The sequence below is a fragment of the Alexandromys fortis genome, unplaced genomic scaffold, assembly GCF_014885135.2.
Source record: "Alexandromys fortis isolate MF-2015 unplaced genomic scaffold, M_Fortis_MF-2015_v1.1 scaffold_88, whole genome shotgun sequence".
Taxonomy (NCBI): Eukaryota; Metazoa; Chordata; class Mammalia; order Rodentia; family Cricetidae; genus Alexandromys; species Alexandromys fortis.
The window spans coordinates 3,314,271-3,458,051 of NW_026067961.1; the positions used below are offsets into that span (position 1 = coordinate 3,314,271).

Genomic DNA, 143,781 nt, shown 5'->3' on the forward strand with positions numbered 1-143,781 from the left:
ACCTACTTGGCAAAGCCTCTTCCCTCTTCTCTGGTTTAATTTTGCCACCTGTCTTTGTAAGTGAGGTTTTATTGAAACATCGGCGTGCCCATTCACACACTCATTGTCCAGCACCGCTTTTGTGGCGCAATGGCGAGCCGAGCTGTCGGTAGTGGAGAGTGGAGTCCACAACAGACTCTTCTTTCTGGTTCTTTACCGAAGACTTTACTGTCTCCTGATGTGGAAAGGCTGGGAACAGCGATCAAAGATGTCAACTCTCGCTCCCTGGGACCTATGAATGCCATTTTATTTGAAAAATGGCTCTTTGTAAAATGATTAATGCTCTTGAGATGGGGGAGTTGTCTGAATTATCTTGATGGGCCCTGAGTGCCATTCTCTGTAGCTCAATTGTTAAAGTACCTGTCTAACACAACACAGCTCTAGGTCGAACCACAGCACCAATTAAAAGGGTTTAGTGATGCGCAAACACGGACCAACCCTGGGCTACATGAGACCTTGTATAAAAAAGAGAAAGAGAGAGAGAGAGAGAGAGAGAGAGAGAGAGAGAGAGAGAGAGAGAGAGGAAGACACTAGACCAAGAGATAAGAGATAAGGATCTTTGTAGGGTCTTCAGAAAGAGTAAGACCTTGGGGCTGCCAACCTTGTGATTTTTGGTCCAGCGGAACTGATTCCAGACTCTGGTTTCTAGAATTGTAACTGAACACACTTGTGTTGTTTTAAGACATGAAGGTAAGTTGTTAGCACAGCTCTGGGAAGATGATACCCCCTGTGGATGCCGCCCCCAAGGCAGAGGTCTGCCATCATTTCCTACCTGGTTTCTCTGTGTCTGGCATGGAGGTGCAGCCTCCACTTGGCTGGAGAAGGATCCTTCCAAAGCACCAGTAAGATAATACCCTGAGCTCAAGACCTACCCCCTGCTGGCTTCCTAGAACCTTCAGAATAAAATCCAATATCCCCACAGAGAGGTGCTTGTTCTTTGGCCTGGTTTCAGCTTGCTCCCTGGCTCCACATCCCAGCACTCTTTGTACATGGCCTCACTGTGGGGCTTATAAACACACAGATGCCCTGGGGCTTTTGAACTTGCTGGTTCCTCTGTCTAAAACATCATCCCAACCACCCCGGAACTGCTATTCTTGTTTCCTACAGGATTCGTAGAGAACTTCTATGACCCACTTTCTCCAAAACAAAAACAAAAATAAAAACCAAAACAAAGCAAACAACAACATAAACCCTACTTTCTCAATAGTATGTAGCATCTTTCAATTGCTACATTCAAACTCATACTGTATGTTTATTATCTGTCTTTCAATGTCCCCTCCAGCATGGCAGGCATTTTAGCATGTTTTATTGAATCCCCAATCACAGGGCACTGATATCTAATATGTCCTAAGTGCCCCTAAACATGGCTGCACATGGTAAATAAATTTAAACCATATCAAATGAAGGACACTCAGCTTGTTTCTGCCCCATTCTCAAAGGTAACTGTAGGGAATAAATTCTTTGCTGTTGTTTTTTGGATTTTTTTACTTTTATTTTATGTGTTTGCTTGTCTGTACATAGGTACGCATGTATGTACGTACGTACGCGTATGTACGTATGCATGTATGTATATATGTATATGCACATGCATGCCTAGTGCCCAAGGAGGCCAGAAGAGGGCACTAGGTCCTCTATAACTGGAGCAGCAGTTGGCTGTGGGCCACCACGTGGATGCTGGGAACTGAATCTGGGTTCCCCAGAGCAGGGAGTGTTCGTCCGCTCTGAGTCAACTCCTGGACCCTTTGTTGTTTGGAAACCCTTCGGTTCTCACAGGAATATCCATGTGCAGATGAGAACAGTGAGAATATGTTAGGCCCAGTGGTTTATTTTTTCCAGTTAATCATTCGAGCTGGAGACCTTTCAGTTGGTAGATATTGGTTTAACTCTGTTGCAAAGATGGCTACATGATAGCCCATGGCTTAATATTTAAAGAAAAATAATTTTTTCTACTTATTTGAAAATGGGAAGGCTCGGGCTGGGAACATGCCCCAGTGTGCAAACATGAGGACCTTTGTTTGAATCTCTAGTACTCGTGTAAAGAGCTGTACATGGCTGGACATGCCTGCAATCCTAGCATTGGGGGGCAGGCACAGGATTCCTAGAGCACACTGGCCAGCCAGCCTAGTTGAAACAGCAAGCTTTAGGGAAGGGGAGGATTCTGTCCTGAGGCAATAGACAGGGGGTGGGGGTGGGGGTAGGAAAGAGAGAAAGAGAGAGAGAGTCCACATGCTTGCAAGAGAGCATGAACAACCACATTCCCTTATCCTCCCTTCCTCTCCTCACAACAAACCCCCCCAAATTTAACACCGCCCCCAACCAAACACAAATGGAAATCCGAAATAAAACGAATCAAGAACATCGGAAGGCCCGACAATGAGATACTTCTGGGTCCTTCTTATTCTCTCCTGTAGAAGTGTGTGTCTTGTGGATGAGCCTCCATGGCCACCCAGCAAGACAGTGCTGGCACACCAAAAGCTTTTATTTTAGTTTTCTTTTGTGGCTTTTTTTTGGGGGGGTTGGGTGCATGTACTTGCGGGGGCCAGGTGTCAACCTTCTTCCTCAGGAGCTGTCCACCTTGTTTTTTGAGACAGGACCTTTCAGGGTTTTGGGGCGCCTGGCTGGTCTGCCCGTCTGCCTCCCGAATGACATGGTGACACTACCATTCATGCTGGGTTTTTATTGGATTCTGGGTTCTCACGTGTTTGTGAAAAACACTTTTCCAACTTAAGGACCTCGCAGCTTTTTTTTTCCTCTTTGGGATGACAGAGTCTCTCTAGCTCAGGTTGCCCTTGAATGTGCGATCCTCCTGCGGCTGCTTCTGTCCTCTGGTTTGCAGGTGTTTGCCACCACTCCTACCATTGTCCAGGTGTCTGGAAGGTGATTTTGGTGTGTGTGTTTGTTTTGCAGCGTCTTGCAGTGTAGTCTCAGCTGACTTCCAGCTGTTTGTGTTGATTCCCAGTCTCAGCCTTGGAAGTGCTGGTATAATCGGTATGAACTTCCCTGCCAGGCTTTTGACAGGTGGCTTTCTTGTCACATCTAAGTGGCTTTTCTTTGGAAGACTGAGTATAGGAATGAGCTACATTTGGAAGCACTGGGTATGTCTTAGGAGCTCTCTGGATGACTTAGGGGCCACCACTGGTGGTCTGGGGTTACTTACAGATCTTACATCTTTGTCAGCTGCCGGGAGCCACCCTACCAGACAATGGAAGTGTAAGGATGCTGTGCAGATGTTAATGTCCCCTTGTCCCCTTCCTCTAATCATTGCTGCCTCTTAGCCCTTTCTCTGTAGCCGTAAGGGACTCAGCGGCTCTCTCCCTGGGTCTGAAGCAGAGGTGCAAATCCTGGTTTCCTACAACTATTGACTTTGGAAATTGTGAAACTCAGACAGGTGTAGTAGCATGTGCTTGTCATTCCTGCGCGAGTTCAAGGCCAGCCTCAGCTACTTAGTGAATCTGAGGTTACCCTGCCTGAGTGGTCCTCACTTGGAGCCCCTCCCACTCTTGAACATTTTCTTAATTACCCTACAGACCATCGCATCAGCAGCCTTGAGAAGGACAGGAAGATGGGCTGGGGGTGAAAGAGAATGTCCAGAGAAAAACAGGATTGATTGCCAAAATAGCATCTGAAGGGCAGATACATTCCTACTAAGATGGAACTCCACGGAGGGCTCTGCGGAGAAGGGCATTTAGGGTGTTTTACTCAAGGGTGAGGTGGAAAGGTCTTATAACCACAGCTATTGTTTAGGTAACTTCTCCCGAAACCCAGTGACTAACTTTCATGTTGTTCTCTGTTTTAATTGCTCAGAGAAAAACGAAGCTGCCCGAAGTGGTCTGGTAGTCCTGGTCCCCTTTCAGTAAATACTGACCAAATGTACCAAATGATCTACCTCAAAATCCCAACAGGTTTCTGGTTCCATACGTCTGGTCTCAGATTACTTTCTGTGCTTAAAATACCCACCTCAGGGCTGTGCGCACTATTAACTTAAAGCTATCATCATCATCATCATCATTATTTTATGTGCTTGTTTTGTCTGCATGTTTGTTTGTGCACTTTGTGCCTAGTGTCCTTTAGATCTCCCAGACTTGGGTTGTAGATGCTTATAAGTTACCCTGTGAGTGCTGGCAACTGAACCAAGGTCCTCTGCAACTGCAAAAAGTGCTCCTAACTGCTCAGCCATCTCTCCAGCCCCAGGCTCACCTTCTGCCTCAGCCTCCCTAGAGTTGGGATTGTAAGAATGAGCTACCACACCAAGTCTGGAACCTATGTTTTCATTAAGATGTTAACTTTAATTATATAAGCAATGTAACTAACTATATTGTGGCTGTATTATAGAAAATAGAGACAGTAAGGTAAATTCCATTTCTTGAACATATGCATCACTCCTTTATAAAGTGCACCGTGTGTGCTCATTCTGTCTGTGTGCCGTCGTGTGCATGCTCATTCTCTCCGTGTGCCATAGTGTGCGTGCTCATTCTGTCTGTGTGCTGTAGTGTGTGCTCTTTCTGTGTGCCGTGTGTGCACGCTCATTCTCTCCGTGTGCCATAGTGTGCGTGCTCATTCTCTCTGTGTGCCGTGTGTGCGCGCTCATTCTGTCTGTGTGCCATAGTGCGTGCTCATTCTGTCTGTGTGCCATAGTGCGCGCTCATTCTGTCTGTGTGCCATAGTGCGTGCTCATTCTGTCTGTGTGCCGTGTGCGCGCTCATTCTCTCCGTGTGCTGTAGTGTGTGCTCTTTCTCTCTGTGTGCTGTAGTGTGTGCTCATTCTCTCTGTGTGCTGTAGTGTGTGCTCATTCTCTCCGTGTGCTGTAGTGTGTGCTCATTCTCTCTGTGTGCTGTAGTGTGTGCTCATTCTCTCTGTGTGCTGTAGTGTGTGCTCATTCTCTCCGTGTGCTGTAGTGTGTGCTCATTCTCTCTGTGTGCTGTAGTGTGTGCTCATTCTCTCTGTGTGCTGTAGTGTGTGCTCATTCTCTCCGTGTGCTGTAGTGTGTGCTCATTCTCTCTGTGTGCTGTAGTGCGTGCTCATTCTGTCTGTGTGCCGTGTGCGCGCTCATTCTGTCTGTGTGCCGTAGTGTGCGCGCTTATTCTCTCTGTGTGCTGTAGTGTGTGCTCATTCTGTCTGTGTGCCATAGTGTGCGCGCTTATTCTCTCTGTGTGCTGTAGTGTGCAAGCTCATTCTCTTCGTGTGCCACTCTCTTTCGAGAAAGACTGTGTAGCTGGAGGTGACCTTGACTTGTCTCTGACCCTTCTGTCTCCATCTCCTGACTGTTGGAGCTCTTTGCCTGTGCCACCATGCTTAGTTTATTTGGTGCTGGGAAGGATCTAAAGCTTCATGCATGCTAGGCAAAGGGCTCTCCCATCCGAGCCACATCCTTAGCCTTCAAATGCAGTATTTTCTACCATTCTATTCTATTTATAAATGAACACCAAAATCTTGAGTATCTCTCATAGCTTCAGCAATGGGTGAGTTTGTCCATTTTGACACGTGATTTGTGGTAATATTTCGTTTGTATTTTAATAAATAAAGCTTGTCTGAATATCACAGAGTAAGACAGCCCCACTGGTTAGCATTACAGACCAGGCAGTGGTGACACACACCTTTAATTCCAGTAGCCACACTAGATTGCCATAGAAACCCAGCAGTGGTGAGTGGTGCACCCCTTTAATCCCAGCCCTAGAAGGAATATTAGATGGGAGGAGACAGCTCTCAGAAACAGTCAGGATCGTCATTTCAGACTGAGGTCCAGGTAAGAGCCAGTGAGTGGCTGGTTTGCTTTTCTAACCTTCAGGTTGAACCCCCAAATCTGACTCTGGGTTTTTATTAATCCCGCTGCAGTGGCTAGTGAAGTGCTCCACTGTGTGGGTAAGCACAGTTCATCTGCTAAACAGCCAAGCTTTGCACTTTGGGATGGGCCCACTTTTTTTTTTCTTAAAAGAACTTATTTTTAAGTTAAGTGTGTATATACGAGGGAGGTGCACATGAGTGCCCGTGGTGGTGAAACTGGAGTCACTGGCAGTTGTGGTCTGCCAGGTGGGTGCCGGGAATAGACTGTTGTCCTCTGAAGGAGCAGTGGCGCTTCTAACTGTTGAGCCATCTCCCCAGCCTCCATCTCTCACTTTTTCTTTTTGTTACATCTTCTTACTTCAAGCACTTCCCTACCTGAGGTTATTTCCTTAGATTCTCAGAAATGAGATTCCCAGGTCAAAAGACATAGATATTTTTATGGCTTTTAATACATACCGTGAAATTGCTTTTTGAAAGGGTTATACTAATTTACAACGCCACCAGCATTTCCAGAGGCAACACAGGTGCTATTAAGAATGCTAATCGATAAAATACTGTACCCTAGTTGTTAAAATTTCGCCTTTTTTGAGGCTCATAAAATTAAAGTTTGTTGAAGAATGAGTATACAATACAAAACATTCTTTTGGGATATCTTTATTTTTGGAACAACCTAAGCAATTCTCCGCGGTGAACAACAGAAAAAGAACACATGTTGTTAGGATTGGCACAGACTGGCTTTGACGATCAATCCTAACGCCAAAACACTCGATCGACTTTTCAGTGCTTCTGCTAACAGCAAACAGAGGGAAAAAAATGTTGAGGAATCAAGCGGTGCAAGTTTACAGAGAAATTTGAAGCTCTGCTGCTTTTCATTAAACTGCGTTCCCTTGGGTACGCGTGCAGAATTCCTGCACTCTGCCCCTTTTCCTCCCTCCTTCCATCCTTTGCTCTTTCTTTTCGGGCCACGTGCAGAACCCTGAATTTCTGTGGAGAAGGCGCAGCAGCACTTTGCAGCACTCCTGCCCCGGGTTTGCGAATCCACCCGGTGTGGCCCTACTTCCAGGAGAGGCGTGCAAAGCTGCGGCCGGAATCCGGCTCATGTGCGGCGAGCCCGGGAGGGACTGTCTAGGCTAGCCGAGGTCGAGCGTTCCGAGCCCTGGATCCGCGACTGCAGCTTGGGACAGGCACCCATGACTCATCGGCTCCGCCGGTCACATGGACAACGTGACCAAAATAAAGTTTCAGTATTTTAAGCCGCTAGAAAAGGGGACAGAGAAACGCGACGCGGGCGGGAGCGTAGGGCTGCCGCGGGGACGCAACGCCGGCCAGGGGGTGGGGACCGGAGGCCAGGAAGGGGCGGGGCCTGTCGGAGGGGGCGGGGCCTGCTGGGAGGCGCGCCCCTCCCCCGCGGCGGCCAGCGACGCCCGGACTCCTGGCCGAAGGGTTCGGGGACATCGCGAGCACGCCTCGGCGCCTCGCGTCCTGTCCCCCAGATCCGCCCCTCGCCAGCGCCGCAGGATGCGGGATCCCGGAGATCCGGCGTATCCTCCACAGACACCGGGACCCCCGCGCGCCGGCAGCGGCTTCCCCGGGAACGTCCTTCAGCTCCGGGAGCACGCGGGAAAAGCCCCAGCACGCCAATGAGCGAGCGCCTTCCTCATGACGGTCACGCTGGGGGGCGGGGCTTCCCACAGCCGTTCCCGAGTTCCGGGAACCCCCTTTGATTGGTCTGGACGGCTTGGGAAACACTGTTGTGACGCCCAATCAAAACACTACGTCTCGGCCTCGAGGAAATATTCCGTGTCAGGCTCGTCCTGATTGGGCCGAGCTTGCGGGCTCTGGCCACTAGAAAGCTTTGTTTAGATCTGGAGGGCGGGTTTTCCTGGGAGTGGGTGGGGAGGGGGCGTTGATTCCAGACCAATCACATTAGTCGGTGCGGTGGTGCTCAGCCAATGGGCTGGGTGGATAGGACGCTCCTCCCGGAGAGTAGTGAGACCCCTGGTGCAGCCCGATTGGTCACAAGAGCCGTGACTGGCAGTCGCACTACCCAATGGGCGCTGTGCGTGGGCCGCGGGGCGGGGCCAGGGCGGGTGCGCGGCGGCGGCGGGGTGGCTGGGCCGGCGGCGGCGGCGGTACGAGGCGCGCGCTCGGGGTCCCGGTCGCGAGGAGGAGGAGGATGTGGCGCGCGGAGGGGAAATGGCTGCCGAAAACAAGCCGGAAGGTGAGAGCCGGAGCGCGAGGGCCCGGGGCTGTCAGGATGGCGAAGGCACGGCGGGCCCGGGGCCGCGCCGGACATCCCGGGCATCGGCGGCGCGGGGCGCGAGCGCGGGGGCGCGGCGGGCGCGGGGAGGGCGCCGGCAGGGTGGGGGGGCGGAGCGCGGCCGAGTCCTGAGGTGACTCGCGGGCCGGCCAAGCGCGGCGCCCCGCACCCAGCCCCGGGGGCGGCAGGCCGGGGCGGGGGGCGCGCGGGGCGGGGGCCGGGCCCTGGGAAGAGGAGGAGGAGCCGCGGCACCTCCCGCACCCGGCCCGGGGCATTCCCGCCGCGCCGGCCAGGGCGTGAGGGGGCCGCGGGGAGGAAAGTTTCCCGGGCCGCGGGGTCTCGCGGTCATCCGTGCCGGCGACCGTGGCGGCGTCAGGGCCGGACGTTCCCCTCCACAGCCCCCCTCGGGCCGCGAGGCGCCTCCTAGCGCCGGCGTGGGGGGTGTCCCCGCGCGGGTCCCCGCCAGGGGGCCCCCCTCGTGCCGAGCGCCCCTCGGCTGAGGCCCCGGGCGACCCCTCCCCCAGCAGGGCCGGGGGCCTCGTGCGGCCTCCCCGCCCCTCACGGCGTGCTCTTCCACTCTTGCCCTTGCACCCTCACTGCCGAGAGGGTGGGGTCTCCACACTGCCTTGCCCTTTACCTTCGGTGACCCCGATCCTCGTCGAGCATGGAGGGTTCCGTGCGAGCCTGTCCCCCTTTTCCGGGGAGTCTCGTGGGGCCGCGGAGCCTCGGCACGCCGGGTTTACCCTTCTTCGCCAGGACAAGGGGACTCGGGCTTACCCATGCTCTTCTTCTTTGCTCGCCCAGTGGCTCGCGGGGCCCTGTGCAGCCCTGAAGTCATTCTCCATAGGAAGGCAGACACTTTTTCCAGATCTCCACTCTCCGCACACTTTCCTGGGTTAGGGTGAGCTCATTTCCTGAATACCCTTCGAGTTGCCCTCTTTCTCGTGGGGAAAACCGGACGCTCCAGTGCTCCTCTCCTCCGCTGTCTGCCTCTCTCCTTGGAGTTCCCTGTCTGGGCCAGGGTGGGCGCCCCAGTAAGATGTAGGGCAGCCAGGGCTTCCGATGTGTCTACCACTTGAGTGAAAAGAAACCTCAGCGATTACTCCTTTCTCGAAGGAAAACAAGGATCTATAGCTTCCCGTTCACTCTTGGATCTTAGGGGGCACCCTTCACCAATTAACACTACCCCACTGGGAGAAGGGTCATATGCCCTTGAATTTTGTGTTCTGATGCCTGTTTTCTGAGCAGTAAGAACCATACTTTATGCGTCCCACTCAAGAAGTCTTTGAATTTTTCTTGGAAATAAACTTCCCACCCCCCCTTTTTTTTTTTTGAGAGAACTCATATCCTCCTTATGGTTTCTGTTTCCCAGTCAGCCATATTTAGTGAGCCTGTTACCTTGACTTTTTCTAATTTTCTCAAATTGTATTCATGTTGGCTGGGTAAGGAGAAGCCATATGCCTTTCTATCCAGAATAGGGAGCGTAGACACCCTTGTCGCCCACATGCCATTTGAGAAGAGGTAGCTTGTGTGCTCCTTGTGGTACCAGAACCTTCCTTTGCCCTGGTATGTCTCTAGTGGGATCAAAACATTTCTTTGGATCTTGTACCTTTCAGGCAAAGGGGAAATGTCTCTCTTTTTTGCTGTTTTGGTTCTCTTTGGCATCACGGAGCTTGTGATGCCCTGCACAATTGTTGAAGACGTAAACCACTTGGTACATACATGCAGTCACATTCGTACATAGAGAGAGGAAGTTCGAAGGGTCAGGTGAAAGCTCTTTGCTCAGTGTGTGTGTGAACTGTTAGCATGCAAGCTTGTGTTTTTATATATACATATCCAAATATGTTGTTGGTGACTTCAGGCTTAGAAGAATCAGAAGTATCGTTGATATATGCCATTTCTTACCACTCCTTCATTTGTCATTTGTATTGTACTGAATAAGCAGAATGCCACCCAGAGCAGTCACCACATCTCCCGTGTGGAGTGCTTGCCGATGAGTGCCCAGACTTTTCCATTTGGAATCTAGGGATGGTATTCTTGGCTTGATTCTGTGGGGAGTAAAAGTTGTTCTTGATTTTTTTTTTTTTAAACTGCAGTATAGGAGAAAGATTTCCCGTGTTTTGGGAAAACGATAGGAAATGGAGAAAAAGCTGCTTTTCCCTAATAGAACTGGGAACTGATGTCCTCAAGTATGTCCCTGTTGTATTTCAGCCAATGAAGTGAGAGACGCCATGAAATTAGGAAAAGGTACCTTTGGAAAAGTGCTTGCCACTTCCTGGGAAGGTGGCAGGGTTTTTCCAGGTTCTCTCTGGGGCTGGTGAGTGTTGAGAGTTCAGCAGCTCTGGCTCTGTTCAGGTGCCTCACTGCTCTGTCTCTTGCATTTCCCTCAGCAGTTAAGTCTTACTTGTGTGGAGCCTCACCCTGCATCCAGCTCTGTGCGTGTGCACACGTGCTTTTGCACACTTTCTTAGGAAGGGAGCCCTCTACCTTGATTTCCCAAGTAAGGAGATGTCTCAGTTGACTTCTGGTTTTGCTTTTCAGCGTGGTACCCACCGCCAGAAAGCAAAGCTTTTGGTCTGATTTTCTGGGTGTGTCTGTGTGTCTTCTTCCCCTTTTAGGCAGTTTTCATCCTGTACCTCTCGTTATCTTAGGGGGCTTGTTTGTTTCTAGGGGTGCTAGTGAGCCTTGAAAAAATGAAGAGTGGAATACCTGCTACGTATGTTGGCATAGATCCAGGAGAGTCATCTTGTTTCTGGCTCTTCTGTGCCCTTCTCTAGGCCACCAACTACCTTTGGGAGTTGTCCTGTCCAGCAGGGTGCCACACATGGGGACTGAGCAAGGTGAGGTAATGAAGGTCTAGCTGCTTGTCAAAGTTGGACAAGCAGGCACTTATGGTGTGGCTGGGCTCTGGGTGGTTGGGAATCAGTGCTTTCCTCCTGCCCTCTGCAGGGTTTTCTCTTGCAGTTGGCTAGGTTACTCTGGTTTCCTTAGTTACTTTGCTTTTTTTCCTTTGCATCTTTCTGTGTGAACGTGACTTCCCCTTCCATCTCTCTCTTGTCCCCTTGAAGACCTGACTCACCCTGTTTCTGGGAAATGTTGGGTTTCTACATCTCACCTTTCAGTGGATTCTGCATGTTGACTTTTGCACAGCAACCTCTTCTCAAGGTCAGATGGGGTCAGCTTTCCCTTTTCAAAAGACTAGCATCACTCTTGCTCTTGGAGGTGAGTTTATGTCATATTTAGCTACCTCTTCATTCTTTTCACTTTATCAAAAAATTGAATATTTTGTCTTTTTGAGACAGGTCATGTTTTGTAGCTCAGGCTAGCCTAGAGTTTATTGTGTAGAGTGTATTGTGTATTTGGCCTTGAACTTGAGGATCAGGCCTCAGCCTTCTGAATGCTGGAGTCATAAGCAGGGGGTGCCATGCCCTGCTCAGCCCCATTTTTTGATGCTTTAGTTTTTAGGCCCTGGTGATTTTGGCTTTTCCCCCTGAAATGGCCCTTTGGAGAATGAGGATGGAACAGTTTACCTTTGTTTACTAGGTGTTAGTCTGTGTGCCAGATGGATTTGAATTCTTTCTGATCTTGAGGTAGCCACTCTTGAGCCCATTCCCTACACCCTGTTCATGACTTTGGCCCATTCCTTATGTCCTGTTCGTGGCAGCTTGGGGAACACTCCCTTTGCATCTTATGGGAACAGGAATAGAAGAGGGTTCTCACGTCCTTGGCTTCCTGCAGTTGTGCCTATTGAGTCTTTAGTGGCATCTTAGTGTCTGCTCTTTTGACATCATTGTCGGGTCTGCTCTCCTTCACTCAGCTATTCACTCTGGAGCCCTTTCCTGGATGTTTGTTGTGTGCAAGGAACTGTAGGGTTTAGTGACTTGCCTGAGACCATAGTGGATCTTGTTAGCCCTTTTTTTATAAATGACATGTTACTTTATCTATTCTTGACTTTAATAAAGTTCTATAAACTTTTCTGAATTTTAATTTTTGTGTGTTGTAATCTTACAAAAAAAACTTCAATAATGTGCGTTCTTGTGGAGCTTTTCCCTTCCATCCTGGAGGAATAGGGGTGGTGAAGAGGTTAGAGGGTTTACTGGGAGAGGTGTTTTGCAGCTTTCCTCTAGGTTGTGGGGTTTGTGTTTGTGTGTGTGCACATATAAGAAAATAGTCACTCTTAATGTGACTGTCTAGGTATAACTTTTAGGTAATTTAGATATGTGATCGGAATGTTTAGTATACATTAGAACAGCAGCATTTCATACACGTATTATATGCATGGAACATAGCATTTATATATAACAGATCATTTTTACATAAAGAGCTTTTAGAAAAGCATTCTTTTCTTATGATCTCCTTGGTTCATGTATTAAGCACTGGATAAGACATCACTCTGTTTGCTGTTTAGTTATCTAAATCTAATGCCTAAGTTTGGCCACCACTCCAAGGCCAGAGCCGATACAGTTATTAGCTTATTATGTGACTTCCAGTTCTTTATGCTGTTTGATAGTACTGTTATTTGTATCTTTCTTTTTTCCTAAAACCTGATTCTTTTTGTGTGCAGATGAGGTATACATCATGATGTTGACGTTGATCAAAGTTAATCTGAAGTGTGCTTATTTTCCTCTCCCAAGTCAGGCTTTCCCTCCACAGAGGCTGTAGAAGCCATGTCTGTAGCTGTCACTCCTGTGGCAACCCATACAGTCTGTGGATGGCTGTCCCTTTTTCCACTGGTTCTTTTGTGGTGACAAGTTATGTCTTTGCATTTCTATATTGCATGGCCCATCTTTAATATTTTGTATCTTATGGATTCATCATACTTGGCTTATTATTCTGGGCAACTCAGGTTCTACCTCCTTTTCCCCTTCTGTGCCTGTAGACTAGGTGGGTGGCATGGGATCTAAGTCCCAGCAAGGGGACAGAGGTGTGAGTGAAGTGCTGTCCTTCAGATTACTGAACGTCCCCGTGTAGGATTTTGGGAATTTGTTTTTGCTGAATTAATCTGGCTTTTTTCTGTCTCTGGTTAGATTGCAGTACAATTCTTTGGATATAGTTAATAACTATACCAGTCATTGGGAACTTTTGTTTGCAGAAAGTTGGGCCCCTCTCTTAGAACTCCTCTGCCTCACTCTGTGCTGTGTTGCAATTTGATGTATGGGGTGAGGGTAGAGGTGTTCTTATTCTTTGTCCACCTTACTTTAAGGAAGGGGCACCTGCCTGCCTGCCTGCCTGCCTGCCTGCTCACCCTCCTCTCTCTGTTCTGGTCAGGTTTAGGGTCAAGGCTGCCCAGACAAAGTCATATCCTTTTTTGTATGCCATTATGGATGTAGTACTCTGTGGTTGTTAGCATTGCCATTAGAAGATGGAGATGGTCTGCCGCTTTGTGGTATTTGTCATGTGTGAGGATGTGTGTAGACATTCAACAACAGTCTCCTGTTCTCCATAGTCAATACCGCCCATCAGTGTGTTGAGGCACTATTTCCAGGTTCCCTTTCTCTGTTTTGAGAATTACTGCTTGCATGGGTCTCCTGTAAAAACTGGTAATGCTTTTTGAGCATTTTAAAAACCTAGTTCTTGACTTAAAAAGAAATACTATGTACCCCAGCGTGGAGAGACCAGCCAGTCACATTAATCTCCACTTTACTCTCTCTTAAGAGAAATGAACTTTAATTTTCAAATGGTTGACATAAGATGTAAGGACCAAGGTATCTTTTGTTTTAATGGTTCTTTTGTACTCATCCCATAAGGACCAAGGTATCTTTTGTTTTAATGGTTCTTTTGTACTCATCCCAGTGTTCTGCTCATTATTGATATAGTTGCATGTTTTGTTGTACATGAGTCCTTTGCTCATTTAAGTCACTTTGCCCCCATTAGATTGAAGCTGTTAGCACAGGGTGACTTTGAAGGAGGCGTCCTGGCCTGGACTGTCTTCTTCCCTCTGTTTTCTACAGGGTAGCTTTGCATGTACTGTGTTGTGCCTTGAAAGAAATGCCAAGATGGCAGTGCTTAGAGACAAAGTAAGTAACATTATGTTTTACTTCCTCCTACCAACCAAAATACCTCTCTTTACACCCCCTCCCCCAGGAACATCCAGGAACGGTAACAGTAACAAAATAATCCCAAACAAAGCAGTCTATCCTGAAGACTAGTTCTGATTGCTCCTGCTGTATTTAGTCTGGCTTTGGTTATGTATTCTGAATGGCCTTTACATCCTTTCTAGCAGACTGTGCAGCGTCTGTCCACTTTTCCTCATCAGCTACCACCTACCTAACGCCTTAATTTTTCTACTGTATTCCCACTTAATGTTTGCTGGCAACAATTAATTATGGTGTCCTCTTATGAGTTCTACATGTGTTGAGAATGGGGTGGAGACTGCCGTGACAGTGTGGACTCTTTGTCCATGTAAGTTGCACACTGTTGAAAAACCTCGCTAGTGTCTGTCAGGATGGAGAAACCTGGTATGTCAGCCTGTTTAATCTTCATTAGTAAGATTTGTTCCTATGTGGTGCTTCCAGAATGCTCTCTTTATCACCATTTTTGTTCCTTCATGTTTCTCTGTCTCTGTCTCTCTCTCTCTCGCTCTCTCTCTGGTGGGGGCAAAGTCTCATGTAGCCCAGGCTGGCCTTTAATATCACTGTGTAGTTGAGAATGACCTTGAGCTTCTGATCTGCCAGCCAGGTTCTGGGATTGCAGATGTGCATTCATGGTTAGTTCGGAGGTGCTCTTTCAGCTGAAAAAACTCACACCCCTTGTTTCTATTTTTAAAAAATGTATTATAGTTTTCTTTTATCAGGGTTGGTTGAGACTGCCAAGAATTATTTCTGAAGTCAGTTAAGTAAGGAATTTCTGTCTTTGTAAATTTAGACTTGGTTTTAGTCTCTTTCTGAAGAGTCTGTTATCCCCTTGATTTTTGAGGCAGTTGAATATCAACCCTTTGGTGGAAATTATAAGAAATTGGTATGAAGTTTGAAATCATAGGAAGCACAAAGCTATAAGAGTGATAAAATTAGCAGTTAATGATTAAGAAAACCTTAAGGTAGTAATTGGAAATGTAATTGATACTCTGAAACAGTCAACTGCCTGTTTCCACCACAAAGTTGTTGATGGCCTTGGTGATCTTAAAGTGCGTTTCCCCCCTTTTAGAAAGTACTTGAGATAAAATAGTTTTTAGTGAAGAAAATCTAAAGTTTGGTGGAAGTTCAGCAGAATGGAACATTTCAGAACTAAATTCAAGATAAGAATTTTTATTTCGAATCCACAAGGGGGTAGTGGTGTTCTATCAAAGATGCTTGTGGAAGTTGAGGTGATCGCCAGCATTCCAGATCTGTAGATAAAACAGGCATGTTTGCATTTTAACTTAATAAGATCTCCTTTTCAAAATGTTTATTGGCAGAATTGTTTATTGCTTAAATTAAAAAAAAATCCATTTTGGTGAATGGCTATTTTAAGCTGTGCAGATGGTTAGTGAGACTGTCCTTGTTGTCTGTGCTTTGTAGAGGTCACAAAGGCTCTGAGGCCGCTGCTGTTTTCTAAGGATGTAATAATCTTAACATTAGGGATCTAGAATTGGTGCCTTAAGTGTCTTGAATAGAAGGCTTTTAGAAAATTGTATCTAAACTTTACAGAGTTTTTAGTTTAGTATTTCAGTTCTGCCCAAAGATGAAAAATGTGACATCTCATTTCTAGCTGCTTTAATAGTCCTGAATGAATCAAAGTTTTGTGGTAGTAGTTTACGTTACATCATTCCATAAAAGCATCCTTTCCCTATCATAAAAATCTAAGCACTTCTGCAGGCTTGTGAGTTTTACTGCTATGTTTAGAATTACTTATGATCAGTGTGTGTGGCAGAGCAAGCCAGTCTGCTCTTGTTGCTTTCACATGCTCTTTGTGGATGGTAGGCCACATGGTGGGAGAAAGGTTTTTTTAAAAAGATTTATTGTATAATTTGTTTATATATGTGTGTGGCTGTGTGTATGCATGTAGGTACAAGAGATGTGAGCTGCCTATTGTGGATGCTGGGAACCCCACTTTTGTCCTCTGGAAGAACAGCAAGTGCTCTCCATTGCTAAGCCATCTCTTCAGCCCCAAGTGGGAAAACGGTTTATGATGGGGACGGAGATTAAATCCTGCTTATTTAAACACCTAAACACACACACGCTCGCGCACGTGCGCGCGCGCACACACACACACACACACACATACCCCTTTACAACGTGCTAGTACTGACTCTAATAACCTGAAATAGTTCACTCACTCATAAGCGGTGCTTGTCTGTGCCATATGCATGTCATTTCTGGGCTAAAGCTAAAATGGTTTTTCTGTTGTCCTCTCCCTTCATTCTGAGCAGGGAAGGGCTGTTTTGTGAACCTTCTTTGCTAAGTGACTTTGGTGATTTAACATTCTAGAACATAAAATGCACACACACTTCCTTGTATCCCCCTGCTCTGAGAGCTGAGCTATGATGTCAGCATTTTCATTCATGAATTTTATGCTTCCATTTTTTGTTTTGTATTCCTAAACTGGCATATTCACAAATCATTTTACCACCAGTCAGTTCATAAGTCAACCATGAAAGATAGAAGATGAGATGCCACGGTTGTTTTGATACTGCTGTAGTTGCTTCTGCTGGTCTGCAGCAGTTCAGTTTGGGCAGGGTTGCTGGCCAGACAGCTTGAGATCTAAGGCAGCAGTTTTAATTAGTTCATTGTTTTTGTGTAGAGCTATGTTGTGAACATATTGATATAAAATTTTTGTTCTTGCTAGAAGGTTAGAGCGCTTTGCTCTGTTTCCTTTGTTACAAAGGATATTTATTTTGTCATTTGCTGATTTGGAGGATTCTACTTCATTTCAAAGAGGTTAAGCCTGGGGATCAGATTATGTTCCTATTGGAATGCATTTGGACTTCTTTGAGCATTCAGTTACTCTTGAAAAATATCAAATGACTTGATTATTTTTATAGTTTTAACGTTTCTGTCTTTGATATGCTGATGTTGTGGAAGGCATAGCATTCCTTGAATTAGAGTCAGATTTCAGTTCTCTGTATTGTACACTCATGTAGTTGTGGACTGTAGCTTCTCCTTCAGGTAGGTTACTCCTTGTAATTTAACCCAGTGAATACAGTCTCGGAAAACTCTTGACTCGAATTTTCCTCTGTAGGGCCAAGGTGGAGGCTTCTGGCATTTTTCATGCCTGTGGCTGATGAATGGTTAGCTGTAAACAAGTTAATTTTTTTCTGCTTTCTTGAGTCTTCACTGACTTTCTGAATATTTAATTGCCAAGGACATTTAGAAATAGCAGTGTTACTTTTAGGCAGTACCGTTTTAGCTCAGTTCATGGTTAGAGTTGATGATCAGAACTGCAGTCATTTCTCTTGATACCCATCTTTCTCTTAAACTTGTGTGTGTGTGTATTGAACTCAGGCTTTGCCAATGTTATCTTATTATGGATTTTTAAAAATTAATCTGTTTTGTGTATTCATGTGTAAACCCTGATCATCACAGCTCACTTTTCAGATCCTATAGAGGTAAACAGTTCTGAAAATGACAGCATTCTACCATTAAATTCTTTTTTTTTAGGGTCAGCAGGATGACTTAGCAAATAAGGGTGCTTGCAACTGAGCTGATGGACCAGGTCCCTGTAAAACATGTGATAGAAAGGGAATTGACTCCAGTAAGTTGTCCTCTGTCCTCCACATGCCTCCCACATATAAATAAAAAATTTAAGTAAGCAATTAATGTATATGAGGATCAGATCAGAAGTTAGCTTTTGGTGTGGTGTCTTCCAGCTCTTTGGGAGCAGTTTTGTCATTTAGCCTGGAACTCACTGGCTAGAGTGGCAGGCCAGAAAGCCCCAAGGAGCCACTTGTATCTACTTCCCAGTGGTGGAAATATGCTGGTGCACCCAGTTTTTATATGGGTACAAAAGCACTTTACTGACTGAACTGACCGACCCCTGGGACAGCATTTTAATCCATGTGACAACATATAGATACATCTAACTCCTTGTATCCTTAAACAGCTGGAGCTTCATGTGCCTTTATGTTGAACTGAGTTGTCTGATGATAACAGACTTATCTGTGAGCCAGGGTTTTTTTTTAACTTATATTTTTTTGTATATGTATTAAGGAGGAAGAAATCATTTCACTTCTGGAGATGCATTTGAAAGCACATATCACATTTTTTTATTTTTCCTAAGAGTTGAAAGGTTTTGACATTATTTAAATATAATATACAGTTACGAGATAGTATATCATTCTTATGTGCATATGATTGTGTATGTATATATATATAATTTGTGTAAAAAATAATTGTATGAATATAACTTTCCCCCTTGAAATGCTGGGAGTGAGATACAGGGTTCTGTGTATACTAACAAATACTCTACCACTCAACTACACTCCTAGTCTTATTTGTAATGTTGAAGATAGGAATTTCTTTCCTTCCTTCCTTCCTTCCTTCCTTCCTTCCTTCCTTCCTTCCTTCATTTATGTATTTCTTTATAATAAGATGTCATTTTTTTTAATTTATTTAATTTTATTTACATATTGCATTTAATTAATGCATTGGTAAGAGAGTATTAGATTCCCTGGAACTGGAGTTATTGACAGTTTTAATCTGCCATGTGGGTGCTGGCAATTTAACCCAGGTCCTTTGGAAGAGCATCCTGTGTGATTAACCACTGAGCCGACTCTCCAGCCTGAATTATTTTTTATTTAAATTTTGTTTTTAAAATTTTAAATTTTATGTGTTTTGGTTTTCCCTGCATGTGTGTTTGTGTAAGTACCAACTTCTGTGCCTGGGTGACCTTGGAAACCAGAAGAGTGCATTGGATCCCCGGAACTGTAGTTATATAGAGAGTTGTGAATACCATGATGATGTGGGAATCAAACCTGGGTCCTCTGGAAGAACAGTCTGTGTTCTTAACCACTGAGCCATTTCTCCAGCCCTAGGGATTGTTTTTTAAAGACTATATTTTTAGTTATGTGTGTGTGCATGCGTGCACATGAGTGCGCACACAGGCTTACATGCATGAGAGTGAGTGCTAAGCCTTTGGAGGCCCAAAGAGGACGCTGGAACCTCCTGAAGTTGGAGTTACAGGTGGTTGTGAGACACTGTCATGGTGCTGGGAACTAATCTAGAGTCCATTAAGAGCAGTATTTGCTCTCAAGTACCTAGCCTAGCCAACTCTCTAGCCTCTAGCCCAGGCTCCCTCCCCTCCCCCCTTAAACATTTATTTATATGGTAGGGGGAGACATGGGTAGGTGAGGGGACAACTTGCTTGTTGTGGCTGGCCTTGAACTCACAGAAAACAGCCTTCCTCTGCCTTCCTCTGGGATTAAAGATGTGTGCCACCACCACCTAGCCTAGAATATTAGTTGAATAAAGTAAAAATGTGTTACCTTTGCTTGTGTTTTAGAATAATTGTTTAACTATGTCACGGTGTATTACATCTTTTTAACTATGTAAAGGTGTGCTGCTTTTGTTTATGCTGCATTTGTTTAATTATGTAACGATGTGTTGCTGTTTCACCTTGCCTGCCTGAGGCACCTGAGTGGTTAATAAAAAGCTGAACTGCCAATAGCTAGACTGGAGGGTTAGGCAAGGCTGGTGGGAAGAAAGAAAGGGGGGAGGGGGAGGCAGGCAGCCAGCCAGCTGGAATCAGGAAAAAGCAGGATAGACAGTATGTAGATGAGGTAAACGCACCTCAGGGCAACACATAGATGAACTGAAATGGGTTAATTTAAGTTAAAGGAATAAAACCTAGCTAAAAACAAGCCTAAGTTAAGGTCAAACATTCATAATTAAGAGTAAGTCTCCAAGTCATGATTTGGGGGCTAGATGTTTAAAGAAACCCTGCTACACTTGCTGAGCTCAAATTCTGGTCCATCAGGATTGGTGGAAAGTGCTTTACTGACTGACTGAGCCATATTACTGGCCCCAAGAAAGAATTATTTAATGGTAAAATTTCATAATTTTCAGAACCGTGTAGCTCTGTAGGATTTCTGAAAAGTTGGGGACTGCAATGATTAGACCGCACTTACTGGATAGGCTCATGGCATTGGCATTGTTATCCTTGGCCTACCCTGAATCAACCCCAGAGGTTTGTATCAAAGTCCCTTTGGTTCCTGGGTAGTGCTGTTCTTCCTTCCTGAAAGTAGCAGGACTGATTGTGAACTAAGGAGCCCCACCAGCAGGTGTTTCTGCTGATTTTGCTGTTACTTTTGCAGCCAGGAGGTAGAAGCCTCTCTCTTTGGCCTCCTACCTCCTGTCTTTATCAGACAGTTCCCATCCATTTGTTATTTTTGACTCTGGCTCTTCTCATTGTGTCTTTCCCAGACTTCAGCTCTGTGACATGAGTTAGGTAATAATGATTGTGATGTTGATATAAAGGGATGTCCTAGAAGTGACCTCTGAAAGTTCTACCCATTCTGTGCCATTCTGATCCCATTCTGATGATAAGAAAGTGAAGGTGGATATATATATATATTTCACTTTGCAGCTGCCTTGCTGATACTAGACTGCTCTGTGGAACCTGTCCTTTTGAAATGCCAATACCAGATCTAGAATAAATTTGTAGGCTCAAACCATGTAAGGGGAATTTGAAGTATAGCCTTTGCTGTACCTCCTTTCTGCTTGCTGTTCATAGAGCTCCCCCCCATCTTATTTACATTCAAGAAAGTAAAATATTGTAAGATTTTAATGAAGATGTCAACACTGAAACACTCAGTCTTCTTAGGTATCCTCTGTCTTTAGGTATGGATAAGGGTTTATAGTTTTGGTATATATATATATATATATATATACACACATATATATATATAAACTTCAGTTGAAAAAGTATTTGCTGACTTCAGATATGTATGTTCAAGATAGTATTTATGTATTTATATTAATTTAACTATGTTTTTTGGAGTTGATTAAGTGTTATTAAAATGTATTGATTGCCAGTAATTCAGTAAACACAGACTCTTCCTGTTAAACTCGTGGGTTGGGGAGTTGCCGTGGTCTACAGCAATCGATAGTATAGCGTTTTTACTTGGACACAATCCCCGGCTGGATTCTCCAGGTCGGCAGTTTCGGGAGGCCTTGAACATAATTCACTTTTTGAGTTTCTTTTATACTGAAAGATACAGGGGGGCAAGTTCAAGTTCCTGGTGTTCTTGTAAATATTCCTTGCCTTGTCCTTCCATCTCTACTGTTATGAAATATGCTGGCTGAGTTTGTTGGCTTTGACAAAGCTTTGTTGGAGGTTTCTTCCTCATTTAATTTTATTGATGGAAGCTGTTGTGCTAAAAAAGAAAGCTCTAACAAGTGGAAAGGTGGTGAGTGGGTACTCAGAGCTTTTGAAGTACTTGTCTTTCTTTCTAGGGGGCCTCCAGAAATTGATCATAGATTACTTGACCGAATTTAGAGCCCAGAATTTACTGCAGGCATTTCAGTGGGAAGAGATATCTGTTTTCTGTACCAGTCACATTATTCTAGTGAACCATTGGTGCTTGTGCAAGTGTCCTCTGATGCAAGTGTGGTGACAGGATGACCTCTTAGCTTGTGAGCACACCCTGTCAGCTTTGTCTGTCCTCTTGGTATTTGTAGTTCCTCTGCCCTCTGGTTATGCCATGCCATTACCTGCTTTGGTGCTCCAGTTGTAGGGACTGCTCTTTGTTACCTTCTGCACATCCTGCCAGTTCTCCCCTGCAGAGGTTCCTTACTCTTGCCATTTGGTGAAGAGGTAGAACTGTTGGTTCAGTAAAATAATAAAAACCTGTGGTCTTTCTGAGTGTTTTAAAAGTAAGCAGTAATAAATGATGGACAGTGTGCGTGGACTTACTTACTGCCACCAAATCATGTGTTCAAAAATGCCTGCAACTGTAAATTGTGTGTTGGGTATATTTTACCACCTTTTAAAAGAAGAGAAAGCCATGGTGATGTCTCATTTTTAACCCTGTAATGCATTCTAGGTTAGCCAGCCAGGTCTTTATAGTGAGTTCCAGACCAGCCATACATAGTGAAATCTTACCTCAAAACCAGTTAGCACAGTTTGGGTTGTAAGAAACCCAGCCACTTAGGACAGGCTAAGTGGGGGCAGATCTAGTCTGGAGCAGAGACTGAGTTTCTGGGACAGTTAGTGAAGCAGCAAGATAGTCTGGGACTGTCCCTGGGGTGTCTGCACTGGAGGTTTTCTCTAGAGACACTTGGGGCTGAGCTGGGATCCCGGTTTTCATGTCAAGGCCCTCATGCATGTCTTGACTCTGGTACTCACTGTCATCTCACTTCCCCTTTGATGGCTCAGTAGGTACAGAAATGCTCAAGACAGAATTAGACTGAAGCCTGCTTTGTGTCCATAGGTTAGGTGTTTGTTCTGGTGGAGGTGGGCTAGGATGAGTGACCTGCTAGTTACATAGAGGGATTAAGCAGAGAAGAGATTGTGAGAAGGGGTTATGGTGCTTGCAGGGGTCATGGCACCTTAAATTGACTCCACCAAGCAGTGTAAAAGATACTGTAGACTGGCAAGACAGCTTAGTGGATAAAGGTGTGTGCCACTAAGCCTGACCACCTGAATATGATCCCTTGAACCACATGGTAAAAGGAAAGAACTGACTTCCTGCAAGTCATCTTCTGATCTTCGCACAAAGGCACACATCACAAACAAATAAATGTAAGGAGAAATGTGCATTGTAGCTACAGATTGGAGACTGAGGGGCTTGGCCAGCCATCCTTGGTGTATGAGAAATAAATCACTAGTGGGTGGGTGTTGTGACTATTCAAAGCTTGTGCTTTGAGTGTTCAAAATGGGACAACCAGCATATAGTGATTTGTGTATTCTTTGCCCTTGGGTGTTAAGGCAAGGTGTTTTGGGGGTGCGTGTCACTGTCAGCTGAGGTCTCATGGTTCGGATCTTTGGGTAGGCTTCATTTTCTTTCCCCTGGTTGTGGGCAATCAGCTTAGTGGTTGGTGTTCTGCATCCTTAGGTAAACGTGGAAGACATGCTGGAGTGCTTGGGCTAGGGTTTGGTTCCCAGCATCCATGTTACATGGCTTACAACTGCCCGTGACTCCAGCTCTAGAAATCTGATGCCGCTAACCTCTGCACACATACATGTATAAACCTAATTAAAAATAGTGCCCGAGAATGGGTATGAGAAGAGCTCAGATGTCTTAGTGCCTGTGGCCACTTGTGTGCACCTCATTGGGTCTTTCCTTCACATCTCTTTACTGTCCCTTATCTCTTGCTTCTCCTGATTTCTCATAACATTACCGAAAGCAAATTGAATACTTTGAAAGAACACTTTGGAAGACTGTAAGGGGTGGAGAGCCTGTGAACTTTCTACATCTAGAGGGGTTTAGCAATTGATGTTTCATAGTGTTGACCTTGAGTAGATTGTATGCAGGGAAGCATTGCTCAGTATTGTGCCCTGCTTAAAAGGTGGAAGTGTAAGGAGTCTCTCAGTAGTTAAAAGGAATTGATTCTGTGTGTGTGTTTGTGTGTGTGTTTCTTTTTCCTTTTTTGAGATACAGTCTCAGGGAGCTGAGGCTGTCCTAGAACTCTGTATATAAATAAGGCTGGCTTCGAACTTCTGATCTTCCTACCTCTACTTCCTAAATGCTGAAATTAAAAGTGTTGCTACACCTGGCTTGATTTCTTTAAAAAAAAAATCTTGTTAAGGTAGACTTCATATATCATCACATAGACTCGATGGCCATTTTTGTTCTTTGGTATATTAACAATCATGCTAATGTCTCCAATGCATAAATCCACAGCATTCTCATCACTCCAGAAAGAAAAACCTGCTAAAATCAAAGCACACTGCGTATATGTATGAAAATGTCACAAGGGAATCCAGAATTTTGTACAGTAAATACAAATAATATTTTGTATATTTTTTGAGACATTCTGTGTTTTATGACTTGGGCAGTTACTAATCTGCCTCCTGTCTTGGTGTGTTTGTTCTGGACTCTGTTTTGTGTTGTGTGGCTGTCAAGTTTCTGTTGGGATGATACTCTGAAGTTTATGTTTCTGAGTGTCACAAACCCTATAAGTAATTGTCTGCCACATCCTGAGTGTCTGTTCATCAGTAAGTGAGCATGTATCTTTCTTGTTAGGAATTGCAGCTGGGAACCTGGGAAAAGTTTGGTGTAGGCATGTTTTCTCTTCTCTTGAGTAGCATGCCTAAAGGGGAAGTGCTGTTTTACAGTTTACTCTGCTTTTAACCTGGATTCTCTGCACTGTGGCTGCTCTCCTGGTGCTCCCACCAGCAGAGATGAAGATTCTGGTTTCTCCTCTTGCTAACACTTGGCTACTGATTGCCCATCTTTGTTACTTTTGCTGTTCTTACAGATGGGAGTTGACAGTCATTGTAGTTTTAATTTGTATTTCCCTGATTACTGATGATGGTGTCTGTTCATAGGTATTGGTTGTATGTGTGTCTGCCTGATTTATTTTTTTTTTTTGTAGAGTCAGTTTTTTTCCTGGTGAATTGTAAGTATTTTTTTTTTTTTTTATTTATTTTTCGAGACAGGGTTTCTCCGTAGCTTTTTGGTTCCTGTCCTGGAACTAGCTCTTGTAGACCAGGCTGGCCTCGAACTCACAGAGATTCGCCTGCCTCTGCCTCCCGAGTGTTTTTTCTATATTTTTAGTAACAGTTCTTAACCAGATCTTTTCCTCTACTTATTGGGCTGTCTTCTTTATCTTCTTGATTGTCTGTTGAAGTATAGAACTTTGCAAGTTGATAAGGTGCTATCTATCAGTTGGTGTCACGGTTAGGAAACCATGGCCTCATTCAGGGTCATGAAACCCTACATCCATTCTTTCTTAAATTTGTAGCATTAGCTCTCATGTTTAGATCTCTGGTTCATTTTCATGTTAGTTTTTGTTTGTGGTGTGAGGTAGGCTTCTAGTTCTTTGTGGATGTCCATTTGCCAGTTGTGTAGTACTGTTTGCTGAAAAACACTGTTCTTTCCTCATTGAAGTGTCTTACCCTTGTTGAAAGTGGTTTGACTGTCAATGTGAAGGTTTTTTTCTGGCGCATCAGCCCTCATTTGCTCTCCCTACACATGTTTGTCCTGTAACTAGAGCTTTATGAGACGGCATTTGTTTTGTTTTGAGGGACGTTTCGATGTACTTCAGGTTGGCCTCTGCAATCCTACTGCTTCAGCATCCTGAGTGCTGGGTTTGCAAGCCTCCAGCTGTGTTCTTTTTTAGGATTGCTTTGGCTATAACACATTCCTGTGTTTATTTGAATATTAGAATCAACTTTCCAGTTTCTAAAGAAAATGCAATTGAGATTATGTTAAGTCTGTATCTATTTGGGGAGTTAAAATCCTGCTGATGGATCTGTCTGTATGCTTTGTAACTCCTGCTTAGCTCAGGAAGTGGAGCATCTCACCTTATAAGCATACTGCTACCTGAATTTATCAAGGCAATGAGCTGTTTTTGCAGAGTATTCGACAGCAAGCAGCTGTGCTACAGCCTGTGTGTTCCTTTGATCTGAAAGTTTGTTGGTAGTTTGCCTCTATAGGAAAAAAATTGGCGTTCTGGTTAATAAAGAACATATTGTGTGTGTGTGTGTGTGTTTATATCTAATTATTGGAGGTGGAATGTTGTTGGAGGCAGAGGATATTCTTGTATTTACTGTGGGGCATGTGTTACTGTTCTTTTGAGTGAAGTCATTTACTCAGCAGATAATAACAGTGTCTGTGCAAAGCTCAGAAAGGACAGACAGCTTCCATTCCTGCCCTCACAGAGCAAATGGGGGTGGTGGGAGGAATGGGGGGAGCTTGATATTAGTCAGGTTGTCATGTGAACTACAGGTGGGATTCAGTGCTCTCAAGGCAGATGTAATATAGAATGAAGGCTAACCTGAGGGTGAAGGCTTTTGGAGAAAACTTTAGAGGGCTTGTGTAGCATAACTGTGGAAAGAATTATAGAAAGAGTTCCGGGTGACCAGGTGGGCTGGTATTTTAGATATGTAGAGATTTTTGGGTTATATTCTGACCCTGTAACTTTTAAAGTTTATTTTTGTTTTCAGTAGAAGAGGAGAATCGATTGGATAAAGTTGGTTCTCCTTTAAGGAACTAATGAGGGCTCTTTGGCTCCACTTTACACACAGCTCAGCTACATACACACCATGTTGAAGTTTTCAGATTATGATTGTGTGTGGGATCTGTACTTTCTCATGGCTATAGACAAGGACACATCTACTCTTGATCTAGAAGGGTGCCCCTTCCCCAGAATGCATGTGAGCCCCCAGCTCACATGTGCTTGATTGATGGCTCTACCTGTCTGACTCTGGGTTTCTGTTTAGATGAGACTCATATACGCCTTCTTGGCTTCTCCTCTGTCCACACTGGCTATCAGCATGCCACAACACTCTTCTTTTCTGTTCACAGCCTTGGAGTTGCTTTGCTCACTCTTCTTTTTCCTCAGTTACATACATATTTCTGGAGGATGGGTGTGAGTATCTGGATTTCACGTCATTTGTTGAGAAATAAGCTGATAAACAAAGCAGGGATGATCAGTGTCTAGAGAAAAACATGTCTGACAAGAACTCTTGATAGTGTTTGATTGAAGAAAGAGCTAGTGGGCTTTAGTATGCGCACATACACACACACATACACATGCTGTATAAGCGAATGAATGTAGGCCTTGATAGAAGATGCCTCCTAAATTTTGAACCACATCTACTAGCAGCTTGGAGAGGCCAAAGTGAGACGTGAGTGCAAGAGAAAGATGATGCAAAAGTATGTGCACACATAGCCACACTGGAAATGTGGGCCCAAGGTTTAATCCAGCATATTTTGTTTCTTCATGGCATTGTCAGACAGCAAGGGGACTTTGCCATTAAAATTCATGGCAGACAGTCTTGGCACAGGGCAACGTGGAAAATGGTGAGTTCATTTGGAGGTTTCTGTGGAATCATAAACTCCATAGAAGCCATAGCCTTGCTGGACTGATTCAGTGTTGAGTCCCTCCATGCAGAGCAGTAGCTGCAATTTGATTGGATAGAGTGAATGATTGCAAAAGAATTAGGAAAACTCTGTGTAGTGCTTGAGGTTGCCATGGGGAAAGAGAAGGCATTTGAGGGTAGAAAGGGGAAGAGAATAAACAGAGACTAGGAATGAATGGCCAGAGAGACAGCTGCCCAGAAAGCGCGGTCACTGTGTATGAGGCTTGGGAATGGGTCATGGTTGTCATGCTGCTGTCAGCAGAAGAGAAGAGAGGAGTAGAGACAGGAGAGTGATTCTTTGGAGAATTTTAGTGGCAGGGCTGGAGAGGTGGTTCAGTGGTTAAGAGCACTGGCTGCGCTTGTAGAGGACCCAGGTGTTTCTCAATACCTATACGGTAGACAGGCCACAGCCTTCTGAAATGCCAGTTCCAGGAATCTGACACCTTTTTTAGGCTCTGAATGCATCAGGCACATAAGTGGTGCACAGATTCAACTGAGGGCCAAACACTCATTTAAAAAAATGAATTTTGGTGGTGAATGCAGATTATCCAAGGAAATGATAGTGAAATGATTGTTTAAGGAGATAAACAAAAACGGGGCAGCCGTACCTGTTGGGCTGTGGCCGTAGAGTTAATCTACTGGTGCTGTAAAACATGACCACAAACTGCCGCTTAGAACATGACAGCTATTACCCTAAGGTTCTTTGTGGGTCTGAAGTTCAGAAGGGTGTGGCTAAGTGGTGCCTAGGGCCTCATGAACCTATCAGCCATTTCGGTGTTAGTCAGGGCTGGGCTCTCATGGGGAAGGATCAGCTTCCAAGCTCCCAGGGTCATCTAAGGATTCACTTAGTGGGAGGCTACCCTCATTCCTGTTAATGAGCCTCTCCCACTTGGCATTTTCCTCTACCAGCCAATGAAGAAGAGCTGGGTAGCAAGATGATAGAAGTCACAATCTGTTTCACCCAGGAAATGAAAGCCGTACTGGTGTAAAGCAAGTACACCCACACTCAAGGCTTAAGACTGTATGAAGATGTCAACATCAGAGTGGGAATTGTAGTAGGTCCGTCTTGAAGTTTATGCCCTACAATAGGAGGGAGGGATAGTGTGACTAGGAGACATTAGTGCTTCAAGTGGAGGTCCTTTGGATGCAGGTGGTAGAATGAGAACTTGGAGTGATGGGAAGTTTGAAAGAGATTTTGCAGATGAAGATTAAGATGTGACCATGTATCATGCTTTTCAGGTACCTGTATCACTGCACTAGGGACATACATATATCCCATTTCATGTCATTAGCATTGCTGTCTTGTAACTGACCCTGATCCTCTCCCTTGCTAAAGTAGACTTGTATACCTGAGGTCACTGGCCAGTGCAGGTGTCTTCCTCCATCTGTATCAGGATGTTGTTGAGAATGAGAAGAGTCAATCCATTTGGATGTATTTTATATGTCACACAAACAAAGGGACAAGACTGCTCTTTTGCCCTGATAATACATAGCATGCATGGGATTTAATGGCATTTTCTCTGCTAACTTGGTTTCATTGTGTTGTATGTAAGTTGTGGAACTGGGCTGTGTCTAACATTGTGCTATTTTGGGGCTGTGAGTGGAACATTTGCTTTTATAGCAGATGAGCCCAAGCTGCTGCACCTTTCTAAACCTTGTGTCCAATTTTTATTGTTTTAAAAAACAAACCAACAAAACTTGTCCTTGCTGTCCCACCACTCTTGCTTCTGTGTATGTGTAGGATTTTAGCACTGCTTTCTTCCCTTTGGATCTGTTGCCTCTGATCTTCCCAGGGCTTGGCAGTCTGAAAACTAAGCTTGTTAGAACTCTGAGTAGTTTAGTGGTAGCCATGCTAGGAATGTGGGTCTAAAGCCACTTTTCTCAGTAAAAAAGGTGAGGTGATGCACATGGACCTTCCTAGCTCTGCTGTATTCACATTGAGGCTCCTTGCTTCTATGCTCCTGCTGGGGTTAGGGCAGGCATGTTGCCATTGTCCTGGTCTGTGTCTCATTGCTTTTGTGGAAACAGTGTCATTTTTTTCCCTTTAGATTTAGTTTTAGGGCTGTAGTGATAGGTGATGAATGGTAAGGTTCATAATCCAGAAAATGCTTGAAAAGTCCTGAAGATCTTTTTTTTAAATTATCCTTTTAATATTTATTTATCTATTTATTTATCTATCTATCTACCTATTTATTTATTTATTTATTTATTTATTTATTTATTTATTTATTTATTATGTATACAATATTCTATCTGCGTGTATGCCTGCAGGCCAGAAGAGGGCACCAGATCTCATTACAGATGGTTGTGAGCCACCATGTGGTTGCTGGGAATTAACTCAGGACCTTTGGAAGAGCAGGCAATGCTCTTAACCACTGAGCCATCTCTCCAGCCCCAGTCCTGAAGATCTTTAGACAAGATTTGCACTGAGGATTGCCTTGCTTTAGCCTGTTTACTTTTCCTACTCCTACTCTGGGAACTTGCTTGGTGGGGCAGCATTCCCAAGTTCTTGAAGGTGAGGAGTTGTACAGGGAGCTTGTCTCCCCGCCAGTGATCAAGTCAAGTGCCCAGACTTGCTCTTGTCCTTTTTCTAGAATGGCCATATGTCTGCTGCTACCAGTAGGATTAAATTTAAGATTCATGTGAGATGACACTTGTGACATGATGTGGTGTTAGGTGGAGGGCCTGGATGATTCTGTTCATGTTTCACTCCGTCTCTGAGGCATTTACAGGTATCACTAACACAGGGTCAATTTAGATCTTACATGACTGTTTTCAGAATGTTCCTTTGGAGTATTTGTACAAGTGAAGACATTTATTAAACATTGGATTGTTTTCAGACTGTTGAATATGTTAAACTTACAAAAATTATAACAATAGTATGAATCATATCTATAAATCCCCCCCCCCCCCCAATTCTGAGGCCAGTTTATAACCTACCCACATCTTTGGTTATGGTGAATCAGTCTGGATGCATTCAAAAACTAGTTCTGAGAAACTGCTTAGGATTGCAGCTTTGTTGTGGTCTGTCCAAAACACTTGCTTGCCTTTGAACCAAACTCTGTTGGAGAGCCTGTCTTCAGTTCTCCAGCTCCCTTAGCAGCTGGTTCGCATTGGTTTATTTTGCTTGCTGAAGGAAGGGAAGAGCTGTCATCTAGACTGGCCCCTTTCCGTGCAGGTGTTTGCCTTGGTTTTTTTTTTTTCTCTGCCCTTCCAGGGTGTTGTGAGGGTTCTGTAGACCATAGCCCTTAGGGTATTTCAGATTTTGTGAAAGGTGGTGAGATAGATGAGCTCAAAGTATTTTTGTTCTATTGTATGTACAGGACCCCTCCCCCCAATGACCTTTGTAGTTCAGGAAAAGGACAAAGTGTCTTGTGTTGGTTCTCAGTCTCAGATGTCATTAACCTGATTTCATGGAGTGCCTCTGAAGTGTGTCTTTTGACAGACCTTGTACTTTCTTATTTAGCAGGCTTGTATTATAGCCAAAAATTTTTAATATATTGGCTCTTAGTGTCTGTGACAATTCATTTTGCCCAGTTTCTAGAATAAATAAAGAGATACGACTTCTTCTAAAAAATACCCACAGCATTGCTGGACTGAGACTTCCTGGTACTGATCTTCTGCTGTGTGGGACAGGAGCCAAGAGCCCGCATCTCAGAGCAGTGTCTGGTAACTGCAGAGTATGGTATGGCAGGGCTGCGTTAGCCGAGGAGGAGGCCTTGAGGAAAGCCCAGGGCATTGTGCTTTCCTTTCCTTGAACTCTTGGCAATGGTGATCATTTGTAAATGCCAGAAATACCCGAACTTCTTTTATGTGGCAGACTTTGAATGAAGCACTGCAGATAATGGAATGAAGAGGCTAGACAGAAATCTCTTCAGCGCTGCCCTTGATACACAATCAGATTTTGAGGAGTTAGAAAATGTTTATCAGGGAAGAAAAACTGCTGGATTGGCTTTAGATGGAGAATGACCTAGGGATTAAAGGTGGCATTTTAGGTTAGTTTGAAGACGTTTCTGAAAGGAACGAGTCTTCTGCAATTAAAGGCAGTTTACAGATGGCATTATTCTGAGATTGCTAGTGGGTCCTAAGCCTGTTGCTTTTCTTTGGCTTTCTCTGCTGCAGTCAGGAATGACTTTGTGGTCCGTTCTCACCAGTAGAGTGAGAGCAGGAGAGTGAGCCTCTTCTGGCCTGACTCCTAGAGTGTCTGGGCATGAGTCTACCATCTCATCTGTCTCAGTGTGTTGAAATAAGAACGGCGGCGGGGCTGCCTCCCCAACACCCTGGCCGCTTGGCTAGCTCATGCCCGAAATAACAACACACAAACTGTATTCATTTAAGAACTGCTTGGCCCATGAACTCTAGCCCTTACAGGCTAATTCTCGCACCTGGACTAGCCCATTTCTAATGATTGTTTGTAAGCACCCCAAGGTGCGCTTACCGGGAAGAGTCCAGCCTCCGTCCATCCTGGTGTCTCTGCTCCAGAGAGCAGAACTGTTGGGTCTCTCCGGGAGCAGAGCAGAGTCTGACCTCACTTCCTCTTCTGCCCAGAATTCTATACTGTTTACTCCTCCCACCAATGCTTTAACCTATGAGGCCAAGCAGTGTGTTTATTACTTAACCAATGAAATCAACAGATTGATATATGACACTCCCACATCATCAGTGCAGAAGAGCTTAGAGACCCAGGAAATCCCTGCCATCGAATAGAAGGAAATTGATGCCAGAGCTGCTGCTTGGAGATGAGGGACACAGGGACACTTGTTCGGGACTTTGGCATGTGGTAATATAGATATTGATGGTGCTTGAGCTTATTAACATATAGTTTATAACTTACTTTGCCTTACTCATGAGATACTATGCCTACTGCTCTGTGAGACTGGTGAGGTGCTAGCTGTTACTCTCTTTAATCTGATCACTTATATGTAGTGACTGAGTTTTCAAGAATCAGTCCAAGTCTTTTTTTTTTTTTAAAGATTTATTTATTTATTTATTTATTATGTATACAACATTCTGCCTCGATGTATGCCCGCACGCCAGAGCAGGGCACCAGATCTCCGTACAGATGGTTGTGAGCCACCATGTGGTTGCTGGGAATTGAACTCAGGACCTTTGGAAGAACAGTCAGTGCTCTTAACCTCTGAGCCACCTCTCCAGCCCCAGTCCAAGTCTTGATAGAGCAGGTGACAAAAATGTTTAATGTATTGCTTGTAATTGGGACAGTGGCTTACCACATTTAATATAGCTGCTTTCTCCTTTGATTTAATAAGCTCTGTGGCCCCTTAGCTAGTTTTGACATTCTCGATGTTTACTGCAGCAGCTGTGAAGAGCTTTCCTCCTGTCACTTTCTCTCTCAAGGCCTTTAGTCATTTACTGTATAGTGTTTTACTTTATTAATTCATCTAGGGACTATGTGCGCATATGGCAGAAGTGTATGGCATCCTGACCTAGGCTCTGTGAAAAGACGCGGTGAGGGCGCGGTTCCTGCCCTGTTCTTATTCCTGCATTGTAGTTCTGTATCTGCACAGCTGTCATTTCAACCCTAAAACAACTGTGTCTCATGTTCTTACTACATTTTTTCAGGACTGCCTCCTCACCTAACGCAGTGTAGCTTCTGCAGGCATTGCTCCTCTTAGCAGATACTGTGCCGCTTGATTGCATATTCTGGCGTAGTTTTAAAAGATTCTCAAAGTCCTTACAGCACATTTTTAGTTCGTAGAATTAGGAAGTTGAGGAGTACCAGGGCTGGAAGATCTAAATTCTAAATCCTAATCTCTGAAGTTGTTTATCTGATTCCTGATGGTCAAGGTGTGGCCTGAATCACAACATTGGTGTCTTATGGGGCTTGTTAGAGAAGGATTTCTGGCTCCATAGAGACCCATGAATCAGAATTCAGGCTGAGCAAGGCCCTGAGATTACCAGTGTGAAGGGAAAGTAGAAGTCTTGTTCAAGGTCACCCTCCATTTGACTTGAAGAAACAGAAAGTTAGAATGGTTGCCCAGAGTCACCCAGCTGTTTATTTCCCACTGTGGAGTCATTTGTGAATCTGCACAAAAGATAGTTAGATTTGATATTCTGCCTTCATTAATTAGAATTGCATCCTTGGCATCAGATTTTTAAAATTTTCCAAGTTGACACCTGTAGCCAAGACCCATTGGTTTGGTTAAAATGGAATTCAGGTTTCTCTATGATTGTCACCAAGCACTCACTTTACACTCCCAAAGTGACACAGTCAGGAGCTGTGGAGAACAGTCCTTTCAGGCTTTTTACAATAGTGTGCATGTACCATGATGATCTACCTCACTTAGGGTCAGTTTACCTTACCTTCTAGAATGTCCCTTGAGACAGGATGCCTTGTTTATTGTGGGTCTCCGCTGACTGTCTGGCACGTGGCATGTGCTTCTTTGCCATTTGTAGACCAAATGAAAGAGGTAAAAAGAGGTGTGTGCTGTGGGAGGAATAGGCAGTTTCTGATCCCTACATCTATCTCCAGGGTTGCCTGATCATGGGGCCAAAGGCTTTCTGAAGGCTTGTCAGCTCTGTGGAGCAGCAGGACACACTGCTGTGGGAGTACTTGGACTCATATGTCTGCTTTTCTATGCCGTAGTACTGTCCTTTTGGGGTTTATCTGTCCTGACGTGTCTGCACTGAGTAGGAGAACCAAGAAGGATGGCTCCAGCTTGGCAGAACTTGGGACCAGCACTCTTTCCTTTGGCCAAGCCACTGCACTGTTGCAGAGAGGCATCTGGAGATGACTGGCACACAAGTGATCCTGTGAAAGTCTCTTGAGCAGGGCCTGGCACACGAGAGTCTAGGCAAGGTGGCTGTTGTTCCCATTGTCTTGTGCCATGGTTTATCTGCTTTGAGAACCTGGGGGTGGTTTGAGGTTATTTATAAAGTTTTTAAGCTTAAATCAACTGGGAGCCTTAATAAAGCCAGTGCTGTGGAGGAGATTTAGTTGAGTTCTGTCCAAAGTGTCTTGAGTTCTGTGTTGCCATTTGGGATGTTTTACCACTAACTTAACTATCAGATTAGGAAGATAGGTGTGAAAACCCCATTGTTTGTAAGGCCATTTATGTTAGTGTGTCTTGTCAAACATTAGTGATTTAAAAACTTTTGAGACTGTTAAGATATGCTAAGTAACTATTACCTTTAATGCTAATTTTTTTTTTTTTTTGGTAATAGGCAGAAAATGAGCCTTTAGTGTGGCTAGTAGGCTTCCTTGGAAGCTGGTAGATGTTAGAGTGGATGGGGAGGTCTCCAGACACTGGAGAAGAATTAAGGAGTCAATAGCTACTCTGGGTGTAGGAGTTGTGTTATGGGAAAGCTCTGTTGTATTTATGTCTGAGGATCCGGGTCACCCAGCAGGAAGGGAGAGGAAAAGGAAAAATTCATGGAAGTTTAGTCCGGCAGCTTTTTTGCTCTTAGAAAATGTTGAAATTATTAAAGATTGTCCTTGTTACTATAGTAACAGTGGTGTTTGCTGACGGTAGTGTGGTGGTTGGATTCTCTTTGGAGGAAACCCCAGAGGGGAAGGCATCATAGAGTGCCATCTTGCCTATCTGTGGTGACGCGGAGGCTCAGTTGCTTCCCAAGGACAGCTAGTAAGTGACAGAACTGGAGTCTTTGCACTTCAACTGTTGACCTTGAAACGGTCTTTGTTTTTTTTCCAAGTGTAAAAATAAGTGGTTTATAATAAATAATCAGTAGTCTAAAGTATCAGTATTACAGCTAAACAAGAAGTCATTCTTAGGACTAAAAATAATTGACTGGAGAGATCCAAATATTTTTCTCTTTTAAAAGAGTATAGGTTTTTATATGAAAACTTGGTTTCCTTGAATGAAGTGACTTGAGAGCAGAGTCCATATCTTCTGACTTCCTCCTCTTGTTCTTCTACATAATGCTGTTTGGCACTCAGCTGAGTCTCTTGTATGAATGGGGTGTTTTCAGTTGAGTCTCTTGTATAAATGGGGCGTTTTCAGTTGAATCTTTTGTATGAATGAGATGTTGGCTGTGTTGCTGGAACATGGTTAATGTTGATACTGACTGCAGATGAGGATGCCATGGATATTGCTTCTTATATGTTTTTTCTGTGCACAACACATGTGTACTCTATTAAAAACCACACAGGTGGATGTTTATTCTGTGCACAGCACATTTGTGCTCTAATAAAAACCACATGGTATTGCATGTTCTCATGCTTCCACGTGTGTCTTATATTTGGAAATGCTCCCAAGCCTACAGTGCAAAGCACTGTTACCTCAGCTCTTTGTAGATCAGATGCCGTCTTCGTCACTTTTAAATGCTGTATTGTGTTGTCTTCCCTGACTACAGTAGTCACAGCCTGGAAATTATCATTGAGGCATTTCTAACATCCAATCCCCAAATCCTGTTTCACTTTTGACTATTGTTAAAGATCATTCAGTCAGAACTCTGGTGCATGTTCAGTAGCCACTTCATTCTCCTTGGTCACAGATGGCTGTCAGTGGCTCTTAGTCTTTCTCAACTGCAAAGCCTTGACATGAAAGATCCCAGGCCAGTCGTTTTGTGGAATGCCCATGTTTGGATTTATCTGATGTTTCCTCATGGTTAGATTCAGGTTTTGCATCTTCAGCAGGAATATCACAGAAGAGCCAGTATATGTCTCTTTCAAAGATTAGTTTTACATTTTATTTTCTGTTTCCTTAGAGCGTTTCCCAAAGTGTATTCTGCGGAACTAGCACCTACTGTGTTCTCAACACCGTGCCACCTATAGAAGGTAGGATTTGAAAAGCTTTTGACTTTCAGGAATGGGTGGGCTTGGCAGCCAGAATAACTCCTTCCCTAGTGTGGTGAAAACAGCCCTGTACCAGAACTTAGGAAGCTGGGCTTCTGCCTTTTGCTGCTGTGTGATCTTAGATGAGTTACTTAATCCTTTTAGGCAACACAAATAATGCTCTCCTCATGAGCCTTCTGTGAGGATTTAAAGCGACGGATCCAGCCATACAGAAAGGTCACAGCCCCTGCAAATGTTGTATTAATACAGCACTTCCTTAACTGTGGAGTCCAGTAGTACATCTGGATGATACAGAGTAGGACTAGCTGGTGTTCTGTGGGAACCAAAGATTATTTTTGAATCCCAGTTCTACTTGTAACAGTGGATCTTGGCTAAATTAGTCTGAACCCTCAAGTTCCTTATTTGCAGAGCTGGGGTGGAGGTGGTGGTAATTAAAGCGTCACATTTTCTCATGAGGATTAAACAAGAGAACCCAGTAAATAGTCCTTCTTGGGTACCTGGTGTGTTACAATAGACCTCCATGAATGTCTCCTCCAATCAGTAATAGAAACCTAAGCACCTGTTGCTGAAGTTGGAGTTGAGTGAAATAAAGTACAGGAGTGTGCCCAAAGCCTAGGTGAATGCAGCCCAAGTCTTTGGTGCCTCTTCTTTTTCTGTTCCTGTCCCATATTTTATATTGAAATGTAACTGTAGAGTGAATAGGAGTTCATAGAACCTGGGTTATGATGCAATAACACAATGGAGAAGAAAACAGTAATTCTGGGCCACCTAAGACTAGGAAGGGTGAGAGTGGTATTTATACAACTCCACAAAGAGAGGAAAGAGAGGTTGTTAAATAACAAAACTATTCAGGCTTTGCTACTTAAAATTATTAACTGCTTTAATCACTAAAACTCCATTTGAAGAATTACGTTGGGTTTCATTTCCTTCTTAGACTGGAAGAGAACAGCATCTGTTCTGACAGTGTTTGGGACAGGAATCGGAAGGTCTTAGGTTGGTCACGGCAGTGCTTTGCTATGAGTGCTGTGCTGCCTGGAACACACCAGTGTGTGCTCCTTTCCCTGAGCTAGTTCTGATCCCACTAATTAAATCTAAGCACATCATAATTAGAGCCAAGCAGAAAAGTGTGGAACTGGAACTGCTGTTTAGTTTTTCCTCTTCACGCTGTTGATCACATGCCCCGGGAGAGTTAGCCGATGGACTTGCTGCTGCAGCGGAGCCGGTGTGGTGGTCTTTCTAGAGGTCCAGAGATGGACGAGTCACCATCCCTCACCTAAGTCAGGGTGTTCTCCTTGTTCATAGGCCCAAACTGTTATATTTTTATTGCAAAGGGAAAGACAGTGGAGGTATCCTTATCAGACTAGTTTAGTTAATATACTTAGGACTTAGCTTGCAGAAATTCGAGCACCCCAGAAACATGCCAAATGCATTTCTTTGTGTTTGAGTCAAAGATTTGGCAATGTGAATCTCAATTTTAGAAACAAAACTGAAAGTTAGACTCTAGTTAGCTGAGTGAACATTTTTATACATTTTAGAAAGATCTAACTAAATTACACTATGACTCTGAAATTATCATTTTGAAAATATTTGAAGGTTGACTAGGAAGGATGGCTCATTCTCTAGAATTATAGCTGTCAGCCAAGCACATCATCTGTCAATTTCAAGAGCCCCACCAGTTTTTATTGTGAGGTAGGTTAGGAAATTATATTGTGAAGTCATGTATCATGTATTTTGCTAGATAACGATAATGAAATGCTTGCCTGTCATTTAGTTGACATTCCCACTTTGCAGTGTCAGAGTTTAACTGTTTGGGTTGAATATGGAGGTGCAGTTGAAACCAGTTTATACCTTAGTTTTAGTGTTAAGATACTATTACTGGCATTTTAAAACTGGCACATATGTTCGGTTCTTTAATCATTTTACAGCTATTCTAAAAAATTAAACAGTAGCTTTTAATTAAAAACACATTTTTATGCAGTATCACTTTGTGAACAGTTCTTTTCCAACATAAGAACAAAGTTTTCAGTTACCATACTTTACCATTAATACTGAAGTTGGATTATTTTCCCCTGGTGCTGGAAACTGAACCCGGGCATTTTAGGTGAATAATCTGTTACTGTGCTAAACTTGGCCCTAAAGAATGGAGTATGAGTTTAGCATTAAACTTTCTGAGTTCTGACTCTGTCCAGCATTGAACTTGCTTCTTCATAAGTTGGGAGAAGGGCATTTACCCATCATTACGATTCTTAAGGGCACCTGACTTACCGTTCAGCATAAACCTAAAATTCTGAAAATGATGCATTTGAAAAGCAGAGCAAGAGGACTTGCTGGCCGGGCATGCAATCCTTTCTTCCTTTCACCTTGTGAACATAGGGTTACTGTGCAGGGCTGCTTCATAGCTCTCTTCTGTAGCGAGCTCTGGTGGAGCCTTGATTGAGATAGTGCCCACATAGCATTATGCTTTCGTCTTTAAAAACATTTGCCTTTGGGTCCACACACCATTGTCTCTTCTGTCAGAGTGAAATTGAAAGCCTGAAGCTTTTCCTCAAGCAGTTGTATTATTGAGAACAAGGACACAAACATATTCTCTCTCTCTCTCTCTCTCTCTCTCTCTCTCTCTCTCTCTCTCTCTCTCTCACACACACACACACACACACACACACGCACACACTCATACACTCAGTATTCTCTTTCACACACATAACATTCTGTCTCACACAGACTTGATGTTCTCTCTCTCACATACACAACATTCCCTCACACACATTCAACATTGTCTTGTACTCATGCACACATTTCACACACACCATTCTCTCTCACACATTATACACACTCCATTCTGTTTGTCTGTCTGTCTCTCACTCACACACACAGACACACACACACACTCATACACTCACCCTTCTCTCTCTCACACACACTCACCACTCTCTCTCACACACACACTCACCACTCTCTCTCTCTCTCACACACACTCACCCTTCTCTCTCTCACACACACTCACCACTCTCTCTCTCACACACACACTCACCACTCTCTCTCTCTCTCACACACACACTCACCCTTCTCTCTCTCACACACACTCACCACTCTCTCACACACATCACACACACTCCATTCCGTCTCTGTTTCTCTCTTCCTCTCACTCTCACTTTACTGCTGGCAGCCAGGTTTCTTAAAGAGGCTAAAGGGACAGGAGGTTAGCATGGGTTATGACCAACAAATGGAAACAGAAGTTAGGGTTTAATGTTCTGTTCTGCTTTAGATTGCTTTCTCAGGAAGATGGCTGTTCATGTACAAGGTATCTCTGCATCGACTGAGTACTAGCCTAGTGCTATTCTCGTAAAAGATATCCCATTATATATTGAATAGAATATAGATGTTCACATTTCACCTCTACTTTCAAAATTGTGTATGTCACTTTTTCTTTTAAAGAGAAAATAAAACCACATTGGATAGAAAGCAGGAAGGTAAAACTTCATGTGTTTCTGTCTTCTGTACTTTAAATTTTTTGACCTATGTGCTTCCCTGAGCATATGTAATTATAAAGACTTTATAGTAAGCAATGAATCAGAACGTCCTATTAACTTTTTCTTAGTTGATTTCCTTTTGATTTTAAGCAATATTTTTAAGTTTAATCTTAATTTGGTATTAATTTGTAATTTTGGATCTCCTAAGAGCAGTGTCAGCAGTTTCTCACTGCTGGAGACTCGCACAGTTGTGTTTATAATTCAGTTGGCTGTGTAGTTCATGGACCAAAAAAGAGTTAGTAGGCTAAGACTCTCAAGTTAATTCCTGTAAAGCATTCTGCATGATGTGGTAGATTTTCTCAGACTATTTTTGTGCCTGATATTTACTTCTGTCCTTCTCCAAGAGAAGAAGAAATGTGTTAATCAGATGAGAAGTGTTCAGGTGGGAATTTTGTAACCTTAGGAAAGTTTTGTTGTTGTTTTATTTATCCCTCAAAAGACAGTATTAACTAGAAGTACAGAAATAACTGGATAGATAATTGCTGTATTTCACTTCATATTTAAGCAGTACCTGTGGACCTCTGTAAAGCTGCTGATTTGTAAGGCATGCTGTTGCTGAAGGACCTTAAATTTTATAGAAATTTGTACTTGAGGGAGAATTAAACGATCCCGAATTCTCTGATTCATGATGTGGAAAAACTGGAAACACTGAGTAACTTACCCAAGGTCACACAGGCAGAAGGGCGCAGAACCCTGACAGGTGTGGGCTGTAACTCTGGGTGGGTGCTTGTGAAAATTGGTGAGCCCGTGGTGGAGCAGCTTGAATCTAACCTTGTAACACGCTGTCCCAGGACTCAGGTATATGGCCCCTCATGTCGTCTGGGGATTTCATTCAGCGTAAAAAATTGAAGTGGGTAATTTGAAACTCTGACTGGAATTTGCCACATATGGCAAGGAATTTGGAGTCAGGGAAAGGGAGGGATTTCTTTACAGGAGTGGAAAAGTAAATGATATGTAAATAAATGATGGAAATAAATGCTATCTAAAGAAATGATCTACGAAGCATCAGGTAGTCAGATTTGCTGTCTGGGCTAGAAGTAATGAGTTCTGTGACTCATTTAGACAGTTACATCTGATGGACTGCATTAATTCTGCAGACATGTACATGAAAATCAGCTTAATTAAAGTGATGAATTGTTAAGGTGCAGCCTAGAAAGGCCAGCTTCTGTATTACCTGTTAGTTAACCACAGTCTTAAATCCTTATAAGAATCTGTTGTTTCCTTTAGAAAGGAAAATCTCTTTTGTATTATAGAAGACAAAGTCATGTTTAGTTTATGAATAAAAGTCACATGCAATTATAATTCTTCAAACTTGAAAACTATGACACGTTTAACTTGGTTGATAAACAGTTTCTGGGTTTCATGAGGTTAAATCATTTTATAATTTCGGTGTTTCTTGAAAGCACTGAAAGAGCCTTTAAAGTAACAATCTGATTTTGGGCGGCTCTGGGGCACTTCCTGCTTGCTTGCTTTTTGTTTTGCTTGCTTATGATGCTCAGTCTGTTTTAGAGCCCCACAGGCAGATTCCTGCTGCCTCCATCCCAGAGTGTATAGGTGAGGAACTATGTTCTTGAACTCAGCCGCTAAGCAGAGCTGCTGCTTTTGACATTGTCAGTGTGCTTAAAGGAGACTTTCTCTTTCTCTGAACTTACTGTTTTCTTCTTTATAGATGATCATGGGAACAGCAATAGTAGTCATGTAAAAATCTTTTTACCGAAAAAGCTGCTTGAATGTCTGCCGAAATGTTCAAGTTTACCCAAAGAGAGGCACCGCTGGAACACTAATGAGGTAGATACACTTCAATTCTTAAGGGCATATTATTTTATGGGTGAACTCTTTAGGATGTTTTGCATAGTGCTACTTTATATTAGCTTCAAATTCAGTAGCTTGAACATGGAAATTGTCAATGAAAAGAATTTATTTTAAATCAACAACAACAATAAAAAACAGGATTTTCTCTGTGGGTAGCCCTGACTATCCTGTAGTCCAGGCCGTCCTTGAACTCAGAGACTCACATACCTCTGCCTGTGCTGGGATTAAAGGTATGCGCCACCACCACCTGGCTGAAAAGAATTCTTAATCTCAAATTGACATAAGCTAGCTTGGCTTGTGTTAAGAGCGGTAAACTGCACGTGACTCCACTAAAGCAGCACCTTGCGTGTGATGGTTGATTTGCCTGTGCATCTCAGCATGAGTTCTGTATTGTTCAAGTGGATGACTGCAGTCCCAGTGCTTCACAGAAAACAGTTGCTGGAGATGCGGTATATAGAGCTGGGGACAGGCTCATCAGTCCTTTGATCTGGAGAGAGAGAGCTTCTTTCAAGTATTGACTGTTTGCCTTAGTAATAGGGTTTCTGTTAGGACTGCAGGCCAGAATGTAGGCCACACATTTGACACCCATGTAAAGAGTAGATTGATGGAGAAGATAGAAGGAAAGTTTGTCTTTTTGGGCAGACTTTTCCTTTTTTGGTAAATTGTGTGTTGTTTCGTTGTCTAAAGTTTTAGCTTGAAATCTGGGTATTTAAGGTAGGGTAGTAGCAGAAATTGGATGTTATCCATTTCCAGTGTATTATGACAGTTACTGTGGTGGTGAGAGCTGGGTGTGTGCCTGTCAGTCATGGTCTCCTTTGGCTCACGTGACTGGGACTACTGGTTACCTCACATTAGCATAAATCCATTTGTGTTGTTGGTTCACTCTTTATTTCTAAGTTAGCTTAAAGCACAGCTCCTTCCTCCCATTTGGCAGGGCTTGAAAAGGAACAGTGATGTCTGTTGAGACTTCATTTTGACTCTTTGTTTTGAGTGGTGGGAAGCTGTATGGATGAATTTCTTCACTTCACAAGCTGCAGTTTTAAATACTCACTGGAACCTTAAGCTTCGTAGCTTTGTCTCAACTGAGTAGATCTTTTGAGTATGTGTTTTACTCACTCATGTGGGTGGTCCTTGCTCTCCGTGGACAGCAGCTTTATCATGGCCGGTATTTGCTTAGCCCCTTCTAGTTCTAACCAGCATGTTTTACTTAAGTATTTATGTTTTAGACCTGAAAAACAGAAACTATGTTGAAAATTTCTTAGTCGTGGACTATCTCACTTGTCAACAGTACAGTAAACTTTGGAAACTTTGTAGGAATTCTCTTAGGAATTCCACAGAAACTCAGTGTTCTTTGATGCTCTCTGAGACAGAGCTTTGACACAACATTTTCTTATGCTTTAATTAGCTCTAGTTTATAATTGTCACAAACACATTAAACTAAACATGCTCTCCAGTTACATTTCATAAGGAGTAGAAATTGTCAGTGTGGTTTAGTGAAGTTAGAGACTGATAGTGGGCTCACAAGTCTGAGAGTGACTGATTTTGCTGTGGAACTTTCACATGTATATTTGCTTCTAAATCTAAATTATTTACATGCTCTACTTTCTAACATACTAGCTTTGTTATAAAATGCCAATCGAGGACTTTATGTGTGCATGAGTAGTAGGTCTTGATATGTAGCTCAGGCTGGTCTTGAGCTCATTCTTGGACCCCTTGCCTTAGGTTTTCAAATTTAGGTATCGCAGGCATGAGCCACCATGTACAGCAGTGTTTAGAGGATGTGATTAAAGAGTAAGGAGTCTCCCTGTTTTCTCCCATGCTGTGGGTTACTGTTGTTGACCCCCTTTCAGACAGCTGAAATATGAAACTGCAGGTCTAGAGGAGAAAAAGTAGAGTGTTCTGTGCAGGTGTTGCTGCAGCAGCAAGCACAGAGGGGAGTGTGTTGCTGAAGGGGTGGAGGCGGAGGTGGCATGGCTGATGGACAGCGCCCTTTCGAGCTGTCATTCTTGCAGTGATTTGTCAGCTCCACACTGAGGAAATCTGGGTGGAAAGATGGCCTGCAGTTTGGAGTGGGCATCGCTCTTTGTTTCTTGGCTTTAGAAGAACTGGAGGGCTGCTCAGTGTGAAGGTGGGGACCACACCTGTCCCTGTTTTATTAACGATTGGCTTGGACCACAGGGAGGAAGAAGTCGATGTGGTTCTGTAGGCGTCCACTTCCTTGGTTTGACTGGGCATTTCCTGAACTCTTCCTCCTGTTGTCTTCATGGTATTAGATGGATGTACCTCTCACTGGGCCTTTGTGTTCCTAGGAGAGGAAAATCCTGGGCAGTCTACCTTGCCCATGATCCCTGTGCAGGCTTATGGAGTGCTGTGCCGTCAGTGTCGTACGCAGTTAAGAGTCCATTTTCCTTCGAGAGTGGACTAGATGACTGTGTTCTGGTTGAGAACCATGTGAAGCAGGTGGCTTGTTGAGAAGGTTTTTGTACAAAGACTACATTTCTTAAGATCACACTTCCTGGAACAAGAGGCTCTATCCTGGAGGAGGTGTATGGTCTGACAGCAGCTGAGTGTGTGGTGAAGTTGTGTTCCCATCTCACTGTGCAGCTTGTGCAAAACAGGACATACACTGGAGCTGCCCAAGAAATGGCAGCTGTCCTCCTCAGCCACCTTGATCGTCTCCCCTCACCCCTCACAGTTGAATCCTGGGTCCAGTTGACTCATTTGTACTTCTGAGAAGTTCATTTACTCAGACTTGCTTTTAAACATTTGTGTTGAGAAAACCCAGTCTCATACTGTGGTGTTGGAGAGTTAGAACTGTCTCTACTCAGGTGCTGCCATTTGCTAGGGACTGAGCCCAAATTATTTCTAAGTCTCATAATGCTGTAAGGTGAGCAGTGTTTCCTTTTAGAGATGCGGAAGTATAGGGAGAAAGGGCTGAGTGATGGAGTCACAGCAGTGCTCTTGGTCTGTAAAGTTTGTTTCCTAGCTTCATTTCTTGTGTGTGTAATGTGTGCATATCTCAGTGTTTGATGAAGCTATAGGTTACTTTGATGAGGTGATTCTTGTCTTAGTTCAGCCACTTTTATCTTTATGTTGTTCTTTTTTTTTTTTCCCCCTTTAGACTGCCCTGGAACTCTGTAGACAGGTTGGTCTCAAACTCGGATTTCTGTCTGCCTCTGCCTTCCAGGTGCTGGGATTAAATGTGTGTGCCACCTCCCTTGTTTATTTAATTTTTCCTAACCCATTGGGCTATATAATTTCCTTTCCTTCTTCAGTGTTATTTGCAACTGAGAAGAAATGGAATGTTGTGTCTAGAAGCAAATCAGCTTTAGACTGTGCTTTCTTGGGTAGATAGAAGTACTCCTGAGACCTGAGGCCTCCCAGGGATCTATGCTGATGGCTACAGTAGCAATCATGGAAGCCAGTGTCTATGGTTGGTTGTAGGGTAGGCACTGTGGGTTCCTCTTCATGAATACTCTTAGCCCTTGAATTAACCCTACGAAGTAGGCTGTTTGATTACCCTTGTAGTATATATAGATAAGGAAATGTGACATACGGGAGATGCTAAATAGTTTTCTTAGGGTCCTCAGGCTGAAAAAAGTGTGTGGGGTGTGCAGCCTCTGCAGGTGGTGGAACTTACATTCTTTTCTGCTTTGTCCTGAAGAACTGTTACTTTGTTGTTATTATTATGTATTCCCCTTCTTCCGCCTCTGTTCTCAGTGTTCTTCTCTCCCCTAGCCCCTCTTCTTGTTTTTGAGATAGGATCTCATGTATCTTGGGCTGGTCTTGAACTCTGCATCTTGAATTCTACCCTGCCTCAATGTCCCAAGTGCAGGGATTACAGGTGATGGCATTTTTCAACTAGACTCTTTCTCAAGATCTTGCAGTTATTCAGTGACTTTTAATCTTTTTGTTGTATAGAATTGATTGACTATAAGTATATAGTGTCTTGCATGGTGATTTTATTTTAGTACCATTCATTTCTTAGGAAAATAGTTTTGCTTTAGTGTGTGATATTGTGCATATTACATGTTTGTGTGTATGTATGTATGTGTGTCCTTGCACACATGTATATGTCTGTATGTGGAGGTCATGCACATGCCCAATGTCTTACTCAGTTTCTCTCCACATTACTTTTTGAGACAGAGTGTCTCACTGAACCTGAAACTCACCAACTTGCAAGACTAACTGGCCAATGAGCCCTAGGCCCCTTCTTTTTCTTCCTTACCAGTGTTAGGAGTACAGGCATGTATATATGCCAACTTCTGATATGTGTGCTGAAGGACTGACGTCAGGTTCTCATGCTGAATGTGGCAAGCATTTTGTGGGCAGAGCCATCTTTCCATACCTGCATTCTTTAAATATACTTAAAATTTCATTTATTTGTTTATTTGAGAGAATGTGTACGTGTAGACACATGTGTGGAGGATGGTGAACAACTTGGGGCTTCTGGCAAAGTGCTTTTACCTGCCAAGTCATCTCATTGACTTCTTTAAAAAGTGTTTGTTTTGAGACAGAATCTTGTAGTGAAGCCTTGTCTGACCTGGTACTTGGCTGTGTCATATAGGCCAGCTCCACATGTTTGTCAGTCCTGCCTCTGCCTCCTTAATTACAGGCATGTGCCACCACATGAACACTTTGCCTCTTAATGATGAGTAATGGCAGTCTCCAGAAGTGAAGAAGGGACATGGACAATAGAAACCATACCTGTGTGTAACTTGGTGTCCAGGCCTGGTTCTTATTTCCAGGATGGAGGATGCAAGGAGCACAGCACATTTATTTTATCACTCTGCTACTTAAGATAGGGGCTACTTAGCCCAGGCTGGCTTTTAACTCATGATCCTCCTGCCTCAGGACTGGGATATGTTTGGGATTACAGGCATGCCCATCTTGCCCAGGTGGGTGTGCACTTTACTGGAAATCTGTCTGTGGTCATTGGTATTTTTTTTTAGATGAGCTATTACAAGGTTTCTGCATCCTGAGTTAATATTTTTGAAGCCCAGAGCAAGAAATAACTATGCTAATGCAAATTTCTGATGGCAAATGACTACTTCAGAATTGAGGGTTACTGCTCTGGGTCTGTTGTCCAGTGTGGAGTTTCTTTGGTTTAGTCATCAATTAGCTATTGACTTAGAACATAACTGCTGCATTCCCGAAGCTTGGAGCTCGGTCTCAGATGGCATTCTTCCATAGACAGACTCATGCAGCAACCTTTTGTGATGAAATGTTCAAGTTACTTGCCCATGCTACTGTTTTTGAACTATTAATATTCTGTTTCTTCTTTTGGTACAAAGTTTTTCTAGAGTAAGCAAATGGTTCCTCTTTGTTATTCAGTTACTAAAGTGGCATCACATGTTGGTGTCAGCTTCAAGGTTTTCTGTAAAAGATGAATTAAAGAGATTTATTTTATATGTATGAATGTTTAGCATGTATTATGTGTATGTGTGTGTGTGTGTACCATGTGTGTCCCTGGTCCTGGAGGAGGCCAGAAAAGCCCGTGGAACTGGATTTAATTAAGTATGTTTATGAGTAAACATGTGGTGCTGGGAATCCACCCCAAGTTTCTGGAAGAACAGTAAATGCTCTCTAAATACTGAGCCAGATCTCTAGCCCTGTGGTGCATCTTAGTGTTAACAACAGTTTCTGTTGTAGAAACAAGCAGTGTAGCTTCAGATGATACATTTCCAGCTGTCGGCAACTAGAGAAAATGCGAGTGCACCTATCATATTTTCATAGGAGGAGACCCTGTGAAATCGTGAACTCCTTTCCTGGCTTTTTGTATTTAGTTTTTTAAAAAATGGACCATAAGACCATGGGAATTACTGTATTTCATTTACACTTTTAAATGCAAAGTGCTTTATACTTTTAAAATTTCCATAATCGTTTTTGTGTGTAGGCATATATTTTTCAGTACTTTTGTATTTTTAATTTTTTCTTTGCATATTTTTAAAAAGCTACAGTTTCAGGCCTGCAGTTAGTTGTCAGTGATTGGCTTTGCTGGTCTATTATGTAATGTTAGCTATGAAGTTTGAAACCACGGTGTTGGGAGACATTTAAGACTCTGGTAGCTTCCTGAGTGTGAGTTCAACTGGAACATACAGTGCTCTAGTCGGGAAGGCTATGACGATAGGTTGGCTTTGAGGACCTGGGAAGTTAGTTACCTTTGAAGGAGGTTTTGTCTTGGGTAGCTTTGTGGTCTGAGGTAGTGGCGTTGGTTTCTGAGTCTGGGTGAGCTGCTCTGGTTAAATGAAAACATGAAATGGAGATGTGAGCAGCAGGAACAGAGCCTGTTTGTAAGAGGGACACCGTCTGGTCTTTGAACACAGCACATACTATCACATGTCAAGTTAAACCTGATAATTGTGTGGCAGTTGAGCTAAATACAGTTCTCAGCACTCTGATGAGAGCCGCCTATTGTTAAGTCTGTAGGCTCCCAGCTGCAGAGGCAGAAGTAGACAAGGTCTGTTACATTGCAACACTGGCGAGGAGGGTGAGCAAGGAAGACTGCTCGTTTCAGGCTGGGTCGCCTTTGAGGACTGGCAAGAGAGGCAGTTTCACCTGCAGAAGGTAATACTTTCAGAATCTGAGCAGATGCCGAGGTGGGAACCTTCATTAAAGGTAGGAAGTTCCCTCGGTTTAGGTCTTAGCTACTTACTACAATCTTACTTCAGGAAGTAGCACCTAGAAAAACATCTGGCCCATAGCCACTGCTCGGTAGTGCTCATCTTGAGTGAATGAAATAGATAAAACTATCCATAGAAAACTAAATTCTGTAATTTATGGAGCTCACCTTTACAGTTGATTTTTATTGTAGTTTTTGCTGTTAGTATAGTTTCAGATACATGATACTCACAGAAATTTCATAACCAACAAAATTTATGCGGATAGTGCTGATGGGTGGGATGGATAATGCTTTGCCTAAACAAAACTGTCTCTTGGGGCTGAATGTCTTTTTTTTTTTTTTTTTTTTTTGGTTTTTCGAGACAGGGTTTCTCTGTGGTTTTGGAGCCTGTCCTGGAACTAGCTCTTGTAGACCAGGCTGGTCTCGAACTCACAGAGATCCGCCTGCCTCTGCCTCCCGAGTGCTGGGATTAAAGGCTTGCGCCACCACCGCCCGGCAGGGGCTGAATGTCTTAATGGGTTGGACTGTTTTCCATTTTTTGTAACTTGGCCTGTGGTGCTGCCCTGTGCCCTGCAGTTCTACCTTATTTCCTTATTGATGAACTGGTTTTTGTACAGTATTTCTGTAAGTCCATCAGGCCCTAGTACAAATATGTCATTTAGTCTTAAATTCACTTCTGTGATTTTTCTCATTAGTCCAACAAGAATTTAAATGACACTCTTGGGTGCCAGGACAAATATAATCACAAACCATAGACTTGAACAATGACTTTTTGTGTTGGAATATGTCTGTGATTGGTGTTACTGTTTCAGATGATAAATTAAGATGGGAAGCATTTCAAGCTCATAGACCCCTGATAATCGTTTCACAGAGTCTGAGCTAAGAGCCCCAGTGCAGATGCAGGGCTGGTGCAGGAGACACCCACGTTTTGGCTCTGTTCCTGGTCAGGTGTGTCATGTGAGACGTTGGTCTGCTTGGCCTCCTCCCATTGGAGGTGATGGTGTCCAGGGAGAGTTAGGGAAGCCAGGGCACAGCTCTGCTGTTGGATTGCAATTTGTTTTTACTGTTAATCATCCCTTAATTTTGTTTGTGAACTGTGCCGTTACTTGTACAGTAACCCCCACATCCAAAGTCCAGAATGTTTTCATCCCTTCACAAGCCTCTGGCCTTGGTGGGATCAGCACATTAGAAGAGGGCAGGCTCGTGAGTTTGTGGTCTTACCTCTAAGTTTCTGTATCTGTTTAGCATTGGAGATGAAATGGGAAAGACTGTCCTCTAATTCAGGTCATAACTTACTGGACTGTTGCCAGAGAGCAAATTCAGTTTGAAAAAGGCTGAAGAGTATTTACATGCAGTTTAGAACCATGTTGTGCAAAGTGGACTAAAACGTCTTATCCTTTAGTAGCCAGATGACTTCGGGTGCTGGTGATTTCCACAGATGAGAAGCAACACCAGTGCACTGAGGTGGAGAGGGAAGGCTGCCTGGAGAAGCTGGCGTTCTTCAGCTGCATGGACTGGTCTGGCTCACTGGTGTCTACCAGATGTCTGGAGTGTCTGTGCAGCACCTGCTTGTATTCAGATGGAGACGCTCAATCTAGAAGTGTGTGTGACTTGACTGTAGTCTCAGGTTTGCTGTTCCCACCCCACTCAGGTTTATTTTGGGGAACTTGGGCTACAGGGAACATGATGAACCTTTCTCAAGTCTTACTTTAGTAAGCACACGGATGATACCAAATGCGGTTTTAAAGCTTAACTGTTCTATATAGCAAGGTCTTTTAAAGGAAGAGTGGTGGGATCAGGGTTCATGGAGGCATCTTCTGATGGTTTGACATCTTTTGGGGAAAGCATAAAGGATAGTCTCCTTTTCTACTCTTGTATCTCTGTTTGGCCCATGAGGCCGAAGGCAGCAGAAACCTGAAACCAAATGTCATAACCTACCTTCTGACCTGTCTCCCTGCCTCCAACCTACCAGATGCTTCCTAATTATGAAACCCTGCTGAGGTTTTTTTTTTTTTTTTTTTAAAAGCTCCTAAACTATAACTCAAGTTTCCCAGTGTTGATGCTCCTAGAGAGTCAGCCAAGAAGGGTCAGCAGCACAGACATGGAAGTCCTTTTGCTTTGGGAATGCAGGTGGGGTCTGGGATGAAGCTCAGTTGCTTAGTGTTTGCCTGGCACCAACAAGACCCTGGGTTTGAACCCAGTGCCACATAATCTCATGCCTTAAAGCCAGTACTCGGAGAGAGCAGCAGGGGATTTAGAAGTTCGAGGTCATCCTCAGCTAAGAAGAGTTTGAGGCCATGGAGGCTTGAGACCTCATCTCCAGAAAAAGGAAACAAACAGCAAAACGCTGTGTGGGCTGTGGTGGGTCAGAGTGAGATGAACATCGGGGTTTCCTCTAGATAGAAAGGCATTACCATAGGTCTGTACTTAGATGCTCTCTGTTGGGGCCCATGATAGATGGAGAATTGAAATAACGGCAAAATTTAAGGTGCTTGCAATTCTATTTGAGGAGAAAAGGGGAAACGTGGGGGAACTGTCAGCCTTCCCCTTTGCCCACACAAGCTCCTGTAGAATTACAGTAAAAGGAATGGAGAGCGAAATGAAACTGGACTCAAATTCTGCCTAGGTTTTGGCCACAGATACCTCCCCTGCAGGATTGTGTAGGTGAAGGTGGAGATAGCTACCTGTAGTGCCCAAAGGAAGAGAAGCGGTTGGGCAGAGGAACTTGAGATCAGAGAATAGCAAGAGCAGGTAGCACACAGACCGCTGATAAAGGAGAGGACGTTATCTTGTATTCCTCTGAAGAAGACTAAGGCCAAGGGTGGAGAGAGCCTCCCATCTTGTTCTTTGTGGTGGAAGATAGGCTGTTTCCTGAAGCTGCCCCAGAGGAAGGCTTGCTGTTGCCAGGTGGGGCTCTTATCCAGAAAGCTGCAAGGGACTTCTTCGGATAGACCATAGCACATAGGAGAAAAAGCACTTACATATGTCTGTCTTTATTAAAGGTAAGAACAAGTTGAAAGATCAGAAAAATGCCACCTGCTTCCTATTTCTCAGGAAGAGTACATTAAATAGCTTGGAATACAGTAAGATCTGGAAGATTGAGGACAAGTATAGTTATTTCCCATGTTCCTGACACTCCTTAGCTGTGTGGTGACAGATCCCCTTTCCTGATATCATAAGATTCTTACCAATGTGAATGGTACAATTTCATTTTTAAATTGTTGAACAAAATTTAGGCTTTTTAACTGGTTATTTAAGAATCATTTCTGATAAATGTTTTAATTATTATTAACCAAATTTTTATAGTAAGATAATTTCCAGTAAGTTTTAATAGTCCATTCTTCAAGCAATTCAGAGAACCTGCTGTGTGTTTTTACTTCATAAATGAGGTTAGTAAGACTTAAGTGTTTTGAATTAGCATCTGCCATTATCTAATATACTATACCATTTACTTTTAAAAAGATTCATCTTTATTTTATGGCCAGAAGAGTCCATCAGATCCCTTGGAACTGGAGTTAGATATAGTTGTTGTGAGTTTTGGGAAGCAAACTGGGTCTAGTGCAAGAGCAACAAGTGCTCTTAACCATTGAACTATCTTTCTGCCTCCAGCTTGCATCTTTTAACTCTGGATTCTACTTCTGCTGCACTGGGAGTTCTAGGTGGTTAAAGAATCTTTACTGTGCTCATAGATGGATCTTGAGTGCTTGTGTAGCGACTACTTACTGAATAAATGAATGAGGATCCTATCAGCATGAGTTGCTGAGTTGCTGTTTAGAGGCTACTCTAACTTGACCCTGAATTAGATTGCCTGACCTACTAAAGCTACCAGTAGCAATCAAAAGATCCATGAGAACTACCCTTGGAAAACTTGAAGTAGAGGAGAGGAGCTAAGAGTACTTCCAAACCCCAGGTACCAGCAAGCTCTTAGGAGGGACACAGGCCTGAGATCGGCTCACTACTGCACATTAGGCCCTCCAGTTACAGAAGGCGGGAAAAAGGGAGGATGAAGTAAGAATACAGGAGCCTCTTTGAAGAGGACTACTTGCCAGGTTAGAACTGGAAGCCTCAGAAAGGGGATTTCTTTTTCTTACTTACTGATGTACCCCTAGAAGACAGTTGTACCATCAGAAATAAAATCACTACTCAAACCTTTTCTGTGCTAGTTGTTAGATGTGCAGTTTTGTGACCTGGTTCTTCTCTTTCTGTGTTCTATGTTAGGCCTTTCTTGACAGCCATTCACAATATTGTGTTTACTGATTGCATGTTAATGTTTGAATTCATATCATTATTTATGTATTCAGTAATGTTTTTGAGGTACTGCTGTTTACCAGGCACTGATTGGAAATGCTGAAGGCACCAGACAGACAAGCCTCTCTTCTCTTGGGCCTTCCTGACACACTGTGTGAATTAACAAGTAGGGAAGAGATTCAGAGACTACTGAGAGAACAGGATACTGAGGTTGTGAGCATTTGGGGGGGGGCGTCTAGAGGGTGTGTTATAGAAAAGGCCTTTAGGAAAGGCCTGGTGAGCTGAGAGATCTGGCTAGCTGCCCGAGGGCCTGGGGGAAGAAATTCTTAGCAAGAGGGACTATCATGAATAGAGGCTTTTGGCTGGGATGTGCTTGTTTGAGGAGCAGTGAGAGAGTCCCTGTTGATTGGAGCAGAGTGTCCTTCAGGGGGATAAACTAGGTGAGGTGGGCAGGATAGACCATCTGGTTCCATTTTTAAATAATGGTCAGCCTTTGGAAGAGGAGCTTTGAGGGAGTGAGTGACAGAAGGTGTATGGAGTCTATTTTCACTGTCTGTGTTTGCTCCATGGCTTTTGGGGATGGTCAGAATGTTAGAGGTCCTCTAACAGATGGGAGACTGGAGAAGTAGGTGTGTCCTGAGGTGGAGCTGGAGAAGCCAAGAATGGTCCATGGTTGGTGCAGAGCCACCACTATATTTAGAACTGCAGACTGAGTAAGGTCTTCTGAGTGTGAAAGGTATCTGAGAAGGGCATAGGAGGAGCCAGTGGAGAGGCCGAGCCGGGCAGGGGCTGAGGTGGAAGCTGAGTGTTTCAAGAAGGAAGTTTAAGCATGGGTGGTGCATGCCTTCAATTCCAGCACACAGAAGGCAGAGACTGCCCTTTTGTTTCCCATCCACTCAGACCCAAATAATCACACAGAAACTATATTTATTACAACACTGTTTGACCAACAACTTAGGTATATTCCTAGCTAGCTCTTACATCTTAAATTAACCCATTTGTTATTTTTATATTTTACCACAAGGCTTGTGGCTTGATACCTCACATCTTGCTTCTTGGGCAGCTACATGGCATCTGCCCGACTCTGGCTTCTTTCTCCCTGCATTCAGTTTATTTTTTTCTGCCTAGCTCTATTCTGCCCTGCCATAGGCCAAAGCAGCTTCTTTCTCAACTAATGGTAATAAAACATATTCATAGTATACAGAGGGAATCCTACATTAGATCTCTGAGTTTGAGGCCAGCCTGGTCTCCAGAGTGAGTTCTAAGACAGCCTCCAAAGAAAGAAAAAGACAAGAGGGGAGCCTAAAGATGAGCTTAGTGGTGTACACCTTTAATTCCAACATTTGGGAGGCAGGTAGATGTTTATGACTTTGAGGCTTGCCTGGTCTACGTAGAAATCTCTACCAACCAAGGCTATATAGTGAGACCCTGTCTCAGAACATTCCCCTCCTCCCCCTCAAGAAAAGGCACCTGGGTTTCTTGTTTGCTTCTGGCAGCAGATTGTCACAATTTTAGTGGCTTAAAGCAACGCAGTCATTATTAGCTGGCTCTGTATGCAAGGTATTGGCTTAGCTCGTTCAGTCACACATCTTTCATGAGACTCTGCTTTCTGAACCATTCTAGAAGGTTGTTCACATTCCCTGGATTATGGCTCTTTTCTCCAGACCCCACTCTGCCTTCATGCTGGGGATCAGACCTAGGGCCTTGTGTGTGGCAGGCAAGTGTTCTGTTGCTGAGCTCTGCTCCGGACTCCCCTTTTCCATCACCAAAGTCAGCAACCTAGAGCTTGCCTCTGTAGTCACATTTCTTTCTCTGTCACACTGCTGCTCCCCCCCCCCCCCCCCCCCCCCCCCCCCCCCCCCCCCCCCCCCCCCCCCCCCCCCCCCCCCCCGTGCTCCGGGTCCTCCCCCCCCCCCCCCCCCCCCCCCCCCCCTGTTACTTTCACTGTCTTCCTCTCTCCTTCCTCACAGTCCTGGGGTTGTGCTGGGCGAGTGCCCTGTGGGAAAGCCACAGTCCTAGCTCAAGTACTTTGAGCCCACTTGGATAACCCAGGAGTAGTTTCTCTGTTGTAAGGCGAGTTTATTGGCAACCTTAATTCTGCCTGCTACCTGATTAACTTTCCCATTTAGCATATGCACAGGCTGTGGATTATATGTAGCTGTCTGGGTGGCATTATTATATGGACAGGACATAGCTAAAGATAAGTTTAAGAAGTTGAGTAAAATCAGATAGGAAGTTACACTAGGATTTGACCTCCTGGAGGCTTTTATTGACCTTGTGACATGGTGTCAGCCGGAGTGTTGTTGACACAGAGGCAAGTTGGAGTGGGATGAGGAGTGAGGGAAGTGAAGGTGTGAGGCACAGATGGCTCTGAGAGGGTGAGAAGGAAGGCCTCTCTGAGTCTGTTGGAATAGATTACCTGGGTGATGAGTTTAGAGAGAGGAACTGAAACAGCTTGTAGAGATGGTGACATGGAGACAGAATGAGTGGGAAGCACAGTGTCTTGTCTCCTTTGCTTGCTCACATCAGACACTTAATAATTCCATGTGTAGTTGACTTAGCCTTTGAGGCCAGAGTAGTCTCCTCAGGGAGCCTGGAGCAGCTGTGGTCTGGCCACAGCTTGTGCTGGTGATTGTTTCATGCTGTCTGTCATGTCTTGTGTCCCGTCCCCCCCTCCCCCCAGTCCTTTGTTCTTCCCCTCACTTTCCCCTGATGCCTGCCTCAGTTTTTCTTTTTTGTTGTTATTAAGCAGGTTTGATGGGATCCTACTTGCTGGGGCATACCGTGGTGAAGCAAGGCTATGTACCTTTGTGGGGCCTGTGTTCCTGTTGGAACCTTCCCATAGGTGTGAGGTTCTTCCAGGAGTCTTATCTCCCAGGAGACATAACATAGGGTTTGTGCTCTCCTTGGGTACCTGGCAATCTAACCTGCTTGCTGTTTGACTCCTTTACCTCATTACTGTGGCTTCCTGCTGGGCTGGCCATTGTTTCCTGCTGTTGGCGTCTGTCCTGCTTATCAGTCACCCACCACTACCCTCGCTGCTTCACTGGCTGGTTGTTTACTGACTGTTGTTCCTTAGAGAAGTTGTGTGCTTCCTCCCATCTTCTCCTTTTTCCTCCCCCCTCCTCCCTTCCTTGCTTTTTGTCCTCTCTTCTCTGTTCTGTCCTCCTTCCCTTTCTGCCCCTTTTCTTCGCCTCCCTCTTCCCCCCTTTCTCCCCTTTCTTTCCCTTCTCTCTTTCTCCTGCACCTTTGCTTTCTTTATTTTTACTTGTATTTATTCTACGCTGAATTTCTTTCCATGCCGTAAAGGTTCGCTCATCCAGTTTCTTCTGGGGTATCTTTTGGTGCAACCTCCTCTTCTGCCTCATGAACAGTTTATTCTTTTTCAGTGAGGATCATCTCAGTGTGGCAGGGGGACGTAGGTATGGCTTGGTCTAATCCTGAGTGCTGTAAACCTGGAGGCACATTTTAGGTGTTGGATGTTAGGAATTTTTCCTAACGCGTGCTCTCTGCTGACACAAAATCCCAATCAAGCCAAATTAAGAAATATCCAGGATTAATGGGATTCCTGCCCTCTTGGGTGGCCCCCTGACGGGGAACCGGGAAGCCACAAATGTGACCAGGGCAGTTTCACAGGTGTTGATGACCATGTAGTGAGAACCTCAGAACCTGTGTGATGTTGTAGATTTCCAGGTTAAGGAGTAGCAAAGCCTCATGTGGACTTTATTTTTGTTTGTTTTTGAGACATTGTTTTCTCAAACTGTCCTGAAAATTGCTCTGTAGACCAGACTGGCCTTGAACTCCTAGGATCTTGAACTAGAGATCCTCCTGCATCTCAAGTGCTAGGATTAAAGACTTATGCCGTCATCTCTGTTCTTTTCTTCAAGGTTTTCTCAAGCTCAGCCTACTTACTGTCAGTGTAGTTTTCTTTATACTTTATATTTCCCTCCTACCTTAAGCTGGACCAGCCCCTTTCTAAGTTCTGCCTGTAGTTGTTGACCCTGCTTCACATTAGAAAATGAAAGCAGCAGAGAGCTCCAGATTTGTCACTCACCAAACTGAGCATGTGACACTGTTCCCTTAGAGGCAAGTTGGCTGCCGGACAGCCCTCCCTCTGCCAGGTAGTTGTTAGTGGCCAGCAGCAATCTTGGGGGCTCCTGGTCAGAGATAACTCTGTGTTCACCTTGCTATTCAGGTAATTTTCCGAGCCCTTTGGTTAGAGCTAGCCTCCAGTACAAGACAACTGTGCAGATCATGGCCCCTTGCTAAAAATAGCCCATGCATTTAAAAAAAAAAAAAAAAAACCAAAAAGACAAATCTTAGGACAGTAGGACTTCTCTAAAATCAATTCTTTTTTATTTTATTTTTTTTTTTTGCCAGTTTCTCACTTTATTTTATAGTGTGTGTGTATTCACTTGTGTGGCTGTGCAGTAGAGACTATGTTGGTGTTGTCCTCTGTTGCTCTGCACCTTAGTTTTTTAGATCAGTTCTGTCACTGAAACTGGAACTTCCACCAGTTGATTAAACTGACTGGCCTGTGAGTTTGGGGATTGGCTTATCTTTATGCCCCATTGTGCGACATACTAATAGATACACACCATTTCTGAGATTCCTGTTTAGTTGCCCTCTTGACACAGATCTGTGGTACTACTATCTGCATACTGTCTACTTGCATGTGAACAACTGTAAACTCACTGTGCTGGTGGGAACAGGACCTTTTACTCTAAAGCGCACATGCTTCCTAGGTGTCTTAAATAGCATCTAGTGGTGGGTCTGTACCACCTGCTTTGTACTTGGAAAGATGATAAAACTGTATCTTTTATGTCATGATATTGGTGATTGGTATGATAAAACCCCTGTGATTACTTCAATTGCTGAGATGTGTTAGCCCATGTTTACAACTCAACTAAACAGTATGTCTCATTGGAAGCCAGTGGAGTGAGGATGCCATTCTTGTCATCAGGCTCATGCCTCATTATCTTTACCATTTAATCCTGTGTCACCAACATCCTCTTGTCACCTGGTCCTGAAACTAGCTCTTCTAGACCAGGCTGGCCTATAAGTGATAAACTCACGGAGATCCTCTAGCCTTTGCCTCCTGAGTGCTGGGATTAAAGGCGTGTACCACTGCCTGGCCCAAGCAGCCAGAGATCTTGATTTCTTTGCCCTCCCCTCCAGAATACACTTTTAATACTGCTTGTAAGCATGATTTAAGAGAAGAAAAGAGACTTCCAGAACTACACTGAAAGACACACCTAAGGGCATTGTTGTGGGCATATCTGAGTCTCCCTTTTAAATTTGCCATCTCAAAGGTACATTGGGAGTTCATGAGTCATTGGTAGAAACAAGCTAGAGAGGACATTTTTTTTTTCCGTTATGGAAGAAACTCTTGGGAGTGGGTTCTCTACTTCGACCATGTAGGTCCCAGAGTTCGACTTTGAGTCATCAGGTTCGCCTGCTAAACACTGACGTGAGCTACTGGAGCAGTCCTGTCGTAGTCACTGTGTATTACTACGAAGATACCATGACCGTAGCATCTCTTATGAAAGAAAACAATCGGGGCTTGCTGGACAGTTTTAGAGACTTCATCTATTATCATCATGGTGGCGAGCATGGCACCTCTGGAATAGTAGCTGAGAGCTACAACCTGATCCCCAGCCGAGAGACAGAGAGAGACACTGCCTCATGTGGGCTTTTGAAACTTCAAAACCTACCCCCCCCCCACGTGAACTTCCTCCATCGAGGCCACACTTAGCCCAAGGACATAACTCCTAATCCTTCTAAGTAGTGCCACTCCCTGATAATTGAGCATTCAAATGTATGAACTTATGGGGACCACTACAAGCCCCAACATTAGTACTTTTGAACTAGAAGAAGGTCTAGCAATTTTCCAAAAGGAATTTGAGTCCGGTGTGATGACTCATACCTATAATCCCAGCACTTCCCAAGGATGAAGCGGGAAGATTGCCATGAGTTTGAGGCCACCCTGGCTATATAAAGACAGCCTGGACTCCAGAGTGACACTCCATCTCAAAGAACTGTACAAACGAGCAACAAGAACATCAACAACAAGCAGTACAAACATAATAAAAAGTTAAAGCCTGTGAACTGCTTTCCACACATTATCCTATGGGAGACCTAAAATCTATAAAACTGAAAAAAGTAGAGATGTGGTTGGGGGGGGGGAGTGGGACAAATGCCTTCTAGGACTCTTTGCTACTTCTGATGACAACTCCCAAAGTGAGCCCTTGAAAGTTTGGGTGGTAGGAAGATTTCCAAACTATCAGAGGAAGCCGCTACCCAAATAGGTAGGCCAAGATAGTATATACTCTTTCATCCTTGGACCAGATTCTCTGAGGTATGGGGAATGCCTTCTTAACGGGTCCACTGAAGCTGTAATGCTCCGCCGAAGGATAAGATGCCTTTCTTTAAGCAGTTTTGAGAAGCCAGCCCCCTTCTGCTGTCTCTGTGTTGTTCATGCTTAATCTTAGCTACAAGACGGATTTTACCCCTGAGTAGTCCCACCCTAGACCAATTAAGTTGGAGGCCTTGGGATGAGGGTTTTTTTTTCCTTTTTTTTTTTTTTTTTGTGCTCTAGGAGATCCTTAAGTACTGCTAGGGTTGAGAATCACTGGTTTAATCTACTCTTGTTTGCTTTCAGAAGTCATCCTCATCATAATTAAACAAATTATGGTTAAAGTACACAGAAGGAAGTGGAGAGGACATTTGTAATCAACAAGTAGACAGAAGGATTGCATCTGAATGAACATCTGAATTTGGATAAAACTGCCAAGCAGGGGCTGGAGAGATGGCGTCATGGTTAGGCACACTTAATGCTCTTGCAGAGAACCCATATTTGGTTTCCAGCACCCGCATTGGGTAGTTTGAGTTTGCAACCACCTGTAGTTGCAGTTTCAGGGGTATTGAAGTCCTCTTCTGGCTTTCACAGGCACCTGTTTGTTTGTGGCGCATACATATGCACAAACACAAATCTTTGGAAGAACCTGCCAGGCTGTTTACAACATTCTAGGTTGTACCTGCTAGGGCAAAGCTTATCCATTTTTATTTTCCTGTTTTCTTTGTAACTTTTCCCATCCTGAGTGGTTCAGGCTAACTTGGTACGTGTAACATGTGTACGTTATTTCTTTGTTTTTTCCTCATAGCCACCTCTGTCAGTTAGTAGTTGTTTTCTGTCCTAAAACACTATGGCAGTCATCACTCCTGGGAAGTGCCATTCAGTTTGGAAGGCTGTTATAGGATGACCAGTGTCTGAGTGATCTCAGTTGTTAGGCATCTTACATTGTTAGTTTGGTCAAGAAGGATGCTGAAAAATACTCGTGACGGCAGTCCCGCCTCACTGGAGGCTCTGTGTTCCTAGCTGTACAGCCTCTCTCTTGAGAGAACACTCACTGGCATGAGAGAAGCTGTCTCTATCCTTGATGTCCACTGTCAGCATCTCTTACTGAACCTACCCTTGATATCGAGTAGCCGTCTCTCTCCTTCGTGCCCACTGTCAAGGTCTCTTACTGAGCCTGTCCCCTGTCCTTGCGTGCACAGGCAGAGTTGGTGTCACTTCACTTTCTAACTGTCCACAGAACTTGTTCGCTGCTCTTCTGCCTTTATAGTTTAGTTTAATCTGGCTCATTGTTTGGTGTCAGCATTCTTCACCATATAATCTGCTTGTGCTTTTCTGTAAATTGATGGCAGCCTTAATGGTTTAGGTCAGAATATTTCCCCCTTTTCAAGAGATTTCACTGGGAACACTTTAATGTTTAGTAAGATCGACTTTTCTTTGGTGACAAGGACTCCTCATGTTCTCAGGCTGGCCAGAACATTGCTGTGAAGCCAGTCTGGTTCGTCTTAGTCTCCCAAGTGCTGGGATTATAGAGGCATATATCATCTTCTGCTAATAGCGACTTCCTTAGCTTTTTTGAGTTAATTTTTTTTGTAACTACTGTTTAAAATTTTTATTTACTATGTGTGTATGTGTTGGAGGTGAGGTACATATGCCACTGTTAGCATGACTACTTTGTGGAGTTGATTCTCTCCTTCTACCTTTATGTGTGTTCTGTGGATCAAACTCATGCTGTCAGCTTGCTGTGACAATCACTTTAGCTGCTAAGCTAGCTTGTCTGTTTGATGCCATAATTTTGAAATGTGGATGAGAAATGTATGTATGTGGGTTGATGTGTGTATGTTATATGTACGGAGGTGAATTGTGTGGTTGCTACATGCCCCTGCTTAGGTGGAGGTTGTAAGCATACCCTCTAGCAGTGTTGGAGCACACTTCTCACACTCATGCATAGTCTCATGTGTATCACTGAACCTAAGCATGCCTATCTACTGGATCTGGCATCTTTCCTACTGTTTGATGTCCATCAGGAACTGCTTCTCGACAGCTTCATTGATTTGAAAGATGGTTTTAAGCTAAGAGGTGTGACACAGACAGGACACATTGCTAAACACAGTTCATTTCTGGTGCTAATCTGTGCAGCAGTATGAAGACACAGACATTATAAAGTAAAAAGCTTAGGGTGCACTAGGTTGCAGTAAAAGACTAAGTGACCTCTTTGAGTGAATGAAAAGGTCAAGTCAGAGAGTGAGATTGGCCAACACAGGCCTATATCATAGTATTTTAGGAATTTCTGTAAGTCAGAGAAGAGAAAAGACAACACAGGAAAGTGAGCAGGAGGCTCACTAAAACCAGAGGATGTTCACTACATGAGCCAGCAGGAAAGGGCAGAGCAGAACTACAGCAAAACACTATTGTGTTTGGAAATGACCAAACTGAAAAGGACAGCATCAGTTGTTGGCAAGGAGCAGTCAGTATCTGCATTAATTTAACCACTGTGGAAAATTAGAATTATCTGATAGAGTGGAAGAGACATAGCACACATCTTAGTAGTTCAACTCCTTATATATGTTGTTAACAAAAATGTGTGTATGTGTGTGCACCCAAAACACATGGGAAACACTCTGGAGAGCTATACTCCTAGCACTCACAGTCTGGAAGCAGCCCAAATGCTTAACAACACAACAGAGAATTGGTTGTAGTATGCTTATGTAATACAGAGCTGTAAAGCCACAAAAATGAATGGACTTTTGCTTCATTCATGAGTGACTTTAACAAGCAAAGTTGTTGATGCAAAGAGACAGGTACTTGAGATTAAATATTTTGATGCCATACATAAGTTAAAAACTTGTTTGAAAATAGGTGAAATGAATTGATAGATTTGTTGAGAAATAGTTATCTTTGGAGAGTGGGGAGGATGTGGGCCAGCTTTTGGAATGCTTGTAGTATTCTGTTTTATGGACATTGGTATGATATATGCATACAAACACACATATATTAATGATTTACAGTATTTTCTGTTTGCATATAATATAAAATAGTGTATGGTATAAAATAGATGGCAGAACATAGCTGCGTGCAGCACACAGAAGAGACTCACAGAATGTAGCTGTCTGAATCAGCTCAGGGTTCACTGGGGGGTAGCAGACCCACTGTGAGTCTCAGAATAAGGGAGTCTTTATTACAGGAATAAGCTGATAACTTTCTTGAGAGAAACTGGAAACAAGTACAAGAGAAAGAAGAGGCTCAGGAAAGCCACGATAGCACCTTTCCTGAAGCCCCAGGAAGGGTAGCCAGCATGAGCAGCTGTTAGCATGGGCAGCACCTATCAATCTGTGGAGAAAGTTAGTAGAAAAAAAAAACAACCATCTGGTAGGGGCTGGCTTCTGTTGGTCTGCAAGACCAGCTGCTGAAGAGAAGTTTATGAAAGAAGAGCCAGTGAGTAGGCAGGTGACCTGCTGCCTCCTGCTGTGTTTGTTCCCAGCTCATTGGAAAGATCAGACTAACTTCTGCATTTCTGGATGTTACCACCTTTAGCTGCTCAAGCTTTGGAATATAGTGGGGGCTCTATGGTTATCTTCTAAGTCTAGGGTAAATCCAGGGACGGAAGCCCTGGATTTCTAAATCATTTGTACTAAAAGCTGCTCTAGTGACGGTTGCATAACTTTGTGAACATACTAAGAATACTCCTAAGTGGGTGGACTTTAAGGTATGTGAATAACTTCTCAGTAAAGCTTCTGCTTAGACAATGACTGTAGGTAAAACTTACAGAAAGCAAGGGGACCACAAAGTCAGAACCCTGCCTTTGGCAGAGGATGTGTGATGAGCCTCCTGGGGCTTCAGAAAGTCTCCTTGAATAGGGGTGAGGGTTCCACAATGTTTGTTTTATTACCATACTATCTTCTGTAAACAGGGCTACAGGAAACAGAAAATACACAAAATTGTAGTGGTGGCAGGTAGTGGCTAGTGGTGGTGGGTAGTCTAGAGAGTTCCAGCTGGTGTCACCTGCCAACTTTCTAAGGTTCAGAGATGGGTGGTTTAGGGGCTCCTTGTTGAAGTATGGACTTGAGGGTAGTAATTGCTTCTTATTCACCAGACTGTAGAAAGCCAGAGGAAAGTAGCCGTGACTTGTTAGGTCTCCGATAGGAGGATCCTGTGTCAGAGATAGTTTAGTGGGAGAATTTTGTCCCTGCACTTTGTTGGCTGTAAATGCTAAACTGCGTTTTTTTGGACATAATAGTGGATATAAATTCATCAAAAGTCTTATATCAAAACCCATTTTGATAATTTGAGAAATTAGAACATTCTCATCCTCTACAGCTTGCTGGAAATCTTCCTTGTCTGCTCCCATGTACAGTGAGCCACTTTTTTATTTCAGTGTTTATTACGGTTCTTTTTCTCTTCTATCCAGGGATGCAGCTGCTCATACAGTTCTGTTGCTTTTGTGTCCAGGGCTTCGGTTGTATCAGTTACAGGTAGCAGTGACTGTTGACAGTGTTTTGTCTTATTTTCACACGGCTAGGAATGAGACTGCTGCTTCTGGGCCAGAACAGCGAAAGGTATCATTTGTGCTGCTATGATAACAAAACTTTTTTAGTATCACATATTACACCTCTGAACGATTTGTAAAACTTTAGGGTTACTTTTTTTTTTTTTTTGCATGAGATTTTTCCAGTTCCATGATTTAAGTCATTTGTTACTTTTCATGCTTTTTCTATTAAGCAGTCTTTGATAAGTGTTCAAAATCATTTATTCTTAAACATCATATCTATTCATCTGTTTTAGTGGTGTTGTTGAGTGCCTGCTGTATACTGCTATAGAAGAAAGCACTCAACACACTTGTTGAAACAGTAAGGCAGACTGTTTAGGGAGGCTCCTTATTTAGGAGGGCAGCAGTAAGGTTTTATAGTAGGGCAGCCTGAGCCCAAGCCTGCCTGCACACAGGGCAAAGGAGCTAGGGTGAAGGAAGGGTGTGGGTGGAAAATTATTAAGAAACATTAGCAGTTATGTGGGTTCTGACTAAACTAACCTGTAAGATTTTTGTCAAAGGCAGACAAGAGTGGTCAGGTACCATATGGAGGGTGGAGGACAAGGAGCAGGTACTGAGAATAGTCAGTAACTGGGGTAGCGTCTAACCAAGCCACTTGGTAGGCTGTTCGCCAGCACTGGGCTCTGTGAGCCTGACTCCATTGAGCACTAAAGAGAGTCATTCAGGTGCCTGATCCAAGTTTAGCCAGGAGGCATTCTGTCCTGTAACCAGAAGGACATAAAAGACGCTCTGCAGTCTTCTAGGAGTGGAACTCAGTTGCATCAGTTTTGCTTAGGGTATCAGGAAATTGAATATATCAGATGAGCATGGGGCACTGTATAAAGAGAAACACAAGAAACACAACACATTTTGAAGGTTTAGGAGTTTACCAGGTGGGCAGAATTAGTAAGCGAACATAAAAGCATTGCATATACAAAGGGATGGGAGAAGAGTAATCCTTGAGTACTGCAGGTGGCTACTTTGGCTTTATATTTTACACCCGAGGCAATCAGGCCTGATTGTAAGATTTTAATCAGTGACCAATTAGGTTTTCATCTTGCACTGTTACTCTAGACAATCCAGAGAAGTGATTCTCAACCTGTGGGATGTGGCCCCTTTGAGGGAGAGAGAGAGCTGTTGAACAACCCTTTCATAGGGGTCACCTAAGACCACCAGAAAAGAAAGACATTTACATTATGATACATAACAGTAACAAAATTACAGTTATGAAGTAACAAAAAGTTTTATGGTTGGGATCACTATGAGGACATACATTAAAGGGTCACAGCATTAGGAAGGTTGAGAACCAATGGTCTAGAGAATGGTATGGAGGAAAGCTGGAATTCTGGTGAGGACTCTAAACCAGAGCAGTTCATTTAGCTCTGTTTCTGGCCTTTGGAGAAGACTCTGATATAGTAGGGTTTAAAATCACTGCCAAGATATGGTGGTCCTTTCTTTTCTGCTGTGGGAGATGCTCTGTGCACTGTGAAGATTTCATGCTGGTTTTAATAAAGCACTGATTGGCCAGTAGCCAGGCAGGAAGTATAGACGGGATGACCAGACTTGGAGAATTCTGGGGAGAGGAGAGGCAGAGACACAGAGGAAGCAAGATGAGAATATCTTACTTAGGTACCAAGCCATGTGGCTAAACATAGACAAGAATTATGGGTTGTAGGAGGAGGGCCTGCTTATTTGTCCTGGCTGTCTGGCTGGCTTAGCCCCAAAATAACCACACAGAAACTGTATTAATTAAATCACTGCTTGGCCCATTAGCTCTAGATTCTTATTGGCTAATTCTTAATTTAACCCATTTCTATTAATCTTTACATTGGCACATGGCAGTGGCTTACCGCTTACTGGCTAAGATTCGGCATGTGTGACTCTGGCGGTTCCATGGTGTCTCTCTGACTCTGCCGTCTTTCTCCCAGCATTTAGTTCCGTCTCCCTGCCTACCTAAGTTCTGCCCTGTCAACAGGCCAAGGCAGTTTCTTTATTCATTAACCAAGAAAAGCAACACACAGACAGAAGGACCTCCCACACTAATGGGTTAATTAAAGTTTAAGAGCTAGTTATAATAAGCCTGAGCTAATAGGCCAAATGGATTGTAATTAATAAAAGCCTTTGTTTGTTTCTTTGGTACTGAATGGCTGTGGGACTGGGTGGGACAGAAACTTTGTACTACACTTTGCCTAAGCTGACAAAAGACAGGTTAACAAGAAAAAAAAACTAGATTCTAATGTTTCATGTGTGTGACCTTTTGAGTTTGCACATGTATGATATTTATTTTAGGGACATTTATAGAGAATTGTGATTGAAAAGAGTCAAACTTTGGGCCTTCTATATTACACTAATGGGTAAAGGGGAGGCAGAGTGCATTTGTAGGAAAAGAAACAAGGTTTTGGGGAAAAAGCCTTTAGAGTAGAGAAATGATGGTCCTCTGGCATCTGGGTACAGTTTCTTTGGCTGTCTTCTCATCGTAGAAGGTTTGAGTTGTTCCTGGGGAAGGGGTTTATGACAGCTGAGTTACTTGGAGATCTGTGGGGAGACTCTGCTTGTAGGAAGATACGGGATTTTAGAACTCGTATCTTCAGCTTAAAATACCTTTTTTATACCTTACTGAGTTTATTCTGAGTTTTCTCCTGGCAAGGAGAGGAGACTTGAGAACAAAATGCACCAAGAACAGGTTTCAGTAGTGCTGAGTTCATGTTTTGTGGTGGAGCTTGGAGCATATGTGAGGCATTGAGGCAGACATCCTTGGGAGCAGTTAGAGAGACGTAGGGAAAAGCCAAAGAAGCCAAGAGTACCGATTGAGCTTTCTTACACGAGTGGGGTGAGTGGGGAAAGAGAAGGGTCCTGGAGGCCACCTAGAGGACTGGGGAGTAGAAGTGTCAGGAAGAAATACCTTACAGAGGAAGACCAGTTGAAGATGAGGACTGGGGGAGTTTTGGAGTCTGTTACTGTTTGAGGCGGAAGGGGTTGGACACTCCAAGGTGAGATCAAGAAACAGCAAAGGAATATTCAGTTTAGCCACTGAGAAAGGCAGGGGTGCCCAGCTTCTTCAGCCTTGTCCTTGGGACACTTCAGAGATCTTCAGGTTTAAATAGGGAAGGAACAGAAGTGGGAGTGAGAAACACGCTTACTTAGGCAGTTGGATCAAACTGTGGCCTAGTTGGCCACATGGGGCCGTGGATAAGAGGGTTGCTGCTGTCTGCGGGCTAATTTCAACTGATCATCTAGTGCTCCTTAATCAGAGTGTTGTTCCTGGAATTCCAGGTGACTGCAGAGAGAACAATGCTGAGAAAGGACAAGTCAGAAAGCCACGATGGAGTTTATTACTTCAGCTTTTAGGGCTGTACCAGTCTTGTGTGGGGATCCTTCCAGAAGTGGCATTGTTCATAGTTTGTTGAGCATCGTATCTCTTCAAACTTAGAAACGCCCTTATCTTTGTGCCATCAGCCTTGTGGGGAGAATTGTCATTTCTAGACAAGCCTTTCTCAAGTGATCCGTGTGCCCACTGAGTTGAGAAGTGTTCTGATCCAGAGCAAGGAAGACAGAAGCAAGGCAAAGGCAGAGGCGCCACACTTTAATCCTGTGGTTGTGACCAAACAAAGAATTAGTGCTTTTAATAAAAGCAGCCTCTAAGTCCCTGTTCTAAAACCAAAGGAGGACAGAAAAGCAGGGAGTTTGCAGTAGTGATAAGCAATGGCAGGATGCAGTTACGTTTTTAAATTTAGTGTATGGTATCAGTAGTCTTGAGGAAAGGCTGGAAGTTTATTTAGATAAACTTAGAACAGTTGGTTTATCCCTTTAAAATATTAAGTCATTGTCTCATACCTTATCAGATAAATCTAAAAGTTAAATGTAAAGTTAGAGTGCTAAAAACACTAGAAGAAACTATGGGTCAATATTTACATATTGTTCACATGATAAAGGCCATGTTAGTCATGATGCCAGAACCAGAAAGAAGAGGCAGACCAATTTAACTAGAAAAAAAAATCCCACCACCACCAACAAAAACCCCACCCAATTTGACTGCATGTAAATTTAGGTTTTTTATGTGCCAAAAAAGTTCCTAAGATTTAAATGTAACTGACAGAAGATGAATTTGGTACATATTTGGCAGAGGTTTACTATTCTCTTTTATATCATAATGCCGAGAAAGGAAGGGCTCAATGAATATTGAAATTTTTTTGTGTATGTATGTATGTATGTATGTATGTATGTATGTATGTATGTGATATGTATATATGGTTAGCCATTTTTAACAGTTGATTGATTCTTCGTCTACCTTGTAGGTTCCAGCAATCAACTCTGCTTGCAGGGTAACCTGCTGAGCCATTTACCTGACCCTGAAATGTTGTTCTTCTACTTGCTTCCCATCAATTGATAGGGTGCCAGGAGGGAAGCATGTAGAGTTGTAAACTAAAGGCAGGGAGGGAGTGAGAGGGGTTTGTCTTGTTGGTGGTAGGCTAAGTTCCTGGTGAACAAATAGATGGGTAAAATTTAAAACAAACTTGTTTAAAGTTTATGGAGTAAAGTGTTCAGAAGACAGTGGGATGTTGATTCAAAATATTAAAAGAAGGTAAACTGCCACACTAGAATTCTATTCAGCAAAACCATGGTTTAAAAGAGGAGGCAAAACGAGACCCTCTTTTTGAGAGTGACAGAGTCTGTAAGGATGCAGAAAAGAGTAAGGCAAGTGTGACCTAACAGATCCCAGTGAGTGGGTTTATCAGTAGATTTCACTAGATTAGACACAGCGGACGAGATGAGTAGTGCCTTGAAAAGAAATACTAAAAGTGGAACATAATGAAACGTGAATAAGTATATTATGCCCAACAACTATTGGCTGTACATTTTTGTCAAGTGCATAAAGAACATTAATCAGAACTGCTGCTCCCTAAACAAGTCTTGAAAAATTCAAAGCACTAAAGTTAGAATATCAGACTTACTATAAGGCAGATTAAATATTCAAAAATGATTGGTATAAATCACTCATTTAATAAGATAAACCTAAAAATTGTGATGTTAACAAATACAGAACTACCTTTGATAAAATACAGTGCTTGTTCAGAAATGAAATAAGTCAAATGGCTAGAAAGCACTTAGAGAAGCTGTCCAGGAAGCCCCAGTTAATGGTAAGAGTGGTAGCTGTTGGGGGCTGGAGAGATGGCTCAGTGGTTAAGAGCATTGCCTGCTCTTCCAAAGGTTCTGAGTTCAATTCCTGGCAACCACATGATGGTTCACAACCATCTGTAATGAGGTCTGGTGTCCTCATCTGGCCTGCAGACATACACACAGACAGAATATTATATACATAATAAATAAATAAAAAAAAGAGTGGTAGCTGTTGCCTTCTGCCTGGGAAAGAAGCGAGTTATTTCATCCCCAGCTCGTCTGGTTTACTGTGTTATTGGATGTTTTCCCAAGTTCAGTACAACAAGAAAAGAAGAGTTTAGGAATTGGAGTGGAAGGAATATGGTTATGGTCTTATGAATTGTGCACACAGTCAGTTTGACTGTATCTTTTTAACATTAGTAATAAATGAAATTGAAGACTCAAGGTAGCTCTAGTTACAGCTGTTTTTATACACTGATAGCTAACAGAAATTGTAATAAAGCCAATCATTTGCCATAGTATAAAAAGCATATTGTTTAGAAAAAAACTGAGAAGCAGTGCAGTCCGTACAAGAACAACAAACACAACATGATATGCAGTGTTCAGTAATTAGGAAACTCACTTTTTTAAAATGTTTGTTTTTTTTGCAAACTCTTTTATGCATTTGACATAGTATCAGGCAGTGCCAGCAGACTTTTTGGAGGAGAATGGAGTGGTTAAAATTGAGAGATGGGTGCTGAAATGTGTGTAGAAAGGAGCTAATTCTGAAGGACAAAGTTTCTGTATGCTCCAGGGTAGTAAGACTTGCTGTAAAACAGTGAAAATCTGGTTTTAGTAAGGCAAACAGTAGACCATTGAACTGAGTGATCTATAAAAGAGATCCACACCTCCACAGAAACTGGCCTGATCACATAAGAACTCCTGCAGAGCAGTAGATAAAGGACACACACTGTAGTAAATGGTGTTTGCAATTGAGGATGTAGCTCATTTATGGAACCTAGTGTAGCATGCATGAGGCTCAGTCTTGATCTTTAGCATGGCAAAAATAAACAAATAAGTAAATTAATGAGTAAATGAGCAAATCCAGGGGGCAGGGCTTTGGTTTACTGTTGGCAGAGAAGTCCCTGTATGTATGCTGCTGAGAATTGTCAGATTGTCAGCCATGTGCTGCAATATCCATAAGGCATAGTGGCTGCACCTGCTGTAGGGACTGGATGTTGGAGAAGCTACTGGTGTAGAAGGGCTGGCTGTTGAAGTGCAGTGCACTTCTGGCACAAAACCCTAGAAGGCTAGATCTGTCAATATGGCAGGTGGGTACCAGTGGTGTCCCTCTCCCTTGCATATAGGATTATGATGGCCCTCGACATTTTTTTTTCTTTGCTTGCTTTTTGTTTTTTGATTTTCGAGACAGGATTTCTCTGTAGCTTTGGAGCCTGTTCTGGTGTTTGCTTTGTAAACCAGGCTGGCCTTGAACTCAGAGAGATCTGCCTGCCTCTGCCTCCAGAGTGCTCGGATTAAAGGTGTGTGCTACCACCACCTGACTGGCCTTAGATATTTTGTATTAATTCAGTAAATCATACCATTGCATGCTCTTTCTGTCCAGACTAGATACCCGAGAGAAGACAGAACAGATACTGGATTTACCTTTGCAGAGGTGAAGGCTGTTAAGATGGGGCAGCTGGTTACTTGACCAGCATTGTCTGGTCTCTGGAGAGGTCTGTGTGCAATCAAGGTACAGTAACCACTGAGCCGGTCATCAAAGAGTAGACATGTATTTAGAAAGCCATTCAAAGGGACGCAAAGCCATTGAAAGGACCAGGTGTTAGCGCGGTGAGATGACAGATCCAGATAGAGGAAACTTGTGGGGAGGACTACACTGGGGGAGAACTTTGTTCCATGTGAAAAGTAGGGAGCAATAGGGAGGTTAGAGAATAGAATGAGTTGAATTGTGACAGAATGGTCAGCAGCTGAGGTTAAATTGCTCCTGGCTTTTGCGCTACCTGAGGATGTGGGGTGTTCAAGGGCAGGTTCCTACAGTGGAGGCCTGAGATTATAGAGTTTTGTAATCTGTTGTAGGTACTTCTCTGTCACTTGACTGGCTTCCAGAGTGTTAAGAAGAGCCTCTCCACAATGCAAAATAACTCTGATTAGACCAAATCAAAAATGCCCACATTTAATAAATGCCACACTCCTGGATGGACTGGGACAGCATGGCTGGGACAGAAGCCCACGCAAACCCCAGAGACCATGTGTTCCTTTTTCCAGCACCAGCCTAAATAGCTTATGGGAGTGGTCCTAACCCTCCCTGGGGAGGGGTCAGCGCTTGGCAGGCTGGAAGTTTGAGTCTGGACCAAGGCAACTCTTAGGCCAGGGGCTGGGGTGACATTTACAGTCTTCCCAAACTTCTTGGATATAGGTGGTTTCAGCCAAACATCCCAGAGTCCTTTGATATAGGGGTGTTGGCTCAAGTCTGACATATATATGCGATGTGGGAGAGGGGAGAGCTGGGAGTTGGTGTGCTCACCCTCAGCCAGGGGATTGGCTGGAGTGGCAGGCATCTGGTTTGTTGTCATTTTGGAGTCCTCAGGCAGCTGCTTTTTGAGGGAGATGAGAAGGCAGGTAGCTGGGAGAAAAAAATATTGTTCTTAATCCAGGAGAGTTGGAACCAGTGGTGAAGTCCCAGGGGCTGGTGCAGATGTTGGCATTGTCTGGAGGGCTCTTTGTGAGTTGATCTTGGCCCAGGCAGCAGGAGTGACCTGTAAAATACGATTAAAACTGGCTGGGGTTAGTGTAGCAGAACTTTTTCCCCGGAACCTGTAATAGTACTGGAACAGATTCACATCTTGGTGTCATAGCAATAAAGGCTACTTAGGTTAAGACAATGAAAGGAGTTGGGAACCCCAGATTCTTTAAGATATACCTGAAATCTGTTAGGCACACCTGTCTGTATTTTAGCAGGAAACTTTATTAAATGTCATGGATGAAATAATAAGTTAACAGTACCTTAAGTTGTCAAATGCCATTAGACAGTTCTGGGAGGGATAAATGAGCAAAAATGAGACAGCTTTTTAGCTACACAGGCAATCCCAAATCCTCTCCTTAGTCCTTGGAGAACACCAGTCTTAGAAGCAGTGCTTGCCGTTAGCTGTTGGGTACAAGAGGCCCAAAGATATTTTTCCTGTGGAGGGAAGATTTAGTCTACCTGGCTTGACAGGATGAGAAGATCGATTCCCCTGGTGAAGCATCCAGGAAGCTGAAGGCTGCTTTTTTTCTGTGTGGGTGGGTTTAACAAACCCAAAGGCAAGGTCTTCTGTCTTCTTGGAGGAGCTAAAGGGTGCTGCAGAAGCTGCCATGTCTGTGTTAGAAGCTCTTTTTGTTAAATGCCATACCCTCAGATCTGTAAAGACACCTGAGAGTCAGGATACCATTACTTGTTATTTTAAATTAGGCATATAAGCTAAATTTAGATGTGTATTTTATCCAATTAGTTATAGTTTATCAATGCTAGTAGATGCAAGAAGATTAAAATGACTATTTTAATCAAAGAATACCAGATGGTGGACTACCCTTACCAAAGATGGCAGTGAGGTTAAAATGGCGGCTACCCATGTGTTTGTATTTTTCCAGAGTTGCTGTAATCTGGAGATATAAGTTTTACTGGTCTTAAACAAGGACATGTGCACACAGAAATATAAATTAATTACTTTGTGGAAATATATTTACGCACTCATACAGACATACTGTGGCCACATCATTCTAACACACAGACAAATAAAACACCTTTAGAAACCTGTGTTAGCTGACCAATTTAGAAATCCCAGAGTTGTTAGGCCTGCTGGGGAAGCTCAGCAAACAGCTAGAAGGGGAAGGGGAGGGGCCAGAGTGAGATAAACAGCAAACAGCTTAGAGAAGCAGATGGAGGGGAGGGTAACAGGGCCGGAGCTCGTGGCAGAAATCTTGGGATTTTGGAGCCTTGTTTAAGTTAGTTGTTAATTCCAATTTTAAAAGTTCTGTGGGTTTTTGTTTTTTAGGCTGCCCAAGTGGGGTCGGGAGCAGGGCCTGGCAGGAGCAGCATTTAGAAACCACGGGCTTTTGGAGCATTGTTAATTTAGGTTAGATAGCCCTAATTTAAAAGGATTTTTGTAAAAGGCCGCTGAAGGGCGTTTTAGGAATTGTCTTGGAATCACAAGAAACCCGTTAGAAGGGCATGCCTGTGTGATTCAAGGATGTTACAGTGCGTCCAGCGTCCAGCAGGACAACCCTTGAGCCGAAAACAGGCCTGTGAAAATTGAATGGCAGACCTCCCTGGCCATGCAATCTTCACCTCTCCAGCTTTTGCCATGTGGGTCAGACTTCCAATGCATCACCCCAGCCCCTGGCTTGGGAGTTGCATTGGTCCAGACTCCAACTCCCAGCCTGCCAAGTGCTGACCCCTCCATGGGGAGGGTCAGAACCACTCCCATAGCCTATTTGGGGGGGGACGACACATGGTCTATGCGCTCCTCTCCCTTCCAGTCCATCCCGGAGTGTGGCATTTATTAAACGTGGGCATTTTTAATTCAGTCTAATCTGGTCTAATTGGAGTTATCTTGCATCAGTGAAGAGGCTTTTAATACAGAGTCCATGGGATGCATTTACAGTAATCTAGGGGACACTAGCATGCTGGTACCAAGGTGACAGCATTGAAGTTAGACATACCTGGACGTCAGGGGATGGGGTTTGCACATAGACCTTTCTAGCCATGGGAATAGGGTGAATGTGGCCTACCTGGGAGGTGAGGAGCTGTTGCTGTGACTCCCAAGTTTTTCAGTCATTTTACAGAATGTGATGCTGGGTTTCCAGTGAATTTCTGTAGTGAATATGAATTACCTGTTAAGTGCTCCCCCTCCCCAAAGAATGTGGATTGGAGAGCAAACAAAACAAACTAGTACATAGGAACTAGAGGCAAGAAAAATGGTGAGAGTATGGAGCTAGGTACTTCCGCAGGTTCTGTGGGACAAAGCCTGTGTTTTCTTGCACAGATAGGAGATGTGACTAACTAGAAAAGAGGGTGTTAATTGGCTGATCAAATATTTGAACCTCTGTAGCCTTGGTAGTATATACAAATTGCAAAACTCACTTCAGGCTTTTCCCTTCTGAAGGTGGAGATGACAGTAGGAAACCTATTGGATACTCTATAGATACAAACTAACTGCCTGTTTGTGAGAGGCACAGAAGTGCTGAGGAGGGCAGTGAGGTGACATCAGCAGTATGAGGCATGGGAGCACACCAGGTTGGGTCATGTTCACTGTCTTCAGGGCTTAGGATATGCCTAGTGTTCATTAAGTGCTTAGTAGGATGTTGTAGGAACAGTTAATGATATCTGGTCCCAGGAAATAGGAGGAAAGAGGGGACAGTTGTGAATGAACATTGTTGTGGTGATATTAGTACTGTTGACCCTAATGCAAACTAACAAGATGTGTCAGTTAGTAGAAACACTTGTATTTGAGCCTGATGATTCGAGTTCAATACCAGAACCCACATAAAGAAGGAAGGTGAGAACTGACCCACAGAGTTGTGCCCTGCCATGTCATACACACAATAATGTAAATAAAATAAGTGTTTAAGAATTGTAATTCTATTCACTCTGGGAGGATCTTTTTGGTTTCATGGCCCTGGATTTATCTTCTCTTTCTCAGGTATTCCGGTGAAATTTACAGTTCTTAAAGATCTAAGGCCCCTTGAGGGCCTTGCCCAACAGGGGTGACTTTTTAGATTTTTTTTTAGTTATCTTAAAAATCAAACTGGTTTTACATATTGAAGATCTTTAATCTGTGTTGCCAATATCATCATTCTTCTTTATATGCACATATGCATACATGTTATGCTTGCTTGTGGTAGTCAGACTGGTTTAGCTGCATTCAAGCTATAGTGACTATATATTGAAGTCACTCTTTGAGTCAGTTAATACTCCATTTCTATAGTACATATCTTCATGGGCCTTTGGTGAGTACAGCTCATAGTGTTCTTTGCCTGAATCTTATTGGCAGGCCATAATTCTTTCTAATTTAGGCAAGCTTGAGGAGGATTGTCTTGTATTTGCAATGCTTTTTCTGTGAGGATCCCAGCACCACGTGCCTACTGTAGCTCAAGACAGTCTGTTTCTGGCTGCTCATGCAGGATACTCTCTAGTCTGGGAGATTTGGGTGTTTATGTAAGGACTACTAAGTTATAGCTAAAGGGGCCTTATACCCAAAAGACTCCATGCCTAGTAGAAAGGAACACATGGTATCTCTCTATTCTTCGCCACAGATCATATATGCTCATTTCCAGAATTATTACATTTTGTTATATGAGTACTTACGTATGTGCTTAATTAAAGGTGGTAATAAGTTGTCACTTAAAAAATTTTAGCCCCATAGAAATGTGGACATTTAAAAACAGACTTTCTCCTGCAGTTGTCCATCCTAGAAGAAGTCATTGTGTGCAATTTGGTTTTGGGAATGTGTATTCTAATTTTTGATTTTTATACTAAAAATGCCTAAGTCTAGGTAGGGGCTTTATAGTAAATGTTATTTAACTTATAGGCTGATAGTTTAAGATCAGGTGGCTTACGGGTTCAACCTCTTGGCAAGATCTGATGGTTGATTTCAGGATCATACGTGGAGGGAGAAATTGTGTCACCAAATAGGAAGCCAGAGAGGCTGGACTGGTCCAAGAACTCACTAGGGTTTCTTCACTGGCATACTGCCCATTGCTCTAAGAACCTCTCTCTGACTCCAGTTGAAGGACTTCCTCTAGGGTCCACTTCACAAAGGAGGTTATATACTTTTATGCTGGAGACCAGACTAATGATACAGACCTTTTGTGGGACACTTTGAAACATGTCCAGACCATAGTAACGCCCTTCTGTAGATGTAAATGATGCTTGAGCAAGATCTGTGTGCTCCTGTGGTGTATATCTCTATAAAGCTTGCATGTGCACACACAAAGACACACGCATGACACTGTGCATACCTGTTCCTTCACTGTTTTCTCCTTATAATACAGATCATTATGGCTGTTTTCCATGTTGGTGCATATGTGTGCTTATGAATATGCATGATTGCAGAGCAAGGATGCCCATAAAAAACTTAGCAATCTCTATTTTGTTCTTACATCATTTTGGTTTGGATTTTTAGCCTGAGATGTTTAATATAACTGAGCCTTTTTTAACTAGCACACTTAACATTCTGGTTCACATATTTTTGCATACTTCTCTAGTTATGCTCTCAGGACAGATGTACTTGTCAAAGGATAAACATTTGCTATGTAGCAATTCAGTTCTCAGTAATCAGATATGAGAGTGTGTGTTCCATCACTCAGGGATCTTTCAGTCTGTTGGGTGAGAAGCTGACACTTTGTTACCAGGTGATAGGGTCCTTCTGTGTAGTTCTGCCTCAGCCTCCTAAGAGCTGGAATTACAGGTATGTGCCACCATGTCTGGTTTCTTGCTTCCTTTAAATTTCATTTGTTTATATGTTCCTGTGATTTAGCCTGTTTTGGCTGCTTGTCTAACTTCATGTTATATTTTTTAAAAATTAATCTTCATTTCTTCCCTCCCTCTGCCTTTGCATTTTAAGTACTTTTTTTTTTTTTGTTTTAAGAAATGTGTATAGTCGTCTCCCACCCCTACAAAGCACTTGTAGTTAATTGTTAGCTTTCTGAACTTGTTTGGTCTTGGGCATTTACAGAAGTCTTCCTTGTATAGTATTAGGTTATCTATTTAGATTCTCTTTCTCTGTTTTATCCTAAGATGTTTAATGTAACTAAACACTAAAGAAGCCACATGAGCAGGGTGAGCCATAGTTGTAATTTCATTTTCCTTCCAAATTGCTCCCTGTATTGAGTTGTTGATCTTTCCCAGTTGACTTTAAATGCTGCAGTTACCTGTGTTGCTGTGACAGCCTTGGGTTCTGTTTGGACTGTCTTCTGTGATCTGTTCACTCTGGGTTTATATTGTTGTTACAGTTATCTTTCTTTACATGGTGACCTTCCTTTCATTCTAACATTATAGAAAGGAAATTAGTGGCCACCTCTACTTAAATATCTGTCAAAACCAGAGTGCAGCTTTACAGTAAATACTTTCTTGTTTGAGTGAATTCTGTTGTGACTTTAATAAATGAGCTCATGTAATCTTAGAAGCTGTATGTTAAAGAAGACTGAATTAAAAGCAGGTCTTGTCATTGATGATGGGACTGGAATAGTTTCTATCTTTGTTTCTGTAGTGTTCACTTCCTCTCCTTTCATGTCTGTGCACATCACAAATATTGGTAGGTCCAGCTGTGATGGCTAGAGGAATGTCCTTGCTCTGGTCTGGCTGCCCTGGTTCCTGTTAGGGAGGACCGATACCCACGATCTCTCTGGGGCACCGTGCTCTCACTCACACTCCTGCTCTCAGTTCTTCCCAGTGATGGTCATAATGGCCGGGTAGCTGCTTCAGTATTCAGACAGACAGGTGCCTTTCACGTTCATACAGCAGAAAATAGAGTCTGAATGTTTTCTGTGCATAGAGCTAAGCAGTGTAAAGTTCATTTTTGTTGTGCACCCACCATCATCATCCATCTCCAGAAACTGAAACTTCGTCCTCAAACAACCTATCCCTTTCCCAAACACCTTCTATTCTGTCATCTGTGCAGTTGGTTCTGGAAACCTTAAAAAGGGGAGTCAGGCAGTACTTTCTCTTGGTGTGTGACTGGACTATTTAATTAGTATAATGCTCTAAAGGTTTCTTGATGTAGCATATGTTTGCCTCCCCTTCCCTTCTGATTTTAAAGATTTACTTTTATTTTTAACTGTAAGTATGTAGGTCTGTGCATGTGAGTACAGGGGCTTGAAGAGGCCTGAAGGGGGCATCAACTCCTATAGACTTAAAGGTGGTTGTGAGCTGCCATAAAGTGTATTGGGACCTGAACAGTTTGTGCTCTTAACTTCTGAGTTATCTCTCCAGCCTCCTTCCCTTTTAAAGCTGAGTATTCCATTATGTGATACCACAGTTTGCCTCTGTATGGTTTGAATAGGGCTGCTGTGAGCATGGGTTTGCAGATTTGAGGTTCAGACTTCTCCCCTCCCCATCTTCACTTGTTATTCAAGCGTTTTATTTAGTTCAGCCTAGCTCCCATTATTCCGTTGTACCTTCTTTCTTGAATCACTAGTGACCTAAAAGTTAAAATAAGCCAGGTACGTGATTTATGTCTGTGATCCTAATCACTCAGGAAGTAGAGGAGGATTGCTATGAGTTCTAGTTTCAGTAACTGCAGGAGCAATGACGTTAATACCAATACCAACAGTGTTGCCAAAAACAACATTTTGTCTTCAACAGCAGCAACAGTTTTCAATAAAAGCATTTTTCAGTGTGTGCTTTTACTGTCACACATGCCACAGTGACCACACATACCATACCTCCCCAGCTCCTGGGATGGTGTATGACCCTTCTTCTCCCTGTGCTAGATGCACCCTCTTGCTCTCTTCTTAAATTTGACAGTGGAATTTTCTCAGGTCTTAGCTTTATGCCATTTGTCTGCCACCATTAAATGTGGATATTACTTATTTCCTCCTACCACTCAAAAAAAAAAAAAAAAGGAGAGCCAAGGAGATTTTTATCAGATAGGTTAGTTTCATCTTCTTTCTAAATAAGATGCTTTTTGATAAAATAGGATCATAAAGAGGACAAGAGTATAGATCATATGAATGACACTGATTTTAAAGGAGTGACACACTATGACATATAATTGATAATAAATACTGTGTGCTCAGAAAGCCAAGGTGTGAGGACTTAATGTGTGTATCCTATATAATGATGAGCATAGTCTATGTGATGTAGGAATGATATTTTCATGTTATAAATGGAGAACATGAGACATAGTTGAAAATGAAGTAATATCCCAAGATCACAAAAGGAAAAAATAGCACTGTTCTTTGATGTTTAAAAAACTTAAGAAAAATATTCTTTGAGAATGTCATTGTTTTGATCATAATCATCTTCCCTCCCCCAGCGCTTCCCAATCTATTCTTCCTTCCAATCCAACTTTGTGTTTTTGTACCCCTCCCTCTTGTAACCTCTAACCCTATCATATTAAAGCCAATTTTTGCTGCCCAAATATTCTTGGATGTGTGGCCTTTCATAAAGGTGTATGCTCAATGTATTAGTTAGGTGTCTGTTGCTGTGAAGAGACATCATGACCATGGCAACTCTTATAAAGGAAAACATTTAATTGGGGTGACTTACAGTTCTAGAGGATTAACCATTATCTTCACCACAGAATCCAGGCAGACTGATCAGCAGCCAACAGGAAGTGAACTGAGACACTGGGTGTAGCTTGAGCATAGGAGACCTCAAAGCCTGCCTCCACAGTAGTGACACAGTTCCTCCAACAAAGCCACTCCCTAATAGTGCCACTCCCTCAGTATTTATGAGGGCCATTTATATTCAAACTACCACAGTCAATTTATCAGGGCTGTGCTTATAGAGAAAACTGACCCTTTCTCTCTCAGCAGCTAAGAATTGCCAATAGCTTCCCAACAAAGGATGAAACTTCATGCCTAACTTCATTCTCCATGTTGTGATTTAGTCTGACTTTGGCTTGCACAGGTCTTAATACATTCTGTGTGAGTTCATATGAGCAGGTGTCCTGTTCCTTCCTTGCACTCATCTACTGTCTCTGGCTCTTACACTCTTTCTTCCCCCTCTTCAGTGATTTCTGAGTCTTTGGAGGAGGGAGTGCAGTATCTATATTCCATGTAGAGCTAAACATTCTTTAGTCTCTTATTCTCTGCACCTTGGCCAGTTGTGGTTTGATCATCATCATCTACTTGTACAAAAGTATTTCTGATAAGAATAATAACAGTATGTTCTCTTCTGGTGTCAATAATCTGTCTAGCCATAGGTTTTTGGCCTAATATAGTTCCAGGTATGGATTTCATCTCGTGGAGTGGACATGAAATAAAATCAGAAGTGGTCGGTTACTCCTATGATGTTTACTCTGCTATTGTACCAGTGGCCATGTCTGACCAGGCCTGTCATTTTTGCAGCTTGCAGAGTTCACAGCTCAGTAAGATTGATGATTACTTTTCTTCTTTGGCAGCATGCATAGCAGCGTGGGAACTAGCCAAGAGAGACGATGCTTCCATGTCAGTACTAGCTTGGTACTTCTTTTTATATGTCTTCATATAAAAGACACCTATGTGGTGTCTTCAGTAACAGAGTCTTGCCATCACGTTCTGGAAGGTAGCCAAGAGCTTTGGCAATAGCCTGTATTGTTTGGGGATCTTTGGGTATCTCACTGACTCACCCCCCCCCACAAATAGTAACTCGTTCCTGGGGCTAGGCTTTTTATTTGTTAGCTCCTAGTGCCTAGTAGGGCATTGTTGCCCAGTCGTAGGATGTCCATTTTAACTCTTTATGTATGGACCACCAGTAAGCTATGCCACAGACTGTGTCACATGCAAGTGTTTGCGGAGTTTATGGGCGACTCCTGCCCTGTCTCTGCATGACCAAGCTCCTGCCGAGTGTAGGGTCTCTCCTCTTGTCTTGCTGCTGGTGCGCTGGCATTACAGACTTGCACTCCCACCTCTGGGGTTACAGATTTGTGCTTCTACATCTGCCTTTACATGGTTTCTTCAGATCTGAATTCAGGTCTTTATGCTTAAAACACAAGCACTTTACTTACTGAGTTTTTTCTACAGGCTTGGATTTTCTTTTAAACTTAAAAAATTTTAGCAGAGCCGGGCAGTGGTGGCGCACGCCTTTAATCCCAGCACTCGGGAGGCAGAGGCAAGCGGATCTCTGTGAGTTTGAGGCCAACCTGGTCTACAAGAGCTAGTTCCAGGACAGGCTTCAAAGCTACAGAGAAACCCTGTCTCGAAAAACCAAAAAAAAAAAAAAAAAGACTAGTTGCCCCCTGAGGTCAGTGTGTCTGTGAGGAAACTGGAGGATAGGTTTGGCCAACCTGAGTCAGATTTCAAAGGGAGGGCTGTGGACTAACTAGGTTTACCTGGGAGCCTTGCCAAATAGGCAGGCTTTTTAGTCACTTGTTTGGGGTTGAGAATCTCAGTCTCCTGCTGCTGTCCTTGAGAGACTGCTTATGGGTGATGGCTCAGATGGGAGCATCTCGCCCAGTGCGGAAAACAGATCACTGGTGTGTGTTGCTGAGAAGTCTGCAAGCAAGAATTTTTTTTTTTTGTTATTTGTTTGTTTGTTTGAGACAGGGTTTTTTTGTATAGTCTTGGCTTTCCTGGAACTAGCTCTGTAGACCAGGGTGTCCTTGAATTTACAGAAATCTGCCTGCTTCCGCCTCCCAGAGTTCTGGGATTAAAGGAATGTGCCACCAGGCTTGTAAACAAAAAATTTGATAATGCTAGCAGTGGTGAATTTTATTTTTTCTTTCTTTTAAATTTACTTTTTGGGATCTTACACATTTTTGTCAACCCTTACCCCAGTGGACAGCTAGAAAGAAGTGGGTCTTGTCTATGCTACTCAGTTTTATAAATGTGGTAAGCCAATCTGATTTTGAAAGTGGGGTGATTTCAGATGTGTAGCCAGTATGAATAACCAGTACCAAACATTCAAATACACAGTATCTGTGTGCGTCCTTGTGCGTGAATAGGGAGGATTCTCTTGCCATCTCTGGTAATAGGCAGGCAACAAAGAGCTCAGGAGCAGTGGCTTCCACAGTCTGCCTAGAATTTTGTTGACCTTCTCTGCATGGACAGGTCCCGGCATGGCCTGGTTCCAAGAGTGCAGTGTGAGGCTAAATCCTTGTCCTATGCTCCCACTTAGCATTCTTGTCCTTGCACAGCTTGCTTTATCGAGGAACTGGCATGTGATAAATTATATAATCATTAAGACTACCTGGTTATTTAGAGTCTCATGTAGTCTCGTCTAACCTGGAATTTGCTATGTAACATAGCTGAGTATGACTTTGCATATCTAATCCTTCTACCTCTACTCTCTGAGTGCTGGGATTAAGACATATCACTACTGCACCCTTTTTATGTGCTTCTGGGGATCAAACCCAGGCTCTGGTGCCTGCTAGGCAAGCATATTAACAACTGGTTTATGTTTTGATTGAATTGTTGATTGTGTTTGGTGTGTGTGGGGGGGGGGGGGGGGGGAGGGAGAGAGAGAGAGAGAGAGAGAGAGAGAGAGAGAGAGAGAGAGAGAGAGAGAGAATATATATGGGCATTTATGTGTAGATCAGAGAACAAAGTTTGGTCTTCTTGTTTGAGACAGGGTTTTTGCTCAGTGCTTGGTAAGGGATGCTCGCTGAAGAGTTTCTGGGATCTTCCCATTTCTGCCCCATATGTTGTAGTATTACAGATGGGTGCAACCATTTGTCACTTTATATGGATTCTGGGGAATCCAAATTTTGATTCTTAAACTGTGCAGCAAGTGCTTTATCCATGGATCAATCTTCCTAACCTCCTCTATTTTTATTTTTGATACATAGTAATTTCATTTTTATGGGCTGCATTAAGATGTTTTAATTGATTGGCATGCCTATTACTTGATGCATATGTGAGTGTGTTTATGTTGAGAACATTCAGAAGTTTTTCTTTTAGTTATTTTGAAATATATCATTGTTGCCAACCAGCTGCTCTTCAGTGTTAGAGAATATTAGCAGTTACTTCTTCTAGCCAGGCATGGTTGCTCATGTCTGTTGTATTTCAGCATTTGGGAGGCTGAGGTCGTAGGATTGCCATGAGTTTGAAGCCACCCTGGGCCAGCTTGAGCTACAAATGGTATGTGACCTTATCTGAAAATAATTAATGCTCACTGTCCCCTTTCCCCTTTCACCGTGTTTTATTTTTGGCCCCTTAGCCATCCCAGGTTCTGGTAACGACTGTTCTGATTCTGTAAGGTCGACTGTTTAGCTACTGCATGTGAAACCATGTGCTAATTGCACAGTGGTGTGTGTTCTGGCATGAATAGCCTCAGTGCCATGAGCTGTGCACCCCTCAGAAGTCCTGTGGTTGCTCTCACTATTCCTCCTTCCCATCCTCTTTAGCCTTTGTGAGATATTCTAAGCTACCAGAGGAAAAGGTTACATTCATTGTTGAAGGTTAATAGTTTGTCTTCTCTGCCTCCCTTTAAGCCCCCCCCCCCCACACTCTCCCCTTTCTTTTTAGTTCTTTGTTTTTCTTGCTCTAATTGTATAGTCCAGTTGGGCCCATCTCTAAATCCCCTTGCCATAGCCTGCCTAATTTTGGGGTTACAGGTGCGTGCTACCTCATCTCCCCACCCCTTTAAAATTATTACAGTGGGACTCGGGTAGTACATTTCTTTAATCCCAGCTCTTGGGAGGCATAGGCAGGTGGATTTCTGTGAGTTTCAGGCTAGCCTGGTCTATATAGCGATTTCCAGGCTAGTGAGAGCTACATAGTGAGACCTTCTTTCAGAAAAGAAAAGAAAGAAAGAAATATATAGTAGGAATACTGTGATTGTAGGTGTGGGATGTTTTATATGTGTCTTAGTTCATCTTAGAGACAAGTAACAAAGGTTGTTATTCTGAACATTTGGAAAAACAGAAGACATGATGGTGGTTGGCAAAGGAAAGGAATTGCACCTCATCTTGGGTCAAACATTGGGACTGTGAACAGGTTTGCCTTGGACACAGGGACTACAAACACGGGGCCTGGGACTCGGGGAGTGCAAACATTTGGGTCTGTGAACACGGGGCCTGAAAATGCAAAAGCCAAACACTTGTTTTTCTGGTATTGGAGTGGATTCCATTTCTGCCATGTTGGACAAACTAACATAGACCATACCATGAAGTGGTAATAGAAGTATAGCCTTTGCTTAGCTAAAAAGCTGGAGCTAGCTCAAGTATATTTGATGCTCTACATAATGGCATGCTGGGAATTTATGCATTTGTATTTATAGATTAAAAATAAAATTTGCCCCATCACCTTAATCAGCTTTTAGCTGAATGTCTCTTTAATCAGTACACTTTCTCTCAGAGCTTAGTATCTGCTGCAGAAAGTATTGCATAACAGCACTAATAACCATTTTGTGAAAAACCAGAAAAATGTCTATGGTCCTGTCTTGATGGACTTCTTCAGTTCTGCGTTGCCTTCCCTTATGCTGAATCTTGTGACTTTTTTTGTTGTGGATTCTTCCCAGTTCTTCCTTATTTGTTACATCAGAAGTTAGCCTTTAAGGGAAACATGGCAGCTCCTCTTTCCTCTCACAGGCCTTTGCTCTGTCTGAGAAGGGAGTCGGTTCCTCTTGCTTGTAGATTTGTTGAGAAAGGGAATTAAATTTGTCCGTAAGTCTGTCCCAGACAGTATGCTGTGAGAGTACCTGGAGAATTCTGCTGGGAGCAGGTGGATACTTTCAGATCAAGGATATGCAGAAGGGTCTGGAGGCTGGCTAGGGGTTTCGAGCATTTACTGTTTAATTCTATTACTAGTTGTGGAAAGAGACAAACTGTATGTAACTTTGTAAAGTTTCCCTGAGGTGGTCTAGAGCTCTGTTCCTGCCTGGTAGAACATTCCCCTTGGTTCCTCAGATGAGAGCTTATTCCAGTCTGTGGCAACACCTGAGTATTCTGTGTTACTTTAATGAGAACTTCATCACTAACTGACTGTGGCTATAGTGAAGGCAAGGGAGGCTTCTGAAGAAGAAAAGGAAGATGGGTAATTTTGGTTTATGAGGTCTATTGCTGGTTGAGACCTGGAAATGGTCTAGAAGCCAATAAATTTTATAGGGAAAACACATTGGCTTCAGTTAGGACTAGAGTTAGCATCCTGGATGAAGATTGTAGCTGCCCAGGCCCTGAATCTCCTAGAGCTTGTGGTCCAGAATAGTGGTTTTGGGTCAGGTAGGTGCCCACAGACCTGCTGTCTGGACACTGCTGAAGGCACCCATGCCGACCTCAGCAGATGCAGTGGTCTCAGCTGCTGTCCACATAGTGGGCTCCTATGCAGGCCCTTGCTGACAGTGGTAGAGTGTGTACTTTCCTTCCTGAGTGCTGTTCTAGGGACTTACTAGCACCATAATAAACTCCAGCCTATCTTCTCCCCAACCAGAAGTTACTGGCTAAATTCCTAATTGTTACTTTAAAAATCAGTTGGATCGTTGTCCCATGCCATAGGTACAGTTGAATTCAGAGGCTGTCTGTCAGAATTGCCGTATGTGGGCAGGGAGTATGATTCCACGCCCATGGAAAGTCAGGACATGCTAGGGAGCAGCTGACAACTTGAAGGTTGCATTAGCTTGGATGGTTTATGCCTGACACTTCTGGCAGGACTGATGAGTTGGCAAAAATCTGGGGAGCTGTTTCTGTTAGCTATGGAATTTTAAGAATGAGTTAGAAGACTTTTAAAAGACATTAAGAAGTTGTCTTATTGTTAAGAGATTATGAATATATGTTTGGTTGAGACATATTGTATATATAGTTCTTGGTCTGAACAGGTCTGGAGCTTATTTTTAATATAAAATGTTTTAGGAAAACAAAGCTCAAGTTAATGCCACACTGCTGGCTTCTTGTCTTTTGTTACAAACATGCTGAAATGGTCTCAATAATGATGCTACTAAAGCACTGTATGCATTGTTTTGATGGGGTATTGATTCCTTTTGCAGTGTTCAACATTGCCTGCATGCCTCCCAGCAGCAAATATGTATGTGCCAGACTCTGTGAGATGAGGGCTCCAAAAATGAAATGTTAGTTTACTTTTCATAGCTGTGCAACTAATGAAAGGGAAGCTGTGGCTTTAGAGATGTGGCCTTAAGCACTAACACACTCAATCCAGTGCATGATGATCTGCAGTTACTTTAACAAAACCTAATCAGAGAGAACAAAAGCTGGCATTCATAGGATTATTTTATTTATTGATTGCCATAAGCCACTAGAAGGAATGTCTTATTTCTTTTAATAAATCCTTCTGGACACTTGTCTATATTTTAATATATAAGTATTTGGGGATGTGATTTTTAACAAGGTTAACTCAAGTGTTCGATGTAACGGCGTGAAACTAAGGTGGGAGAATGGAAGGGGTACTAAGATGGTAACCAAACCAAGCTCCTTTCACCAGCTGCTCTCCACCTGCCTCAGGCTGCAGGCCACTGTGCACAGGACTTCTTAGATACAGACTGCTCAGCATAAGGAGCCTGGATCCCGAATCAGGGAACAACCTGCTCAGGATTAGTTCTCAGACTAAAGACAGTAAGGATGATTGTCCCATGCTGGTCATTTACCAAGGAAGTGAGAGCATTTACTGTCACCCTTTGCTTCTTGTTGTTGTGGTCAGTAAGTGCCATAACCTGGTGATAGTTACATTTCAAACAAAGGTTGCACCCTCCTGCTCTTTGTGGGAACATAAGTTAGTTTGTTAATGAAGGTGAGTAAGTGTAACATTGTTGGGAAACAAAGCCTGTCAGATCCCTCTTTCCTGCATGGTTAGTCCTCAAGGCAGGCTCTTCTTAACTGTATGATTCCAGGAGAGACAGCAAGTTGTTACTTTGCTTAAAATGTCCTTCCCTTATGCAGTGAGAGTTGAATGTGAGAACAGACTTAATAGGTATAGTTACACAGTTTATTTTATCATGTATCACTTTATTGCTGTCTTCTAGAACATTGTTATACTAAATGTTCCAATAATGGGAATTTTATGCAGCTACTTCAAATGAAAGAAATTTGCAAAAACTCAATTTTGGAACTCATTCCTTGAGGAGAGGAGAGGGGGTGGGGGTGGGAGGACGACACCAACTCACCATGCTGTGACCAAATTAGATTTCTGATATGTTGGCAACTTATCAAACACTGTCATTTCCAGAAAACAGGGTATGGATTTCAACTGAAATGAAATGCCAGTACTTCCCAGCCACTTTCAATTGGAAATATTGGAGGTTTTAATATGATTGGTTAAATATTTGTAATTTTTTTTTTTGGTTGGTAACAGATGATTAAAATTTGGTTTTGTACCTGAATGAAAATGGCTCTCCATGGAATCAGGGAAGACTGTTCAATTGCAGGGGGAGCTTCGAGAGCTTGATTGTTGATTCTGGGAGATGCTAGTTGTACTTACTGGAGCTCCTTTGTTTTGCAGAGATCATGATGCAGCCGCCCTTTTGGATTTCTTTTTAATAATGTGTGACCCTTCACCTTTGATCCCCTGACCTGCATTACCTTGGTAACCATTTCATTTTTTAATTTAATTTCATTTTTTAATTTTGGTGTACAAGCTGTAACATTTCATCTCTCCAAGTGCAGCACACTGATTTCCTCAAGTAGAGATTCTCCTTTGAGTGATAAAATTGCAAAATGCTGTCTTCATTTTCTGTATTGAAATTCATTTTGGTTTTTAAGAATAAAGTGTAATCTGTGTTTTCATCCTTTTAAAATTTAAGTTTAATGAGTGCATTTCCCCATGTAGGGTATTTCCTTTTATGTCCATATTTCGCTATGAATTAGCTGATGTTGACATAAAATTCACATATACATACCCAGGCTGCCTGAAGCCTCTTTTTCCTTTTTACCCCCTTCCATGTACACTCATGCTCACATCTATCTTTGCCCACACCCGTCTTCACATTTACTACATAGCTTTGTTGCTGCCTTCCCCTCAAACACAGCAGCAGTTTAAATCTGGTAGTCTCGTAAATTTGCCATGTTTTGCATCGTCAGATTATATTTTACATTCTCAAGTTTTATGGAGAGAAAAAGTTTAAATGTTTTATTTCATTAAAAGTATAGAAGAATACAGTTCTATCATCCAATTTCACCTTTCTCCATCCTTTATAATCTACTTCTTTTAAACATAGGAGAAAGCAACGGTTGATATTACCCACAATGTTTTTGTCTTTGCTAAAATCTGGTCAGTTCTGGTGGACTCTATACCAGGTTAATTTATGCTATTGGCTCTTACATTTTTTTTCTTCAAATTAGTACATTGGTTTTTTTTTTGTTGTTGTATTTGTCTTAAAAACAAAACAGAACAAATTCCAAAACCATATTAAATTCTTTGAAATGGTGATAAATATCACCCCCAAAATCACATATAATTTCTTAGCATGATCCAGTAAAATACAGATTACTTTTAGTATCTCATTATTTTATTCTTTAATGTTTAATGCTGATATTTCAATTTCACACAGCTGAAACATCTAGGTGAACATTGAAGTCGATTTAAATCCTTTCTAAGCTTTTTTGATGTCTATGAACGTTTATATCATTCATTAAAATCACAGAGTATAAGGAGCTGCTCATTGGTGACAAGAACTCCTGTACTCTGCTGCATTACTTGGAGCTTCCAAGCTTGCTTTTGCCTGTTATACCCACATACTTGCAAAGCTGCCTCTGGCCTGCTGAGTTTCTGGTCACAGAATTGCAGAGCACTGGAGTTGAGGAATAGAAAAGACTCCTATGACTATGAAGCCCCGTGACTGTCCTGTCCTGGGGTTGGGGGCTGAACCTTGACTGCTCAGGTGATTTTTAATGATGATTTTATCATAATGCATTGCGCACCTATGCGCAGGAGTATTTTTCTCCTCCATTTCATTTGTGTCCTTTGTTTGTCTTGGGCACCATGTCCTTCAGCAGCAAAGGAATGGTGCCAGACATAGAGTTCATGGACTCTCAGAGTGGTGGCTGTCAACTCCTCTCCTCATCTGCCTGATGGCACCCGAGGGAGTCACAAGCTCCCTGTTGACAGAGTTGGCTCTCTAGAGTCCAGTACTTTATTCATAAATCTAGTAGGAATCCAGGACACATTAGTAGATGCAGAAGTGAAATGTTTTCTTTGTCATTGTGATTCGATAAATTAGATTTTTCCTTAAAGCTGCCTGCTTAGTACATTTTTAAGATAACCTATTTTTTCTCAGAGAGCTAGTAACTGAATACACTGACTTCTTATTTTAGATGAATAAAAATAGTTTTTGATTAAAATTTAGGACTTGTAGTAAGTTGTAAGCCCCACGGATATTGCTCAAGTAATTTTGATTCACTGAAAGAATCTTGCCTGAGAGCGAGAAAGTCTGTTCTGGACTACTCGGGTCTGGATGTGCTGTCAGCCCCGGTTAAAGCAGTTAACCCAAACTAAAAAGCTCGAACAGAGACTTCAGAAGACAGGAGTATGGTTTGAAACATTGACTTAGGAGGTTGGCTGTCAGGGAGGCGTTTGTAAGCCGTGTTCTTGCTGCTTCCATTGTAATATGTGTGAAATGTAGATACTGTATGTCTCCTACTTGCTTTTTTAGGGTTGTTGAGAGGATAAATGAAACACTGAGAACTCAGAAGAAAGGTGCTTTTGAAACTCAACCTCATCCTATGGCTGTGCCAAGAGGCAGTGGTAGTGAACCCCGTGGTGAAGGGCCAGGACCATGGCTGTGGAGCCAGGCTGCTGAGGTTCGAATCCCACCTTGGCCTCTTGCAAGTGTTTTGACTTCAGCACTTTATCTAGCTGCCCTATTGCTGAGTTTACTTCCTCTTTAAATGGGGTGACAGTAATAACATCCACTCACAGGATCATGGTGAGTCCTAGCAGCGTTGATGTGTGTGAGGTCTGTAGAGTAGCACTAAGTGCAGTGTGACCAGATCTGCATGCCACGAGTAGTGCATGCACCTCCAGCAAAGGAAGCTCTAGCTTTGCCTCCCTCGGCCGTTTAACACTGACTTAGAGGCCCTTGGATGCCTAGAGAGGACCTCAGAGCGTGTGGTAAGTAAGACGTGCAGGAGACAGAAGCTCCGGCAGAGCTCCACAGCCTCCTAGGCTCACAGCCGGAAAATTCAGCCTCTAGGAGCTGCCTTATCTGCTGCTGCTGCTGTTACTTTCCCCCCTAACACCCCCCTCCCCAGATTTTTTTAAAAAGTTTTTTTGTTTACCTAATTTTGACTTTGGAGAGGAAAGAGACTGAAGAGAAAGTCATCACTTGCCTGATTAGCTGGACTCACCCTTCACGCTACCATGGTAAACCCTGCAGCTAGCTTACAGGAAGTCAGGGTGTTGAGCTGCCTAGTGTTTCCCTCAGGTGCAGGAGGTTTCAGTGTCCTCTTGAGTAAAGGGGGAATGATCTCACTGACACCACGTGTACAAGGATTTATATCAGGTGTTCTTCTCAATGAATTTTAACACATTTTAATCATCCATATATTGACCCAGGAGGTAGGCAGGCCTGCATGAGCACACTGATGCTCAGGTAGGTGTAATGCATTTGTTATGCTGTATTCACTGCTCTGGGCTACTTTGCGTAAGACAGTTCTGCCATTTGACTGCAGGGATCAGCCATGTGTGTTCTCTTCCCTCAGTCATCAGACAGAGACATAATAGTACTAAGCTCAGTAAGATGTGACTGATAACGGTGGCTTCTTTAGTCCTGGCTGTGGATCTGGAGCCCCTTGCATAGTTAAAAACTTGCATCAGTGGCCCACTCCATGGTTCAGATCTTTTACTAACTGAGAACCACTAGTCAACAGGGTTCAGAAATCCTGGAAGTTTGTTGTAAACAAGGAAAAGAGCAGGTAAATAATTTGCACACATATAAATGTGTCTTTCTGGGCTGTGTGGGTCAGTGCTGTCACTTTTAGAGCAGATTACACTGCAAACCAAAGTGGGTCTCCTCGGGCTGACTTAGTGTTCAGCCAACACCAGCCAGTACCGACAGCTCCAGCCATTGCTGTGCACGACTGTCCTGAGTGAGAACTGGTCATCACAAGTCCAGGCTTGTGCTTAAGTTATGAGGTTCAGGAAGTAGAGTGCTCTTGATTTATTTCTGTTGCGTGATTAAAAAGCAGAAAACTGACAGAAAGCAACATAGAGGGAGAAAAGGTTTGTTTAAGCTCGGAATTCCCATCGCTGTGAGGAAGTCACAGCAAAGCTTGAGACAGCTGGTCACTGGAGCAAAGAACCACAGACACATACGTACTTAAGCTAACTTTCCGTACTCACAGAATCAGGGAATGGAGCTGCCCACCTGGAGTCCGCTTCTTTCCATATCAATTAAGGCAATCAACACAATCTCTGGCAGATATGCCTACAGGACAACCTAGTCTAGACAGTCCCACATTGAAACATTTTCCCAGGTACTAGGTTGTATCAGAAATTAGAACTAAGTACCACAGGGCCTTTTTTCTGCTTTCCATTCTGTAACCTTTCTTCTTTCCTTTCATCTGTTGTACATTTAGTTTTTCTTTCTCTTTTCTTCCTCTCTAGCTCTGGCTCTCCCCTCACCCATATCCCTGTCATCACAGTGTAATATGCTTACAAACCTAAGGGGCCTACCACATAGTAGGTGTTCAGATGGACTTTTAAATTTGTCTTGGTATCTGTGTTGGAGTAGGTGCCACCCTTTATTAGCCTGAGCATTGTTAGGCTTCATTTGTGATCATCTATCCTGGTTTGGTTCATCTTGAGGACTTAGTAATTTTGCCATATGGGCATTAGTAGGCTGAGAAATGCTAGGCTTTTCTCAGTCACCAAGCAGTGCAGGTTAGGCACTAGAATGGGCTGGGGTTGTCTTGGAGAGACTTCTTACCTTGGGCCCCTACATGGCTACCATGTAAGCTTTTAAACTGTAAGTTAGGTGATAACTGTGTTGAACCCCTTGATTTTGGTGATGAGGAATCTGCTCCTGAGAGGAAAAGGCTTCAGACCCTGTCACACCAATCCTGTGTAAGGGTGGAACAGCAAACATGGCAGTACAGAAGCTTGCCCTTAACTACCTACCTCCAGGAGTGTTGGTGGGGTCGTCAGAGTAATCTCCTTCCCTCCATAAGAGCCAGTGTTACAAGGTTAAGGTAATTCTGAGGAGATAGAGGTCTCAGTGTGAGTCTCCAGATCTATGCAGTGTGGCTTGGGTGTCACTTGGTGGCCTTTGAGGTTCTTTGATGACCTTTGCCCTCGTGGCTTCTGTGGGGGACTAAGGAAAAGACAGTGGGGGTGTGAGAAGTGCTCTGTCATTCCCCATGAAGGTCTGCCCAAGCCAAAGGGAGCTGATGAAGAAGATGACATTAGAATTGCTGCCAGGCAGGATGTCATGGAATCAGCACCCTGTCTAGTCCCCAGTTACTGGTTCTCCGACAAAGTAATGGCCATGGTTCCATGGAAGTGGCTCAGCCTTCACTTCCGGGCCTTTTCCTGGCTCCTGTGCTGATTCCATTTCTTAATCCTTCATTTTCCCAGAGATAGTGCTAAGAGGATAGGGTGAGAAACAGGTGAAATTTTTGGCTCAAGTCTGTCTCTGGGTCTCCCCTGCTGGGCTCTGTTCCCCTTAGGCCTCTGGCACATGCCCTTGCACATAGTAGACACTCAGCGAGTGCTCACTCTTCATTTCACAGTAGCTCAGGTAATTAAGAGCAGGAGCTGAAAGACTGCACGTATCTGTGCAGAGATATATCTGTAATTAAAGTTTTAATTAAAGAAATACCAGGCCAGGCAGATGGTTCTTATCCCCACATCCTGTAAACCTAAGAGCTGTGTCTTCTGGATCTTGCAGACAAAGGCAAGAACAGCAGCCTCCATAGTGGTACCGAAGGGGAGAGGAGTTTCACTAGCTGGCCGTAATCTAATTTTGGTAGCGCTCTATGGATGGCACATCTGGGGGTAATCATTGCAGTCTGATATGGAAAGACAATACATCAAAGGTATGTCCTGACCAAAGCTTTTAAGCCTCAAGTCAAGGGCATTACCGCAGCCCAGCTGGTAGATCACAAGGTGTGTGGTTTTGTGCCGGGTTACAAAAGCTGACAGAGTGTTATTTAGGATCATCAGCTAAATACGGTTGAAAGTAGAGCAGCAGCATCCTGATGCTTCAGGTGTTGCCACTGTGCAGCAGTGCAGATTGAGAGTGACTTGTGCCTGCCTGCCTCACAGTAGTCCTTCACTGTGTTGCCGTGACCTTAATGGTCAATCCAAGTGCAGATTTTAAAAAACACAATGACCACAAGAACTAACAGAAAAGACCTCTCTAGACTTTACCATTTTTCAAGACCTCCCAGTGACCTCCAGCCACTATTTTTTATTCCCATCACCATCAGCAGGAAGCTGGAGCAGTGCAGGGAAACAGTCAAGCCATGCATGGGGTGCGTGGTACCTATGTCACTATGACCTCCTGGGCCTCTGCTCCCAGGTTTCATTTATTTGGTCAGGCACACAAGGTTGAAGGCATTCAGGGCAGATGTGGCAGTACTACAACATTGCACCAGTGCCTTTTTTGCTATGTTCAGCATCACTGTCTTGAAGACACCTTTGTGTCTTTCACAGGGAGCATTTAGGTTAGAGGTTAAGAGCCAAGTCCTTCCTTTGCTGAGCACTGGGTCACTTCCCTTTCTCCATCCCTTCTATATGGCTTTTAAAGGCAGCCAATCTTTCCCAGAAAGAGCCTGTATTACTCCAGGATGGTAGATCTTGGAACTAATTTAATCTATCAATACCATCTGTAAATCAAGGCTCAGTTACCCTGGGAGGAATACATGTGTATAGGTGTGAGACCGGCCAGATCAAAGGGACCTGGTACATCCTGTGAGCAAAGTCTGTCTCAGGGCTGCTTAGAGATTTAGCTACCTCTGCTTGGGTTTGGGAGACTTCAGTATTTGGTGAGCTGTTCTGTGGTCTTAGCTCAGGGGAACGTGCTTTGAATGGTTTTTCCGTGGTGGTATCCAGAAAATGCCACATGATCCGGATGCAGGGTAGTGCTAGTGATTTCATTAAGCAGTATACATGTGCAAATTTGAACATGACAGACTGATATCTATTTTTTTCTGTCATTTGTTTTGAGACCTGAACTTTTTTTGGGGGGGGGGGGACTTTTTAGCAAATAGTCTGAGATTTTAGGAGGCTTCTAACTTGTGTAATTAAACTCTACTGCTCAGAAAGTGGTGCATATGACTTGTTTCAAGGTAACAAGGAGACTGTTTATCCAGGGAGGGACAGCATCTACAAAACTACCCAGAAGGGCTTGGTTTTTTTTTTTTTTTTTTTTTTTTTTTTTTTTTTTGAGGGAATGGGTAGTCTCACTTCGTAGTCTAAGGTGATCTTATCCTTGTATCCATGCACCTGCTCAAGCCTCCTGAGTGTTGGAATTATAGGCATGAACCAACTACCAAGACCAATGCATACTCTTTTCTGGTGTAGATTGGAAGAAAACTTTCATGCCCTCCTCAAAACTCTAAAGTCCCAATGTCTAGTATATTTATTCTTTTGCTCTTGTAAGCTGCTATCAGATGTCTAGTGTGGGGCTGCCTGGGTGCATGGAATGAAGCAGAAACAAGCCACACCTTCCTCTACAGACCTCTGCTGGTTGGGGAAGAACAACAAGGAACAAATATCAAGTGCCGGTAACTTGAGGGTTCATATGTGCCAGTTCCATGTATTAACTCACGGAGCTCCCAAGAACACAGGATAGTAGATCCCTCTTTGTTCCCAAATCCACAGATGAGGAAACCAGTTACCACAAAACAGCTTGTTTCACCTCACTTGAGTAAGCAGTGCTGGTGCTATTGACATTCCATCCTAGCCTTTCTGATCCAGATTTTGTGTTAATGAAGGTGTCTGACCATTTCATTTCTAATAATTAGTGGTAGCAGGTTGAGCACTGAGGTGAACTTTGTCAAGTGGCCCCAGAGTCTGAGTGCTCTTGTGCACCCTCTTTCAGGTTTGACTTGAGCAGGTATCTAACTCCCTTTTGATAATATGAAGGATGTAACAATGAATGAACCATATAGATGTCTGGAGTGAAAGCATCCCTAGTAGGCAGGACAGCCAAAAGCAGAGGTTCCAAGATGTGTGCAGGGCTGACAACAGAGAAGAGACTAGGAGGACAGATAGAGGATGATGGTGCTGTCCAGAGAGGAAATGAGAGCCACAGGGCAGGGCAGGTACCAGTAGTAGAATCCTGGGAGTTTTTGTAGGTCACAGGTAAAACTTTGTTTATTGAAACAAGAGTCTCACCTCTGTAGTCCAGGCTGGCCTGCAACTTGCTATATAGTTCCAGGCTGGCCTCAAGGGAGCTGGTTTTAAAAGGTCAGAATGAAATAAGCCTTAATAGATGGCACTCTCTTTCACCCAGTAGTATATTGTGATGTACGTGGACATGTACCACAAAGGTTGTTAGGATATAGTGCTGTTTGAGTACAGTCTTTGAAGTTGGTGTGTTATTGTGTTCTTTAGGCACACCTCATTCTAGTAGGGGCACGTTTCAGGTGACCAGGAAGTTCATGGCTGCCACACTGGTCAGTGAAACTCTGCAGATGACCATGGAAGTGCAGTCTAGTTTCAGAGGACAGAGAAGCTCAGGTTCATGAAAAGTTGGGTGGGTGGGCCTGAAACCACCTAGCTCCTAGTTCTGGTTGTAAGGCAGGAGAGGAGACCCAGTGTTGAGGGTTCCTGTTTTAAGTAGCCATGGAGGTGAGTCGGAGCATCTGTGGATCTGAGGGCTGTTCTTCCTCACTGAAGCCCCAGGATAAGAGCAGGAGTTCTCATAGGAGTCCCAGAGCATGGTTCATCATTTCTGTAGTATCTTCCTCAACTTGCAGCCTTCTGATGCTTTCTGTCTGCTTTCATTCAAGCAAGGAGTAGCTAATAAAGGTGTTGCCCCTATGAATGTTTCAGACAGTCTTTATTTCCATGTATCTTTTGATGCTGCTCTTTATTTTGGCATAATCCTCAAATCCTTCAAATTCTGTTAGTAATACTTAGCTCAACAATCTTGAAGGTGTTTGAATCTCCACAGAAGCCGACTTTTAGTAGCTTCAGGGCATTTCTGTGTGGTACAGACAGCAGTGTGCATACTCTACTGTCCTCTTGATAAAGGCCAGGTCATCATTTTGCCTTGCAGCTTAACCACTATATAGTTTATTTCTGCACACACACAAATCAGTGTGTGTATATGTGTGTGTTGGCTTTGACCACGTTGGGCCTTTGATAATAAAAGTCGATTCAAAATGTGAAAACTGTTTTTAGCCTTAAAGACTGGGGAAAGGTAAGGTAGTTTGCAGGGACAGAGATATTGGCTCACTTCTGCTGGACTCTCTTTTTATGAAGACTATTAATGCAAACTTAATCTGAGTCCCAAGAGAACGCAAGATGGTGCTCTGATTCCATCCTCTTAACAAGTCTAAGTTTGCTTTAGGGTCCCTTTTATTATTTTTCTGTACAGTATTAAGATTAACTAGGTCTGGAGGCAGAGGCAGGTAGATTTGAGGCCAGCCTGGTCTACAGAGCAAGTTCCAGGACAGCCAGGACTACACAGAGAACCCCTGTCTTGAAAAAATCAACAACAAGAAGATTAACCAGGAATTCATTTCAAGATCTAAGCACAGGTATTTAGGAAGCTATTTTGAGTCCTGTGTATTGTGGGATTTTTTTTTTTTTTAAATATCAACTGGTATCAAAAGAGAGGAGGGGGATCCAACTGGTCTGTAGCCTGTCAGAACCCAGGCTGTTGGTTGAGAACTTTTTCCTGCCTAAATCTATTCTTGCATTTAAGGGGATGGGGAGCTCAAGAAATGTGTATTAGAAACAATGAAACTGACTCCTACTTAAACACTCTCTGACTCTACCCTAATGAGAACATCTGAGGAGAAGGGCATGAATACCAAGAGTCAGCTGGAAATTAAGGTATTAGGTGAACTTGAATGTTTTGCTTCACTGCCAGTTGTTAGTGTTTTGCCTACAAACTGACTCATCCCTTCATACACAAATCCTGATGAGCAGTGGGTCTCAGCGACAGAAAGGGTTGTCTGTTACCGCACTTGTGAGTCACAGCACAGGCCATGGGAGATCCCAGAGGCTTAGCTTTGAAGGCAGTGTTAGCACAATTACTTCCCTGGTGTGCATGGAATTGTAATCTCATTAAAAGTGAAGGTCAGTTTGTCCAGACTAGGAAAGTGAATTTTGATCTTTGGCCACTGTTTTTAATTTAGATCTGGGTTACTAGAGTTCTGAGAGATGGAGGTGGGGGAAGAAAGGACTAAGAAAAGAAATCCAAGGTATAACATTTAAACTTGTGACATATTTATTTTGAAAATTTGTTGCTGAACCTTAAGGCTTGACTAACATCGCCCAAAAGCAGTGTTTGGTTTTCCTTGGGCAGGTGTCTACCCATTCCTTGTCTTCATCAGAGTCCACATACACACCTAAAACCAAACCCACAGCTCTGGCCCATTACATTGTGCCCCCGCCCAGCTATACCTTGCTTACCTCTTGACCTCTCCCTACACCTCTAACACTTTTCTACCTCTGTTCTCTGCACCAGCTCAACCCATCTCCTCGCAGATTCTAGAGGCTTCTCACAAACCCTTCTCTTGAGCTCTCTTCAGTGCCATTAACTCCAGCTAGCTGTTCTTATGGAGTGGTACCCTGTATCTATGTGAAGGTCCTTGGTACAGTGAATTGTCACTATCTCTTTCCTCAGTGAGTTAGGAGCTCTCTGGGAGCTGGTGCTAGGCCTCCTTATTTCTGTTTCCCTGGAGCACAGCCTAGTACTAGCGTGTGGTGTGAGTGAGTAAACCAGGGTGGGTGGGGGAGAAGTGAGGTGGGGTAAAGGCACACTCAGGTCAAAGGGCAGACTGAACTGATTGGAGAAGAGAAGAGTAAATGCTGTTTTTGTTTATGCAGGTCTTAAAATTATGGTAGCAGAAAGCAAAGGTGCAGAGAGCAGTGGAAACAAGTCAGAAGCTGCTGTCTGATTCCAGAGATGTCCACAATCTATGACATGTGGTTTATGTTGGAATCTTCAGTTTATCCTGATATCTCAAGTTGCTAATTTAGTTGAATAACACCTGGGGAATAGGTCATGAGTACTTTGATCCTCTTCACGATATAACCTATTCTAAGCCCATGAAGCATTGAGCATAGCCTGGTGCTGTGGGCCTTTTACTCCCCCTTAAGCCCTGAACTACAGTCCTGCTTACATTGTGCTAATCTGAGGCCTGGGAGGCAGCCAGGCACCTTTCACTCCATGTGCTCCACCTGCTGCCTGCCTGCCCCTCATTCTACCAGCTCCTGAGCTAGGGAGGTAGAGACTTCTGAGGTTTCCTTTCTGTGGCTTTGTGCTTTGGGATAGTTTCAGGGCTACAGTGGAAGTCACTGGCAGCTCCTTAAAATTTTACATTGATTCGGAAGTGTCCTTGACTTCCTGGGAAACTAGCCTGTGGTGACCAGTTAGAAGTGCTAGGAGTTGAATCAGCCTTCTCAGTGCTCAGACAGACTCTAGCAAGGCAGCCTCTCGAAGTATTGTCTGTTCCATCAATATGTACTTAGACACATTAATCCGAGTTAGAGAACTGATTGTACCTAATGGCTCCCCTGGGATGCATGTCAGAAAAAAACAAAAACCAAAGGAGTGTGCTGAATATGCAGAGTAAGTAAAAAAAAAATCCTTGTAAAAATAGTGTTAATTGAACTTGGACCTTGATCATCTTTGAGCTTTCTATTCTTAATTTGGTTCTTTAAACAGTCTGTCTCAGAGCCTAATAAAAGTTATACTGTGACATTGCCAAAAAGACATTTTATACAAGAAAGACCCAATTTTGAATTATCTTTGGGAAATAGGTCATGTGGGGTAGAGACACATGTACAAATACACACACACTCATAAGTGTGTTTAGAATATTCTTCAGTTGTCCTTTACTCACGTGTTTCCTCTCTCTGCCTCTGGAAGTGGGGCACATTTTCTTCAGTTAAGAACAGAAATAGAAGCGACGGTCTTGACCCATTTTACACCTGTTTATTTCAGGCTCTCACCACACACTTGTTCATGGGCGCAGCAAGAAGAGGGACCCACAGAGCTGGAGCCGTGAGGGCTGGCACATTGGGAGGAAGCTGGCAGAGCTCATAGGGAGAGCTTTCCGTCCTGCCAGCTTCATATCTGCTTCAAGACAGTTGTATCAGTGAATTCATTTCACTTTAAACCCCAGGTTTATATGAGTTGAATCTTACTAAAAATGAAATAAGAGTCAAGTGACCTACTCTTGCTTCATGCAGTGTGCCTGTGAGAGGGTACCGCAGCCGCTTATCTCTAGGGAGTAGCCTGCACTGTGTATTCCCTGCTTCCAGTGTCTCTCCGGCCCCCAAACTTACCTTTTCTTATTACCATTCACCCAGCAATAACCTGTTCATGTGTTGATTACTGCCTCCCAGAAGAATGGAAGCTCCATGAGAGCAGGGCCTGTGTGTTGTCTCTGTCTCCAGCACACAGGACAGCGCCTGGCATTTCAATAAATGCGGTTCAGTGAACTAGTGGGTCACTGGTGTTGCGTCATTTCTCATTCTTCTCTTTTGACTTACTGTTTATATACTTTATTTATGTATGCCTTTCAGAATGGTAACATAAATAGGAAGTTTTGTTTTGCAGCTAGTTCAGGGAGATACAAGAAGCAGAGTATCTGAGATGGTGGGATTAGGGATTGTAGAGCCACTGTGTTGTGGTGTTCATGCTGCCTGAGTAGCAACAGACAGGGGATGTGAGTCGCTTCCCTGGCATGTTGTAGCATCACCACCATTGAAGAAAGTCTAGGAAAAGACATAGTCTCCTCAGTATCTATGTCAGTATGTGACAGAGTTCAGTCCAGTCCAGTCCAGGTGCTGTTTAGAGTAGGCAATCACTGACTAGGACTTATGGAGCTGGATGGAGGTAATAAGGCTTAGGACATCTCAGCCATCAGTGGACCACACACACTTAGCTGCCTCATGTGAATTTAGTACTTACTAGTCGCAGAACTATCTTAGTCTGTGCTCTCTGTGATATTCACATGTCGCCCAGAGCACCCAGAGGCAATTGGTAAGCATGCATGGCAGTATGTAGAGAGAAACAGCAGAAGTCCTGGCCCAGAAGCCCTTGCGGCCCACCTTTATCTGTTTGTGCATTGGCAGAGGTCACAATACAAGGATTATTCCTGCAAACCCTGAGTTTTTGTTTTTGAACAATGACCCAAGGAGACAGTGTCCTGTGAAGTGGCCCTGGCTCAAGGTGAGTTTGTCTGTAGCGTTGGCTTGTGAGGAATAGCCTCCAGGTGTAGTGTGTCTTATCTGCCAGGTTTTGTTCCCTTCATTGTAAACTTATTACACACGGAAGAAGTCAACTAAACCATGACAAAGAACCAATTAAACCTGAGTTTCTAATACCTCTGCTCAAACCAGACCTTTCTGTGTACCACACAGCAAACCAGAAAACTAAAGCCTTTGGTGTTGTGATGCCATTTGCACTAGACAAGTCATTGAGTTATTTTGAATGTCACTGTTTTCCTCCCATGGAAGTGTAAGACGTGTGAATTTTGAGACGAGGGTGTAATTGCAGAAAGGGGTTAATGAGGCAGAACTCACAGACCCCTACTTAGAATTGTGTGGATGAATAAATCCCAGTAGAGGGTACAGATGTAAGGAAAATTTTTGGTTGTAGTAAAAAAAAATGCAAGGTTGAACTTTTTACTAAAACAGAAATTTCGAACCTCTTGGGGTAAGTTGTATTTTACGTAAGTTAATTTGCTTAGAGCAGCAACCCCGGATATAGTGAACACAACTACATGCTCTTTATTGAAGGGTTGAAGTACAAATGAAATCATGTTTTAATCCTGCTTAATAAAGTGCACTATAATTTGTTATGGTCAACATCTCCTTTCTAATTCGTCACAGAATGGTTTCTCAGATTAAGAAACCAACTCATCTCTTGGTGTTCCCGTTTGCGTGTGGACGAAGCTGGGAGTGGTTGACAAGGTCACTGCTCTCTTGGGCCAAAGATGGAGGAGCAATTCTTCATGCATTTTGAATTGTCTTTTCACCAGACTGAAGATCAGATTGACTTGCTGTTTGCATTTGCTACGGTTGACATGCGTACCTTTTAAGTTTTGTGGGGTTCAGTGAAACTTCCAATGGTTGTCTAAAGCCGCTGTTAAAATTTCATACTTGGCACTTCATTCAAAATCTAGCTCTCATTCAGTGTTCCTGCAGTTTAAATGACGTGCCATATGCTTTGAAAGAGCCATCCCATGAGTTAGTGCCCTCTGGTGGTCCACAGAGGACATCAGGCAGAGAGGGACTCTGACCCAGGAGCCTTGGGCTCACTCTGTAAAGAGGCATTGCCTTACAGTTAGTTAGTCATCTTTTCCTCCAGGTGCTGATTTACACCAACTTGGATTTTTGTCTTTTGTTTGTTTTTTTTTTTTTTTCTTACGTTTCATGCCTGCCGGTTTACTACACTAAGTCAACTCCATTGCCAGGCTTAGTGCCTTCTTCACATGGGCTTGTTGTAAGAAAGAATATGCTAGTATTCAGATTGCCCAGGATGCATTCTTTAGCCTGCCTTTTCAGAAGGGACATGCTGTCAGTTCCCGAATTAATGAGAAGGCCTCCCTGCTGGCTTTGGGTGATTTACAGGCATTGCTTGGCCCAGGCTTGGAGGGTTAGTCTCCATGGTCTTATTTGTCCCTCTGGTATTCGCTGGAGCCAGCTTTCCCACCGAAGTCCCCTGGCCAGAATCTATTACTCTGGATTTCGGCATCAGGCAGAGCAGACACCAAATCTGTCTGCAGTTCTGCGTGGCTATAGGGCCTGGGGAAGTGGCTATACCTTGTGTGGGTCTCTATCAGTGAAACTTGTCTCAAACCCTGAAGAGAACAGCTTGGAGGATGAAGCTAAGGGGTGAACTCAAGGGCCAAACAGATGAACTTTCCAAGATTGCTGCGAAAGGCATGTTCGCCTCACTGAACAGCAAGCCCTGCCTTTGGTACTTAAAATTTGACAATTAAAACAAAAACCAACCCTTTATTTTGGGTTAACTTTGTATTTAACATCAAAGTTCCGAAGATGGGACTGAGTTTACACATGCTGGTAAGCCCTTTGATACCCTTGGGTTTTCTTGAATGTGTTCCCTATATCATCACTTAAAACCTGGGTCAAATTTGGTTTAGTTGTCCACTTAGCTCTTTGCTCAAGACTGTAATGTTTGCCTCTGGTCCCTGAGTTCCACTGTAGACCTGGTACTTGTCTGCAGACTACCTTCAGTTTTGACCTCATTTCATGTCTCTGGCTATTTGATGTTAGAAACACTTTCTGTGATTTTTTTTTTCCAGCATCTTCATGCCTAAGTTTACCCCTATTTGTACAGTTAATTGATAGGCACAGCCTAAGTAGACAGGGTGGTCCGTGACAATCGTGTTTCAGCGCTGTGTTTTCGGTCTCAGAGCTGCTTCTCATACACGTTAGTAGAAGGCTCCACAATCTGCGATCTAGTTTTAATACATATATGGAAATACATGGAAACTCCTTGCAGTTCACATACTTTCATTTAAGAAAGTGACATGCCATGTCACTTGGCTTCTTCATGCGAGGGATGAGTAGGGAAAGCTTTGTCCTTTTTCATGAACAAGATGAAGTAAGAGCAACGGTTGATTTGGTTGAGAGCCACAGTGAGAGCACAGACCTTGGTCCCAATCATTCTGCAAGCAGTCCAGCACCTCCAGCCATTTCTCCTGCAGCCTTTGCTTTTGAAAGACTGCTGTTACCTTTACATCGATGAGACTCCTAGTGACCTTAGGCTAGTTATGCATAACAATTCTTTAACTGTCTAGTAGACAGTTTCCTTGTTCTATATCTTCACTAACTGTTTCGAAGTTGGCATTGTTAGGATAGAATTAGCAAAACTTCACTCTTCAGGAGAAACCAAGGGTCAGGCAACACGGGCTCTCTTGTCCTTTGGTTAGTGAAAGCTGTGTTGACTCCATCAGCACTATGATGGGCTCTGAGGTGATGGACTGCTTCTGTCAGGCTGTAAGTGCTCTGTGAACACTAGGTTGTATAAGATAAACCTCGTCAGTAGAGATCTGCAACATACAATTTTTGTTTTTGTAAGTACCACTGAGCTATTTGAAAGAAACGTGATAAAAGCCAATCCTTGAGAAACTAGTAGAACATCTTACGGAAAAACTGGGATGCAGACAGAAGCAGCATCTCCAGAGAGAAGTTTGCATGCATGATGGAGGCAGTCATGCTTTAGGTAAATTATAATACCCTACCCGTTCCTGTCCTATGAAAGTTAAATATTGTTGTCACCTGTCTTGCTCTTGTGTTGATTGATGTCCATTTCTAAGAACATCACAGCTTAGAAGAGTCCCCTGTACTGGTGGTTGTGGTAATTAATAACAGGCACTGGGCTGTCAAGTCTCAATTCACCACTTAGGTGAGTTTGGCAGGTGGGGCTCGTTGCTTTTCTGTTGTGCTCTTTTGAGATGTAGCTCCAGCTAGTCTTAGAGCTGCTGTGTAACCGGGGACAGTTTAGTTCCCGATCCTCCTGCCTTCGCTTCCTGAGTGCTGTCACACCTGGCCCTCGTGCTTTGCTTGCTTGCTTATTTCTCTTGAGATAGTATCTTAACTATGTACCTCTGGCTTGCCTGGAACTCGGCGATCCACCAGCCTCTGTTTGGAGAGTGCAGGGATTAAGGCATACCTCCAGAGGTCTGCTTTTCTTTTGAGTCAATAGCATAAGTGGGTCTGCAAGGACAAATGAGTGGGTTAAGATACATTTTGATTCTTTGAAAGCCTAATAGTCTCATTAAAGCTGAAGAAGTGTCTGGAGTGTTGTCTGTTGTCTGGCACCCAGAGTAGGCTGTCCGTACAGTTTCTGGTGTTGTGTGGGTCTTGGTTGTTGGTTTGCTCACCCTCTGCATCTGAATGGTTCTAGGAAGCTATAGGACGTGGGACAGTCTGCTGAAATGAAGAGTGAATAGACTTTGGACTCTGTCATCCCATCAACAGGGACAGTTTCAGATTGGTAGAATCCAGGATGCAGATGTTACTGTCGTGGGTGTTCCTGGGGGAACTTTAGTTTACAGTGAGGCCTTTTCCTCTTGAGGCCACGGGAAAGGCCACAGTGCTGGGCTTTCTTGGATAGTGAGTTTTCCTGTTCACCATTTGAGAGATGGAACACTTCCTTTCTCTTGTGTCAGACTCTGTAGCCTACTGATCCTATCTGGAAGAGACATTACGAATATGGTTTGTATATAAAAAAAATCCAAACCATTAGGCCTATTCCCTGGCTAGTAAAAGACCCAGTTATCCAAATACTGAAACCACAGATTTCTCTCAGCTGTGGACGGGTACTTGTTTGCATTTCTGTCTTTTTTCCTACTACATAGAAAGCAGAAAGCGAACAGAGACTCTAGTTGGAAATGAAGATCTGAGCTGTCCGGTGCCGTGTTGCAAAGACAATTAGGGAAACAAAGCTGGGTTGATTGCTTGTGTGAAGGTTGGTGGACTGTAGGGTCAAGCCTGCGTTTTCAGTACCCCTGTGACTACCCTGCACTGGCAGAGGCCTTTAAAATAGCTTTTGCATTTTAAGTTCAGTCTTGAGCACCAGCCATTCACTGCAAACTGAGTTGCTGGGAAGTTTGTTTTAAAGATGAGAGCACCCTCTATTTCAGTGAGCCCAGTAAAAATAGCATGGAATAAAATTTAATTATGCTGTACTGAATATTTCATGTGGAATTAAGGGGCAAAAGCTGCCTTTAAAAAGCAGTAGGTTTGGGAAGAAGAAGAAAGGCTTTGTGGGTTCTCTGGGAGATGCTGTGATTTAAAGAGTTGCTTAAATGTATTTTCCCCCTTTTTGAAGAGTTTAAAGAAATCCATCCTTCCTTCCCCAAGTTGATTCCTTCTCCAGTGTCAGCAGTGCCTGGCAGTCAATTTGCTGCCATGGTGCTGATCTGATGGCTGCTTTCTGTAAAATATGTAAAATAGTTTGTTTTTTAATCCTCTGCTTTAGACATTTAATAGAAAGCAAAGGTTTGGCTTGCTTTGGTTTCTGCTGAACCTGTATTTAAACCCACAAACAGTTTGAATAAAGTGAAGGCACCCCTGGACTAGCTATTTTAAACATCTCAGGATGTAAGAATGCTAAATGGGGTTCCCTTTTAAAAATAGAAATGGCTGCTTGCATTTACATAATTACTGCTAACTAGCACAACATTTTAAACAGTGGCAAACTCGAGCTAGAGAAAGTACCTGCTTTAAAAATCCTGCGATAGGAAGCTCAAGTTGTTCTGTGAGCACTGCTGGTGGAGGGCCTCAGAGCGGCTCTTCATTGAGGAGGGGGATGGTAGGAGGAGAGGGTGTCTTGTAGGCTGGGAGCTGGCGCTCCTACCATAACTTACCAGACTTGTGTGTGTGCATTTGAGTCTGCCTTTTGCTGTTCTGGTAGCCACTGCTAAAAGCTGCCAAGGGCTGAAGTCAGTGCTGATAAAAAGAGCATGGAAGAGTGAAGATGAAGAGTAAACTGGGCTGGGGCATTCCTGTAATTGCAGCACTGGGGAGACTGAGGCATGGGGAGTGCAAATTGGAAGCCAGCCTGGTCTATATGTACCCCATCTCCTAGAACATGAAAAGCATATTAGTTAAAGCCGGAACTCTTGAGAATCCCTGATTTTGCCTTTCCCCATCCCAAACATCTGATCCATCTGTAGGTTCTTTTATTTCCTTCTAACATGGATCAGATTCTACATCACCAGGTACCAGGCTGCTTTTTTCTTTGGACGGCTGTTTCCATTTCCTCCTTGGATTCCGTGTTTCTCTTTTGTCTCCTTGTGCAACAGCCCTGGTGTCTGTCCAGAAGTGAGAGTACCAGTTGTATACTTGGAGTATCTCTGGTCTGCTTGTCATTCTATCAGTTGCTCCACTCCCAGTCACCGAGGCTGCCCAAACCTGGAACACATCAGACATGGTTCTATTAGACATTTCCTGCGTTGTCTTCCTGGAAAGCTTTCCCATCAGCCCTTCCCCTTTGTGTGCTGGCTCCTTTGTACCAGCCAGAGCTCAATCCAAGGATTGTCTCCTCAGACCTGATGATCCTTTCATATGCAGTCCACATCATTTATGTACAGTTTTGTTTTCTCTGTAGCATTTATCAGTCAAAAAAATGGTCTCCTTATTTTGATCTTTGTCTCCTCCCCACCACACCAGCTCTCAGGTCTGCCCCCTCAGCTGTGTTCCCAGCAGTCAAGTCCCTTGAGTGAACAGATAGACACTGACCAACTGAATGTGGGAGAGGAGCTTGTGTGGGAGGAGACTGCTATCTGGTATAGCTAACTTCTCAAAAGGTATCCTGATGCCCCCAGGAGACATGCCCCAACCCTGTGTGGAAGCTCTGCCCCCTAGGTGGAGTGAAGAGCTATGTACTTTCTGTCCATAGTAGGAGCTTGCTAGGTCTGCAGGAAGTCACTCCTGAGAAAGGTAGGTACCATTTCCTGTGGCTCCTGTGATATCCCTGATGAGTATGATAAGGACACTTTCCAGGTTCAGCAGTCACTATGGCTTGGAAACAGATCTGTTGAGATACAGGTATCTGTAGAAATAGAAACCTTAGCTAGTAGTGTTTGGCTTTCTTGGTTTCTCTCCTGACTAAAGTCTTAGGATTTCTATTGCTGTGAAGAGACACCATGGCCACAGCAACTCTAATAAAGGAAAACATTTAATTGAGGTGGCGGCTTACATTTTCAGAGGTTCAGTCCATTATTACTTTGGCCGGGAACATGGTGGTGTGCAGACAGATGTGGTGCTGGCTACATCTTGATCAGAAGGCTATAGGTATGGCTTGGGCACATATGATACCTCAAAACCACACTTTCCCAATGGCACACTCCAGCAAGGCCATGCCTACTATAACAAAGCTACACCACCTAATAATGCTATTCTCTATGAGCTTATTGGGGCCAGTTACATTCAAACTACCACACTTTCAGATCTGGGTAGAAAATATGGACAGCTGTTGATACTTAGAAAAGTGAGGGAGCTCTTGTAGCTAGTTGGACCTTTTGCACAGAACTTCCTTAGGTAAAAAAAGAATTACATTTCCAACTCAGAGTCTCAGATATACCCTGCCTTCCCAAACTGTCAAACCACTGACTCTGATCTTGTGGAACTCAGGAGACCTGCCTGCTGAGTAAAAGCTCTCTTGTACAACTCCATTTTCTGATTTTCTGCTACCTGTTTTGCAGTGTTTGGGTTGTACAACTGGAAACAGTCAATTTATAGTGAAATGGACTTTTTGTTTTTTAAACTGAGATTCGAGAATTAAACCTTGGAGGAGAAGGACTTGAGTTGCTTTTGATAGAGTATCAGTTTATTAGATTGACTTATCAAGAGTCTCTCCTGTTTGGAGCCTAATGCTGTGGAAGTACAGGTGCCTTAACTACCTGATTGTTGGTGGAGGTTGCTCAGACTTGAAATAAATCACACAGAAACTTTTATTTAAATCATTGCTTGGCCAGTCACTTAAGTGTATTGCTAGCTAGCTCTTATATCTTAACTCATTTCTGTGTACCACCACATAGCTGTGGCTTATTGGCAGGCAAAGTTTCATTTGGCATCTTTCTCTGGCAGAACCACATGGCTTCTTCCTGACTCCACCTACTTTTTCTCTACATCTCTGTTTGGATTTCTCACCTGGCTTTACTCTGTTACACCATTGGCCGAAAGCAGCTTTATTAACCAATAAAATCAACACATATACAGAACGACGTCCCACATAATTTCTCCCTTTCTGTTTAATTAAAAAGGAAGGTTTTAACTTTCATATAGTAAAATTACATATAATAAAACATCAAGCAAGAATTATAGTAACACTATTTACATCTATCTTTTATCATAGCTAAGGAAAACTATAACTATTTTCAACTCCATTAAAGACTCCAGAAGGATATATTACCTAAGTAAACAGGAAGTACATTGTAAGCAACTTTCAGAACTCTAGAATTGACAGAGACATCTCACTGCCTGGACAGTCACCCAAAGTTCTGTAATGTTGTGGGCACCCATAGTGTCCAGCAGATTTTTCCATGAAGCAAGAGATTTCAAAGATATTTCCACCTATCTTGGCAGTTTGTCGATTTCTTTCTTCTGTGTCCTGCAGAATTTCTGGCAGAATCTTTTATGAAACAGGAATCCCAAAGGACTATCTCACTTTTAGGGAAGTTCAGAAGTCATTTTTCTTTGGGTCCTTAATATCAAGCAGTTCAGGCAAGAGCAGTTTCTTGCCCAAATGGCTAGCAAATTCCATAAGGAACCTTTTTGATGCCCATCTTCCTCTTGAAATAGATTAGAGCTACCAGGAGTAGATGTGTCTCACTGTCATGAAAAGTCCTAGTTCTTAAAACATTTTAAATGTCACATTCTGTAGTCTTTGAAAGATTTGAAGAATACCTATGTGAACTCTCTTTACATCTAGAAACCCTAACTAACATGACTACAAGCTTGACTATTATAGATGACTCTCTATTAACCTGTATTTCTTAATTATCCATTACATCTTTAAATGAGCTGCACAAACAATACCTTAATCAAGAGCAGATATATATAAAATAAAATTGATTTTAAATTTGTTTCAATAAACCAAGATTCATACCAATGAAAAGTATTGATCTCTGTATCATATCTATCTTTAAGTGTGAAGAAACATTTATAAACAATATTTGGAAATTTGGGTGTAATTCTCTCCAAACTGCTTCTTGCTTTTTGTTGGATGAAGTAATTTCAGGGGGTGTTCATGGAAACCTTTCAGAGGGTCTTGGTCCATCAAACCTCATTAATCTGGAAGGAATCCACAAGTACTCATCCTCTGTGGAAACAAAAGAAGAACCTCTTTTTCAAAGTAACAAATCCTTAGACCCAAATTTTGAAGTCAAGATACCTTTAAAATATATATGTTGGTTTAGCTTAGCAGCCTATACAATAAAAGGTCTCTCTGTACTTAGCTCCTTTACAGTCAAAATATTCAAAGAGAACACAATAATATATATAATCCAGACTATATTTTCCATCTTTACATGGCTTATTTTTCTTTACTCCTTTTAATCTATGACTGACTGTACTCTGTCTCTAGAGTTTAGCCTTTTTTTAAACAAAAGCCATTTACTTCTTTTTATAACTATGTTCTTTTTTTCTCTCCCAAGCCTATGTACATTTATCCAATACTGTGACCCATTTAGAGGTTTTTTTTTTGTCTGAATATGTCTTTATTGTATATCTGAAATTATTTTCTGACCAGACATGCCTTTTTTTTAATGCTAAGTGGGCATGGCTGTGACCAACTTCACAGCACTGCCTGTTGACTCTGCCCAGTTCAACATGGCATAGGCATGTTTACTGCCTCTGAGAGCCATTCTCTCCACCCCAGATCCAGGTCAGGTTGCAGTGGGTCTGTGTTGCCATTAAGCAATTTGTAATACATTGCTCACAGACCCCATTTAAATGCTCTGTAGCCAGACCTTCCAAAAGAGTCCAAGCCAGGGCCGTTTATGCTGGCCAACCAGGAAGCTGCAGTTTGTTTGTTTGTTTGTTTGTTTAAAGAAGCCACTTAGGTTTTACTGCTAAAGCTGAGTCAGGGAACCTCTTTAAAAAGCCACATCTTTGCTTTCTGCCAGCAAACAGCAAGAAGTTGTGTTAAACTCTGTTTTTTTTTTGGGGGGGGGGGGGTTTTGGGGGTGGGGATCTAGAATTCTTTTCAAGCTCTCAGGTTTTTAGGTGGATTTAGTTGATATGACCATGTTGGTGCAAATTTGTTGGCGGAGGCTGCTAGTTTGCTTCCTGACCGTCTTAACTTGAAATAATTACACAGAAACTATACCATTTAAATCACTGTTTGGCAGTCACTTAAGCATATTGCTAGCTAGCTCTTATATTTTAAAATTAACCCATTTCTATTAATCTATGTATTGCCACGTGGCTGTGGCTTACTGGCAAGGGTCCATCTGGCATCTGTGTCCAGCAGGACTTTTTCCTGATTCCGCATACTCTCTCTCTACATTTCTGTTTGGATTTTCTGCCTGGCTTAACTCTGTTAAGCCATTGGCCAAAAGCAGCTTTATTTATTAACCATTAAAAGCAACATATACAGAAGGACTTTAGAGTATCTGTTTGTTAGATTGGTTTACCAAGAGTCCCTCCTGTCTGACTGGAACCTATGAAATGCTGTGAAAGTACAGGTGCCTTAACTGCCTGGTTGTGTAACTGCCCAACTGGTAACCAAGTTGGACTTGGAATGAACAAAGTGGGAACCAAGCCATTGGCCTGGTCCTTAACTACCATGGTGCTGTGTATATCAGCGTAGGGACTAGATGAGGCTGTTGACCACTGTTAGCAGAGTCTGTGTAAGAGCAGCAGCAGGTTGTTTCCCACGGCAGTGGGTGATGTAAGTTCAGCAAGGGATGGGGAGAAGTAGGGTCTGTTGGTCTCTGGTATCCTAGTTCCTAGTGAACCTCCTCTTACCAGGAAAGCTGTCACTGCGTGCCTCCATTCTGTCACTTTGGAATGGACCTCTTGCTGGTAGTGTTTGAAGTTAGTAAGGTGGCTTTAGTTTACCAGAATGCTGTAACCATATTCCTGGTGCACGGATTGCTGGTGGTCAGTGGTCCTGGGACTGAGAGGGTACTTGACTTTCCTGCATACATCATTAGAATCTAGTGTGTATGGTACATTTGACACTGTTTGACCAAGAGTAGTTATAATTGAAATACTTGAAAGTCATCACTTCTAAGTCTTCTGATAAGTCCTGGGGAAATGACTTGCTGGTTGTATTTGATGGACCTTGAGTGTGTGCCGTGGAGAAGTCCCACTCATCCTTAGTCTCTCTTCCCAGTCTCAGAAGAGCCAGGAGAGCTTCCTACGCACGCAAGACCCAGGCTCTTCTAACCTTTTTTTTTTTTTTTCCATGGCTAAGGCACTTGCAGGGATTTCTGGATGAATACAAGCCTGTAATTCCTCTCATCTTTGAAGTGACATGTTTAGAGGTGTCTAAAAACTCCTGCAACTCTTGACATTGTAACCTTAGAAGAGCAGAGATTCCAGAGGCTTCTTTTCTAAAATGGGCTGAGTAGATTAAATATTTGTTAAACTTCTTGTGTGCCCTGATTAAGAGAGCGAATCACCGTGCTCTTTGCCAGGGTGCGTCTGCTATAATTTGTTTGATTTACTGGTTGTCCACTATGCAGGAGGACAGGTTGAAGTTCACGGGGTGGTGAGTGGTGGGATTGGCATAGATTGGCATGTAGTTGGCCCCTGAAGATGGTAGTTGGCTTTTGGGGGCTTGTTCAGGAAAGGTACTGAGAAGGGCTTTTCCCAGCTGTGTCTCAGTGGGGTCCAACCTTCCCTTTCACAGGCTTAGCTTGGCTTGTTTAATAACCTGATTTCTCTGTGTACCTATGGTCTCTTATCATGTAGGCCTCCCAGGAGACCCCTGGTTAATGTGAACCATAGTCTGTCTTGTTCAGTGGATTTTTTTTTTAACATAGAAATGGATGATGTCAACCCAGTACCAAGGCACCTGAACTGTCCTCTTTGAGTGCACAGGCTTATATGGAAACTCAGGTATGTTTCTAGGCTCCATGAGGCCATCTGACCTTGGGTATGGCTCCCAAGTGGGGAGCTTTGCTGCCCATGGTAGTTGTACACCATTATAGGCATGTACCCAGACTGCTCATCCATGTTGGATGCATGTGGATGACATTCACCAAGGCCCCATGATAGCAGAGGCACACTCCAGCCAGTGTATCCTGGGCTGTGGGGTTTCCTTATGGATGGCACCTTTTCTGGGAAGCAGCTTATTGTCTCACGTGAACAGGCCTTCTAAAATAAATGACTGCTTTCTTAATGTTTTGAATAATTTTCCTCAGCACATGTTTTGTTGCCGTGGTTTGAAAGCTTGCCAAATACATGCTTTTGCACAACTCCCTGCAGGACTGGGTCTGCAATCAACGCAAACAGTGATTTAAGGTTGAGCATAATTGGGAACTCAGCAATCACTTGCTTTGAGTTTGAGCGAATGGCAGTGGAGTGCTCGAGACTTACTCCACTGTTAAAAGTTATACACATGTAAGACATGCACTTGAGATACAGCTCCACTGCCTCATAGTAATGAAGTCGGCTTCTAAGGCGCCAGGGGAAAGCATGAGCATGGTAAATAGTAGAGGCTTTCATGATGGAGGCTGTAACTAACTTTGAACAAGTCCTTGCAGATACCACTATAGATACAACCGAGGACCATAGTCAAATTGTGTAAGATGGGCAAAAACAATCCACACGGCAGAAATACATTTTCAGCCTGTTTTATCTGATGATCTGTCTTCTTGTTTCTCCTTATGTCTGTCAGTCATTGTACCAAAAACTCGGTGAATTTAGTGTGGCCTCTTGCTAAAAAAACAACCTTTTTTTTGTTTGTTTGTTTTTTGTTTTTGTTTTCCATTTCAAACACTCCTGTGTGTTAGTTAGTTATTCAGTTGCCTGTAATTAAGACCTTTTATGTGGGTCTGTGTTGGTGGGGAAAATGCTGTTAACAGCTCCCTCTTTGGAATCTTTGAACGGATAAAATGGAGAACTCTCTGCAGTCAGTCAGGTATGAGCCCCTAAACCTGTTGACTAGACTGAGGTCCTGTTACTGTAAATGCAGAGTAATACCTGTATATTGGGTTGGAGAGACCTCTGCTCCTGGCTGTCGACCACACACCGTGCATCTGGCCAACTGCTTAACTGTGATGTTTTAGGTTCCCATCAGCTCCACAAGAGAGGGCATCTAACAGTGGAAGCTTGGAAGTCTCGATTTTGTCAACTTAGAGTGAGCTTTTTTTTTTTCTGTACACATTTTAATTTTTGAAAACAACCTATTTTTTGTAATTTTAAGGTTTATAACTTCAAAATTTAACCTTTATTATTTGCAAAAACCATAATTATGAAAAACTATGCAGTTTATCCAAATTACCTATTGAAAATTTGATTTTGACAGGGTATATATCAACTGAGATGAAGATTTGAAACCAGTCTTGCTTATAGTAGCATCCCATACTTTAAAGAAAATGTGTGTGACCCTGACCTCTGCACTGGATACTACCTCAGAGAGAACTTTGACATCTGAGTCAAAGGGAGACACTATGTCAGGTGGTTTGGTGCTGCCATAGCAAGTGTCTTTCTTGCATTGGTTATGAATTCAGTGCCATCCTCTTCAAAATTTAGATGCTGATTGTGAGCTTTATATGGAAACTCAGAGGACCTAGGAGAACCAAGTTAGTTTTGAAAATAAAGCTAGAAGATCACACTTGCTTGGTTTTCAGACTTGTAAGCAGCACTAGCAATCAAGACAGTGATATTCCAGAATGGTAGACATAGAGATCAATGGGACAAAATTGAGAGTCCAGGAATCAAGTTGTCAATTGATCTTTGACAGAGGTGCAAAGGCAGTTCAACTGAGGGAGCCTCTGATACACTAGACATACACCTGGACACCCACATGTACAAAGAGAAGAAGCCTGGTCCTCACCCTAGATTCTGCATGTTACTCAAGCTGGGCTGTAGACATAAGTTTATGTTATAGAATCGTACACTTGAGGAAAAAACAAAGCAAAAGTTTGTGCGAAGGATTAGGAAGAAACTTCTTCATCCGGTACAATCTGTAAATAGTGAATGTTAGACTTCATAGAAAGTCTTATTGAAAAGACAGGACCCCAGAAATCCAGGCCACAGCCTGGAGGAGGCTGAGTAGAAAACATGTTTCACAGGACAGCATGTATGATGCCCATGGATCGCGTAGGTCTCCATAATATGAAGACCCAATATGGAAACAGGCAAGAGATTGGGACAGACATTTAAAGGTACAGAGAGCAGATAAACGATGTTTAACGAAATTGGTCATGAGGGCAATCAAATACCACGATGTGATACCAGTTCACATTGTCTTCAAAACAAAACAAAAAGTAGGAAACCTGATAGTGGCTGGTGAAGATTGAGAGCACCCAAAACTCTGCTTGTGGGAATGGACACACAAGGCCACAGCACCTTGAAATCAAGCCTGGTTTTGTTTTGTTTTGTTTTTAAATAAATCTATATATTAAGAAAATCTAATAATCCAGTGTTTATTGTATGGCCAGCAGTCCCTCTTCAAGGTACTTCCTAAGAGGATGAGATGCTGTGTTTGTGCAATTGTTTTTATGAATGTTTTTTAAGGTTCTTAACATCTCCAGATGCAAAGCAGCCCAGCTGTCAGTCAACAAGGGAGTGGCTGGACCTCAGTGAGAAGGAGTGACGTGACATGGGTGACTCTCAGATAACTTAGGCTTAGCAAAAAAACCAGAACCGGAAGGCTTTCAACATGCTGTTATTCAAAGGTAAACCAGGAAAGGAGGCAGGCTGCTGGGGGCTGGGGCCCAGGAGCTGTGGGATGATAGAAATCTCAAGTGTCTTGGCTGGGGCATGGGTGCATGCTTGTGCATTTGTTACAGTGTGCAGCTGTGAATAGCTGGAACAGAAATTATACAAAGGAAGATCCTCAAATAGTGAGTGTGGGGCAGTGGGGAGGTGTGCTGCCTGAGACTCACTAGGGAACTCAGTGAAAGGACAGTGGCTGAGTGTCCAGCAGGTGTCTGCAGTGAGAGGCTGCTGGCAGGTGCTGCTGAGTTGAGCAATGACTGTGTCTTGTGGATTAAGAAGGATGGCCTCGGTCCTGGAGAGATGCTCAGCAGCTATGAGCACTTCTGCTTTTCCAGAGTTCTGTTTCTAGAACTCACGGCAGGTGGCTAACAACCACCTGTAACTCTTAATTCCAGGGGACCCTGCACCTTTTATTCTTCAAGCCATCTGCACATACATACACATACATTAAAAAAAGCTACAATCTCTTTGAATTTTTACATTATTTTCCCCTGAAATTAAATACCTGTACGATTGCCCAGCAATTCCTCTCTTAAGTATTTACCTTAGAGAAATTAATATGAAAGTTTCCTCCAAGGACTCGGACAAGGATGTTGATATGAAACCCCAAACTGGAAACGATGCATATGTCTACCAACTGGCAAAAAATACAATGGAATATTACAGACAGATACGTATAGAGATGGAATCCAAAAATGAGAAGAGCTTACTCAGTGATACAAAAGCCAAGGAAACCAACCTGTCAGTGGTGACCACAAGTAGGAGGGAGGTGATTAAAAAGGGACATAATTTTCTGTGGTATCCTGAATGTGCCGAATTCCATTTGACTGGCTGGTGAGCACACAGTGTGACCAGGTTTGGATCTGTCCCTCTTACAGTGTGTCAGTTATGCCTTTTGTGTCGGTGGCTCAATTTATGTCCGTTTGAGTCCCAAGTTTTGTTCGTCATCTGTGACTCTTGGACCCTAGATTCTGGGTGGAGCATGTTGTTGGTCTCATCCTATATTCTGCTGAGCAAGAGTAAAATGTGTCAGCTGCTGACTGGGTCTATGGCTTTGGAGCCTCAAGGATCTGCCTGTGTTTGCCAGTTGCCATCGGTAGAACCCCATTATTGGAAATAACTGGGGGGGGCGGTCCCATGTGCACAGCCGTAGAGCAGGCCCTGCGGAGCAAGGCAGCTGCGGTTCAGATGCACATTGGGAAGGAGAGGTGTGGACAGTGATGGAGATGGACCCTCGACCCAGCCTTTTTTAAACCTCAGTGTTCTTGCTTTGGTCTGGCTTTGCATTTCTCAAGGGTGGTGCCATCCATCTGTGGATGGCTCCTGAATTCAGACTGCCTTGTCTAGATAGTCCTGACCATTGCTCACTCCTCTGCTCACACTGTGGTGTTCTCGGTTGTGTGAAATTCCTCCCGAACTTTGCCCTGTTGTTTCACTGCTTCCCTCCTCATTCTTTCCCTAACTGTAAGTAAAGCTCCTGCCTTCCTGCTCTGTTGAGTAGAACTTCCTCTGGGGATTCATTGAGAACTCCCCCCCCCCCCCCATGGGTTTTATTATATTGGGCTGACTGGCCTCGCACTCATTCTTTCCGTGCCTCAGCTGCAAGGGCTGTGTTTACACGTGTGTGCCGCTGTGCCTGGCTCTGCTGGAAGCTCTCAGTTACTAAACCATGGTTTGGTTTCTGCCTCCATCTTCTGGGATGTTCATAGCATTTGCTGATACCCACTGTCCTTTTCTTTGAAGGAATCCTTGTCACCTCCCTTCAGGGTACCACCCTCTAGTCCATCTCCTGGCTAGTGGGCTGCCTTCCCTTCTGGTGGAGCACATTTCCATTGACCTGTGGATGGAACCTGCCTCTTTGTTCTTATCCTTATATATCATTTGCTTATATTTCGCATTATGTTGCCAAAGCCAAAGCCACCAGCCCCATGCTAATGATTCAGGGTCCTTGGTGCACTGAGTGCATGTTAGGGCAGGTGAATGGGGATCAGCTTCTCCAGGGAACCCTATCCCTATTCTGCTCTGTCCTTCCTGCACCTGGGTAAGGAAGTACAGGTGAACCTCACTGTCCCATCTACGCCCCCCATCCTGACACTGCCCCCATCCCCGGCATAGTGCATGAATCCCTAGGTTTGTTACCTGCATCTTCTGAGCCCAGACACAGCCTCATTCCTACACTTGATTGGAGGCTGGTGGTGCCACCACTTCCCCATTGGGCTCGAGGCTCTTAACAGACTGGACGTTCTCAAGGGATGTATTCTTGGCGAGTCTGTAAGAATGCCTAGCCACAGGCTTCTAGTGCTTACCTGCAATTGTGAGCTTCTGTATTGCCTGAAATACACTCTGGTGAGTCAGGAAGGGCCACTGCTTGGTATGCAGGCTTTACATCTGAGCTGAGAAGACGGAGCCTCTCCTTTCAGGTCCTAAGAGTCTTGCCAGTGAAGTCTCCCAAGATGGTCTTCTCGGCAGAGGGGAAGAAGAAAAATGGGAGCAGTGCCCTGTCAAGGGACTCTGGGAGACAGAACTGCCAATCTCCTAAAAGGGAAGCATCCATGCTCTGTGCTCTGGCTGAATCTGAGCTATTGGTGTCAACTGGAGGGGCAGAGGTGATTTGTGGTTTAGTTCTCTGGTAGGGCAGTTAGCAGCACCCCTTCCTCCAACCTTAAATAGCCAGAGAAAAGGTGGTGTTTTAGATGCTTCTGTTCCACTGCCATAGCAAGTGGGGGTGGCAGGAGGCATACCAGGGACCGTGGCTGTGGGAGCCCTGGAGCTGGGCACTCTTAATTGATGCCTTTAATACTTACTGTTTACGCAGCAGAAGGCGCAGTGAGATGGTTACAGAGGCAGATCAGAGTGGTGTGAGTTTGGAAGTTGGCTCTGAAATTCATGCCTCCTTTCCCTTCTCTGTGGCTGTTACTTCAATGTGTTTTTTATTTAATTTTCCCTCCCCCTCACTTTTGAGTGCAGCAGTCTTCTCCCTGAAGGGAGTGAGAGAGGAAGGTGCTAAATGAAATATTCTCGTGCAGTTATTATTTGCCTGGGGGCCAGTTTGAGTTTCTTGAGTAAATCAAAATATGCATCTCAGCTAAGTTTAAAAGCTTGCTGCCTGAGCCCATGGGCAGCGGAGGAGGAGTGGTGCTGGCCAGCCAGAGAGGCACAAGCTGCTGCGCACTATGTGACAGCCCTGCCTTTCTCTTGAAGAACCCCAGGGTATGAAGAGGAAACTGGCTACCTTCCAGGCTCAAGACTCTGCCTGCAAACACCTGTGTTTTGTCTGTTCTAATTTTTTTCAGTCTGTTTGCTTTTTAAAATCTGGTGTGTGGTTTCCACCATGTCCTTGAGTTGGGGAAACAGCGAGAATTACAGGGCGTCCGGAGTCGGGCAGCACTGTCAGTACTCGCCAGCCATCCAGGCTCTTGGGGAATGGTGGGATGCAGTCCTTGACCTCAGGGAACTCTACCGTAAGGAGACAGGACAGATGAAATTGCAGCCTCAGCAGCTGCCCTCCCCAGTGCCCCTCTGCTGCCCCACAGCCTCCCACATTCCTGGGAAGGGCGAGGATGAGTCGCTGCAGTTTGGTTCAGGCATGCTTCCAAGTGGGGTGTGCTGTGGGTTAGCTTAAAATACAGGCAGCTTGGGAGCTCTGGGCATGGCCAGACCACACGCATCACCATGACCTTTAGTGAGCCAGGGCACCTGACAGTGAGTTTGCTGTCCCCTGGACTGATTGTTCCTTTCTGGTGAGATATGTGGTCTTTATGAGGTGAGAAGCAGGCCTTGGGGTAGCCCACCTGGGGAGTAAGAGCATCCCCACCTTGTCCAGGGAAGAGTGCCCTTAGTCATACTAGAACTATCTGCAGATGTAATCCAAGGACCACCAGCCAGGCCTTAGCAGCCCTTCCTGGGAGCAAGCATGGTCCTTGAGCTTCCTGTGTCTTTCTGGGACCCTAGTAGTCAGGCTTGTGGTCTTTCCTCCTTCATGTCTTTCCTTTTCCTTGCTTTCTGGGTCATAGTGGCTCCTTGCTTTCCTTCAGATACCTGAGAAATTGTCATCTTGATTCCCGTTCCTTCTTTCAGATACCCTTACCCCAGCTCATCTTGACCCCCCTGCTTTCCCATCTTCTTTTTTGAACACACCCTTACCCTTCTCTGCCTTCCTGATTTTCTTGGAGGCACTTCTGGCAGTTGGATCTCCTCCCTATAGGGATCCTGCTCAGCACCCAGAGGCAGCTTCTACTGCTCTGCCACCCCAAAACACAGACCTGTTAGTTAGTGCCTAGTGGTGCTCAAGATACAGTCAGGAAGCCTCTCTTCCCCTCTCCCTTTTTCTCTTCTCTTTCTTTCTTTCTTTCTTTCTTTCTTTCTTTCTTTCTTTCTTTTGAAACAGGGTCTCTCTGTGTACCTCTGGCTGTCTCTGAAGTCACTCTGTAGAGCAGGCTGGACTTGAACTCACAGAGATCCACCTGCCTCTGCCTCCCCAGTGCTGGGATTAAAGGTGTGCACCACCACCACCTGGCAGCAGAAGGCCTGTCTTCTGTTCAAAGAATGAGCTTGCTTTCCCCAGAAGAGGGTTTCATGCCACAAGGTTCTGGCTTGATAAAGTACAGCCCTCCATCCTTTTATATTCTTGGAGTGGAGAGTTGGGAAGGACAACTTTGGTTTACCTTGGACAGCGCTTCCATGCGGGGCATGAGCTCCAGAACAGAGCAAGGTACAGTTAGCTGGGAGTCTGGATGTTTTTCTGTCCCCTCTGTTGCTCTGGGGCAGTTGCTTGGGCTTGGATGTGCACTCTTTAACGGGGAGTTCCTGTTGCCAGGTGAGTACTGTATTAATTGGGCCAGATTCTGATGTCTTCAGCATCTCATGAGCATCGAGGACCCAATGCTGGAACTGCACAGTCAATTTATTCAAATTTAACGAGTGTCATCAAGCTCACAAGTAATATGGTGAAGTACAACAATAGCACAAGCACCCTGGCATCTCACATCCTAATCCTTTCTTTGCAGTGGAGGCAGGTGTGATGAAATAATCTCACTTTTAGTCTCAGGGAAACCAAGGGTTTCCTGGCCTCTGAGAGCAGACTGCTGTAGTCATCTGAAGTGGTTGATGTGGGCTGGACAGGCTTAGGGGCTTCTAATAATTTAGATGGAAGGGCAAACAAAGTGGCCTGTCCTCTGTGGTGTTTAGTTAGGTTATATTTGAATTCAAAATATTCATGAAAAGCTAACGTCCTCTTTCCCAGCTGCACTTGGAAACAAAGCCTCTGCAGTGTCTAGGTGAAGCCATCCCTGAGGCACTCTAGCTGCCAGGTCCTGGGACTGGGGGTTCTCCAGCAGGGGTACAGTTAGTTCCCTGGTGCTTGGGGTCTGTACCCTGAGGGGCAGTGGGGAGGACCCAGGCAGATAGAGCCAGCTCAGGGCAGAGTTCCACTGGCAGGATGTGGACCAGCCCCTCTTGGACTGGAAGCTTCGAGGAGCTGCTGTGGCTGTGGCCTCCCTTGTCCCTTTTTTCCTTGTTGTCTAGGCCCAGGCTCACAAACTTAAGGCCTTGCCATTCGACCACTGAGCCAGAGCCTTAAACCTGCCTGCCAGTTTGCTGTGTGACTCTACCTGGAGCCCTTGGGGACAGGAGGCACTGGACGTGGCCCTAGTACAAGGAAGGAGGCTTTGGCATGCTCATCCATAGCCTTGGGCTTATTGTGGCCTAGCAATATCTGTGAGGAAGGCTTTTGTAAAATCCCCTGCATGAACTTCCAGGTCTCATCTGGTTTTGATTCAGGTTCAGTTTTTAGAAGGGGTGGGGATGATTGATGGATGATCTCTTCCTAGAACATTGACCTAAAGCCAGGGAAAGTTTTCTCTTAGCATCCTTGCTCCCTCCAGTCAGCCTGGTACCAACTTGAGCAGCCCACACTGCTCTGCTTCCTGTTCCTGGAGCTCAGCTGGCCTGACAGTTCTCTTATAGAACTCAAAGCTGAGCCTTCCAGCCTTTGCTGATCTGGGGTCAAACAAAGCCCTCGCTGCCCTCCTGGAGCTGAGGTGGTGCTAGCTGCTGGGCTCTGGTGGCTTCACAGCGATCCGATGGGCTCCTTGTTAGTCTACCTTCTGCCAGGCCGTAATTAGAGTTCATGATCCAAATGAGCCTGGTGCTGCTCTGGGCTGTCCGTATGTATGCGGCTGGTTGAAGAGAAAAGCCTTCACCTGAGAGCTAGTGCTGTTTCTGCTGGGCTACAGCAGCTGTGCTAAGCCAGTGCTGCCCTTCCAGTCCAGCCCATTAACGTAGCTCATGGAACTGGGGGAGGGCCATGAAGCCCAGGAGAGCTTCACATTCTGCCTCTCCCATGGTTTAAGAGGTCAGCAACAGACTGGCTGGGACTTGTGTATGCGCAGCCTGAATGTTGTCCAGGGGACTTCCCCATGGTGGAGATGCTCTCCAAGCTCCTGGAGTAAACCTACCTGGATTTGAGCAGGATCCTTGAGGCTTGGCGCCCTCTCTTCCTAGGAAAAGCCATGTGAAGTTACTCTGGTTTTTTCTCTGCTGATGCCTGATCTCCTCTTACCTTCTGTGGAATGCAATCACCCAGGAGGCCCAGGACCTCTAGGAGGCTCACTTTAGAAGGCTAGAGGGAAACTTTGTGGAGTTATGTTGCTACATGAATATTCTGCCTCCAAGGCTCCTAAACCAAGGCCAACTGAGGGGTTTTCCTTTGTTCTTGTTTTTGATAGAGGAATGCTGGTCTTGTTTACAGAGTGAAAAAACGCTAACAGAACTTTACGTGCTCTTGAACTACTGGGGAGTTGTCCTCCGCACCTTGAATCCCAGTGTGTCACTGTTGAGGGAGGTCACTGTGTCCTTGAAGCCCATCTTGTACCATATCTGTTTATAGAGCATGGTCAATAGGGTCAGGAAGCCATGCTGAATATTGAACGAGGAACTACTTTAAAGACTGAGGCGTGTGCTCCTGTCACCTGACAGGTCTTTATGCGGGTGTCTGGTGTCTGGACCGGGCCCCTACACGCTAGAACCACATCACTAGGCTTCCCCCCTCCTCAGAACCTTCTGCTGGGAGGTACTTTGCTCATAACCGCTCAACAGTGAGGAAACTGAAGTGGCAGATGAGGCGTGGACCTACAGGGGAGTGCATGGCACCACTGCTGTCCTCTAGGTTGTCATCCTGAATCTCAGTGCATCTGCTAATGAGGAGACAAGGTGTTGCCTTCCGTTTGGAGCAGCTGCATTAATTACACCCTCTCAGACATCCCCTGTGCCTACCATTCCTGGCCAGCTTCCTGGGTTTTAAATTAATTGACCAAGTTAGAGGAAGTTGGGGAGGTTGTCCCTGGAGGGCTAGTGCCCTCTGCTCCTTGGACAGAAAGGGAAGATGACTTAGGCTTAGAACTGGGGTAATGTACATAAACTGCAGTCTGGCTCTCAGGCCATGCTGGGAGGACTTTGGAGGCCCAGGAGGCCACTCCTATGAAGAGGCCATTGGAGCCTGAGAGGCACTTCCTGTTGTTGCCTCTGACTGTACTGGACCCAGTGGAGGAAGAGGAACCAGCTCTTTCTGCCTGCCAATAATAGTCATGAGTCTCTCTGTGCCTGAGGCTGTCTTTGTAAGTTATCTCTCAAGACAGAGTAGTCTGGGTACTGGAGTCCCATGGCCTCAGCCGAGCTTTCACCAGACCCTTACAGCATAGGAGTAGAAACTCCATGGCCACCATGCTTGCTGAGCTCATCTGAAAAATGGGGATGTTTGTAGCTACCTCCCTAACTAGCCACAGGGCTGCAGTGAAGCACAGATTAACACCTTAAGTCATCTGCCTTAGGTGTCCTTGTTAAAGGTCTGCAGGCTGCCTGCTGTGTGCCTGGCAAGCACATCCCTGCCCTGCCCTCTGTGCACACAGTCAATATTTGCTGAGCAAATGAATGTGACAGTGCTCTACACAAGTGATAGCTAAGGATGCCCTCTGCGTCTCTGCCCTATACTTCCCCTCAGACTCTTGGTGGGTGGGGGTGGAGGTTGATCTCAGTGATCAGATTTTAGGATCCCTAATTTGCTGGTGCTCTACTAATTTGCCACATGCCTGGAGGGCGAGTTTAGCTTAAGAAGCCTGAAAAAGGCCTTTGTTCTCAGTATCCCAGATGAGCAGGGTTCCTAGGCCCCTCCCTGGAAACCCACACCTGTTGGAGCTCATTGCCTTGAGAAGTCATAACCCTGAAGGTCAAATCCCATCTGACTGGCTGCTTTAGGGTGCTTAGCAGGCCAGTGAGGTGAGCGGTAGTGGCATCCTCCCTTTGTTTCAGAATGAGACATTATTCCCAAGAAGTCATCAAGTGTGAAGATGTGTGTTGTGTTGCTAATAGGACACTAATGAAATATTAACATCCCCCTTTCTTCCTGTCAGTGTCCCAGGGTCATTCTGTTCTCTCAGTTTTATTCTGTCCTCACATCAAGAGCTCCAGACTCTAACATTTCTTAGCACTTTCCAGATAACCTGGCATTTTTAACGCCGTAGTAGAGAAGCTTGACAATTTGCATTTGGCGACGTTCAGTTGGGGAGAAGCTTTGTCCCTTTATTGGGGCAGTATTTTAGATGGCATTCTTAGAGACCTGTTTTGGGGCTGGCACCTACCAGTTCCCTTAGGCCTTGCTCCCAGCAGAAGGCTTTACTTCAGTTTGTAGGTATCTTCTGTCCCATCTGCCCAGGGCCAAGCTCAGGCTGGGAGCCAGGCACATTGACAGTCTCTATGTCTGTCACTGAGCCCTACAGCTGGCACCCAAAGAAGTGATGCTGTGGCCAGTTACAGGGATGGAAGCTGAGGTTCAGACTGTGACGCTGCTCAGAAGCATCAGTCGGTGTGCCACAGAGGTGGAGGGTGAACCCAGCCCCCACACCTGGACAGATCGCAGGCTCCAGGACCCCAGACTCCCATCCTTGCCTGTGGCTTTCACTGATTGACATCCCTGTGCTTCAGTTTCCCTTCCTCTGAGAGGAAGGAAATGCTGTCTATCCTGATCTGTGTGTGAGACTGGATTTTCCCCTGGGCTCAGAACGAGGCCTGGCCATTGTCTGACAGCCTGTGGTTGGCCCAGAAGCCATGCCTGGATAGCTGGGGAGGTTGAACTAGGTTTCCACCTGCTTGCTCTGACCCAGTATGTTTTGGCCCACCTGTCCTTGCTGGGCAGCAGATCACTACTCAGGTATTACTGGGGAGTTGCAGTGCGGTGCACCCAGATCCGCCCCGGGGGTCAGCACCTCGGTCAGCTCCCAGCCTCCTAAACAACTCTCAGGCCTAGAGTGGCGTCTTAGGCGTCTTGTGCTGTCCCGTGAGTACTGTCCATGTCGTCCTGTTCTTAGGACAGGGTTAGGGTAACTAACGTGCCTGTCACTTTGTGAGTGGACATTTCCGTTTGACTTCTCCAGCCATGCCACACCAGGCTCCGGAAGTGCTGAGGGAAGTCCAGAGGAAGGAGCTGGGGCAGAGAGGACCACCAGAGGTTTTGTAGAGGTGGTGTGGACTTTGGTCTTCAGATAGTGTGGTACATTTGAGCTGGGGGCTTCCATTGGGAAGATGCAGTGAAAATGCAGTGAAAATGGAGGCAAAGAAGCCGTTCTTTTGGTCTGAAGCAGAAATGCACAGAGAGGTGAGTGTGTTAGTGCCCCGACAGCAGCTGCAAGCTACATGAAGACACATCGCTCCTCACAGCATCCCAGAGCCTTTGAGACACTGGGCATGGTGACTAGTTATCTATGGGATCCATATAATAGCAACTTCATCCACATGACGGTAGCTTTAAGAAATGTGAGGCCAGTCTCTGACTATTGCTGTTCTCTGGCGCTTGAGTACTGCCCAGGGCTGAATATGCACTCAAGACCAAGCACATCATACACACATGCGCACACACATATAACTACAGATTGCTCTGGCTAGTGGCCTCTACTGTGTAGGAGGCAGTATGGAGCACCATTTGCATTGCCAAAGCCTTCTCTAGGGCAGACAGACACTCAGGGATGTGGGGACTTCTTGCATGTGGCTGAGACACAGGCTTGTTCTTGCTCTGAGCTCAGGCCAGTCAGGGTTGAAGGTTAGAGGAGATGGCGGCCTCACACTAGCCTGGAGCTGTGGAGACCTGGAGCTGGCTCACTATGGGGTATCGCTCTGCCACTCTCTCTCTCCTCCAGAAACACATTCTTTTCTCCATTTCACCTGCTTTTTATCTTAATTTATGTGCGTGCTGGAGCCCCAATGAAGACACACTGTGCTGCCTGCAAGAGCAGCCTGGCTGAATTCTGATTCAGTGAGGCACAGAGGCAGGCTCTGGCCACAGCTGCTTCAAGAGGCAAAGAGAGGAGCTGCAGCCCTGTTTGGCTCTGCAGCTCATCAGGAAGCTTTGCCTCGCCTGTCTCTCACTGGCCTCAGGCTTAATTAAGACTTCTGATTTATTTTTTAATTCATTATTTTCTGAAAAGGGAAAAGCCGCTTTAATGGAAGCTTTCAAGTCAGGAGCCGGGTTCCCCTGCCTTGTCAGGCAGAGGAGGTTCCTTTAAGCAGTTTTCATTTTTAAAAAGGATATGTTTATGAAGTTTTTAAAAACTAGATTTATTTTTTCTTCACTTCCTTCTTAAGTTGTAAGAATGTAAGAGCCACCCTTAGGAAAGTTCAGTCAAGAAATGTAGTTTATTTTTTTTTCTTTTTAAATGTGTCTGGGGTTTTTGTCTGCATGCTTGTCTATGCGTCACCTACGTGCCCAGCACCCTGAGAGGCCAGGAGAGGCATCAGATCCTCTGGGGTTTGAGTTACAGATGGTATGAATGGGGCTGGGGATTGAGCTCTGCAGGAGCAGCTAATGCTCTTAGCTGCTAAGCCATCTCTCCAGCCCCTAGAAATGCAGTCCTTTTTTTTCTAATTTTTTTTAAGATTTACTTATTTATGCATATGACTGCTCTATTTGCATGTCTGCCTGCATGACAGAAGAGGGCATTAGATCCTAATATAGATGGTTGTGAGCTACTGTATGGTTGCTGGGAATTGAACTCAGGACCTCTGGAAGAGCAGTCAGTGCTCTTAACTGCCAAACTATCTCTCCAGCCCTGAGATCCAGTTATTTTTAAGTGCTATGAATTTCTGTGTCTTATAATCCCCCTCTCCTAGCCTGTACTGTCCCATCTTAGGAATTCAGCAGCCAGCCATGAGCACTTTCTCTCTTTCTCTCTGCTTTATAGGTGAAGCCCAGGCTTTGGGCAAGAGCCTTGATGACCAAGGAGGCCATGCAGGCCTTTAGAGCCAAGTCCACACTTGTCCTTAGAGTATGGTCTGCAGAGGCCAGAGTTCCTAGACCAAGGGGATAGGGCCACATGGAACGACATGGCAGGGCCAGAACAGGAGCGCAATTGGAGGAAACAACCCCTGGGCTTTGGAGTCCATCTTTGTCAGCCATGGCCACTCACACGGGGAGGAAGGTGGAGTCAGCCATTGGGTTAGTGATACTGGATCGCAGTGGACCTGGGAACGAAGCTCAGTTGGTGGAGTGCTAGTCTAGCATGCTTGAAGCTCTGAGTTCCATCCTTCGTGCTGCATAAAACTGAGCAAACTGGGTGTGCTCACGATGCCTGCCACCCAGCACTCGGGAGGTGGAGGCAGGACGATCAGAAGTTCAGTCTGCTTCATGGTGAGTTTGTGGCCGGCCTAGATTATGTGGGACTCTCTTTTTAAAAACAAACCAGCCTGCCAAACAAGAACAGCAGAGCCTGGAAAGACACACACACACACACACACACACACACACACCCTGCTGTCGGCTAATTTCCAGGTTATTCTTTCTGTTCTTTAGCTTTGGGTGTGCCTGGTTGCTTTTGGTGGGTCCATGATGCTGCGTGTTGGGTGTTGAAGTCCAGAGTGTCCGAGGCCTGCTCCCCCTCCCTGAGTGCTATCCCTGCCTTCTTGTTCCAGGACTCCAGAGCCCTGAAGACTCCTTGGGGGAGGGGAGGGGAAAGCCAGCACATGTGAGGTTTTAGTTCTCCTCTGTTCTTTCCTGATGCCAGGCAGGGATCCCCAGCGCCATGAAGACATCCTGGTCTCACCCCAGCTGGACTGCATTGGGCTTTTCCACCTGTTGGTACAGCCCAGGCGTCTCAGAGTAGAAAGCTCATCTGTTTTCCAAGAAAGGACGTAGAGAGAGATGGCCAAATTGAGTTAGGAGTGCCAGGAATCCGGATCCAGGCACAGCCCTGAGTTCCTGTAAGGCCTGCCCCGCCCACTCTGAGTTACTGCTGCCTTCCTCAGCAGGAGACCAAGCAGCTCTCCCCCTGGCTTTTAGGACAGCTTGATTTACAGGCCTGAGTGTCCAGCTGGTCTTCTACATTTTTTTGCTCTTCTACTGGGATTTCCTTCCTTCCTGGTTTGTGCCTTGGCATATTCTGACAGCCCTCCTCCATCCCCACTCCCAACCTCTGCACTCTGTGAGAGACCCTTGGGAGTAGTCTGGCCGTAGTTCTGCGCCTCAAGAGATTGCTTTATGGGAATCAAGGGGAAACTACCCAACCTTCAGTAGGTTCTCTGTTTTCTACCCATGAAAATGTGTGTCCTGGGACCTCAAGCTGTGCAGGCACTGTGCCAAATGTGAGAGCTCTGGAAAGTGCTCTCAGGATCAGTGAGGACACTGAGCTCACTCTCTGGGGGAGGGGAGAAGCTCTGCAGCCTGCTTAGGGACTTCTCTGAACACAGTTGGCCAAATGAAGGACACTGGGACAGAAGACTGTCCCAGGCAGGGAGTATAAGTAGCTCCATAATGACGTAGCATCGTAAGAGCACAATACAGGAAAACTGGGGAGGCGGTGAAGGGGGTGATGAGTGCTGGCGATGCCCAGCCTGAGAATGGAATGGCCAGGTGAGGCGGGTACAGCTGGTGGCATCTGGCTCAGAGGGGAGGGCCAGGTCAACAAGATCTGAGCCAGGAGAACTGAGAGGCCGTGACTTGTTCTTCTCAATCCATGTGACTGTGGCCAGGAGTGTGGACCTAGAGGAAAGACAGGGTCAGGTGTTAAGAAAAGGAACCTTGAGGACTTAACCGTCCATCACTGAGGTTGAGGCCAGGAACCACTTCAAGGACAGCCCCTCAATCTCCGACCTGGCTGGCTGAGCAGCAGGTCACCTGCTCTAGCCTCAGGCCCCAGAGCCAGGAAGTAATTTCAGCTGGAGTCCCTCCTCCCCCCAGTAGGCATTCATAAAGGCGCAGGACTTGAGGACTGGCAGAGGCAGAGCCACAGAGCAGTCAGAGCAGTGCCGGGGAGACTGCAATGCCCCTATGGGCTCTCAGTGGTCAGGGCATGGGAAGACACTCAGGGTAACAGGACCCACATGACAAGGGCAGAGGCACTGACTTCCTTGAGATCTGACAGGCTAAGTTGTGCCCAGTACCAGGAGGCCCTGATGGTGTTCTAAACTTCTTCTGAGGTATGCCTAGGACAGCCTCCCCAGCTCCTGTTTGAGAAGAGTTAGGTAACTATTCCTAAATGGATTACGTCAGCAGCCCTGCTGCTGAACAGGCAAGTGTATGAGAGGAGTAACCTCTCCCCCGGTCCTGAGCCAGCTGCTTCAGGACAAGACTGAAGAAGCACAGACCACATTTGTTCTGGGAGCCAATGGGAAGCCAGAGTTTGGGCAATCTATGCAAAGGCCCCCTAGCTGCCCTGCATCCATCATCCCAAGTGACAGAATTTACATCATTAATCATGGGTGGTAATAGAAAAGTCACTGGAATAGAATGTTGTCACAGGATAAATGTCTCCCAATTGCATATAAATGTCTCGGCTTCTCTGTACTATTTGTGCTTGAGAAATACTGTGGCTTCAAAATGTTGTTTATCCACCCACCATCAGGAAACCGTCAGCACTGGCCCAGCCTGCCCACAGCCTCACCCAAGGAAGCTAGACCTGCCTTCTTTCTTTCAGGGAGGTGACTTTCTTTTGTGTCTGGCCCTGGACCAGCGGTGTTGGGGCTGTCACTACTTTAGGTCCCAGGATGTAGCTGCTGTAAAGTCACACCAGGCTACAGAGACGCCAGGGAGACACAGAACCGGAACTTTTTGTGCCTCTTTGCCATTTTAGAAACGAAGCCGACAGTGCTTTCTGGTTGATGGACTTCTGTGCCCTGGAACCTGTGTCTGCCGGGCACTCTTTACTGCATGCTTGTGTGCTTCTCTGGGCAGTGCACTGCCCCACCTTGATGGCGCAGGTGCTGGCTGGAACAGGCTCGTGGTTTTGGACGTGAGGCAGCTTTTGCGCAGCTCGCTCTTGGAGCCTTATCCTCTCTGTCCCTTTGGAGATCTAGGATTGTCTTAAACAGTCCCAAGCACCTGAGCTGATAGGCTGGGGCCTTTTTTAAAGTATTTCATGAATAACAGTCTGTCAGATGTGGAAGTGACAGCTACTTGGGGTGTGGCAGGTTGGTCAAATTTTATATACATTTGTGAGTGGATGCAGGATGTCCGACTCCCAAGTTTGATCAAATGAGGCTGCTAAAAGCCAGTTCCCACTGAGTCACATCCCCTTATAAAGCATGTCTGAACATCAGCCATAGAGGAGGGTTTGCCTTCCAGGTGAAGGATGCTCTGGTGGAGCCCGTTGAGCTTCTGCAGGATTTCCAGGCCACCCTCCCCCACGCACCCTTTAAAATTCTTCTCATTTAACCAAACACGGGCCAGAACTTGTTCCTGGTCCCTAGTCCTCTTGTTTCAGAAAAATGAGTGGAGAAACGGAGGGAAGGGGCCTGGCCGGGGCTCTCGAGGCTTGTATATTCCAGTTGTTCCTGGCTTCATAACAAATTACTCCTGACAGAGGTGCGCAAGACAACAGTCATTTATTACGATTGCCTGGTTCTTTCAGTTCTGGGTTAGCCCAGCAGCTTTTGCTGGGGCGTCTCAGTGTAATCCCACAGCACTGGAATGAGTCGTTCTAAACCCCTCCCTCTGAGAGTCTGGGGAGATGTGAACATTTGGGGAGGGGCAGCAGGAGCTAAAGGCACCCCTCCCTTTGTGCGACCCTCAGCATGGTGGCTTCAGGGTTGTGAATTCTCACGTGGGACCCAAATGGTTAGAGACCATGGCCTTTCCTAGAGCAGCTTTGCAAGTCACGGGTGTCTCTTCTGCCTTAGTCTCTTAGTTACAAGTGAGCCATTAAGGCCAGCCTGCTCACGGAGAGGGAACCAGACACCACTTCTTGGCGGGAGGCATGCCGGAGGCTGTGCAGACGCATTTTAAAACCATCCTGCATTTGCCACCAGTAGGCCTAGGCCGAGGCTCCCCTGAGAGGCTAGGTTTTAATTTGGAGCGCTGCCCCCATTCCCTAAGAGTTCCAGGAAGGAGGCCGCTGGAGTGCCTCGCTCGGGTAGGCAGCTTGTTCGTGGTGACGGCAGCAAATTCCACTTTCTAGTTCCTGCTCGTGCTTGGACGAAGTAATAAATTTCGTGAATAAGGTAGATTCCATCAAATAAGTATCAATTAAGGTCTTTTATGATCATAACCGAGGCGATGAATTAAAGTCAAGTTAGAGAAATAACCAATAAAAGAACAGACTCCAGAGCACAGACAGAAAATCCCAGAAGGGCAGGCACTTGCTCTGTAAAGAAGTAGCTTTGAACTCTCGCAGAGAAGCTCCTGCTGGATGCAGAGATGCTGCGGTTGTATTGGGAACAGGAGCCTCTTCCTCAGGAAGGGGTGAGCAGACCTTGTCTCCTCTACGTAGAAGCTGACCGTTTGGTTCTCAGGCCTGACAGGCTCTGGAGGTTCCTGGTAGGGATTCCTGGGGAAGTGAGGAGAGTGTGACTCTTCTGCAGTGCCCGGTCAGGCTCTGAGGGGGCCACACATGGCTACTTCCCTAGTCTTGGGTTGGCAGCCCTTGCTGTCTGCCCCCTTGTTGAGCCAGGCTTCCCTAGCTTTTCATTGCTGTCTCTCAGGCACCCTGGTTTAGCACAAAACCTCCTTGTGTTTCTATGCCTCTGCCTCGTGCTGGCTGTCCCCACATTTCCTTCCTTGGGAGGCAGACCGATCCTCGGAAACCTTGACTGCCCAGCCCAGGTGCCCTTTTCCCTCATCCGGCCCAAACTAGCTGGGCTGCTTCTTTTTTTGCATCTACTTGGGAAGCAGAGACAGGAACCTTTGCTCTCTGACCTTCACACAGCTCCTTCCAATAAGGTTGATTTATCAGTAGCTCCAGCCGAAACAGCAGTCATCTCTGAGGTCAGGGCCAGGGAGCGGGTTTCAAAAGTGGGACCAGAGGTACTACTGGCTGCTCAGATCTTCCCGTCTGTTTGTGAGTAGAGCCTGAGCCAGACACACTTCTGGGTGCTGTGGGACAGAGCAGCAAGCACACACTCACCTCCCATGCAATTGCTGAGGCAGTTTTCCTTCCAAATCCCCTGGATTTGCCAGGTTTGGTGAATTATTTAATACTGCAGCTCTTGCCAGAAGGATGGTATAAAATTCATCAGAAATGCTCTGCTCTCTCCAGGCCGGTCTCTAGCTCTCCCTGCGTTGACGGGCCACCTGGGTCCGTTGATGACAAGCAAACGGAAGCTTATCTGGAATCAGTAACAAGCTGGACCACTCAGCTACACGTTCATTCATCTGATAAATATTTACTCTGTGCCTGTCCCAGGCCAAGTGCCATTCTCAAGGCTGTAGTGACAAAATGAGGAGCCCCGTGGCTTCTTTGAAGCCAACAGCCAAGAAAGACAAAGACTCAGAAAGGCCAATGAAATAAAACCTGTGGCAAGGAGGTGCTCAGCCCAGAGAGGCTGGCTGTGTGCGTGGTGGCCTGCAGAACCGAGCATCAGCATTGCCCCCTTTCCCCAGTCGGGCATCGGAGCCCAGCTCTATCCACTTGGTGGCAATGCATGCAGAGGTGACCACAGCCACCCCTCTCCTGCCTGGCTTCTCCTCCCCTTACTCACAGAGCATCGACTCCGCTTTTTCTGGTCTTGGCCCCGTGAGCAGGAAGTGTATATTTAGATTGTCCTGTACTCTGCGTGTAACAGTCCTTTATTCCTGGTGAAGACCGAGGAAAATGGGTCAGCTGTATTTACTAAGAAGCATGTCCCAGCTCTTTTGCTGAGGCTATTTATAAACTTCCCAAAATGTGAGCTAAGTTCTCACATCTTATTGGGAGCCAGAGTGCCTATGAATACTCTTTCTATTACTACGCTGGGGATTTAGCACTTCGGGGCGGCAACACATTGAGTAGAGCTGGCGAGAATCTCACACATAGCGATTTTGATGGACTCTGGCAGCCAGAGCTGCCCTTGGTCTGATCTGTCTAGGCACTTTTTTTTCTTGTGAGGTGGTTGAAGCTGTCTTGGGTATGACGAGAGACTGTGCTGTGACTGTGAATGTCAGGCTCTGGCCATGCTGAGCCCTTCACAACTGCTACCTTGACAACTTCATCTGGATAGCGACCGTTAAGTGTCCAGTGCCAATGACTGGGCCCTGCCCTTGGGTCAGCATTGCCCACTGAGTGTGGGCCAGCAGGTCTAGGGGAAGGCAGTTCCCAGAGCCTGGGACTAGGGGAAGCTGTTTCTGAGTCTTCTCCCCTAGTTCATCTCCTGGAATCCCGCCCTGCCTCACCCCTGCATCCTTTCCCCGAGGCCTTAGCTGTCCTGCAGCCTCTGCAAGCCCTGCTGTCTTGAATGTCATGCTGTATTTTCTCCAGTCCTGACGTCAGAACCATCAGATAGAGTATGATCAAACAGCCTGTGACAGTTCTTCAAGGTGACCATTTGGAGTTGATACTCAGTTGCTGGGTCTCTGCCACAGAGAGGCAAGACTGAGTCCCTGTCAGACCTTGCGAATGGAAGCTGTGCAGCTTCTGAATTCCCTATCACCCCCATCACCAGTGTTGACCAGCAGAGATCGCAGGGTCCCCAGCAGATCTGCCCACTAGGGTGGTGGGTGGTCCCAGTGCTTTGCAGCTCTGCTGCCTCCCACTGTGTGCATGGGAGAAGCATGCCAACTATGAGCAAACTACTAACTGTGCTAGGCCACTGTGCACCCGAGGCCAAGGAGCTGAAGGAAGCATGGAATAAGTCTTCAGAGGCTGATAGGGGCATGAAGTAAGTCCTTCAATCACTGGTTCAAGACTGTGTCTGGTCATCCTGAGTGATACTCCCAATATCATCTTCTGGCCACCAATTCTGCTTTGAGGTGGGAGATGTCTTGAGGATGTTTGAGCCCATTTTCGTCCAGATCAGCAGTACCTGGGTTGTTGGCCGCTAAGTCTCTCTGTGACTGATACTGAAATGACCTCCTTAAACTTTATCTAACAGTATCTACCTAGTTTCGACCCAAAGTCCTTAATATATTCATGTTCTAAAAGATGAATAGTTGTTTGAAAATATACATGATTTTCAAACAATTCCTTTGTGACCATATCGCTTGGCTGGGCCGTGTGCCCTTCAAATACTGTGTGAGCTTGCAAACCCTGGAGTCACACTGAATCCCTTCACCCTCATTTCCTGCCCCATATTGCTTCCCCCACCCCCGAGAAACTTGCTTTTTATCTCAGCAAGCCCCCAAGAACGCAGCTTCACAATGGCGTGGCATTCTCAAAGGACCATCTCAAAGAGTGACAGGATGCAGGTATTACTGAAGATTGCATCCCCCCCCCCCCCCCCCCCCCCCCCCCCCCCCTCCCCCCCCCCCCCCCCCCCCCCCCCCCCCCCCCCCCCCCCCGCGCCACACACACACCTGCCCCAGGATCTTAAAATGCCCTGCCGGACTCTGGTCCCCAAGGTGCCTCAGAGCAGCTAAGGAACAGCATTCTAGACATTTGGGAGCTTCTCCTGGTCACTGAGAAGCGGATTCCCATCCCTCGGGCCCTGACTCCTGTGTTCGCATCAGGAAGGTCTGCAGGAGAGATAGGCAGGTCTAGGTACCCCACCTCCTGGCAGGAAGAGGCAGGATCTGCATCTTCTTTTTGCTGGGGCACCAGCCTTGCTCTCCAGTCATTGGGGTGAGGCGATGTCCATATTCATGGAAGTATTTGAAGGTATGGCTCCTCCAGGATGCGAGCTCAGAGAGCCCTTCCTCTCAGTCTTTCAAGTGTGTGGCGATGCTGCAGCATTGCCAGGCATGCAGCTCTCCATACACAGTGGAGACTTTTCTTTGTTGTCTGGTGGGTGTGTGCTCTCCCCTTGAAGTGCTGAAAGCCACAGCTTCAAAGGGCTGGGAGCTCTGCAGCCCCCTTCCCAATTTATAAAATGGGGAGTCTGAAAGGATCAGAGCTGACCTTTGTATCCAGCAGCTGCCTGTCTCAGGTATCACTGACTGAGCTCTGGTGGGTAGGACTGCTTCCTATTAAATAGGGGTGTCAGCCCTCCCTCTACCCGTTCATCCATGTGCCTTGCGGGAGAAGATGTGGCTGCCTCTTCCCGGGCAGGTCCTTAACTGAGGTTGCAGGTCCTTAATCTGGTGGGCTGCATTGCCCTTCTGCCCATTCTCCCTCAGCCTATTCTCACCTTGGGATCTTTGCACCTTCTAGTCCCCCTACCTTGAAGTCCCCTGTCTTCAACCTCTCCTGTGAATGACCCCACTCACTTCCCAAGAGTTTCTCTCCAAGTCATTCCTCAAACCAGAGCGCCCTCCCGAGAGGAGACCCAGTTTCTCTGTTTCCTCCTCCCTGCCTTCTGAACCCTGGCTTCCTCATGGCTGTGGAAGACCATTCTCCTCCCGGCGTGTAGCCCTGCCCTGGGCCCACCTTTCACTCTTGGGAAGTCTCTCCTTGTGGTGATGCTTTACAAGGCAGAATGTCCTTTGTGCAGATGGATGGGATTTCCAAGGTGAAGGGTTTTTAATTTTGCCAAGTAAGACTTAGAGGAATTCCAGGTCCCGTGTATCATTAATATCAGAGAAAGTTGGAAGTGGTCCCTGAGTGAAGGACAGACAGTTCTTCCCGCAGAATAAATGTAGCATGATCCAAAGAATGATGAAATAACTGGTTGCCCCTTTTTCTGTCCCTTGGAGGATGGATGTGAACCTCACAAGTGACACAGGTCTCTCTATTGGTGAGCATGTGGGGGCATTTGCTCTCTCCCTGATCTAGCATCAACTTGGCACCATTCCTGCAGTGTTCCCTGCCACTGTGTCTTCACGGGGTTGTGGGCCCCAGACTGGGATCCGGGTCTTAGATTAACTTGCTTCCTCGTGCCCTAGCTACAGAAATGCTTCCGGGTTCTGCTCATGCCCTTGTGAGCCTTTCTCTGTCAGCCTTGCTTCCCTTGTCCTGTACCATCATTTGTCCACTCATCTATCCTCATGAGTGTTCAAGTCTCACTCCGTTCATGTGGAGGGTCCCAGCATGCCGTAGCACTCCGCAGAATAGATAGCTATGAGTGTCTTAGCTTCCTGTTGCTATGAGAAATATCCTGACAAAGCACCATAAGGGAGTCCTAGGTGAAAGTACCTTATTGAGAAGTGGAGACAGCAGGAACCCGAAGCAGCTGGTTACATGTATCCGCAGTAGCAGGAAGCCATGAGTTAATGCGTGAACACTGGTGCTCGGCTTGCTTTCTCACTCCTGGTCTCAACTGCTGTGAAGAGACACCATGACCATGGCAACTCTCATTTTTTTAAAAAAAGGCATTGGAGATTGCTTACATTTGGAGGTTTAGTTCATTATCGTCATGGTGGGAAGCCCAGTGGCACATGGGCAGACGTGGTTCTGGAGAGGTAGCTGAGAGTTCCATATCCAGACTGGCAGGCAGCAGGAAGAGAGAGAGACTCGACCTGACTTGAAGTTTTTGAGCCCCAAAGCCCACCCCCAGTGACACACTTTCTCCAACAAGCCCACACCTCCTAATCTCTGTCAAGTAATGCTACTCCCTAATGATCAAGCATTCAGATCTGTGAGCCTATGGGGATCAGTGTATTCAGACTACCACACTCTTGTACAGTCAAGGATGCCTAGGGAATGGCACCACCCACAGTGGACAGGTCTTCCTGCCTCAGTTAATGGAACCAAGAAAATCTCCCACAGACATGTCCAGGGGCCAGCCTGCGCTACAGTCTCTTATTGAGACTTCCTTCCCTGGTAATGGTAGGTCGTGATAGTGATGAACTGTCCCGGGGCGTTTATAGTTGGGAACACAAGCACAGCGCCTTCTCTTTCTATAAACTTAACTATCAGTCCTTCATCTCACCGGGTGGCAGAAGCATTATCTTGTTTAATTCTGTGTTTTCTAAACCAACTGAAATCTCCCCCAAGGACTGGGTGTATAGCTTCATGGTAGATGCTTTGAATGTGTTTAGGCCCCAGGCTCAATCTCTAGTATCTAATCCTAATCCAAAATTGGCTGGTTTATTGCTGCAAACTATGGAAGGAGGTAAGGTCTAGCCTTAGGTGTTGGGTTGTCACCCTATACCCTGTCCAGAGCCAGCTCCTTGTCAGGTCCTTCCACATCATGTCACAGGGGTGTGAGAAACCAGGTGACTGTCACATGCAGTATCTGGGATGCAGGGTAAATGTTCTCTGGTTCCACTTGAAGAACATACACAACACCTGTGCTGGAACTCAGGTCTCTCTGAAGCCCACAGCTCACCATGTCAGGTGGGGGAGGTAGCCTCTCATTCCCAATGGGTTTGCCCTGCGTCATGTCTGGGCCTTCGTGTTTGAAATCCGAAGCCAGGGCTTTCGGTTTTGTGTTCTCTGGCTCTGAGTGGCAGGCCTCGCTTGCAGTGGAGAGCCTCTGAATCAGGTTAGAACACAAGTCTGCAAGGAGCCAGCAAGAAGAGGAATCTCATCCTGCCTGAAGTGTATTCACCTGCTGCATACGGTGTGTGCAAGACTTCCAGAACGTCAGCTTACCTGTGTGTGGAGAGTGGGCTGAGCTCTTTACCTGTGCACACACACCTGCAGCGTTCAGGGCTGGGAAAGGGGCAGCACAAATGCCATAGCTTCCTAGCACGCTGGCCTATTTGCTCGTGTGGGTCTCTTATTGATGTCAATGATGACTACGAAGTACTAGGAAGCAGGTGGGCTAGAGACAGTTGCTGTAGCAGACAAGGACCTTACCACATCTCAGCATGTGTCTTTCCAGGTAAGTTAGTCAAACACTTCTAAATGTAGCACACACTTCTTGAGTTCCTACATTGTACTAAGAGTCAAACGGATGTTAATTTGTTGGATCATGACAGCCCTGGGGGGGGGGGTGGAGATTACTATTTTTTTTTCATTTTATACATGAAGAAATTAAGGCACAAATTGTCATCTGCCCAAACCTGGTTCAGTCAGCTGGGCAATTTGGCTATGTACATGTGCCTACATATCTGCATGCAGATATGCAGGCCCGGGGCCAAGACCCAGAGCAGTCGGTGGATCAGCAGAGTTCTCATTCTGGTTTCTGGCAGGTGAGAAGCCCTCTGCATCCCCCTGGGGCTTGTATGTCATTGGGGGGTGGAGGAACGAGTGAAGGAATGGGTGTGCTTTCTGATTGGGCCACTCACTTTTTCACCAGCAGTGACAGGCACATTACTGTTTCTTTTGACAACTCATTTTTCCCCCGTCTCCTGGGCAAATAGCACCTGTGCCGACTGGAGCCTCTTCACACAACCTCACGGGGTGGTGTTCACGTTGCACACTTAAACAGCTTCCCCGAAGGCTAATTGGCATGTAATGATCTGTCCAGAAAGACCAACACGGTGAGTTTTGGCATCACAAAAAAGTTAACTAAGACAGGAAGCAGTCCCTTTCTCCAGCCATGTCCTTCAGCCCTTAGTCTCTTCTTACAGGCACGCCCTTGTCTTAGGCAGCTGGGGAATCTACCTTCTGTCATTATAAACTGCTTTACATTCCAGGAGGTTTTTTCTTTTTAAACTAAGATTTATTTTTTTAGTATGTGTGTCTGTATGCACATCTGCATGTGTGTACCTAGGCCATGCAGGCACTAGTGGAGGCCAGAAGAGGATGCTAGATCCCCTGGAGCTGGAATTGCAGTGGCTGCAAACTGCCCAGCATGGGTTCAGGACCCTGAGCTCTAGGTCCTCTGCTAGAGCAAAACATGCTCTTGCCTGCTGAGTGTAGGAGGCTACTTGTTCATTCTGGCCACCCAGAACCAAAATAACCACACAGAAACTATATTATTTAAATCACTGTTTGGCCCATTAGCTCTAGCTTCTTATTGGCTAACTCTTACATCTTAATTTAACCAATTTCAGTAATCTATGGATCATCATGTGGCTGTGGCTTACTGGCTAAAGTTCCTTCTTGCTTCGGTGAAGCTACTCTCTGGCTTCTCTCTGACTCTGCCTTCTCTCCCAGCATTCAGCTTAGTTTTCCCCACCTAGCTCTGTTCACCTATAGCTCTTCTATAAGCCGAAAGCAGTTGCTTTATTAATCAATGATATTCATAGCATACCAAGGGGAATCACACATCACCTCCCTTTTCTGTTAAAATAAAAAAGGTTTAACTTTAACATAGAAAAATTACATATAACAAAACAGATATCAAGTAAAAATTAGTTACAATATGTATATCTACTTTATCTTTTACCATATTTAAGGAAAACTATTTTTCAACTCCATCAAAGACTCCAGAAAGATATAATATTACCTATGTAAACAGGAAGAACATTGTAAACAACTTCCAAAACTCTAGAATTGACAGAGACATCTTGCTACCTGGACAGTCTCCCAAAGTTCTTTTGTACCGTTGGAGTATCTATCTTCAGTCTACAGGCCAATAGTATCCAGCGGACTTTTCTATGAAGCAGGAAATTTGAAATCTGTTCAGCCTTGTAATGGCAAAGTCCATCACTTGCTTTCTTCTGTGTCCTTCAGAATGTCTAGCAGACTCTTTCATGAAGTAGGAACCCTGAAGGATTGTCTCAACTTTAGGCAAGTTAAACAGTCATTTCTCTGTGGGTCCTGCATGTCCAGTTTATCAAACAGTCCAGGCAAGAGCAGTTTTTTGCCCAAATGGCTAACCAATTCCATAAGGAGCTTCTTTGATACCCGTCATCCTCTTGAAGTAGATTGGTGCTATTGGGAGCATATGTGTCTCACTGTCATAAGTCCTAAATTCTTAAAACATTTAAAATGCCATATTCTGTAGTCTTGGAAAGGTTTGAAGAATGCCTATCCATCTGAAATCCATCTCTGTACCTCTAGAAAATCTAACTAACATGACTACAAGTTTGACTTGTATAGATTACTCCCTATTAACCTATGTTTCTTAATTATACATTACATTTTTAAATGAACTGCACACACAATACCTTAATCAAGATCAAAAATACACATGCGTGCACGTGCACACACATATACATAGTATAACAGAATTGACCTTAAATTTGTATCAATAAACCAAGATCTATACCAGTGCAAATCTCTATAGCATATCCCCTTTAAATGTAAAAGAATGTTTATAGACAACATTTGGGAATATGGGTGTAGTTATTCTTCAAACTGCTTCCTGCTGTTTACTGGGCAAAGTAATTTTTTGAGGGGTGCTCAAGGCAACCTTTTAGGGGATCTTGGTCCATCAAATCATATTAGTCTGGAAACAATCCACAGGTTCTCATCCTCTGTGGAAACAAAAGAAGAACCTCTTTTCCAAAGCAACATATCCTTATATTCAAAATTTGAATTTAAGATACCTTTGAAATATATATGTTGACTTAGTGTAGCAATCCCCAGAATCAAATGTCTCTCTGCAGTCAAAAATTCAAAGATAACACAATAATATACATAATCCAGATGCTCTGTGAATTTTCCATCTTTATATGGCTTGTTTTTACTCTATTACTTTTTCTACAAGTTTAATATTTATTTTATTATTTTTACTCCTCTAATCTATGACTGTCTGTACTGTCTCTTTAAAAACTTTGTTTTATTTCTTTAAAAAACTATTAAGTTTTTTTTCATAACTCTCTGTACTCTTTTTCTTTTCTCTCCCAAGCCAACATACATTTATCCAACACTGTGACTCATTTAGAGGTCTTTTATGTCTGAATCTGTCCTATTGTGGATCTGTAATTCTTTACTGTCTTGAAGAGCTTTTAAAATGGTAAGCAGCTTGGTTGCAGTGGCTCTGGATGCTGGCCCCGCCTCTTTCCACTTTCAAAATGGTGGAGGTGCCATTATTGCCAGCTCTGGGACTGCCAGGTAGGAGCCAGGCTCAGCACTTCAACTCTGAGAATGAGCACACAGCACATAAACCCTTTTTATCTGAGTAATAGCTAGATATGCCTGTAGTAATAAGTGCGGCGGGGCTGCGTCCCCAGCACCCCGGCCGCCTGGCTAGTTTATGCCCGAAATAACAACACACAAACTATTCATTTAAACACTGCTTGGCCTATTTATTTATTTATTTATTTATTTATTTATTTATTTATTATGTATACAATATTCTTTCTACATGTATGCCTGCAGGCCAGAAGAGGGCACCAGACCTTATTACAAATGGTTGTGAGCCACCATGTGGTTGCCGGGAATTGAACTCAGGATCTTTGGAAGAGCAGGCAATGCTCTTAACCACTGAGCCATCTCTCCAGCCCCCTGCTTGGCCCACTTCTATCTAGCCTCTTCTCGGCTAACTCTCACACCTGGACTAGCCCATTTCTAATAATTGTTTGTAGCACCCCAAGGTGCACTTACCAGGAAGATTCTAGCCTACATCCATCCTGGGTCGGAGCTACCTGGGAGAGCGAAGCAAGGCCTCTGCTCCAGAGAGCAGAGCTGTTGAGTCTGAGCTCACTTCCTTTTCCTCCCAGCATCCTATTCTGTTTACTTCTCCCACCTATGTTTTAACCTATCAGGGCCAAGGAGTTTCTTTATTGCTTAACCAATGAAATCAACAGATTGATATATGACACTCCCACATCAATATGCCCTGCAGTGCACTGCATGACCTGGAAACATCTCTGTGTATGGCCGCAGGAATCAACATGCTCTCCTGCCTGTGCACTCCTAGCAGTCCTGATCCTGCTGCCTGCCTGGGGTGGGGGAAGGTGCTGAGCTGCGGGCATGGTCTCAGCTACTTTCCCAAGGGGGCATACAAGCACCCAGACCCACAAACCCCATTCAAGTGCTCCATAGCTAAATCTCCAGAAAGAGTCAGAGTTTGCACTGGCAGCATGGCCCAGAAAGCCGGCATTTCAAAACTGCAGCTTTTTTGTTGTTGTTGTTGTTACTGCTGAATCAGGAAAACCTCTCTTAAAGGAGCTGCAGCATGAGCCAGCATCTAGACTTCCTTTTTAAGCCCTCTCAGGTTTTACATGGATTTAGCCCACCATGTTGGCATGCCAATTTGTAGGAGGAGGCCACTTGTTCGTTCCGGCCACCCAGAACCAAAATAACCACACAGAAACTATATTATTTAAATCACTGCTTGGCCCATTAGCTCTAGCTCCTTATTGGCTAACTCTTACATCTTAATTTAACCCATTTCTAGTAATCTGTGTATTGCCATGTGGCTGTGGCTTACCAGTTAAATTTCCATCTGGCTCTGGCGAGGCTACATGGCTTCTCTCTGACTCCGCCTTCTCTCTCCCAGTATTCAGCTTAGTTTTCCCCACCTAGCTCTGTTCCCCTATAGCTCTGCTACAGGCCCAAAGCAGGACCTTTATTACCCAATGACATTCACAGCATACAGAGGGGAATCCCACATCAGCAGAGCCATCTCCCCATGGTGAGGGTTTTATGTAAATGCAGTGTGCTATGTATTGTTCTTTTTTCTGTTCACTCAGCATGATGACTTTGAGATCCATCCCTTGTGTGTATATGAAATCCATTGATTTGCTGCTGAATATTGTTTGGTTTGTCTGTTAACCTATTGATACATATTCAGGTTTTCAGGTTTAGACAGTTACAAATAATGCTGTCATGAGCATTTGTGTGAATGAATGTCTTTATGTGGATGCATTTACTCTCTAATGCACACATGCAGGTGCGCAACTTGTTTTTTCCACTCTTCCACAGTCCAGGATACCCTGGCCAGGGAATGGTGCCACCTACAGCGGGCAGATCTAGTTCAATTAATATAATTAGGATGATTCCCTATAGATGTGTCCATATGCCAGACTGAGCTAGACAGTCCCTCACTGAGACTCCCTTCTCAGGCGATTCTAGATTGTGTCAAAATGCCAATTAAAATTAATATCACAGTAAGTTTATAGTTGGGGCAAATATCAGCTGACAATCAAGGGTAGAATGGCTGAACCCTGCAGAGACTACCATTGTTTTCCAACGTGGCCATACCAATTGCCATCCCATCATGAAGTCTTTTACCTGTTTTTTTAAAAAAAACTGTTTAGTGACATACGCCTTTAATCTTAGCACTTGGTCTGCAGAGTGAGTTCCAGGGCAGCCAGGGCAACAGTGAGACCCTATCTCAAAAAATGAAGCCCTGGGTTTTGTTCTTGCCGCTGAACTCTGAGGGACCGTCGGTCAATCTGTCACACCGTAGATTCTTTACAATGGTTTCTTCCAGTCTGAGGGGCTCCTTTACTCTCCCATACTATCTTTGAAGAACAAAAGTTTATTCCTGTTTTTCTTGTTTTTGTGGATTATGTTTGTTTGTTTTTGTTTTGTTTTTTAGAGGCAAAGTTTCTCTGTGTAGCCTTGGCTGTCCTGGAACTTGCTCTGTGGTCCAGGCTGGTCTCAGACTCACAGAGATCTGCCTGGCTCTATCTTCTGAATGTTGGGATTAAAAGCATGTGCCACCACCACCTGACTTTGGAATCATCCCCCTCCCCCTCCTGTGGTGTGTGGAGTGAGTGGGCAGGCCTCCCATTTCCTCATTCTGGGGTCCAGTGACCGGAGTAGCATTAACTGGGAGCCTCCACGTCACTTTCTTCCTTTGTAAAGAGCGATCTCTCCCTGTCTGTGACAGTTTATTTCTGGATCTGTTTCATTGATCTGCTTGTCTATTTTTAAGCCGATAGTGCACTGTCCTGACGCGGGTAGCTGTATTGCAAGTCGTGGGACCGTTTGACTCACAGCTGTCTCAGCTCTCACTTGATGCTTCCCTTTCTGATCTCTTGGTTCCTCTGGTACTTTCCATGTCCACGCAGCCTTCAGAATTGGCTTCTCAGTTTCTGAATAAAGCCTGCTGGGCGTGCTGTGTCCTCAGTAGTGTCTCTTTGGGAATGTGTCATCTGGAATCCCGCTGTGTGGAATGGCCACGGGACCTACCTGTAGCCGGTGGAAACAGGGGCTTTAGTGTGTAGTAAAGTGTCTTCAGACTCTGATAACCTTAGGATTTCTGATTTTTTTTCCTTCTATGCCTGGGTCTCATTTGAGGAATAGAGATCTAAAAAATTCAAGTGTGCTTCTAGAAGTTACCATTGTTCATGGTCTTTGGTCCTAGACTGGTAAACATATTTCCCCCAAGAAAACATATTTAAAGTCCCCTCCTCTATCATCTGTCCCATGTCACATGCTTTAGGCGTTAGTATCTGAGGGTTTGTGGAGGTGGAGGAGGACAAGGTATGGGTTTCCTTTCCAGAAAATTCCCTTTGATGATTAGAGAGGGAAAATAGCTTGGAAATGGTGTGTGGCCCAGTCTCAGGTCTCTGGGTGTGGTAGGCTGTGCTGAGAACCCCTCACTTTGTCACAGGGTTGGTTTGTGATGGGCAGGTACTGCCAGAGGCCCCATGGCAGGTGTCCATGCTTCTCCAGCCATGCCTGCCTCCATGTCTTCTCTGCCTTCCCCGGGCTTTAGCCAGGCTTGCCTATCAGTGAGGGTGTTTTGCAGAGGACCTGTGGCTGGGAGAGGGAGGAGAAGCTGAGGAGCCTGGGAGGTGCATTTCGGCCGGCTTTCCTGAGGACTGTGCACACAAGGCTGCCCCTGGGGAGAAGGAACCGTTAAACTGTCAAAATAAAAAGTCAAGCAAACTCCTTAGGCCAATCGAAAGCACTTAACTCAGGCTGCAGGCGGCACTGGCAACAGCTTTCCCCGTGATGTGCTACAAGGGGAAAAAAGGCTGTTGGGGGATTTAAAGAATGCCGGAAAGTTCTAAAATATTGGAATAAACCTAAGTCAATAATACATTAAATCTGGGATTCATAAAAAGAAATAGTGGTGAAAATCTTCTCAAATAGGTTTTTATTCTAGAGTCAGATGATGGATCTCCCGGAGCCCTGGTTATCCTGTAGGTGTGGTGTTCTGAAATACAACCTGACGCATATATATTGCCAAATAATAAAGTATCATGAAACCAATCAGCTGTGAGCTCCCCACTTGGCAGTTTGGAAGTAAAAACCCTTTCTCCTTTACAAGGCCAAGTGACTCTTAATTCCTCCCGAGAGGTCTCAAGTTAAAATGTGTTCACTGCCAGCTGACAAAAGAGGCGAGTTTAGATTTATTACCCTGGCACCTGCAGAAAAAAAGAAGAAGAAATGACGGATGATGAAAATATATTTAATTATCATTGCTGCCACAGCTCTGTCTGCTCCAGTCGCGGGGCTGCAGCTGTCGGCACGCACGTTATTTTAAAGTCAATGTGCTTATCTGGAGAGAAGGCTGCTCTCTGAGTAAATTGACTTGGGGGAGGAAGGAAATGGCGAGATCCTCTCGACCCAGCTGAACAAACTCAGATTTGTATTCTGTGCGCCTGCTTTAATTGTCTAATCCACCCCACATCACATCAGCTCTGGGATTTGGCTTTGGTAAAGAAAACATTTACAAAAAAGTAAACTTTTCCAAGGCCTTTCTGAGCCAAAAATGAATGATTTTTTTTTCCCTTCCTGGAGTGTGACAGTAGATGCTTCTGTTGCTGTCCACACCGTGGGAGTGAGAAGAGCCATTAGCTCCGTCCCAGAATGGAGGGAGCCCTGGGGGGAGCCCCTGGCTGGACCCTCAGGTACTGGGAGAATGGAAGGCTTGGAGCTGAGGACTCCTTGTGATTTCTGGCTGGCAGAGGTGTAACCGTGTGGTATGCTGGGCAGGAGTGGAAACTTGGCTCCATAGACTCTGCCCTTCTCGTGGGTTTCCTGTTAACCCTCATGGGAGCCAGAGAACCAGGCTGAACGGTAAACTCTGCACCCTATCCTGCGTCCAGTGGAGCAGCGTGCTCAGAGTGACGCCCGTAGGGCTTCCAGCTTGGCTGCTGGGACTCTATGCTGCTTGTTTACGTCTAAGCTGTGTTGGTCGCAACAAAAATAGCCCAGATAATAAGCAGTGTCTAATGTGGCAATTTTCCCACGGTGTCTCTTCTATTGAGAGAAGCCATCCCGTGTTTTCTGTGTGGTGGATTTAGTTCAGAGTGGTGGCAATTCCCCCCAGAAGAATACAGACAACTCGAGTAGCAGCTAGGATTCTGGGACAGGGATGGGGCTGCTGGTGGTGGCCGCTGGCCAGTGGTGGATGTCGGCGGTGGAAGCCTGTGAGGGGACTGGGAAGAGATTTCAATGAATGTGGGCGAGTGCAGGGAGGGGCTCCTTCCCCTGACCTTCTCTTTGATGAATAAGGGATTCCAGATTGCATCTGCTGAGCCTGCAGGACCTGAGGACTGGGGGAGGGAGGGAGGGAGGCAGGGAGGAGCGGAGCTCTGGCTTGTGGATTTGGGCCATGAGCAGAGAGCAGAGTTCTGAGCCCACAAACGTTTTGCCATAGGGATCAGATGTTGCCTGTTAGCCAGAGACAGGCACCCATTGTCTTCA

General features: G+C 44.5%; 1 protein-coding gene across 4 annotated transcripts; it reads left to right on the top strand.

The window, feature by feature from the left end:
- The first annotated feature begins 7,921 nt into the window (after positions 1-7,921).
- Positions 7,922-98,194, top strand: LOC126508206 (calmodulin-binding transcription activator 1-like). 4 transcript variants are annotated; one of them, XR_007593751.1, is made up of 6 exons: positions 7,922-8,041; positions 35,708-35,777; positions 40,995-41,113; positions 86,072-86,155; positions 88,221-88,368; positions 96,575-98,194. XR_007593751.1 is itself a non-coding variant. In XM_050153304.1 (4 exons), exons 1-4 carry the CDS (start codon positions 7,997-7,999, stop codon positions 86,078-86,080), a joined length of 243 nt encoding a protein of 80 aa, XP_050009261.1. In that variant the 5' UTR covers positions 7,922-7,996; the 3' UTR covers positions 86,081-86,366. The 4 variants fall into 4 exon arrangements, 1 of the variants encoding a protein (XP_050009261.1); XR_007593750.1 differs by having other exon boundaries at positions 97,695-98,194; XR_007593752.1 differs by lacking the exon at positions 88,221-88,368 and having other exon boundaries at positions 97,695-98,194.
- Positions 98,195-143,781: the final 45,587 nt, after the last annotated feature.

Coding starts and splice junctions, on each gene's coding strand:
- LOC126508206 (XM_050153304.1), top strand. CDS start 7,997: ATGTGGCGCGCGGAGGGGAAATGGCTGCCGAAAACAAGCCGGAAG. Junction 8,042..35,707: donor TGCCGAAAACAAGCCGGAAG/GTGAGAGCCGGA, acceptor CTGTTTCCTTAG/AGCGTTTCCCAAAGTGTATT. Junction 35,778..40,994: donor CACCGTGCCACCTATAGAAG/GTAGGATTTGAA, acceptor TCTTCTTTATAG/ATGATCATGGGAACAGCAAT.